The 144,179-nt window shown below is 40.8% G+C and overlaps 1 protein-coding gene and 1 pseudogene across 2 annotated transcripts; both read left to right on the plus strand.

Annotated features, from left to right (window-relative positions):
• Positions 1-18,198: 18,198 nt before the first annotated feature.
• Positions 18,199-18,689, plus strand: LOC116627876 (annotated as a pseudogene).
• A 31,285-nt stretch (positions 18,690-49,974) lies between these two features.
• Positions 49,975-119,336, plus strand: MFSD14B (major facilitator superfamily domain containing 14B). Of its 2 annotated transcripts, XM_032397827.1 has the most exons (13): positions 49,975-50,187; positions 50,278-50,427; positions 76,115-76,210; positions 85,978-86,040; positions 100,013-100,140; positions 102,168-102,282; positions 107,731-107,949; positions 109,866-109,979; positions 112,972-113,043; positions 114,846-114,958; positions 116,297-116,394; positions 117,993-118,135; positions 118,791-119,336. In XM_032397827.1, the coding sequence occupies exons 2-13, from the start codon at positions 50,320-50,322 to the stop codon at positions 119,040-119,042; spliced, it is 1,521 nt and encodes a 506-aa protein (XP_032253718.1). In that variant the 5' UTR covers positions 49,975-50,187; positions 50,278-50,319; the 3' UTR covers positions 119,043-119,336. The 2 variants fall into 2 exon arrangements, with proteins under 2 accessions (XP_032253718.1, XP_032253719.1); XM_032397828.1 differs by lacking the exon at positions 49,975-50,187 and having other exon boundaries at positions 50,269-50,427.
• Positions 119,337-144,179: the final 24,843 nt, after the last annotated feature.

Genomic DNA, 144,179 nt, shown 5'->3' on the forward strand with positions numbered 1-144,179 from the left:
GGGGAGGATCCAGGTGGAACATAATTCAGTATTTGAATTAAGTTAACTTTGTTGGTTTAATTAAGATAGACATGTCTTTCAAGTTATCAGCACTAAATGTGAAATTTATTCTATCGAGGTTTACTGAAGGTCCAATAAGCTCACGTTATTTCTGTTGCAAGTTGTTAGCAAAAAGATGACTAAAATGATGGTTAATTGTCTGTCTCATCAAAGTTTTCATAGAAGGTAAGATAGCTTTCAAACTCTTTGGTAACCTGAAACTTTAAAGTTTGCTTGGATAATAAATGGGATTAATTCGTTGGACATCTAGGTCTTTTCCAAATAGGATAAAATGTTAAATCATTGATTACTGGACATAGGGTTGTACTTTTTCACTTCTTATTGCAAAGAAACTAAGGATATTTAAATCTGTTGGTAAACATGCTTTGTGCTTAACTGACAAATTTGCCGTCTAAAGAATTCTGGTATAACAGTTCACAATTGGTTCTACTTAGGCTTCACTGGAGACTAAGGTTTCTAAGAGTGCAAAATTCTGCTAAATGTAATTAAGACTGATGGGAAATCTTTGGAAAGGAATTTTAGGTGTGGTCAGGATGGACTAAGATTGAAATGAATGGATTTTAAAGGTACACGGGCATAAGACTGAAATTCTCTTCTGTTCAAAAGACAAGGTTTCTTGAATTGTTCATCTGCTCTGGATAAGAAAATGTAAACAAAGGTTTTTTTCTCATCTGTCCAGAAAACCAGTTTCTATATTTTGTCATCAGGTCTTCAATCACTTGGTTAAGACTTCTCAGTATTAAAGGAGCTAAGTTTTGCTAACAACTATAGAACCCTACATATTTGCCTTTCAAATCTCTTATTGTCACCTTGGTTAAATGAAAATAATTGTTTTGTAATGATCTGTAATCCTATTCAGGCATGTGCTATAACTTTCTTAGGTTTTAACAAACTTTCCAAGATTTAAATTGTAAATGAAGGGCCTTTTATTTGGTATGCTAAGTAACTCCAGAAGCCTTAGGTTACATTTGGGTAAATGCTATAACTCTTCTAGAGGTTATATGCAATTCCTAAAGTTTTAATGTTTTAATATAAGGTCATTATTACTCGATATTCTGGCTATTCTGGCTAGTATTATGTGTCACAGAAATGACCTGATTTCCTTGCCAGCTATACTGTAAACTCGCATCTCATCATATCTTTCACCATGTCTATTCTGAGTTGTATAATTGTTCTTATTCTCTTGCAAAATGAGTTTCATCTTCAAGGAGATTCACAAAAAGGACTTTCAGGACACACACAGGTATTCAATATCTTTAAAATCCTAAAACTAAAATGGGTAAGAATTTCCAGAACTAACTAAAGCTGCACTCAAACTAAGTAAGAAATAGTAACATGGGACTCAATGAATTAAAAAGATGATTATAGTTTTGTGACTCTTGCTTGAAACATTGCTGGTTCTCTAATGTTTACTCTTCCAGACTAAGGAGACTCTCTTAAGATATCAATGACTTACAGAAATGTGATAAAATACTCATTTGTAAACAAATTGAAGCATTTAACTTTTCTCTCTACCTGAACCCTCTAAAATTATAAAGGTCTCAGTATTCTTTCGTCCATGGCAATCATAGTCATTTGCATAAGTTCAATAAGAATCTGTTCTCCTTATAACAGGACACCTTTGGTAACATTGGTTATTTGACCAAGGCTTTGACTGGAATGTCGTATTTGAGAGAGACGTGCATAGACTCAGATATGACCAAACAGCTTTAAGGAACTAAGGTTGACTTTAACAGACCTGGAGCCATAAAGCCCCTTGACCTTGCTTACAGAGTTCCCAGCAGCCTCACCAGGTGAGTAGAGAATGTCACTTCCTGGCAGGTACAGGAACCTCAGGATACTTTGGGGATCTCCATGAAGAGGAATTCGCCCAAATCTACAGGTATTGCAGGCATGTCTGATGGCAAGTACTTGGCTTGGCTTCTGGCCAGGAGAGGCTACAGAAAGTTCAACCTAGAGATTCCTTATAAAAGTTCCAGCAAAGCAGATTCTAAAAAGATCTATATGATCAATCACTATTCTTGCTGAGCTTATGTAAATGATTAGGCCAAGTTTGTTAAAACTGGACTTGTTTTTCAAATAGTCCTGATTTGGCTATCTCTGGAAATGAGTATTTTAGAGAGAAAAATTATGTTTCAATAACCCACCTTTGCAGATCTTAAATCCTAGTTTTGAGTATCCTTAAATGTTTGCTTAAGTTAGACAGCTTGAGGTAAACTTCAGAGAAATTGCCACAACAGCTCATATAGACAATCTTTGTGCTTTTTATTCTGGGGGGTTATAACAGGACCCCATGGGCGTATGATTATTTGAACAACTGGAAAATGGGATCGATTCCCCAACAATTGTATAACTCCACTAGCACCTTGACCAATTCGTTGTGGTTGGGATGATGAAATCATTCCCTAAAAGCCAGAGCATATCCCACTCCATAGGGTTAACTATAGACTTGTGGAGATATCGGATGACCCCACTTTCTTTATGATTGCATTGGCTAATGTACCTGGGGATGCCCTTATATCTTGACAAGTCTTCTCCCACTTGCCAGTGATTCCTTGTAATTAGCATATTAATGCTTTACCTCAAACAGAAAGGACTTCTTAGTGGTTTTGTCTCTCATAGTCATATTTAGTCTAGAAGCCACCTCTATGGATGTACAATCGCAAACAAAGGCTTTAGCTAAGCATCCAACAGTGCTCCTGGTAAAAGGAGCCTCCAAGCTCACTTTGGGACAGTCCCTGACTGGAATGACTTCCACATCAGGTTCAGAAGGTCTTAGAGACCAAAGACCACCAATAGATGATGGGAAGCCGACTTATTAAACACCAGGCAATGCTTATAGATATGCCTGAAATAACACTTAAAACCTGTCAGACTTTAAACCCAGCTAGCCTTATGCCTGGATCTGACCACTGTACTTCTATAGAGCGCAACTGTTCAGAGGTTCTTGGGTTGACCAGATTTAAGATGCCCCTATTAAAATTGCGAAGGACAGCTGGTTTACTGATGACAATAGTTTCATGGAAAAAGGAGTAAGAAAAGCTGGGTATGCTATTGTCAGTCTAACTCAGACTGTTGAGGCCAGAGCTCTGTCAGGAAACACGTCTGCCCGCAAAGCAGATTTGATAGCACCAAACTCCTGGATTTCAAGCCCGATTACAAAGCTGTAGTCATCAAAACTGTATGGTACTGGCCTAGAAACAGACACACAGGTCAATGGAACAGAATAGAAAGCTCAGAAACTAACCCACACATGTATGGTGCTAACTGGCCACAAAGGAGCAGAAAATACACAGTGGGGAAAGGACTGTCTCTTCAGTGAACGGTACTGGAACACTGGACACTAAATGCAGAAGAATGGAACTGGATCACTTTCTTACAGCACACACAAAAATTTAAATGGATGAATGACTTGAACATAAGACCTGAATCCATAAACCGCCGAGAAGAAAACACAGGTAGTAAGTTTCTCAACTTCGGTTTGGGCAAAGAGTCTTTTCGATCAGACACCAAAAGCAAAGGCAACAAATGCAAAAATAAACAAGTGGACGACATCAAACTAAAATCTTCTGCACAGAAAAAGAAACCATCAAAAACTTAAAAGGCGACCTACCCAATGAGAAAAAATATCTGCAAATCATATGTGTGAGAAGAGGCTAATATCCAAAATACACAAAACACTCCTACAAATCAAAACAAAACAAAAAACCTGTATAAAAAACAGGGAGAATATGTGAATAGATTCTTTCCCAAGATGGCACACAGGTGGCCGACAGACACAGAAGAAGTTGTCCAACATCACTAATGGTCGTCAGGGAAACCTAAGTCAAACCCGCAATCCGCTATCATCTCACAACTGTAGGGACGGCAATCATCCCAGAGACAGACCCCAGGTGTGGTGTCAATTGAAAGTGCTGGGGGCTAGAGGCAGAGAGCGGTTCCCAGGAAGGAGCTGGGTGGGGTGCACGCCGCCTCTGCAGTGGCTCCCCGCAAAACAGATGCTGAACGCGATGCTCACTTTTCGACTTTTTACATAAGAGGGAAATCCTCTTCAGGTTTCTTCCTGTTACTGAAGCCAGGTAATAATGTAGATCTTTCAAAAAAAGCCAAGTGTCTTACCGTGAACTTTTAAAAAGTGGGGGATACTTGTACTTGAAAGTTGCTGAGGGAGGAGATGTTAAATGATCGCCTGGACACAAACATCAGCAGATCCACCATGAAAGGCACCTTCCTCAGCATGGGGAACATGGACTACCTCCTACTCCCAGAAACCTTCTCCTTCCCCTTCCTCAGGACAACCAACCACAGCTGGGAGTTACCCCAATTCCTCCTTTCTGCCACTCCCAATATCTAATCCATTGGCAAATCCTGTGAGCTCCATCTTCAAAACGTACTCAGAATAGGACTCACCACTCCTTCCAAGGCCACCTGTCTGGTCCACACTGGAGCCCATCTCTTGCCTAAGTTCCTGGAAAAGCTTCGTCATGGACCTCCCTTGCGCATCCTCAACCTCTGTCATCTGTTCTCAACACTGTAGTCAGGAAGGCCCAGTGAAACAGGGTCCCATGGGGTCACAGCCCTGCAATGGCTTTCTGTCTCCCCTGTCACCTCCCTGAGGTCATGTCCTAAGCTGTCTCCTGCGGCCACAGGGCCTTCTTGCTGCTCCTAGATATACCAGGTATGCTCCTGCCCTGGGGCCTTTGCACATTCTTTCTCTTCCGTTTAGAATGCTCTTGATGTGATATCACTTACCTTTGTTAGATCTTGACTCAAGGATCACCTTCCTAGTGAAGTCCCACCTGGGCCCTATGTGAATAGCAAGCACCACTCCTACCTCCCCTTAAGCACTCCAGCCCTGTCTCCTGCTCTGTATTTCCATAGCATTTATCACAGTCACCAGTCCATCTAGACAGGGGAGAAATGGAGGCCTACACTGATGATTTCACCACTGACTCCCTCTGATTTCCTGGTCCAAAGCCCTGGGGCTCCTTTTCCCTTGCACAGCCAGGATGCACAGGACCAGGGGGTCCAACTACTGCACCCTGAACTCCATCAGGAAAATGAGCCACACGAGGAATCCACCTGCAATTGAAACCTGAAACCAGACACCTTCCTCGATTACAGGTGAGCACACACACTTCCTCTCCTTGTCTGAGGTGCTCATCCGAGAAAGTTGAGCAGAGACCCACCCCAGGATCCAAATCTCCCTCTGGCCAAGGTCCTGGGAAACAGACATCTCTCCTCCCTGCACCAACCACCTGGGATTGACGTCCGGAATCCTCCTGTGGTCAAGCAGAGTGCTGCACCTGTCCCTCTTTCCTGTGACGTCATCACAAACCAGGTTTTGCTGCACAGTTTTCAGGAAGGAGCCTGCAGCTGGGTCAGCAGGCCGCCCAGGTTCGGCCTCAGTCTCACACATCAGGTTTCACTTGGAACTAGACCTTCATGGAGACTGGTGTCCTGTGTGGCCTCGGAACCTAACGGCAGGAGCTGAGATTTCAGTTCCAAATGAAAAGTGACCTCTTGCACACAGCACAGGAATGTGCAGAGAGGGTTTCTCAGGGGTGTGGCTCTGGAAGAAGTGCTTCTGCTGGCTGAACTCACAGACACCAGGCAGAGGACATCCGCTGTGCCTCCTCCGAGGAAGCAGGCGGCACACTGGGCAAGAATCGATAATGCTGCGTGTGGGCTACTTCCCACCAACCACCCTGCTGAGCCGAGGGCTGGAGAACCAAACAGGAAGCAACTCTTATCACATCTGCAGCAGGAGGGCTGGCCAGGTGGGGGGGAGACCCCAATCCCTGTCCCCGTAGCAAGCTGGCCTGCCCATCATGAGCGACGATCCACCACCACGGCGTCACAACCCCCCAGCTATCTGATCCGACTACCCTGCCAGGCTCAGACCTGCTCACACAGGGAGTCATAAGACCCAGCGACTTCTTTCCACTCCAGATCCATGCTTCTCATAGAGAAGCAAACTCCAGCCTCACAGATGTGCTCATCGTTACCTCTGGAATTCCCCGGGGGGTGTCTACACTGGCCCACACAGGTGTCCCATCCAGACCACTCCACAAATGCCCTAGGGTCTCAAGCCACTTCCAAGCTGCCCTTAGAAAGGCAGGAACTGCCCGATTAGGCACACCAGCCAAGTGACTCCATGTGCTGGAAACTCGGACAACATCCTCGCTGAACACCAATGCTTCCAAGTCCGAGCTTCAAACCTTCCCTCACTGGGCACTGAGCACCATGTCACCATCAACACTGCTCTTTCAACTCACTTGTCTCCCATTCCTTAAAGTCGGAAACCAAGCTCCAGTCATCGCTCTAGTTTCCCTTCAGAGAAATAAGGCAAATGATAGAATAAAACACTACGTGTGCACAGCACACTTCTATCAAAATATAACTCCTTGGTCTTTCTCATAAGTGCAGTCCTACGTTACCCATACTAATGAGAGAGGCCACGAGTTCAATCATTATATATATATATTTGACCTTGTGTTTTTCCTTTTGATATTTGTATCTGGAAGTCAAGGTCTATATTGCTTTCTTAAAATAATAATATTAATAATGACATGGTCACATAAGGGTCTGGATCTCCATAGCCACACACCCTGGCTCTGGTCCAGATAAGGATGAAGACACAACCTCAGCCCAGGAAGCAAAGCCCACACCCTCAGGGATCCCGACACGCTTCACGGGTGATGGGTTCCTTTGCTACATGGAGTTGTCCAAGTACAAAGGATGCAGGCACCCTCCAGGATTCCTTCTGTTTTCTTCATAAATTCCCCAGCTCAAGTCGCAAGTGACTCATGGGGTCAAGCTTCCAGAGCCCACGATGGGCCACCAGGTAAACAGCCCCCTCAGGAAAGGCTAACAGGGGGCTTGATTTCCTTTGGGAGCACGATGCGCCACTCCCCGAGCTCCTAAAGAACCTATACTCCTTCTCCATTTCTCCCCCTCAGAAAGGCCACCGCACCCTGTCACAGCTCTGAGGCTGTGTTTACTTTAAAACATACTTTCTAATATTGGAATGTGGTTCACATAAGAGAAAAACATGAACACCCACAAAGGATTCTTTTAATATTTCAGAAGATTGTTTTCCCATTGTTTAATTAAAACAGGAAATGAAAACACACAGATAGCCCCTTCCACTAGCAGGTATGATTCACTTTGGTGATTGAAAGAAGAGCAGGAAATAAAAGAGTAACAGATGTTCTGATGACCCGTCATTTCCATCATCTAAGTTTTCAAACTTCACACACATGCAAAGAAAGAAGCACAAACAAACATCTCAGCCTGGCTACTCTGAGGAGTCTGAACTGGAGTGACAGGGACGGACGATGAGGTGGTGTGTGTTGGGTGAGGCTGGTGGCACAGAAGAAGGTGCTCGGCCAGCTCTCCACCTGTGCCTCACCTGTCCTCAGCCAGGAACCCGCTCACGGCCCTCACCTGTCACAGCTCTCACACGGGAGACCCACAGCCACCCCTGGAGCCGGCCCTGCCCACACCCTCCTGCAGAATGCGCTCAGCTCTCCTCCGGGACCCCTGTCAGCTTTACCCAGACCTGGAACTCCCCCATCTGCTGCAGAGCTCCAGGACTCCCCCTCTTCTTCCAAAATGACACTGGCCCAAGGCTTTCATTAGAAAGGTGGAAGGCTACCTAAGGAATGGTTCACACCTACTTTCTTCTTCTGTCTTATTTCTCTCCACTTACCTTCCTACCTGTGCAAACTGTAAGTAACATATCAATGGAACACGAACATGCTCTGAGATCTAAATCTTTCATCGCAGCCTTCCGAGGACTAGTGTATCCTAAAACAGGGTGTTTTAAAACTATCATCTACAGAATAGTACAGGCAAAATCACTACATTTTTACCTCACTTTTCATGAAGCAGAACATTGTCTTTGTCTTTTCTTCTTTTACTTAAAGTCCAGTTAGTTAACATGCAGTGTAATATTCACTTCAGGTGTAGGATCTAGTGAATCCTCACCTGTATATAACACCCGGTGTTCATCCCAACAAATGCCCTCCCTAATACCCATCACCCATATAACCCTTCTCCCCACGCATCTGCCCTCCAGCAACCCTCAGTTTGTTCTCTAAGGTTGAGTCTGTTTCCTCGTTTGCCTCTCCCCCACCCCATGTTCATCTGTTTTCTTTCTGAAATTTGATATGAGTGAAATCATAGAGTATTTGTCTTTCTCTGACTTACTGATTTTGCTTAGCTTACTATACTCCAGATCCACCCACATCCTTGCAAATGGTAAGATTTAATTCTTTTTGAAGCTGGGTCATATTTCATCATATATATATGTACCCCACATCTTCTTTATCCATTCCTCAGTGCATGGACTTTGGGATTCTCTCCATAGTTTGGCTATTGTTGATAATGCTGCTATCAACATCACGGTACTTTACCCCTTCAAATCTGCATTTTTGTATCCTTTGGGTAAGTACCTAATAGTGCAATTGCTAGATCATATGGTTGTTCAATTTTTAACTTTTTGAGGAACCTCCACACTGTTTTCCAGAGTGGCTGCACCAGCCTGTATTCCCACCAACAGGATGGGAGTGTTCCCCTTTAAGCAGAACATTATCTGCCAGCAATTTCATAAGGAGGCAACAGAAACTCTGTGGGATGACCTGACTGACCCAGTGTCAGGCAAGCAGTTCCAAAATTCACCCCAGGGCTCCTGACGCCAAGCGCCTTGAAGCCACCAGCATGCCTCTATCCAAAAGAATTCCCAAAGACTCTCCTTCTGACTCCACCACCAAAGAAACTACAGAGAAAATATGGCACCTCAAAATATCTAGATGATACATTTAGTAAACTTGAAAGTCAAGCTCAACTTTAAAATGGTAAAAGGCTACTTTGAATAATTTTGAATTTTCCCTCTACCCTAATTGTAACTCTTTTGATGGAAAGACTAATCAATTATGAACATCACCTTTGATAAATGACAAGACATCATCCAAGTCTGTATCCGATGACAAAAAGCCACCTAACTCCACATATTGGACACTAAACCAATATCCTAGGCCCAGTTGAATAAACACTGTTAGATTAAGGAACAAATTAAATGTTAAAGAGGCACAAAGAGTAAATTTCATCTTCCCTTTCTAATAAGTTATTTCTAGGAAACAGATATTCAGAATACATTTTCTAAGCAATAAATGAACAGATAAAATGTTATACCCTGCAATGCTCTACCTGCAGGGAAATTAAGTAACTTCTTGCACCAAATCCAGAAGGCTGACAGCTACTTAAGTTTTACTCTGTGGTTCAACTAGAGAAAAGAGAAAAGCTCAGGAGGTTTGGGGTTAATGAGAAGTTTTACCTCCAATCCTGACATGAAGATGACATTGTGCCAAATGGACCTGCTGCTTTCTCTGAATGCTGACGTCCTGTGACAAGCTGCATCACTGACTCACATGCTGATGTTCAAAACTTCGGGTCTCCTGGAGCCAGAGCAGAGAAGTGCTGTCAGCTGGGGATAAGTAGGACCGCCGACCTATGGCCTGCACACCTGCTTCGGTTTCTGGGAGAAGGGGAAACACACACTTGTTTCTTAAGTAGTAATTATCTTCATTTTAAAGTAGACCAATGACTTTGTCTTTTTTGGAAAAGCAAAATTATTCTTCCAAATGAATGCCTCAACTCATCTGTTCCTCATGCAACTTGGGTGGGGTCTGGTTTACTCCAGCCTCCAGGCCCCCACCTGGAGGACCCTCCTGCACAATCCTGACAGCCCATTACCACTATCCCTGGGGGGACATAGGGCACAATGCTGAAGTTGGGGGATGGCTCTGGGGCTTGTTACCGCCACACCTGTGCCTGGGGGAGCAGGAACCTGGAGAACCCTCCTGCACGAATCTGACATCCCATTACCACCATCCCTGGGCGGGGGGGATTCGGGGCACAATGCTGAAGTTGGGGGACGGCTCTGGGGCTTGTTAGCGCCACACCTGTACCTGGGGGAACAGGGGACACCCTGCTGAACTTGGGGAGCCGCTCAAGGTCCATTACCTGCACTGTCTGTGCCAGGGGACGGGGGCACCGCACTGAAGTTGGGGACTGTGTGCGGTCCTTACGTGCACTCTTCCCGGGGAACACGGGAAACCCTGAAATGTCTGCAACCCATCCCACAAAAGTTCGGGTGAGCGGGCGCCCTGGAGTTCACGGGTCTAGGGGTACAGCCAGTTGACCAACATCGGCAGAAGAGACTTTCAAGGGAAAAAGAAAACTCATCTGAGTCGCCACGCCCTTCGAGGACCCCGCCTCCCACCCAGGGTGCACCCTATCCCCAGGACCCCCACACCGGCCCACAGAGTGTACTCACCCAGCCGGGAACTCCACAGGTCAACTCTCTCAGAGCGCCTCTTCACCTGCCCCGTCTCTGCATCCCGGGGCAGCGCCGGGTTCTCCCACAGAGAGGTAGCTCCACCCCCATGCGGTGATTGGTCGGGGAGGGTGGTGCCCCGAGCCCATTGGATGCTGCGCCTGCCTGTACTGGGCGACCCGCCCTTACATCCGCGCTTCCCTGCGACTGCAGGTGGTCCAGGAGGTCCCTCCTCACGCCAACACCTGGCTTGGCGGCGCAGGCATGGGTGGGGTCGTGGGCAGACCTCCCCCCCCCCCCCCCAAGACATCCGGACCCTGCCGCGGACGCCTCTAGCTGCAGACCACCCCCAGGGCCCTGCCCCTTCCCTTCCTGCACCAACCCCTGCCTGCAGGGCTGTTCCTGGCTCCCGGCAAGGTCAGCTGCGCTCGGACCTTCCGAGGCTTGGGCTTTAGGAAATGCAATGGTTTCCCACATTTCCAAGGCAATTTTAAGACCCAAAAAGTAATGCTCAAAGTGGGAAGAGCTTCACCTTCTGGTCTCACCCATGGAGTGAATAGTGCTTCTTGGACCTTCAAAGCATCCTTCTAGGATGAGCCCGTTTTTGCTGGAATATATATACACATGCTTGGTTCTTCAGGGAAGCTCCAGAATGAAGAACAGCCGCCCTTCTGTGCTGTTGGGAGTTGTGAACCAGCAACATTTATTTTTCACTTAAAAAGAAAACACATTGTTATTGTCGACACTGAATGAGCGAAACTTTTTAAATAGTTTAGAGAGAAAGGAAGAGAGTTTTATTCAAACCCAAGTCAGGACGGCGGCCTGGGAAACACAATCTTCACAAAGAAGGGAGTTCTCCGGGGGGAGGAACATTTGGGTCAGGTTTATATATTTGTTCTGTTTTGTTTTACATACAGAGTTATACATCATCATGAGGAAGAACATTCCAGAAAGTTACAGACTTCTTCTTATGTTTTCAATGTGTGCAAGTTGGTATGACTTTAACCTTTTGGGAGCCAAAGAGGTTCTTTCGTTTTTCTTATCTTTATGTTTGCAATGGCTTTTCTTAAGTTATCTTTTTGTTCTTGAAGCAGATGTACAATATGTGCTTGGGCCAGAAATAGAGCCTGTGTTTTGAGGTTTTGCCCAGTCATTTTGAGCTTGGTAAAATGTAGATGGACGTGCCATAGAACAGGGAGACCACTGTGATGTGGGACCCACATGTCCCAAACCTTTCCTCTGCCCTGCAGCTGACCTTCTTCTTAAGACAATCTGACTGTCGGAGAATGTCATTAATGCCACAGGTATGAGGAGAATGATTACAGTGACAAGATCTCTGACTCATAAACAGTGGTGCCAACACAGGCAAGCCTGAGCAGCCAGGGGACCTTACAAAAAAAGTGATCTAGTTTATTTCTCCCACAAAGTGGTACAAGGAAGATGAGCACTGTCTGCAATGAGGAGTTGGCAAAACCAAGGAACCAGGATGCAGAAGCCAGCAAGGCACAGAGATGGGGGTGCGTCATCACTGTGCAGTGCAGGGGCCTTCAAAGCATCATTGATGGCTGCGTAGCGGCCAAATGCCAGGACCCCCAAGAGAATGCATTCTGTGCCTCCCAGCCTTAGAGAGAGGAACAGCTGAGCTACACACCCACCAAAGGAGATAGACTTGTTGACTCCACTGAGCTGAGCCAGGAGCTGCGGGACAGTGCTGGTCGTGTAACACAGGCCCAGAAAGCTTAGATTGGAGAGGAAAAAGTACATGGAGTCTGAAGACGTGGGTCCAGTTGGGAAAATGCAATGACAGTGGTGTTTCCCAGCAGAGTGAACATATAGAAGATCAGAAGAACCACAAAGAGGACTAGCTCCAGTTGAGGCCGCTCAGAGAAACCCAGCAGGATAAACCCAGTGAAAGAGTGCCATTTTTCTGTTCCATCCTCTGTTAGCACATGTTTCCTGTCAAGACCAAGCATTTAGCTCCTTTCTCCTTTTTGCCACCATCCTGGTGTGTGTGGTTGACTGTTCCTCGCCATGTCTTCTCACAAGACTATCAGGATCAAGTGATTCCTGACCAAGAAACAAAAGCAGAATTGTCCCATTCCCCAGTGGATTTGGATGAAAAGTGGTAATAAAATCAGGCACAACTCCAAGAGGAGGCACTGGAGAACCAGGCTTAGTCTATAAGGCATCGCACATCATGAGATGACACACATAATTGGCACACATATTTAAGCTGCATGAAGATCACGTGTTCCTATCTTATCACTCTGTAAACATCCCTCCTACCTGGCCAATAGACATGTTTTATCAGGGAAATGATTTTTGTCTGTTACTGTGCCTCTACACCAGTAGGTTGGTTCAGTAATAAATGTGAGAACTTTTGGCTGAACAGCTGCTGTGTTCTGATTTGTGAAGTACTGAATTCCCCCTCATATCAGAGCTCACATATCACTGTCTCATAGAACTTTCTGCAGTGACAGAAATGTCCCTTGACAACCAAGTACTTAAAGTGTAGTTGGGGGTGCCTGGGTGGCTCAGTCGGTTAAGTGTTTGCCTTCAGCTCAGGTCATGATCTCGGGGTCCTGGCTCCTTGCTCAGCAGTTGTCTGCTTGTCCCTGTCCCTCTGCCCCTCCCCCCGGCTCATGCTCTCTGTCTCTCTCAAACAAAATCTTAAAAAAAAAAAAAAAACGAACATTTTGGGGCGACTGGGTGGCTCAGTCGTTAAGCGTCTGCCTTCGGCTCAGGTCATGATCCCAGAGTCCTGGGATCAAGCCCCACATCGTGCTCCCTGCTCAGTGGGAAGCCTGCTTCTCCCTCTCCCACTCCCCCCATTTGTGTTCCCTCTCTCACTGTGTCTCTCTCTGTCAAATAAATAAATAAAATCTTTAAAAAAAAAACCAAGCATTTAGCAATTTATTTTCTAAAGATTTATTGATTTATTTTAGAGAGAGAGAGCACACAAGCAGGGGACGAGGCAGAAGCAGAGGGAGAGAATCTCAAGCAAGCTCTGACTCCCTGCTGAGCACCAAGCCCAACATGGGGCTCAATCTCACCACCCAGAGATCACAACCTGAGCCGAGATGAAGAGTTGGACGCTTCACCGACTAAGCCAAGCAAGAGTCCCAAGCATTTAGCAATTTTTAAAAGAAATCTTAAAAAAAAAAAAAAAAGGTGGGGCGGGTGGATTTATCGTAAGACATGGCCATGGGATTTCATCAGTAACTACTGAATAAATGATGTACTCATTGAAATTACATAGGTTATACTAATTTAGTTCCACATTATCATAAAAAGGAAATCATTATGATTTAATATACAAAAAATCAAATAATGGACCTTGTGTTGGCATCAGTCATAGGTATAAAAGACCTTTCAGTCTGAGCTTAATAGGACTTAAAGTACTGTAAAAACGTACATACATTTTAGAGAGAATGGGGATGAGGGAAAAAGAGGCAGAGCAATCAGAAAGAATCAGGAAAAAAAAAAAAAGAAAGAATCAGGAAGAGATGCAGACAGAGGGAGAGACTTTATTGTAAATATGTATCTCATGATTCTACACAACTGGATTTGTACATACCTCACATGCAATAAAACAGAATACAACATAATCTTGAAGAAAATACATTCAGAGATAGGAATTTATGACCTAGAATGTACTTATACAAAGAATTCAATTACGGGTAAAATATCACCACTAGTTCTTTATATAAACATTGTGTCAGAATTACCTCTAATGTATTTTTGAAAGCTACATGTTTGGTTTTTGTGTTTTTGTGTGGCAGTAAAACAATTAAATACTTGATCAGAGAGAACCTGAAAACAACACCATTCAATCACAGTGCTTAACTTTTGCCCAAAAGATGCTTAAAATTACCGTACCAATTTATCAGGAACTCTGAAAATTCATTGGCCCTATACCCTCAGTTGGAATCAGAACTTTCAAATGCAGTGGCCAACACTTTCCCTTCCTTCTGCAGATTTCTGTTTCACACATTACCCAAGTAAAGTGCATAAAATTCCTGAGTTTGGATTATTCACTATTAACATTTTTTTTAATTTTATTATGTTGTGTTAGTCACCATACAATACATCATTAGTTTCTGATGTAGTGATCCATGATTCATTGTTTTCATATAACAGCCAGTGCTCCATGCAGTATGTGCCCTCCTTAATACCCATCACCGGGCTAACCCATCCCCCCACCTCCATCCCCTCTAAAACCCTGTTTGTTTCTCAGAGTCCATAGTCTCTCATGGTTCATCTCTCCCTCCGATTTCTCCCCCTTCATTTTTCCCTTCCTTCTCCTAATGTCCTCCATGCTATTCCTTATGTTCCACAAATAAGTGAAACCATATGATAATTGGCTTTCTCTGCTTGACTTATTTCACTTAGCATAATCTCCTCCAGTCCCATCCATGTTGATGTAAAAGTTGGGTATTCATCCTTTCTGATGGCTGAGTAATATTCCATTGTATATATGGACCACATCTTCTTTATCCATTCATCTGTTGAAGGGCATCTCGGCTCTTTCCACTATTAACATTTTAATCAGAATAAACACTTTAACAAGTTATCCAGTTGAGTAATCTATGTACAAAGTGTAATATTGACATCACTCTCTATGATACAATAATTAAAATGGATAAGAACTTGGAGATAAAGACAGATACATTCTCAAAGCAATGACAGGTCAAAGCGCTATAATGCAAACTTTAAAGTACTATAAGGAAAGGTATAAAGAAAAGGATATTTTGGTATTATATGAATCTCAGACATCCATCAACATTAGGTTAATTATCACGTTTCTGAAAGCTATCTTGAAGAGTTAGTGACACTGGACTCAACAAATTGTCAGCTCTAAGGCGGGTCTGATGACCATTTTCATCCAGCTGCTTAGTACTGAAGAAGCATAGTTATATACCAACCAAATAGACATCAGAGAATGAGCATTTCAGTTCCTTCATATGCAAATGTTTAGGCATACAGCACATTTTTAAGTATTCTAAGACTTTCAAAATCTGAATTGGGTTTGGGTGTAGACCCATTGATGTATGAAAGAAATTGGTACAAAACTGGCCTAAAATAAATGTTCATAAAATGTGAATAGGAGATGTGGTATTTCACACTATTTTATACCTCCTTTGATTTCCTCTAAGGATGTGTTCTCTGGTATCCACAACAAAAATCTATGCTCAGAAAATTTCTTAATGGGATTAATTATAAAAGTATCTGAGACCATCTGTGCAATAACAGGGTATATCCCCTGACTCACACCTGCTTGGAGGAGCAAATAAAAACAAACCACGGTTCAGTGTCATGCACACACACACAGATACAGAGACACTTGTTGAAATAACTTGCTGACAGATTTTTAAATGTGCCTCATAAAGGAAGCATTCACCAAAGTGAAGGAGGGCAAAAATAAAATGCTGACTCTTCCAAGGAAAACACCAATATCATAATGCACCACTAGAATAAAGCAATGATATGTTTTAACATTATCCTATCAGTAAGAAATAAGAAGGTAGTTGAGAAAAGATAAAACCCTGGTGAGAGGAACTTGTACAAATGTTTTGCTGCTTTACAGGATTGTGTGTGTGTGTGTGTGTGTAATTATATAGATAGATGATAGATATAGATAGATAGATAGATAGATAGATAGATAGATAGATAGATATAGATATGAAGGAATGTTGAATAGCTACCTATCTTACAGGTATAAAAATGAAAACCATTTTAAGTTGAAAAACAAAATATCGGGCAAAGGAGATGCCCACTAAAAGAGAAAAACGAATGCAATTGTCTCCCTGTTACAATTGCTTCCAGTGCCCTGCTGGTGAGCACACTGGGAGGGAACTACCATACTCATGTCATAGTCTACAACCTTACTTTTATTTTTTTTTCTCATCACATTCAGAAAAATTATTATCCTTTAGTAATGCTGGATATATGAAAAAGATCAGGCTGCAAATGGCATTTTCCCATCACTTCTCAAGAGTATGTTCTGCTGATCCAGGTCACTTTGCTCCCTTCTTCCTCCCCAACTAGGCATCTTCAATCTCTGTGCACCACCACAGAATGCAATCTTCCCAGAGAAAGGATAAGTCTTGAGTAAGATTAAATGAGAAATTTCAGGGCGCCTGGGTGGCTCAGTTGGTTAGGCGACTGCCTTCGGCTCGGGTCATGATCCTGGAGTCCCGGGATTGAGTCCCGCATCGGGCTCCCTGCTCGGCGGGGAGTCTGCTTCTCCCTCTGACCCTCCTCCCTCTCATACTCTCTCTCATTCTCTCTCTCGCAAATAAAAAAAAAAATTTTTTTTTAAATGAGAAATTTCATTTCATTTCCTTCTTATCATACTTAAAGAATTGTGTGATTACAGGGGCGCCTGGGTGGCTCAGTCGTTAAGCGTCTGCCTTCGGCTCAGGTCATGATCCCAGGGTCCTGGGATCGAGCCCCGCATCGGGCTCCCTGCTCAGCAGAAGCCTGCTTCTCCCTCTCCCACTCCCCCTGCTTGTGTTCTCTCTCTCACTGTGTCTCTCTCTGTCAAATAAATAAATAAAAAATCTTAAAAAAAAAAAAAAAAAGAATTGTGTGATTACAATGAGATACAACCTCAAACCTGTCAGAGTGGCTAAAATGAACAACTCAGGAAACAACAGATATTGGCAAGGATGTGGAGAAAGGGGAACCCTCCTACACTGTTGGTGGGAATGCAAGCTGGTGCAGCCACTCTGGAAAACAGTATGGAGGTTCCTCAAAAAGTTGAAAATAGAGCTACCCTACGACCCAGCAATTGCACTACTAGGTATTTATCCAAAAGATACAAACATAGTGATTCGAAGGGACACATGCACCCCAATGTTTATAGCAGCAATGTCCACAATAGCCAAAACATGAAAAGAGCCCAGATGTCCACTGACAGATGAATGGATAAAGAAGAGGTGGTATATATACAATGGAATATTACTCAGGCACCAAAAAGAATGAAATCTTGCCATTTGCAATGACATGGATGGAACTAGAGGGGATTATGCTAATCAAAATAAGTCAGTCAGAGAAAGACAAATACCATATGATTTCACTCATATGTGGAATTTAAGAAACAAAGTAGAGGATCATAGGGGAAGGGAGGGAAAAATAAAATAAGATGAAATCAGAGAGGGAGACAAACCACAAGAGATTCCTAACTCTAGGAAACAAATGGAGGGTTGCTGGAGGGAAAGGGCGGGGATGGGGTAATTGGGTGAAGCGCATTAAGGAGGGCACCTGAAATAATGAGCACTGGGTGTTATATGCAACTGATCAATCACTGAACTCTACCCCTGAAACTAATAATACACTGTATGTTAACTAAATTGAATTTAAGTAAAAAATTTCCAAAATGGGTGCAGAAATATCTCTTATATACCCTGATTTTAATTATTATGGGTATATATCCAGAAGTGGAATTGCTGGATCATGTGGTGATTCTGTTTTTAAGTTTTTACAAACCCCCCTACTATCTTCCACAATGGCTGTGCCAGTTTACATTTCCTCCCAAAGTGCACGGATTCCAGTGTCTCCACATCCTCTCCAGCACTTTTTACCTTCTGGGGTTTTGTGCTTAACTTTATTGTTATTTTTGTGGGTTTTTTGATAGTAGCCTTTCTGATGGATGTGAGTTGATGGCAAATTGATTGTTGGCAAAGGTGCAAAAAGCAATTCAAAGAGAATTTGCTGAGCGGTCTTGTTCTCCACCTTTCTCTTCTTGTCGCTGAGGCTGTTCTGCTCTTGTCAGCCTCTGGCCTGCAGCCTCCATGCCTTCAATTAAGCTGCAGAGTTCTGATGGAGAGATATTGGAGGTTGATGTTGGAATTGCCAAACAGTCTGTGATTATCAAGACCCATTTTGGAAGATTTGGGAATGGATAAGGGAGAAGATAATGACCCCGTTCCTCTACCAAATGTCAACACAGCAATATTACAAAAGATCAATTCAGTGGTTCACCCACCACAAGGATGAACCTCCTCCTCCTGAGGATGATGAGAACAAAGAAAAGCAAACAGATGATATCCTTGTTTGGGACCCAGAATTCCTGAAAGTTGACCCAGAAACACTTTTTTAACTTATTCTGGCTGCGAGCTACTTAGACATCAAAGGTTTGCATGATATTCTATGCAAGACTGATGTCCATATGATCAAGGGGAAAACTTCTGAGGGGGTTCACGAGACCTTCAATATCAAGAATGACTTTACTGAAGAAGAGGAAGCTGACGTAACAGAGAACCAGTGGTGTGAAGAGAAGTGAAGTGTGGGGCCTGACACTGTAACACTGTAAGGATAGTTCCAATTACTAGTTGCACCACTCTGCTTATAATTGTTAATATGAGACCAATAGTAGACAAATGCAGCAGAAAATCAGTTGTTTGAGCAAAATACTGTCTTCCTTGCATGTGTAGTTTGAATAGAGTCCAAATTTATCGCTGAGTTTCTTCCAGTATGATCAAAAGTTGCTTTTTTCTTTGACCTGAATAAAACTGAACTACGGATTCTCTATACAAGGTGGCATTTGGGGATTTCCCTCTCTTTGTAGAGTGATTTCTGCCTAGTTTATTGTGTAGTTAACTTTAGTTTAATGACCTTTTTAAAGTTGGCATTGTAGATAAAACATGTTGCAAAACATTTTCTGAAATAGAATTAACAATGTATCATCTTTATTCATGAGTTGGAAACTGGAAGAAGGCTAATTGAGGTAAATGTTTTGAGTGGGGTTATTAGGTTGTCTTCCAGCTTCCTATGGTTAAGGAGTACCAGCAGAATCGATTAGCCTGTTATGTAACAAGGCTCCCTTAATTGGATCTAAGGACTTTTTGCATTTTTAATCTTCAGCTTTGAATATGTTGGCTGGAGACTCAGTGACTACTCAGTTTGTGGTATGGAAGGAAATATAACTAGATAGTCTGTTAGCTTTTCAATTAAAAAAGATAGGGGCACTTGGGTGACACAGTCGATTAAGCGTCTGACTCTTCGTTTCCACTCAGGTCATGATCTCAGGGTCCTGGGATCCAGCCCTGCATTGGGGTCTGCAATCAGCATGGAGTCTGCTTGAGACTCTCTCTCTCCCCCTGCCCCTCTCCAGCCAAAATAAAAATAAATCTTAAAAAAAAAAAAGACAAATACCCCCTCCCCCCCTGCCAAAAAATGAATTTGCCTTTGTAAAAATAGTGTTGCAACACAGGTCATCCTGGAACACAAATGAACCTTGACCTAAACCTCACTTTATACAAAAATTAACTAAAAATTTATCATAAATGTAAATGTAAGAAGTAAAATTACAATATTTTTTGAAGAAAACAGAAAAGAAAATCTTCATTACCTGACTTTAGGCAAGAAGTCCTTGAATATGATGTGAAAAGCCTGATCCATTCAATAATTGATAAATGGAACTTCATAAAATTAAAAACCTTTGCTCTGCACAATACACTGTTAGGAGAATACAAAGACAAGCCACAGACTAGGGAAAATATTTGCAAATCCCTTATCTGGCAGAAACTAGTATCTAGAGTATGTAAAAACCTCTCAAATTACAACATTGGACAACAAAGACTTCAAGTAAAAAATATGCAAAAGACTTGAACAGATACTTCTTCAAAGAGGATATACCGATGGCAAATGAGCACATGAAAAGATTATCAACATCATCAGCCATCAGGGAAGTGCAAATAAAAACATACTGAGACCATACAATACTAGAAGGACCAAAGTAGAAAACATTGACATTACCAAGGGCTGTCAAGAATGTAGAGTGACTGGAATTGGCAAGAATTGCCAGTGTGAAGGCAAAATGGTGCAGCCACTCTAGAAAATGTTTCACTACTTTTTAAGTAAAGCTAAACGTACACATACTATATGATCCAGAATCCTACTCCTAGGTATTTACCCAGGAAAAATGAAAACTTATGTTTACAAAAAACCTTGCACAGGAATGTTTCGTAGCAGCTTTACTTATAATATTCAAAAATAGGAAACAACTGAGAGCCCTTCGTGGGGGGAATGGATAAACAAATTGTGGTGTAGCTGTAAGGGGCTTGCGGGGTTCTTGTCTCACCAAGTCCAAGAATGAATCTCACAGACACAAAAGGCTGAAGTGAAGTGAAAGTTTGTTGAGTGAAGGTGGGAGCAGAAAGGAAAGGAAAAGCTCTCTAGAGTGACAGGGATCCCGAATGGGTGGCCACTGAGGGCTGTCACCGGTGGTCTTTATTGAGAACTGACCGGGAAACTTGTGGCCTCGAGATTCTGAGATTCTGGTGCCACCTTGGTCTGAGCAAGGACTGTTGATAACATCCTTAGTGCCTTACTTCTTTGAGGTTTGGGCGTCTTCTGTGATTACAATGCAGCCGCCAAAGAAAAATACTCCTTAACATCCAGGGCCGGGTGGTCTGGTCTATTCCCTTATCTCTTGTCTTAGCGCTTTTGCTGCCAGGGATAGTTTCAGAGCCTAGTAAGCACGCCCCCCCCCCCCCCCGTCTCCCCGCCTATACCTTAACCCTTTCCTTACTCATAGCCATCCAACGAATGGAATATGACTCAACAATAAAAGGAACCAACAACTTGACTGGATCTCAAAGACATAATGTTGATTGGAAAAAGCCAGTCTCAAAGGTTACATGCTACATGATTTCATTTACATGACGATCTCAAAAAGACAAAACTATAATGATGGAGAACTGACCAGAGGTTGCCAGGACTTCGGGGGAGAGTTTGTAGGAAGGGTGTGACTACAAAGGCGCAGTACCAGGGAATTTCTTAGGGTGATGGGTCTGTATCCTGATTATGGTGGTGACTATACAAATCTATATTTTAAAAAACTTATGGCATTGTGCACCCCCAAAGAGTTCAGTTTTACTGTAAATTAACTTTAAAAAATTAAATTATAGAACACAAAATAACAATAATAAATCTATTACATGTTAATATAAATAACACAGCTTGTGGAAAGTAGTTATATTGTAACAAGGAGAAACTGGGCATGTCTGACTCCATTTGTTTCTATTTCCCTTGCTGCTGTGACCTATAGCTTAGAAACCTCTGCTTAGCCCTGCACGTAGGCCTGGTGTCATCAAAGGAATTTTGCTTACAGCCATGAATTACAAAATTGATTTCTTACCCAAAACCTACCTCATCCAAGGAGGTAAGAAATTACACACAGAAATGACTATGCTATGTTTAAGGTTTACGGGAATGACATGACCAGAATCCTGTAACAAAAATCAACTGACCCAAGACAAAGGAGCTACAAACCCTCCCTCAGATGTCAACAGACATCAGTCACCCTTTGACTCCCACCCCTCCCACTTCCCTGCTCAAATCTCATGCTCAGGGAGATGGTTTTTTGGGACAATAGTCTGCCATCTCCTTGGTTTGCTAGCTTTCCAATTACAGTCTCTTTCCCTGCCCCAACATCTTGCCTCTCGACTGACTGGTGTGTTGTGTGGCAAGTAAAAAAGGCTTGGACTTGGTTACAATATTCCCAAAAGAAAAAAAAATGTAGTGAGAAAGTTGGCATTGTCTTACAATTTTGCAAATTTCTTTAATGTCTGCCTTGATAGATGACAATTGGATTCTCATATCTGCTTCTGCATTCAATCTCTTTTGGTTTTGCACATCATGTAGTCTCAGAAAAATTCAATTGTAGGGGCGCCTGGGTGGCTCAGTTGGTTAAGCAACTGCCTTCGGCTCAGGTCATGATCCTGGAGTCCCGGGATCGAGTCCCGCATCGGGCTCCCTGCTCGGCAGGGAGTCTGCTTCTCCCTCTGACCCTCCTCCCTCTCATGCTCTCTGTCTCTCATTCTCTCTCTCTCAAATAAATAAATAAAATCTTTAAAAAAAAAAAAAAAAAAGAAAAATTCAATTGTACACTCATGAGATAAGAGTAAATTAGACAAATATTAGTATTATTCTGAGAAGAGTCTGACCTCATGTCCCCCCAGGAAAGTGTTGGGGACCCTTTGGCTTCCCTAGACCACACTTTGAAAACCACTGGCCTATGTTATAACTTTGCACCAGAGGAAGTGCTTTTCTTTGTATGATTAATTTTCTAAAAAATATTCATCATTTAACATATTTATTGTGTGATTATGATATACAGTCATAATCTTTAAAGTCAAACTTCGATGTTTATTGTAGTTAGAGGAACACTTTGATTTATGATTTCCAGCAATGAATCGCCCAGGAACATGCCAAAGATGTTATTTTCATTTTTGGGGATTAAGAATATTAATTATCTGCCATCAAAACTTTAACGCTGTCATTTCTTTATTTGAGTAAGTAATATTTGTTGTAAGAAGAAATACTTGTAAGAAATAACTCACCTTGGTTGAAAAGATGTTTCCATAACTGCAGGTCATAACTGCAATGTTATGTGGGCAGAACTGTTCTGCTTAGAACCCATTTACAGTCTGTAACTCAGAAAGCTTTACCTCCTCAGAAACTGTGAAATCAATAAGCAGCTTATTTGAGAATGGCATCAGGTAATCTGCATACATATAAATTGGGACAGATTGCAGCATCAGAAAGAACAGATTTCCCTGCCTCTGTGAGTGTTGGGCAATGCAAAGTTAGGGCAGGTGCCAATGCCCTGGGGCTCTGACTTATCAGGTTTGCCTGGGTTTCAGCTCTGAAAGTTCACCACTGTCTCAGGTAACAAAGACTGTAACAAGATAATTTGCCATAGTCTAAACTATATTTGGAGTTGTTTTTCCCTAGGAACCAGGCTCATTATCCAGGATTGGAAACTTACCATCTAGCTAACATTTACGGATGGTTCGACTGCATTTCCAGCCAATCTCACAAGAAGTCAAGGCAACCAGGCCTTCAGTGGAAAAGGAGAGAAAAGAAAGACTAGGCTAGCAAGACTCTCCTTTGTCCTAGAATATAGAGAATGAAGGGGAAGTTTTTCTTCTCTCACCAGGCCTTGTTGAGACACTTGAGAGTCTAGACTCCCAGGGAAGACTCCATGGCCCAAGATCTCCTTTAGAGGGAACCCTGGGTCTAGTATGCAGGATATGTCAAGAACTCTCACAGAATAGGATGGTGGTTGCCAGGGGCAGCCAGATTGTGCGGGTGGTACAGGAAGTGGGAAGAGTTGATCGAAAGGCACAAACCGCAGGTGATGGGATGACTAAGTTCTGGGGTGTACTACAGAGACCGTGACCACAGGTAGCAGTACTGTATCATACACTTGAAAGTTGCTAAGAGTAAATCTTAAATGTCTCACCATACACCAACCAATGGTAGTTATGTGAGGTGACCTGATTGTGGTCATCATTTTGCAATATATACATGTATCAGGTGATGCAGGCTGTCTGGGTCCAAGGACCACAGGGGGTCCCACAGGACCCGCCAAGAGGGTGCTTGGCTTCGTGCAGGATGGAAATCAAATGTGAGCTGAGAGGAGGTGAGAGCAGAGTTTATGGAAGCTCTAGAAAGAGAGCAGATACAGACAGAGGGTCGGGGAGACTCAGAAAGGAAAGAAGAGTGAGTCTCATCTTCGCTTGGTATCTGGGGTTTCTGTTGAGGGTTATGTTCTGGTGCACGTGTCCTCTCGCATCCAGCAGCAAAGACGAGTGTTTCGGTGTCCTCCGTAAGTCCTCCATAAGATCCCTGGAGCCAGGGGTCTGGTGAGTCAGTGGTCTTGGCATGATGACCCGCCTTGTCACTCCTTAGGTGTTCTCTATTGTGCTGGGAGACTTCAAAGAAATCATTAACTCTTTGACCTTTACAAGGAGGACACACATTATCTGTCCTATAAGGCATGTGGAAGGTGGGGGTGCAGGTCCTAGCAAGGGAAGAAGCAGGAAAGGGAGCAAAAAAGCAGCCATTCATGGGGTCCCTTTAGTTTCCCTGCCTCAAAATCTCCTGTTGTACAACTTATATGATAGTATATATCAACTATATCTTAATAAATCTGGGAAAAATCATCTTTCAAGAATTAAAATAAAAGAACCCCTACAAGTCAACAATAAAAAGACAAAGAACCCAATTAAGATGTGAACATAGACTTGAATGGACATTTCTCTGAAGAAGACCTACAAACACTCAACAATCCCATGAAAAGATGTACAGCATTATTAATTGTTAGGAAAATGCAAATCAAAGCCACAGTGAGGTACCATTTCACACACATAATAAGTGTCAGCATTAAAAATAAAAGAGCCGGTTACCATACTAGCAAAATGAGTTTATTCAGTAATAGCAGAGGAATTGCGATTTGGGACAAGCAAACTATGTAAACCGCGGGCAAGCCTGGAGAACAAAGGGAAGGTCAACTTTTTTTTAAAGATTTATTTATTTATTTGAGGGGGCAGGGGTAGGGGAAGAGAGAATCATAAGCACAGTCCACGCTGAGTGGGGAACCCACCACAGAGTTTGATCTCACGACCCTGAGATCATGACCTGAGCTGAAACCAAGAGTCGCACGATTAAATGACTGCACCACCCAGGTGCCCCAGGAAGGTCAACCTTAACGAGGTTTTAAGAGGAAATTGGGGAAACTTGTTTTTATTTTATTTTTTTTAAAGATTTTATTTATTTATTTGATAGAGAGAGACACAGCGAGAGAGGGAACACAAGCAGGGGGAGTGGGAGAGGGAGAAGCAGGCTTCCCGTGGAGCAGGGAGCCCGACGCGGGGCTCAATCCCAGGACCCTAGGATCATGACCTGAGCCGAAGGCAGACGCTTAACGACTGAGCCACCCAGACGCCCCGGAAACTTGTTTTGAACAAAAGTTTATTTGAGAAGAATAAGACTCAGGTTGTGGTGGTTTCTCATCAGCAAGCAGTGATTAGTGTGCTGCTGGGGCAAAGAGAGAGCCTCCTTCTTTTTTTATGAAATTCCTACCTGTGTCCTCCCTTGTCGAGAAAGGAATTCTCTTCCTTCTTGCGGCTGGTTACGCAGGCAGCAGCGAGTGGTGCCCACCCAGGGCTTCCGAACTCCGTTCTTAACTGAGGCCTTCTTATCTGTTTTCACACAACTATAACAAAAATAAGAAAAACAGAAAATAAGTATGGGAGAGAGTGTGGAGAAATTGGAACCCTCTTACATGGCTGGCAGAAATTTAAATGGTGTAGCCAGTGTGGAAAACAGTTTGGAGGTTTCCCAAAAAGTTAAACATAGAATTATGAACCAGCAATTGCATTCCTAGGTATATACCTGAAAGAACTGAAAAAACTTTGTACGCAAATGTTCATCATAGCACTATCAATAACATTCGAAAGGTAGAAAAAGCCCAAACACCCATCACATGATACACAAATAAATAAATGTTGTATGTAAATACAATAGAATGTTATTTAGTTTTAAAAAAGAAAAAATAAAAAAAAAGAGAAAATTCTGCGATATGCTACAGCATGAATGAAACTTGAAAACATTGTGCTAAGTGAAATAGGCCATTCACACACATACACATACACACACTACTACATATTTCCAATTTATGAGCTTCCTAGAGTAGTCAGATTCCTAGAGACAGACAATAGAATGCTGGTTGTCACAGGCTGGGGGACAGAGAAGTGAGCAATTACTGCTGGGGAATGATTGCTTGATGGGAACCCAGTCACCTTTGGCGTAATACAAATGATGTGGAGCTGGGTAGAGGGGATGGTTGCACAACCTTCTGAACGTACTACATGCCACTGAACCCTATGCTTTATCTTTTTAAAGATTTATTTCTTTATTTTATAGAGATAGAGAGAGCGAGAATGAAAGCACAAGCAGGAGGAGGGGCAGAAGAAGAGGGAGAGAGAATCCCAAGCAGACTCCTCACTGAATGTGGAGCCAGACATAGGGCTTGATCCCACAAACCTGAGATCATGACCTGAGCCAAAATCAAGTCAGATGCTCAATCAACTGAACCACCCAGGCGCCCCTGAACTGTATACTTTAAAATGGCTAATTTTATGTTCCATAAATTTCACCTCAGCTTTAAAAAAATAGGTGGGGGGCGGGACAGGCTCCTTCATGGTGAGGAAAGGCCTGGAGATCAGTGCACAGATCATGAAAAAGAAAAAAAGAGAAAAGAAAAAAGAGATCTTTGGAACAATATAGGTGTGCAGGCTAGGAGCTGAGAAGCGGTCCCTCAGCCAGCCGGCCTCCCTTATTGAGCAGGCGTTGACCTTTGTCATCCTTATCTGAAACTCAGGTTTTATTTTGTTATTTTCTTATCATAAGTACCTAGTGTTATCCCCAAGTCTGTACTCCTGCTTTCTTCACTGTTGCAATCAATATCTTATCTTGAGAACGGAGACGCTTAGAAAACCAAGAAAAGGAATTGTGTATTGCACACAGCTTTGGCCTGGAGAAGAGGTGATATGCAGAAATGGAGCAAGAGTTGAAAGTAAGGATGCAGACAGCCTTCTGGAAAACCTGCGGGACAAGCACACATTCAGAGGCCTGAGAAAAGGCTAGACTTCCAGCATTCACTCAGGTGGGCTAGATAGACTCTTATTATGTGGAAATCTAGAGAACTTGGGGACATCTGGTTTATACTGAGATGCACACACATATGGCAGAAATCTGCCTGTGGAGTCGAATTCCGGAAAGGCTCATGGCCCAGAACATAGTGCATGCCTCCAGGTACAGCACCTGCCAATCCCGAGAAGACTGACAATTCTCTTGGCAACAACTCTCCCATCACATTTAGGGAGAGGAATTCACACGAAGGTCAGACCAGCATCTCAAGATCTGGCTCACAATCCTTGCCTTTGAAATCCCAAAAGTTTCAGGAGAGATCATATGAAAAGGGCCACAGTAGGAGTTTCCTGGGAAGGCTGGAGCTTGGTAGAAACTCATTAGTTCTGGTTGGTGGCAGCCTGCCCTAGCACCATGCACATGGACTCTCTGGGGTATCCAGGATTGTTGGTGACGACACCAAAGTCCAGCTGGGGAGACCTATGGGACACAGGCTCCATGTGGATAGGATGTTGGCTAATACCAAGAACACTATCTGACACGTAGGAGGTAATAAAAACACTGATATGTATGTGAGTGAGTGAGAGATAGAGAAGAGGGCTTGGTCCCAGCTGCAAAGGAAGAGACCTTATTGAACCCTCACATGCACATCACTAGGGAGCACGGAAAAGAAAGCTGCTGAGTCAGAGCCCAACCCCATCTAAACCCAGAGTGGGGAGCGTCACCGCAATTCCTTCATTATAATCCATTCAAATTGTTGTTGCTCTTTGGGGTTTTTTGGTAGGCTCCACACCCAGCATAGCTCCCAATGTAGAGTCAACGTAGGGCTTGAACTCATGACCTTGAGATCAAGACCTGAGCAGAGATCAACAGTCAGAGGCTTAACCCAGTGAGCCATCCAGGTGCCCCTGTTTTGGTTTGGTTTTAATCCTTCTATTTTCACATACTAGTTTGTCACTTATTGGTCCATAAAAATTCTCCACAAAAAATTTAAAAAGGAGTCAGAAAAACATGGCTTAAGGAGTTTTTTGTGTCTTCTTCTGGTAGTTTCTTGTATACTCCACAACAGTTTCACTTTTAATATTGGATAAGTACCAGCTGTGGGAATTGACTCCTAGGTGCCTTACTGCCCACACCCGGTGAAGGCCTAAATACTGAAATAGATAGAATGCACTCCAAATGCTAGGAGCTCACCGAGACCTCACATGATTAGCCCTAATTTGCCTTCACATGATTAGGCCTAATTAATGGGACCATCAGGAGCTTGCTAAATTCCTTTACAAAGTAGTGAAGGAAGCCTAAGATTAAGGACAAAACCCTTAAAAAAAGACTTATTTATTTATTTATTTATTTGCGAGAGCGCGCAAGAGAGCAGAAGCAGAGGGAGGGGCAGAGGCAGAGGGTGAAGGAGAAGCAAGCTCCCCACTGAGCGCAGAGCCCCATCCCAGGACCCTGAGATCATGACTGGAGCCGACGCTTAACCGACTGAGCCACCTAAGTGCCCCAGGGACCAAATTCTTATCCAACAGACTATCAGCTGTCAGTTACCAGCATCCAGTGATGTACAATCCTGTGTAGTCGTAGGCTCTAAAACATCCTCTGCTCCCTTCTCAGCCAAAACATCTATATTTTCATTATAAACATTGTGCATAGAACATTAGTAAGCCCGTAAGATTTCCATGACTACATTTTTTGGAAGGCAACTTGACACTATTAATTAATTATAATTGACAACACATCTTTACACCCAGGCACCCATTTCAGGCACTATAAATATGTATGTGCAGACTGACTAATGATGTGCCCACCCCCCACAAAAAAACACTCAAAAAATAAAAAACTGAAAATAGATTAGAAACAAGTTAATGCCTACCCACAGGAGAAGGATGAGTTAAGTAAGGATGTATGCAGACTGAGATACGTGGATGCTCACGAGAGGGTCAGGGCCATGCCGGCTGCCCGGGCTTGGTTCTCTAGAGAATAACACCACCACCAGGGCATCGTACAACTTGGCAGTTGCTTCCTTGCTGAGACCGGTGAGCTCTGACCTCCATACTGTCCTCCTGTCCTGCTCCCCTTTGTCACAGCAGAGGATACCAGCATCCTTATATAGTGAAGATCCACATACTCTGCCTTGATCGGACTTGGCCTCACAGCCTAATCATCAGACGTTTCCTCTGAAACACTTTAGAATTCAGCAGCTCACCATCCCCACGGTCATTTCTCACCTAGACCCTGGTAACGCCTCCTAACCAGTCCCCTTGTGTCCACTCTGCCCCTATATCCTATTTACCACACGAGTATTGAAGAGGTCGTTTCACAACGCAAATTATTGTGTCATTCTTGAAACCTCTGATGGACTCCACCGCATTTGGAGAGAAGTTGACATTGCCTCATGGAGGCCACCCCTCTTGGCTTTATCTTCCTCTCTGTTGTTCTCAGTAGTCTCTCAGTCACCCCAAACACAGGCTGTTGCTTGTGTTCCCAACACTCATCTTTCAGATCTCCCCAGAGCTACTTCCTCATCATCATTCAGATCTTAAAGTATCTGCTTTTCAGAGAGGCCATCTCAAACATCAGATAAAAAGCGCTTTCACAAATTCTTATCTTTCCCATGGTAATTAGCAGTGCCCTACAAGATCTTATATTTTTGTTTAAATGTTTATTCCTTATCTTTTCAGAAGAATATAAGCTCCTGTGGGCAGGACTCTGGCTTGTGATTAGAACAATGCCCAGCCCACAATGGGGAATCAAAACACGGAGGAAGAGAAAAAAGTAACACAACAAATTGCTCACACTGGTTTCCCTGAGCATGGGGAAGGCAAGAGATATGAGAAAAAAATAAGATCGTAAAATTTTTTTAAATGTCCATGATAAGAATGAATATATAGGGATAACAGTTTCGCACATGCATAAAACTGAGCATGTGTGAATGTGTGTTTGTTATTAATGAAAAATTAGTTATGACTTTTGTTAAAGATAGTAAGGAAGACTTTATTTAAGGTGGCACTACAACAGGGTTGTATTGTTGGGGGAGAGAGAGAGGGTTGACTCAGAATACAACAGAGAAAAATGGGAACTTATAGCCCAGCAAGTCAGTAGATAGAAAACTAAGAGGAAACATCAAGGGCAGAGGGGATTCTGGCCAAACAGGATCCTGCTGAATCCTAACAGGATTCCTGCTGAAAGCAGGCCGGGGTGATCAGATATAACCTCAACACCCCTGAAGAGGCCATGCCTTGAGCTTCAGTAGTTGGCATAATTGTCAACGAGCTAAAAGCATGCTGAGAGCAAGTAGTCCCTGTAGGGGAGTGTCTGTGGGCATGAGTCAAGGAAATACGTGCGGGGGCCCTGCTGGGGGTAGGAGCCAAGGCTGTCGACAGTGAAGGCAAGAGTATCAAAGACAAAAGTCACCCAGGAGAGCCCTGCCCCAACTGCCCAGCAGCCTCTGCCTGCCCTCAGGAAGCAAGATCACCTGGAGTTATGGTTCCAATGAGGAGGTGGATGCCCCAGAGGTATGACTGATTCCTTAGCCCTCTCCACCATGCAGCTCTATGACTGCCTGGGAGAACCTTACATGCAAGCATAAAAGTCCCAGGATAAACATGTATGAATCTTCCATACATTTTTTAAAAGATTTTATTTATTTATTTGACAAAGAGAGAGAGAGAGTGAGCACAAGCAGGGGGAGCAGCAGAGGGAGAGGGAGAAGCAGGCTCCCTGCTGAGGAAGGACCCCAACATGGGGCTCGATCCCAGGACCCTGGGATCATGACCTGAGACAAAGGCAGCTGCTTAACCGACTGAGACACTGAGGCGCCCCGAAACCACATCACTCTTTGAAAATTTGATAAAATCCCTGATAATTTCCCTGGCTATTCAATATTTTATTATCTATAATCTTTCAATACATCTATCTGGATGAAGTGTATTCAGTAATCAATGGATGGCGTATACGTCCATTTTGGCAATTTAGATTGTATTTTCCTCTGAGTTTCTCGTCTCTGTTTTATGGGTTTCAATAGGGCCAATGGCTTTCAAGATGGTTTATAAGAAACCCTAGCTTTCTATACAGGGTACAATTGGCCATTGGTCTTAATTCAGATCATGGTAGTTACTTATGTATTTACTTCCGTTATAATAAACATACAGTGTTATGTTGGTTTCAGGTGTATATTGTTGCATTTTTATGGAAACAAAGCTGAACTTGGGATTGCACTCTAACCAAAGGCTCACTAACAACAAACAAATCATAACCTGTTAAGTAATGTCTTAAAGGCAAAAATACTGTAGCAATCCACCTTGAACATTTATATTGATCATGATCCCTGTCATTGTCTTTGAGATTATGAAAGAATAGTAGAATACAGATCATCCTTGTTTAATAGATAAGAACACTGTGTTTCATGGATATGAAGTAACTTGGTCAAAGTGACACTGGTTTTAGTGGCTGAACTTTGAGAACTGGAAAATAATCAGAGCATTTTTGGAGATTTACAACGGTGTTGTGATCCAGTTTCAAGTTGTTAAGTCAATGTATGAGTGTGAGGACTTCATAAATACAATAGCAAAAATGTTCTGATAGGAAATGAGAGAGAACTTTATTCAGCACTTTTTTTGGCAAAAGATTTAAAATAAGTATAAATGAGGTTGATGCACTCAGAGAACTATGGAATACTTTCATAATTTCTTAAGGAATTGTAGTGAAAACAGAGTATTCCAAGACTTCCCAGCTGTTAGTAACACAGTGCTCCCATGTGAACATGAATGCCAATCTCACAGCTCTGAGCACCCTACCACCACAAACACCCGCTCACACCTGGATTCGATGTAAGCCCGTTGTACTCTAGGGCCTCTCTCAGGTGGTGGTATTTTTCACCGTGATGCTCTCATGCCCTTGAAGCCCTGGATGCAAGGCCAATGGTAGAGGTTCAGCTTCCTTGTTGCCCCACAGCTCTCAGATGAGATGAATGTTCCTCTCTTAATTGAGGTCACAGTGGGTCATCTGAGCCACAATCTTCCCAAAGCCTGTTGAAACCATATCCATAACATGGAGCTGTTTTGTTCATTACTTACCCAATTCGAAAAATCCAATTTGTGAGATAATATCAAATTGTGGTAAGGAACTCTGGGGTCATTCTACCCCAGTTTGAGCCCTGGCAGCACCACTCATTATTGGTGGCATGTCTTTAAGTGCCAAAACTAATCTATTTCTGTTTTCCTGCATTTTAAGTGCAGACAACGTCCACAGGTTTCTCCTGATGCACCGACTGTGTATTAATGGGTTAGTACAGGCTTGACATTCAGTTAACTCTCAGTAAATGTGCTATTCTTCTTTCTGTGTGTTTACACTGGCACAAATTGTGAATAAGACACAGACTTGTTCTTAAGATATTTCTAGTTCAGTTCAGCTTATTTGGGTCAGTTGAGTTTATTTCAATTCAACTATTTGTCAGTGGATAATTATAAAAAGTATTTTTCTCAAAAAGATGAGAGTCTACAAAGAAATACAGGCTGTTTGGTAAATGAATAGTTGTAATGAGTACAATAAAAAAGAAGTATGCACAAGGTAAAAGGTAGCAGCCACAGAGAAAGACACCAGGAACTTTAAATTTTATTGTAATGTTAACCTTAAAAATAAAACTGTCAGTTATTTTACCAGCAAAATGGTTTTATTTGGGAATAACAGAATTGCAATTCAGAACATGCAAGCTATAGCAAAACCAAAGGCGAGTCCAACAAACTAAGAGAGAACTATGATTTCATGAAGAAGATGGAGGAAGTTGGGAGGGGTTGTTTTGAATGAACATCCATTGAAGAAAAGCAAGAGTTCAAGGTGGTGAGTTTCTCACTGGCTGAGTTGCAGTGATAGTTGATTTCTTGGGGAGATGCAGTCAACATTTTTCTTTTGGGGCCTGAAATTGACAATTCTTTCCTGCTGAAGATTCTTCTGCTGGAGCCTGTAATTGACATTTCTTTCTATAATTAATGTCCAATAGTACTGCTCTCCCTTGGAGCTTCCCCTTCCAGCCTCTCAAGTCTACTTTAGTGAGGTTTCCCTTTATTGATTTTCACAGTAATATGGGCCAGGCTACATTGGTTGACCTGCCCTTCCCAACCACACTCCACAGAAAGCCAGAATGGGATCAAGTCCTAGGAGCATTCTACTGTTCAACCAGAGACAGTGATAAATGGGGACCGAAAGGTGAGCTTTGAGCCAACATTCAGAGTGCTAAAGTCGTATCAGTGGAGCTAAGATCAGCTGACCAGGCTGAGGGGAGAAGCAGCACTAAACAAGGAAAGCACCACAGTGCTCAGTGAGTCAATGGCAGAAAGATGAGGGTGTTGGCTATGGCGTCAGATGGAGTTTGGAGTTCTTGAATTTTCTTCCCAGGCAATTGGCTTCAGGGTTCTGATCGTTGTTCCTTAAAATAATGTTAAATAACAAGCAAACAAACAACCTATTCACCACACACATTTTTAGGTTATTTAAATTGCCTTATCCTTAGTTTACATATACAAAGAATTTATTTGCCAGGTATTGCAGATAGGCTTTTAACATAGTATTGTCAAACTCTTGGAACCAATTTGACTCGTCTGCTTTATAGAAAATAACCACCCTTTGACCTACTTGCTAAAGCCGGTCCTCATCGTCAAACCAATCAGCCAAATCCAACTCACGTTCTGACAGAAAAATCTTAATTTTTTTTGTTTAATTCAAATAAACACGGTATTAAAAGTCTGTGACGGGAGACTTGACAAGAGCCTGTTGCTTAGATAAAACACTCTCTCAGGGGTGAGGCATTCTCAAACTATCCCCTTGTTTAGCCCTCAGAAGTATTTAAATCCATGCTCCACAATCAGATCTGGAATGGGTGAGGGGCTTTGGTGAAGTAGGAGAAAGGTGGCTGTGGAAGCGAAGGTGAGAAAGAAGAACCTGCGGAACAGAGATGCTTTTTAGAGCAGGTTAGCTGTAGAAAAGAGTACACACCTAAGGTGAGAATCTGGAAATTGGTTATCTAAAAGCTATTCATGGCCATGGAACCTCTGGAAGTCTTCCCAAATCCCATGGGGTATACATATCCCTGTTTGAACACCAGTGACCTAAGTTCCCTTAAGTTTGTAGTGTGTGCCAGGATTGAGTGGATTAAAAAGTACACTATCAGAGTAGTCACTGATAGTGCTAGGAAAAATTTCCCCAAACTTGGAAATTAAAAAGATGCCATATCCATCAACATTGTACTAGAAGACAATTGCTCAACAATCCCACCTAAGGGTCAGCTAACTCTCTAGGAAAAGAACTGATTATTTATTTTTAACTATTTATTATTGATTAGGCCCAGACATGTACAGCCCTGTAAAGGTAGAAGTTAGACTATAAGAAACTAATCAGTTGCTTTTTTCTATGGTGGGAAAATTAGATAACCCCAAATATTACAGTTTAATTGCCCTACAGGACATTAACTAAGGAAAGCACCACAGTGCTCAGTGAGTCAATGGCAGAAAGATGAGGGTGTTGGCTACAGGACATTAACTAAGGCTGCCTCTAATTTAGCAATCATTATTCCTTTTGTTCTCACTCACTTTTGTTCTCACCTACTTTTTCAGATTCTCTTCTGAACTCACTTTATGTGTTCCCTTATTAATAAAATAAATGATTTCACTCATATGTGGAATTTAAGAAACAAAACAAATGAGCAAAGGGGAAAAAAAGAGAGAGAGAGAGCGAAACCAAGAAACAGACTCTTAATTATAGAGAACACACTGATGGTTAGCAGAAGGGAAGTAGGGGAGGCATGGGTGAAATAGGTGACGGGGAGTAAGGAGTGCACTTGTTGTGAGGAGCACCGGCTGATGTATGGAAGTGTGGAATCACTATCTTGTACACCTGAAACTAACATAACACTGTATGTTAACTAACTGGAATTAAAATAAAATAAATGAAATATTGGCATGTGCTCACTAACCCTTTGGGTGAGAATTATGTTTTTGAACATTTAGACAATTACATGTTGGCAGAGAAATTTACCTTGCATAAAAATAGGATACCTTGAAGAATTTTTAGCAAGGAAATGACCTAAGATGGATTTGTATTGGAAATACCAATTTTGTTTGAAGAGTGCATACATAGATGGAAGTAAACCCAAAGATAAAGACACTAAATTACTGAGAGATGAGAAGGGTATGAACTAGGGCACTGGCAGTGGGAGTGAGCAGGTGCAGAATGACTTGAGATATAGAATAAATAGGGCATGATGGTTGCTTGGATGTGTGGGTAGGGAAAGAGAGGTAGGTGAGAAAGGCTGTAAGTAACATTCGATAACTGATTATGAGGGGGTGGCAAGGAAAAGGAGGAGCTGACCTACATCAGCAATAATTCCTGCGTTAGGCATAGAGATTGTATCAGGTGGCAGCAACACACATTTAGCATGTGAAACAGAGAAGTAGGGCAAGGAAGAAAGTCCTTAAGTTCCTCGCCTTTTACATAGTTCACACACATTACAGAATAAACTCTTTGTCTCCCTGGCTCACTCAAAATTCCATCCTTCCTTCTGAAATGTTTGCCTGTCCCATCTGATTCTGAATCATCCTAGCATCCACTACAGCCTGACATACACTTTGTTTCAAAAAGGTAAATCACGGGGCGCCTGGGTGGCTCAGTCAGTTAAGCATCTGCCTTCAGCTCAGGTCATGGTCCCAGGGTCCTGGGATCAAGTCCTGCATCAGGCTCCCTGCTCAGCGAGTAGCCTGCTTCTCCCTCAGCCTGCTGTCCGCCCCCCCACACACACCCGCTTGTGCTCTCTCTCCCTCTCTCTCTCTCTCTGACAAATAAATAAATGAATAAATAAATAAAATCTTAAAAAAACGTTTAAAAAAAAACAAAAACAAAAGGTAAATCACATTTACATTTTAACCAAATTTGCTAAATGGAATTACTCTGTAATGCAAGGAATTAGGAAGATTAAGTAAGGATAGTTCTCCATGAAAAAAAGGGGGGACCAACTGAAGTGAATCCTTTCAAACAACAGACAGATATGGAAATACAGATATGTGCACACATGAAAGGGCCAAGGTACATTGACACCTCAGTAGCAACAAGCACCCCACCACCCAAATCTTGGTTTTTAAGTACCACTCTAATAAAAGGAATCAGAAACAGCTGACTGCAGGGCTGGGCTGAGAAAATGCAAGATGAAACTGGGGCATCTCGTAGTGTCAGAAAATAACAGTTCTTTTTTTAAAAAGTGATTTCTCTAGAGGACACGGGAGAAAACCTGAAAGAGCCCCAGTGGCCAAAGATGAAACAACTTGAACAAAATAAATGTTAGAATTCTAGGTTGAGGTTGACCTTTCCTCTTCTTTCAATACTTTAAAAATATTGCTCCACTGTCTTCTAGCTTGCATTGTTACCAAGAAAAGTATGCTCTCATTCTCATTTTGCTCTTCTGTATATGATGTGTCTCTTTCTGGGGGCTGCTTTTAAGATTTTCTGTTTATAATCAGTTTTAAACAATTTAATTATGATGTGCTTTGGTGTAGTTTTCTTCATGTTTCTTGTCCTTAGGGATTCTGGAGCTTCTTGGATCTGTGAGTTTATAGACTTCATCAAATTTGTAAAATTTTGGCTATTATTTCTTCAAACACTTTCTGTGCCCCTCGCATTCTCCTCTAGGGCCTTGAACTGTATTTTAAGCTAATGTGTGGATCTGCACACACCGAGGCGCTCCACTTTGTTTCCAGTTTCTGTTTTCAATCTGTGTTATTTTGCGTAGCCTCTATTGCTATTTTCAAGTTCACTACTCTTTTCTGCCAAGTCTAAAATGTCATTAATCCCATCCAGGGCAATTTTCATCTTTGACATCTTATTATAAATTACTACCTCCAATGGAAACCACAGCAGGATTTCAGTGTATAACCTGAATGGCTGATTCTGTTATTCTTCTTAGAAAATATATGGTATATAGAAGCTATTTCTTCAGAACTGGCATTTTACTAGGCACCTTGCCTTCAAAAACCTCTTCTAGGAGCTGCCTAGAAGAAATACTGCAAGTCTGTGTGTGCAGTTAAAGAAGTACTTTTGAGCAGGTGTGCACATATGCGTGTGTGTTAAGGGGAAGGTGATGTGGAGTGAGAAGGTATGCTGGGGTATCAAAGGAATTAAGTCTTGCACCGGTGATGGGATCCTAGTGTGTTTCACTCCTGCACTCCTGAGTACAGTTCCTTTTACTTTTTGTTTTCTTAATGTCTGCCATGCTGTTACACTCATAGAACCTCAGCAATTGCTCTATTTCGCTTTCAAGGCCCATGACTCCACCAGAAGCACCACTGTCTTTAGTAAGCAATTCCCAGACCCTAGTCTCAGTGAAAATCCCACCATTCTAGGTATTTCACTTGTGCACAGAGGATCTGAGCAACCCGGCTATTCTAAGCACACTGCTCCTATATCCAGTTTTTAAATAAGCCCTTTTGGTTCTGCCTCCAATCTGTATCTTTCCATCCCCACTGCCATCACCCTATTCAAGTCACCACCACAACTTACATGGACCACTGAAGTAGCCTCATACCTGGTTCTCTTACTTTTGTTCTCACCCTTCTCAAATTCATTCCCTACAAAGCTATGGAATGATTGGGGGGAAGTCTATTTGTTTTATTATTTCCTTTGGGAATATTGATCGACTTCTGCATGTTGATTTTTGTGTCCTGCAACTTCACTGAATGTGTTTATTATTTCTTTAAGATTTTATTTATTTATTTGAGAGAGAGAGTGAGCACAAGTGGGGGAGGGGCAAAGGGAGATGGAGCGGGAGAAGCAGACTCCCCACTGAGCAGGGAGCCCAATGTGGGGCTCAATCCCAGGACCCTGGGATCATGACCTGCGCCAAAGGCAGGCCCTTAACTGACTGAGCCACCCAGGCGCCCCGTGTTTATTATTTCTAATAGTTAATTTTGTTGTTGTGTCATTAGGGTTTTCTCTATATAATATCATGTCTTCTGCAAAGGTAATTTTACTTCACCTGTCATTTAGATGTCTTTTATTTCTTTTTCTTGTCAAGTTTCTCTGGCTAGAACTTCCAGTATTACATTAAAGAGAGGTGGCTAAAGTGGGCATCCTTGCCTTGTGCCAGATCTTAGATGGGAAGTTTTCATTTTTTCCCCATTTGTTATGATGTTAGATTAGGGCTTTTCATATATGGTCTTTATTGTGTTGAGTTAGGCTCCTTCTATGCCTATTTTGTTGAGTTTTAATGATGAAAGATATTGCATTTTGTCAAATGTTTTCTCTGTATCTGTTTATTTATTTATTTTTTTTTTTTAAAGATTTTATTTATTTATTTGAGAGAGAGAGTGAGAGAGAGAGAGAGCACAAGAGGGGGGAGCGGGAGAGGGAGAAGCAGACTCCCTGCTGAGCAGGGAGCCCGATGCGGGACTCGATCCCGGGACTCCAGGATCATGACCTGAGCCGAAGGCAGTCGCTTAACCAACTGAGCCACCCAGGCGCCCCTCTGTATCTGTTTAGATGATTATGTGGTGGGTTTTTTTTCTTTCATTTTGTTTATGTGGTGTATCATATTTATTGTGTACATTGAACCATCCTTGTGTCCCAGGGATAAATTCCATTGGTCATGGTGTATGGTCCTTTTAATGTGCTCTTGAATTCAGTTTGCTAATATTTTACTGAGGAGTTTTGCATCTGTATTCATTAAGAATATTGGCCTGTACTTTAGGTGCTCAGATGCTGGGTGTGTATATTTTTGTAATTGTTGTATCTTACTGTTGAATCATTATGACCTTGTCTTTAAAGACAGGTTTTGACTTAAAGTCTATTTTGTATAATATAATTACACCACCCCTACTTTCCATTGGTTATCGTTTGTATATAATATTTTCCCCATCTTTTCTTTTTTTCTTTCTCTTTTAAAAAGTTTTGTTTAAAGATTTATTTTTTAAGTAATCTTCACATTCAAGCCCCATGAATTCATAATCCCAACATCAAGAGTTGCACGCTCTTCTGACTGAGCCAGCTAGGCGCCCCTCCCATCCTTTCACTCTTAGCCTATGTGTCTTTAAATCTAAAGGGGGGGGTCCCTTGTAGACAGCATACCACTACATCATATTTTTTTAACCATTCAATCACTGTATGCCTTTTGACTGGTGTGCTTAATTCAAGTATATTTAATTATTGATAAATGAGGACTTAATATAGCCCATTTATTTACTTATTAAGATTTTATTTATTTAAGAGAGAGAAGGAGAGAACGAGCGAGAGAGCACAAGCAGGGGGAGCGGCAGAGGGAGAGGAAGAAGCAGGCTCACCACTGAGCAGGGAGCCCAATGTGGGGCCCGATCCTAGGACCCTGGGATCATGACTTGAGGCCTAAGGTAGACGCTTAACAACTGAGCAACCCTGGACCCCCATCCCTTTTATTTAAAAAAAAATTTTTTTTTTAAAGATTATTTATTTTATAGAGAGAGGGTGAGCGGGAGGGGCAGAGGGACAGGGAGAGAATCCTCAAGCGGACGCCCCGCTGAGCCGGAGCCAGACATGGGACTCAATCCCAGGACCCTGAGATCATGACCTGAGCCAAAATCAAGAGGGCCACTCAACCGACTGAGCCACCCAGGCGCCCCTCTTTTGTTTTGTTTCTCAGTTGTTTTGTCTCTCTCTTCCACTCTTGCTATCTTCGTTATTTGATGATTTTAGTGATTTTCTTTGATTCTTTTATCTTTATCTTTTGTGTATTTACTATAGGTTTTTTCTTTGTAGTTAACTGGCACGAGCCAAGCTACTCATGCTGTTTGACAAGGTCCAAGTATGGGGGACGATCCTGAAAACAGGAGACTCCACAGCTGGCTCCTGCTATTCTCTTTCATTTTGTTTATGGCAATCTTTATAATTGTGGGAATATTTCTGGGGTTTCATGATAAAGTGACTACTCATCTTAGTTACGCCTATCTAAGCAATCATAATGAAACTAATTCCACGAAGAATTAGTTTCTATAGAACAAAATAACAAGACGGTCACGCTCTGTCTAGCACCTTTCTCTTTGCGTACTGTTTTTTAGTTTTAGCGAAAGCCAATAAGTGGAAATCAATAAAGGTCATGTTAATCATTACAAAGGAAAAATGAAAGAAGGCTATGGCTGTAATCCAGAAAATGATCTAAGATTTGGAAAAACAAAAATATCCTAACATATAAATAAAGTTCCTCCGAGGCTGTCAGGAGGAGATGCTTGCAACCTGATCCTGTGTCTGTGTCTCCTCATTCGCCGATGCCGTCCTTTCCTACGAGAGACCCACCCCGGCCGACTCCGGCAGTTAACTTGAGGCTTGCATAGAATATCCTGTAGTTATAACCCTCGGTTTTAAATTTCAATTGCATACAAAAACTCTACACTTTTATCCTCCCCCACATACTTGGTGTTCTTGTACTCAGAGTTTACTTCATTTTATATTGTGTATCCATGAACAAATTTTTCTCTTAACCCTTAAGTTAGGGTTAAAAGTAATTTATAAATAACCATTACAGTGTACCATTTGTTGTATATTTACCTTTACCAGTGAGATTTAGGATCTCATGCTCCTGTTGAGCATGTTTTCATTTCAATTTGAAGACTCCTTTAAGCATTTCTTTTTTTTTTTAAGATTTTTTTTTTTTTTTTTTTTTAAGATTTTATTTATTTATTTGACAGAGAGAGCGAGAGAGCACAAGCAGGGAGAACAGTAGAGGGAGAGGGAGAAGCAGGCTCCCCGCCAAACAGGGAGCCCGATGCGGGGCTCGATCCCAGGACCCTGAGATCATGACCTGAGCCGAAGGCAGACGCTTAACGACTGAGCCACCCAGGCGCCCCAAGATTTTTTTTTTTTGACACAGAGAGAGAGACAGCCAGAGAGGGAACACAAGCAGGGGTAGCGGGAGAGGGAGAAGCAGGCTTCCCTCGGAGCAGGGAGCCCGATGCGGGGCTCCTTTAAGCATTTCTTGTAAGGCTAGTGGTGATGAACTCCCTCAGTTTTTGTTTGTCTTGGAACGTCTTTATCATTCCTTCATTTTCAAAGGAAAATTTTGCTTCATTTCAAAGGTATAGTTATTCTTGGTTGGCAGTTTTTTCTCTTAGTACTTTGAATATATCTTCCCATTCTCTCCTGGCTTGCAAGGTTTGTGCTGAGAAATCCACTGATAATATTAAAGGAGTTCCTTTATATGGGATGAATGGCTTTTCTCTTGTTGTTTTCAAAATACTATTTTTGTCCTTAATTTTTGGCAATATGATTTTATAATGTATCTTGGTCTATTCTTTGGATTTATCCTATTTGGAAACTTTTCAGCCTAATTAATTTGGATGTCTATTTCCCTCCCAAGATTTGGGAAAATTTCAGCCATTATTTCTTTAAATACACTTTCTACCCCCTTTTCTCTCTTCTCCTTCTAGGATATATTGCATATCCCATATTCAAACAGTTTTATTTTGTTGATGCTTTCCCATTAATATCACAGACTTTCTTCACTAATTTTCATTTTATCCCCTCTGAATGGATACTTTCAAATGACCTTTGAGGGTGCAGATTCTTTCTTCTTGAATGAGTCTGTTGTTGAAGGTCTCTCTTGTGTTTTTGATTTCATTCATTGTTTTCTTCAGCACCAGAATTTTAGTTCTCTTTTATAAATTCTGTCTCTCTGTGGAACTCATTTTACACATGTATTGTTTTCCTGATTTTGTTGTCTGTGTTCTTTTGTGTGTTCACTGAACTTCTTTAAAATAATTATTTTTAATTCTTTCCCAGGAAATTCACAGATTTCCACTGGAGACTGTAACTGGAAAAATATTCTTTTTTTGTTGGTGGTTTCTTATTTGTTCATTTTTTATTTTTTTTTTATTTTTATTTTTTAAAGATTTTATTTTATTTATTTATTCATGAGAGACAGAGAGAGAGAGAGAGGCAGAGGGAGAAGCAGGCTCCCCGCTGAGCAGGGAGCCCGATGCGGGACTCGATCCCAGGACCCTGGGATCATGACCTGAGCCGAAGGCAGACGTTTAACCATCTGAGCCACCCAGGCGCCCTTATTTGTTCATTTTTTAAAAAAGATTTTCTTTATTTATTAGGGAGAGAGAGAGAAAGCACAAGCAGGGGGAGTGGCAGGCAGAGGGAGAAGCAGGCTCCTCGCCGAGCAGGGAGCCCAACGTGGGACTCAATCCCAGGACCCTGAGATCATGACCTGAGCCGAAGGCAGATGCTTAACCGACTGAGCCACCCGGGCATCCCATTTCCTTGATTTTTTTGTGTGCGTGTGTGTTTCTTATAGCCTTACATTGATCACCTTGCATTTGAAGGAGAAGTCCCCTTTCCAGACTTTAGAGACTACCTTTACTGGGCAAAGATGTTCACCTACAGTTGGGTGTGAGGGTGCTGGGTGAGGTGGTATTTGGCAGCTCCAGCTCTGGGAGAGTGCATCAGTGTGGACTCTCAGTAGCTCTGTCAGCTGAGGTTAGCATCAGTGAATACTGTAGAGGTCCTTGGCAGCCAAGGCTGCAGATGAACATGGTAGCAGCAAGGACTGCTGGAGTCCTCAGTGACAAAGAATGCTGAGGTTCTCCTGCACTTCTTTTCCCCAGCAGGGTTAATTATAGCTGAGGGGATCCCTCTTGGTGCTGAGGTCCAGGGTGACACAGTTAAAATGCTTCCTATTCTTTTCTATGCAGACATCCCCAGGTTATTGTTTTATTTTGTTTTGCTCCACTAGGTTCCTGTGGCTTCATTGTGTTCCAGAACTCTCTGAGCTGTTTTCCTTGGTAAGTAGTTGTTACATTTGTTTTCTTTGGAGGACAAAGGTTGGGATCTTGTAGTCTACCATCTTGCTGACACTACTCCCCTGTAACACTTTTCTGAATTCAAGTCCTTCTAGTAAAACACTGAACCTGAGGGTGGTCTTTAGTACCCCAACCACAGACTGAATCATTAAATTCCTTGATTTTAGTGTAATGCAGTATTAAACTTACCTCACTTTTAAAATTCAGCTGTAAGACAGCATGATTAAATCATTTAAGTGGAAAAAAATCAACAAAAATATATAACCAAAATGAATAAACTCTTATATTCCTCCTTCTAGGAAAAACATACTGTATTAGCAGGGGCACCTGGGTGGCTCAGTCAGTTAAGTGTCTGCCTCAGGCCCTGGTCATGATCTCAGGGTCCTGGGATTGAGCCCCGCAGCAGGGAGCCTGCTTCTCCCTCTGCCTGCCGCTCCCCCTGCTTCTCTCTCTTTCTCTCTCACTCTGTCAAATAAATAAAATCTTTTTTTTATTTTTTTAAAAGATTTTATTTATTTATTTGAGAGAGAGAATGAGACAGAGAGCATGAGAGAGGGGAGGGTCAGAGGGAGAAGCAGACTCCCCGCTGAGCAGGGAGCCCGATGCGGGACTCGATGCCGGGACTCCAGGATCATGAACTGAGCTGAAGGCAGTTGCTTAACCAACTGAGCCACCCAGGCGCCCTAAATAAAATCTTTTAAAAAAAGAACTGTATTAGCACATTTTGCTCTGACATGGTAATATTGATCATCAACAATTGTTAGAAGGTGGAAGAGGGGTAGTCAAGTATTCTCCAGACTGAGAAGGCACTTTAAGACCAAAAAAATGAAGAAAGCCACTCCATACCGTTTACACAGTTTTATTCAGGGTAACTTAATGGCAGTGGGGGGGCGGGCAGGGGACATCAGGCAGATGACCATCCAGGTGCTGTGCAGCTATTCTCTGAAAAGTCCAGACCTTAATCCACAGATTTTAGAGAGTGAATTAAAGTGGTGCCATCTGTGTACCAGAGGGGAGGGAGGGTAAGAAACTATGTTATCTCTACTAGTTATCTAAAGAACTTTAGGGAACATCAGAACAAGCCTTCCTCATTCTGGTCATGGCATACATTAACCTTCCAAGGGCTTGGAACACATAGCCCTGAGGGAGGTCATTGCACAAACATAAACAAGATGTAGGGCCAAAGATGCAGTCAGTACTGTTGGCACTCATACCAGCATTATAATGGCACCCTTATTTGTACTGATTTTAAGATTAGCCTTAGTAGAATCATACCTTGTTCTATATACCCTGCCAATGTTATAGCAAATTTCAGTGGATGCTATGGTAAAGAAAAAAATAAACTTCAAAAATCTCCATTGCTCCCTCTAGAAAAACTCTATTGTGAGAGTCTCTTAAGAAAATGGCTTACAAATTTTTCTGGTTTTTGGTCCCAGGAGTCAGGAAATGATAATCTAGCTCATAAGTGATAGAATCGTTATAATCAAATAGCATGACATCGTGCATATATTTTCCTTCTTGTTTAGGAAACTATTTGTTGAAATTAAATACTCATTCAGAAAAGTAGGCAAATCATTAAGTATATAACTGATGAATTTTCACCAAATGTACACATCTGTGTACCCAGAACCCAGATCCAGAAAGAGAACATGATCGGCCCTGTAGAAACCTCTACAATACTGATTACCCTGACTTTGAACAACACAAATTAATTTTTTGTATTTTTGAATCATGTAAAAGGAATCATATTATCTATATTCTTTTATGTTATGTTTGACTTCTTTTGTTCATCATCTTGAAATTCAGTGATGCTATTGAGAATAGTTAAAATTCATTCGTTTTCATTGCTGAATGGTATTCCACTATGTAAGCCACCATGATTTAGGAGATAATGTATATATTTTCTTTCCAAAATAATATACTGACTGCATTTCACTGTACTAATTCCTTTGTGTAAAACAGGATATCTCAACCTTAGCACCATTGACATTTTGGACTACATAATTCTTTGCTGTTAGGGACTATCCTATGCATTGTAGGATGTTTATTAGCATCCCTGGCCTCTTAGCAACCTCCCCTCTCTGATGATCATGACAATAAAGAACATTTCCAGAAATTGCCAAACGCCCCCTGGGAAGCAAAATTACCCCAGGTTGAGGACCATTGGTTTGAAGAATGGGTCAATTTTATAGAACCTTGGGACTTGTGTATGTGCCATTAGAGAAAGTGTACTTAAAAAAAAAAGTTCCTCTTGTTTTTGCATGTGAGCAAATGTAGCTTACTCATAAGTAATGCAACAAACAGCAAAACCCAAAACTATTTATTTCTTTAAAATGCATTTTGGGCGCCTGGGTGGCTCAGTTGGTTAAGTGACTGCCTTCGGCTCAGGTCATGATCCTGGAGTCCCGGGATCGAGTCCCACGTCGGGCTCCCTGCTCAGCGGGGAGTCTGCTTCTCCCTCTGACCCTCCTCCCTCTCATGCTCTCTGTCTCTCATTCTCTCTCAAATAAATAAATAAAATCTTAAAAAAAAAAGAGTCTCCTTTGTTGTCAGGGACTAAGGATAAAGTTATAAAAAAATAAATAAATAAAATGCATTTTAATTTGGGTTTTTTTTGGCGGGGTTGTTTTTATTTAAATTCCAGCTATTAACATACAGTGTAGTATTAGTTTCAGGAGTACCATATAGTGAATACAACACCTGGTACTCATCACAATTCCCCCTCCTTAACCCTCATGAAACAGACTCTTAACTCTAGAGAACACACTGATGGTTACCAGAATGGAGGTGGGTGGGGGATGGGTTAAACAGGTAATGGGGATTAAGGAGTACATTTTTTTTATTAAAGATTTTTATTTATTTATTTGACACAGAGAAAGAGACAGCGAGAGAGCGAACACAAGCAGGGGGAGTGGGAGAGGGAGAAGCAGGCTCCCCGCTGAGCAGGAAGCCTGATGCGGGGCTCGATCCCAGGACCCTGGGATCATGACCTGAGCCGAAGGCAGACGCCTAATGACTGAGCCACCCAGGTGCCCCAGGAGTACATTTTTGACAACCCAATACTATTTCAACAAGGGAGGAAGTGTAAATAGCACATTAAAAGAGGCAACAAAGTCAAAGGCTTCTGCAAAGTGTGCGTGTATAATATTTTCATATGTTACTCAACTCTTCCCAGAGTCACTGAATGGAGAGAGAGAATATCCAGAAAGAGAAAATAACTGAGAGCTTTACATCGCAATTATCTCTACGTATATAGAATCATATAATGTGCTTTCTGTAATCACCACAACAGTAACAATAAGGTGGGTATTAATACCCCAAATCTGTAAAAGGGGAGAATGAGGATTACGGAGGTTAAACCACTTTTTCAAGGTTACACAAGCAATAACTGGTGAAACAGATCCCAGCTCAAGTCAGTCTTTCAACTACTACTGCTACCACTTCCTTTTGTCTATTTCTTAAGAGTTTCCAATTAAAGAACCACAGGGTTTTTTAAAAATATTAAATATCTGATCCACACGAGCCTCAACTAACAATTCCAGCTAAAGTTCTAAAACTTGGCATAGACATACCAGGTGAGAACAAGAGGAATGCACTTGTTCAAAATTCTTTGGGTTGTCACTTGTTCCCCCTGTACCTATGAACATTTCTGCCTTCCAAAACAGGATCAGCAACACACAATATACTGTATGAGTCCAATAAAATGAAGTAGGAAAGACTTCCAATACATACTATGGGGCCTTCCTTCCTAAATACACCGTTTGAAACAGTATTAACCTGGTTTAATTTCTTCTACAAGCATTTACTGACCATCTCCTACGTTCTGGGCACCGAGCCAGGCCATGGGACTACAAAGATAAGTCAGAAAAGTCCCTTGTTCTAAAGAAGTGTATGGCATGATAGGCAGAATTCTAAGATGGTCCTTATGATTGCTGTACTCTAGTGTGCATACCCTGCATTATCCCTCCACTCGACTGCAGGCAAGACCAGTGAATATAACAGGTTATCACTTCTGTGATTAGGATACTAATCAGTTGACTTTGGGTTAATCAAAAGGGAGATAATCCTGGGTGGACTTGATCTACTCAAATGAGCTCTTTAAAGGAAGGTGAAGTCTCAGAAGTGAGAAGGAGCAAACTGTTGGTGGAGGGCCACTTAGCAAGTAGTAGAACAGCCTCCAGATGCTGAGAGGAGTGGCTGACTAACAGCCAGCAAGAATATGGGGCCCTTAGTCATAAGACCACAGGGAAATGAATTCCAGCAACATCTTGAGAGAGCTTGGAAGCAGATCCTTACTTAGCTGAACTTCCAGATGAGTATGTAGTCAGCTGACATCTTGATTTTACCCTTGTGAGACCCTCAGCAGAGCCAGTTAAAATCTGCCAGATTCTTGCCCCACAGACACTGAGATAATACCTGGGTGCTGACTTAAGCCCCTAAGTTTGTGGTAATTTGCTTTGTAACAATAGGAAACTAATAAAAAGTGTATAATTCATTGTATTTTTTTAGATTGGGAAATTGGTCTGTTTTCTTTTTCTTATTATAAAAGTATACTATTACATATTCATAGCCCTAAATCAGAAATTTATATGAAAAATATTCTTGATTCTAGAGCCAATCATTATTAAAGAAACACTTTCATTCTTTTTTTGATTAATGTTTTTAAAAAGATCAAACATTATTGTTTTGCAATCTTTCTGTGCTACAGTATTGTATGCATATCTTTCTATATTTCATGTTCATGTATATCTTTAAAAATCAATAAAGATAAAAAGGCAGCACTTCCCAAACTGTGTCCTACACATCTACAAGATATTAATCAGTGTTTCAAGAATAAAAATCTTTGAGAAACACTGCTTACTATATTTTCTCTTTGGAAAATCATGATACCCATCAGCATATTAAAACTAGAGGAAGTCTGGCAATAAAAAAGAAAATATTTTAAATTTGTTATTATTTAACACACAAAGTTATTTCCTACCAGCTCTTGCATACCTATTAACAGAGGAGCATCTTTTCCTTAACAATATGATTTCAAACAATGGAGATATCTAAACCCTCTTGGATGAAACAAGGTATCACATGTATCTTTCAGTGAGCACCATTACTTTCCTAGAATCTAAGATGTCGAATTAAATTATGTGGACTCCCAAGTCTTTGACCTTGATTAGTACAGAATTAAATAAAAGGTAAGGATAATGGTCTATTTAATTCCTATGGTATAGCTGTCAACATAATGTAATTATACAATTCACTTCTTTAAAATTACTTTTATGAGTCTCCAGATCAAGAGACCTGACCTTACAGTATCATCATCAAATGCTATTTATAGTGTTATATTTTTGGCAATGCATTTTAAGTGGGATTTTCATAAACTGGTATGCGTTTGGAGGATAATCAGGAAAGATGGCAGGTTTATCTTGACATTTTAAACAACTGCAATTAGACATTTTTGTATAGACATAGAAGGCAGAAGCAGGATCAAAGCACAGCTGAAAGAATCAAGCAGTCTTTAGCTCAAAAAAGAACATAATTCAAAAAAATGACAGCTATCCATAAGTGAATTGGGTGTATTTAACATTACCTCTTCTCTGGCTATATTTAAGTAGAGGTTAGATGACAACCTGCTTGAGATATTGTTGGGAAATTTCCTACTCTCAATTCAATGCTGTTGACTTCTAAAATCCAGTCAGTCTCCTATTGTGAACTAAAGGGTCTTCAAGAAAGGCCAAGTAGCAGTACAGTCCCTGCATTAAGGGGCAATCCAGGTTGGTTACTTGAGATCAAGAAAAGAAAGGTGTTCTTTCAGGAAGAAAAGCCAGTTTTGGAGATCCATGTACTCTGGGAGACAATGTCTGAACAGTAAGTATAAATTAAGCTATAGCTCTGTACACCAAGGGCTATGAACTAAATTGTATCCTTCCCCAAAATTTAGATGTTGAAGCCTTAACCCCCAATGTGATGCTATTTGGAGAGGTAGTTAGGTTTAGATGAGATCATGTAGGCAGGAGTGCTCATGATGGGTTTGTGCCAACAGAGAGCTTGTCCTTGTGAGGACACAGTAAGGTGGCCATCTGTAAGCCAGGAAAAAAAGCTTTCATCAGAACCTGATTACTGGTGCCCTGAGCTCAGACTTCCAGCCACTGGAACTGTAAGAAATAAATTTCTGTCGTTTAAGCCATCCAGTCTATGGTATTTTGTTACGACAGCCTGCACTAAAACACCAAAGTTATACTAGCTCAAGTCCTGGGAGGGACCTAAGCCAGTGTGTAGACCAAGTCGGAGCACACAAAAATCTTTAGAATTGTGCATGAACTGTTTGGAATGTTAACTTTAAAAATAAAACTGCCAGTTATCTTACCAGCAAAATATCGGAGAACTGCAATCCAGGGCAAGAAAGCAATCTAGTGTCAAAACCATAGACAAGTCCCAAGAACCAAGGAGAGGAAGGTTCTCTTACAGAGGAAGTTGGGAGGGCTGTTACAAACAAAAAGTCCACTGGAGTAAACCAGGGGTTTAAGGTATAATGGCTTTTCATTGGTTGGGCTGGTGGACCTGGGGAGAGAACCGTTCTTCCTCCTGCCGGAATAATATAGTAGCTAAAGCGCCATGCACTTACAAGGTGAGTCTCTTCCTGCTGGGCCTACAGATGACGGGAAGTGATAGGGCATGAGAGCTCGCCCTTCTGATTTACTAATTCTTATAGTAAATCAATGGTTGTAAATCAGTTGTAAATCAATGGTGGACTGATTGGACTTATTTCATTGTTAGTTAAGTCCATCTGGGTCTCCCTAATAAGGAGAAAGACATAAGGTCTTCAGGTTTTCAAGGTATTCCTCTTCTTTCAAGGAGGCATTGAATGCTCAACCATCTAGCAGGAAAAAATATTATGACTATATTTGTACTCCAAATTGGTGCAACAGTCCTACCTGTTTGTTACCTTAGCTTTGTAACTACCAAGTCACTTTCCTTTTGAAGCTTGGGTTGGCAACTGCAAAATAGGATGTGGTATCTCACAAGGTCCTTTAGGGCCAGTAATCACGATAGCAGCATTCATGAAGCCCAGATTAGGGTAGTTTACTTCTGTACATCATCACCTTACCCAGAGCAGGCTATTATTCCTATTTCACACAGGAAGTTCCGCTTCTGAGTAATCGGTTCATATTCATCGGTTTGCCACAGTGGGGGGTGTCTCAGGAAACAGAACGGCTGGGGAGGTCCTGGGAGATGACGTACTTCCGGCGCGCGGCGGGGGCCTGACGTTCCGGCGGCTCCGGAGACGTGGAGGCGGGGCCCGAGGTGGGCGGGGCGCTGCTGGAGGCCTCGGGCGCGGGCGGGGAGCTTGAGGCGGGAGCTGAGGCGCGGGGCGGGCGGAGCCTCTTGACCGTCCGGGGCAGCCGCTGACGCCGCTGGCAGCCGCGAGAGCCCCGGTCGTTGCGGCGGGTGCGGCCGGTGGCTTCTGCACCTGCGCTCCCTTCTTCGCCTCATCAGCGACTCCAGCCCCAGCCGCCCTTCCAGCTCTCGGCGTCGCCGCTGGCGCCGCCGCCGCCCGACCCGCAGGCCGCCGCGGGCCGCGGAGCCCATGAGGGCGCGGGCCCCGCCGCCGCGTCAGCGGCGTCGCCGTCGTCCCGGAGCGTCCCGAGCCGGCGCGGGCATGGCCGCGGCATGAGCGCGGAGCCGCCGCCGGAGCCAGAGAACAAGGCGGTGTCGGAGCCCGCGGCGGGAGCCATGCCAGAGAAGCGCCCGGGCGCGCAGGCCGCCGGCTGCATCTCGGTGAGCGCGGGTGCGGGTCCCGGCCGCGGTGCTCAGCCCGAGGCCCCGGGTCAGGGGAGGCTGGGCGGGGCCGGAGCGCGGAGCCGCGCGGTGCTAGGCCGGCGCCTGCGTCCCCGGGGGTTTGGGGAGACGTGGAGCGTTGGCTCCGGCTCTCGGGAAGCCGGTCCTTTCCGGGGTCAGCCATTGGATTCCTCCCTGGGCTTTCCTAGCGCCGCTGCTCTCCAGACAGACCTCGAGGGGGCCCATTGTTTCAAACAGCGCCAGACACCGGGCCCCGAGTATAAGTAATTCAGTTTTTCAAGAATTTCCAGACGTGTGACTGGCGATACCATTTCCGTGGTGCAGTTTCTGGCCGAGCCTACATGGATGTGTGGGGGCCTCAACCGGGAAGTTGGCGGTGGAGGCTGGGCAGCACCTCAGCTGCTTCTTCCTTCTCCCGGCGGCCGTGCCGTTGGAGGGCAGGCTCTCGGAGCAAGCTGGGGATGCCAGGGCCCGGCTGCGGAACGTGTATAGGCCGGTCTCGCGCTCCGGTTTCACGCCAGGCTCAGGTGGCTTCCGAAGCCCTGACTTAATTGGCACGGATTCGGCAGAACAGGCCTTGTCAGTGGCGCTTTGGTTTGTTGTGGTGGAATACTAAGCAGAGAGAGCCAGTCATTTCTTAGAGGTTTTTTTTTTTTGTCTGTTTAGGACAGGAAATATAGAAACGTTACAGTGAGTAGAAACTAACGCAAAGAAAACTAGAAATTTTAGGAAAATTAAGTGTATGCAGTCAGCGTCACATTTTAGCTTACGTGTCTATATTACTTTTAAAAAATACTACATGATTATTCACTGGTGATGTGAGTCCCCATTAGTAGAATTGGGAGGGTGGGTGAAGTAGAATGGAGCCAGAAGAGCTGGGTTCTAGTCTTGGTTCCCTGAGAACCAGGGTGCTCGGCAAGGTCCCGACACAACCCTGCCACTCAGTGCCTCCCCTGTAGCGGGAGAGCTTAGTAATGTTGAAGGACCCTCCTTGCTCAAGTGAGTTCTAATTTTTTAAAAAGCATTAGGAGTTCATTTCTTTTTTTTTTTTTAAGATTTTATTTATTCATTTGAGACACACAGAGAGAGAGAGAGCATGAGCAGGGAGAGGGAGAAGCAGGCTCCCCGCTGAGCCAGGAGCCCCATGTGGGGCTTGATCCCAGGACTGTGGGATCATGACCTGAGCCGAAGGCAGACGCTTAACCATCTGAGCAACCCAGGTGCCCCAGGAATTCCTCATTTCAAAGATAAGATTTCCGTAAAGGGAATTTTATCTTCAGTGGGGAAGATAAGAGAATAAGTTTTTCTCGTTTTGTTTTTGATTATTTAAAAAGTAGACTTGTCATCTTCCTCCCCCTCTAACCTGAACCAAACTGCCAGGTCCTCCTCCTGTCTTTGAATTGATAGACCATAATTACTAACCAGAGGCCACACCAGTAACATGAGAGGTAGCCTCCTTCATTCCTTGCCATGCTTACAACATCCAGTATATTCCTAAGTCTAGCTAATTTTACCGGGCAAAGATTTTAGGTTTTTATTCTCTGCATCTCTATGGTTCATTTCCTCAGCATTTTGACTTAGATTGTGACTTGTCTTTTGGGACCCTTGCTTACCTCACCATTGGTCTGCTGTCCACAATGTTGATCAGTGTGATCTAACATGTAAATATAATTACTGCTGTCCTTAAATTTTTTCCTTGGCTCGCCTTGGTTTATAGGATAGAAAAAATAACCTGGCAGGTTGAAGCATTATAGCATAGTGATTAGGTGAGCATGCTCGGAATCCCAGTTCCCACCTTTTATTTCCTACATAACTTTGGGCAAGTTACATAATATCTCTGAATTAATAATAGTATTTACCACAGAGGATTGTGAGGGTTACTGCAACCTTGCACCTAGTAAGTTCTCAATAAATATTAGCTGTTATTAGTTCTCAATATTTTTGGCATGAATGATTGGCCAGAACGTATAGGTGATCCCTGACTGTCAGTTATTCACTAAAAATTAAAGTTGCTAATTTTATGCGCTTAGAGCTAGAACTTTTGAGGGATGTTTACTCAAGGAAACTTAGACTCTTTATTCCCTGTTTCCTTCTCCTGTGGACCCTGATGCTAACCTAATTTGGGCACAAGTACATTCCTGCTCAGTCTTCCCTTGTCTCTGAGGGTCCGCAGAGTCAGTACTGATAAACTGCTGTGAAACTGACTTGAGTTTTCTGATGCTTGCTGTACTTAGTGAATGACTAGCATGGGCAGGTGGCACAGTTCAGACACTGGTGCTTTTTGGAATGTGTGGTGGCTGGGAAAGCAAGTGAATGCCTTTAATCATATAGGTTCATGTTGTATGCCGGTACCCCAAAATTATGCATCTTTCCTGCTTGCACTTTCTGTCTAGTATCACTTCCCAGGAGCTATGTTCTGTAGCCTCTGTGACTTGATTTCATTTTAATGTATTGGAATTTCCTTATAGCTTGAGTCCAGTGATACTCATGGTTTCAGGTTCTTAGATGCTAATAATTACAGGGAAAACTGCCCATACACAGGGAACCTGCCGGCAGCTTTTCAGCCTTGTTTGGCAAAGAGATGTATTGACCTGAAAGAGATTGGCAGAGAGATGTATTGATCTGAGTAATAGAAGGGAATCAAGTATTTACTTCAAGAGATCATTGCCTTGTAGAAAAGGGATGTGTGTTTAGCAAGTAAGTTCTTGTTTTATTATTTCCTCTTTTCTCTTTCCTTCCCTAATCATGTGTGTACAACTTGAGATGTTTCATCAGAATTGTTTGCATTATCATTAAATGTATGTTTTCCATCATACTTAACCTTCATAACCAGGTAAGGGGGAAGGTTTGTTGTTGTTGTTGTTGTGTTTGTTTTTTTTTTTTTTTGGCATCATTTACCTGTGAGCATCTGATGAAAATTAAGGATTTGCTGCAAAGAAAACACAGCTAAGTTTAGCATACTATTTCAGGATGTTTTTGGACTCCCAGAAGCCAATGCTTGGTAACGGGTTAAGAGCCCTGATATAAGGCCTCTCAGGATCATTGTTGTTCTGGTGACATTTGATGTCTCTTTTTTTTAGATTTTTTATTTATTTATCTGAGAGAGAGAATGGGAGACAGAGAGCATGAGAGGGGGAGGATCAGAGGGAGAAGCAGACTCCCTGCTGAGCAGGGAGTCCGATGCGGGACTCGATCCCGGGACTCCAGGATCATGACCTGAGCCGAAGGCAGTTGCTTAACCAACTGAGCCACCCAGGCGCCCCACATTTGATGTCTCTTAAGTTGATTTTCCTAAGACTGTTTCAGAGGGTTTTCTGTAAAGGCTAATTTTAATTCTGATTTTTGAGAACAAGAATATTATTTATTATGTAGGCAAAATGGAAATAATACTGAAGAGTAGCTTCAGATAAAAAAATGCTAAAATGACTCTGTTATGTTTATAGAGATAAAAGAGGGTCTAGGCACATATTAGGGAAAATTAACTATAAGCTTTCAATTCTTTCTTGACACTGTTAGGGACTGGTATGATCATTTCAATAATAAAATAGTACTGGGACATTGGCATAGCAACTTCTCAAGTAAATTCTAGCAGATAAGGGGAGAAACTGAAAGCATTTGTGAGCACTTGATATACTGCAATTTAGAAAAGCCAATACGTGGTGCTTTCATAGAAACATTTACTATATTTCATATTTAGAATTATGCAAATTTCTAGTCAGCTCACTGTCATCACGGCTAGCCTTTGTCATAACACAGGCTTATCCTTGCTGTTGTGTTGTTCTTAGGCCTGGCATAGGCAGGATTTTGTAGACCTTGCTTCTTAGGATATTTGAGCATCCTTTTCCACCATTTTTCTTACTAGATGAAGTCTTTAAAGATAGGGACTACAGCTGTGTATCTTTTAATCTGAAATAGTCTTTTGGGGATGATCAATAAAAATAAGTCATTCAGTGTAGCTTTAAGCCAGTTTTTTGGCTTATTAATGACATAAGCTTGTCTTTTACTTTTTTTTTCCCTCTTGTCATTTATATAATATGCTTTGGCCTTATAAAACAAGTTGGGGGGGGACCTGGGTGGCTCAGTCATTAAGCGTCTACCTTTGGCTCAGGTCATGATCCCAGGGTCCTGGGATTGAGCCCTGCATCGGGCTCTCTGATCAGCGGGGAGCCTGCTTCTCCCTCTCCGGCTCCCCCTGCTTGTGTTCCCTCTCTCACTGTCTCTGTCTCTGTCAAAAAATAAATAAAATCTTAAAAAAAAAAAAAGTTTGGGAGTTCTGGTTTCTTCTTTTCTCTGAAGATTTTGTGTGTGGTAAGATAATTTTAGAACTTAATGGTTTTTAGGCTGGGGTAATGTAGTTGTATAACAGTCGAGGTTTTCTTTTTCTTTTTTTTTTTTATTTAAAGATTTTGTTTATTTGACAGAGAGAGACACAGAGAGAGAGGGAACACAAACAGGGGGAGCGGGAGAGGGTTAGAAGCAGGCTCCTGGCTGAGCAGGGAGCCCAATGCAGGGCTCAATCCCAGGACCCTGGTATCATGACCTGAGCCGAAGGCAGACGCTTAACGACTGAGTCACCCAGGCACCCCAACAATCAAGGTTTTCTATTTGATTTTCTTTTTTTTCTGTTTTAGTAAGTTGTATTTTCTTAGGAATTTGTCCATTTCACCTTCAAATTAACTGGCATAAAGTTGTCATAGCCTCTTAGGCTTTTTTAAACTGCTATAAGATCCTTACTGTTTTTATTGCTGACACTGGTAATTTTCAACCTCATCTTTAAAAAAAAAAAATTAATTCTCCAGTGTATTCTGGGTAATCATCAGTTTTGCAAATGGGGATAATTTTGTGTCGTCTGTATTTCTATGTTACATGAACTAGAATATCCAGGAAAAGGTTCGGTAGCAATGGTGAAAGTTCACAACTTTCTCTTCATAACAGAAATACATCTTTTTCATTGTTAAGGATGGTGTAAACTATATGTATGAGATAAATAGGCTTTATTACATGACAGAAGCATCTTTTTATTCTTACTCTCTTTTTTGTATGTGTTCCCCTCTTCCCCACTCTTTCTTCCTCTTTGCCTCCCTCCCTCCCTTCCAGTCCAGTGTCTCGTAGAACCTTCTCACAAGTGGGCTACGAAGTCTGAGATGTCCCTTGGAGAAATAAGTTGTGGCATAGTAAGGGCATTGTTGTATAAGAATTGGAGAGAAATTTGTCATTAATCCCTGTAATCAACTATAATAAATAATCTGCTAAAACATATAATATCTGTGAATTATGTCAACTTCTTTCTAGCTGCCTGACTTTTTAATACATAGTTCTGTATTTGCTTATAGTTCTAAAATAGCTTTATTGAAATAAAATTGACATGGTAAAAACTATGTTTAGAGTGTACAGGTTTGTGTTTTGACATGTGTATACACTTATGAAATCATTACCACAATCAAGATAGTGAATATATCCATCACTCCCAGAAGTTGCCTTGTGCCCAATTTTACATCCTCTCTCTCCACCTACTCCCTAGGCAAGCATTTATCTACTTTCTGTCACTATATATTACTTTTAATTTTTTAGCATATACTCTTTTTGGTTTGACTTTATTTTTCCTCAGCATAAATTATTTTGAGATTTATCCATATTGTATATAAATCAGTGCATTCTTCTTTTGTTGCTGAGTAGTACTCCATTGCAGGGGTGTACCACAATTTGTCCATTCAGCATTGATCAACATTTGGTTTATCACCAGGTTTTGGCCAGTATAAATAAAGTTGCTATGAGCATTTGTCTACCAGTCTTTGTATGGGATATACTTTTTTTTTTTTTTTAAAGATTTTATTATTAATTTGAGAGAGAGAATGAGAGAGAGAGAGCATGAGAGGGGGGAGGGTCAGAGGGAGAAGCAGACTCCCCGCCGAGCAGGGAGCCCGATGCGGGACTCGATCCTGGGACTCCAGGATCATGACCTGAGCTGAAGGCAGTCGCTCAACCAACTGAGCCACCCAGGCGTCCTGTATGGGATATACTTTTATCAGAGTGGAATGGCTGAATCATATGGTAGGTGTATTGTTTAACTTTTTAAGAAAACTGCCAAGCTGTTCTCTAAAGTTATCGTACAGTTTTACATTGTCACTAGCACTGTGAGAGTTCCACCTCATCTACATCCTCAAAACTTAGTTTTAGCCCTTGTAATAGATCTGTAGTAGTGGTATCTTACTGTGTTTTTAATTTGCATGTCCCTGTGGCTAATGATGTTCAACATCTCTCCATAAATTTATTTGCCATCTTTATATCTTCTTGGTGAAGTGTCTGCTCAAGTCTTGCCTATTTTTGTTGTTGTTGTTGTTAGGTTGTTTATTATCTTAAAATTGATTTTTGAGAGTTCTTTATATATTTGGGATGGAAGTCCTTTATCAGATACATGCTTTGCAAATATTTTCTTCCAAGCTGTGCTTTTAGAAGAACAGTTTTTAATTTTCATGAAATTTAATTTATTAATTTGTTTTTTATGGATAGTTTTTGGTTTTACATCTAAGAAATGCTTGCCTAACTCATTATCACAAGGATTTCCTTCTCTGTTTTTAGAAGTTTTTTAGATTTTACAATTAGGTTTATGACCATTTTGAATTAGTTTATAATATGGTGCAAAGTGTGGGTGGAAATTCGTTTTTTGTGTATGGATAATTGATGCATGATTTGTTGAAAAGACTTTTTTTTTTAAGATTTTATTTATTTGAAAGAAAGAATGTGGGGGGGAGGGGCAGAGAGAGGGAGAGAGAGAGAATCTCAAGCAGATTCAGCGCTGAGCACAGAACCTGATGTGGGGCTCAAGCCCAAGATCATGACCTGAGTCTGAGATCATGACCTGAGCCAAAACTAAGAGTCCAATGCTTAACCAACTGAGCCACCACGCCCCCTAAAAAGACTTTTTTTTTTTTTCGCTAAATTGTCTTTGCACTTTAGTCGAAATTCAGTTTCAGTTGTCCGTATATGTCAGTCTATTCTGGATTCTCTGTTTCATCTATTTATCTTTATATCAATACCACTTAATCCTTATTACTGGAGGTACATAATACTTGAAACAAATAGTGTTAGGCTTCCAACTTTGTTTTCTTTTAAAAATGTTTTGGCTATTCTAGGTCCTTTGCATTTTAGAACTATAGAATCAGATTGTCGACTTTTACAAAAATAACGAAAAACCCTGCTTATATTTTCATTGGGATTGTGTTGACTCTGAAGATCAGTTTGAGCAGAATTGAAGACAACATTGAGTCTCCTCATCCATGAAGGAGGTACTGCTCCATTTATTTTAGATCTTCTTTTATTTTTTTATTTATTTATTTATTTATTTATTTTTAAAGATTTTTATTTATTTATTTGACAGAGAGAGAGACAGCGAGAGAGGGAACACAAGCAAGGGGAGTGTATTTTTTTTTTTTAAAGATTTTATTTATTTATTTGAGACAGAGAGAATGAGAGAGAGAGAGCACATGAGAGGGGGGAGGGGCAGAGGGAGAAGCAGACCCCCTGCCGAGCAGGGAGCCCGATGCGGGACTCGATCCCGGGACTCCAGGATCATGACCTGAGCCGAAGGTAGTCGCTTAACCAACTGAGCCACCCAGGCGCCCTAGATCTTCTTTTAAATATCCCACCTTTATTTTGTAGTTTTCAGTATATAGGTCTTTCACATCATTTGTCAGATTATACCCTATTTCATATTTTTTTTGATGCTATTGTACATAATAGTGTAAATGTATTAAAAATGTGAACTGTTAAAAAATTCAGATTCATAATTGTTTGTTGCCAGTATATAGAAATATAGTTGAGTTAAGAAATTCCTAACATTGTGATATAATACACGTAACATAGAATTGACTATTTTAACCTTTTTTTTTTTTTTTAAAGATTTTATTTATTTTTGACAGAGAGAGAGAGAGAGAGGGAGTACAAGCAAGGGAAGCAGCAGGGAGAGGGAGAAGCAGACTCCCCGCTCAGCAGAGAGCCGGATGCAGGGCTTGATCCCAGGACCCTAGGATCATGACCCGAGCCGAAGGCAGACGCTTAACGGTCTGAGCCACCCGGGTGCCCCCCCCCCTTTTTATTAAGTGGGCTCCATGCTGGGCCCAGTATGGGGCTTGAACTCACAACTCTGAGATCAAGACCTGAGCTGAGATCAAGAGTTGGATGCTTAAATCACTGAGCCAACCAGGCACCCCTTTACCTTTTTTTTTTTTTAAGATTATTTATTTATTTATTTGAGAGAGTGAGTGAGAGAGCACGAGCAGGGGGAGGGGGAGGGAGAGGGAGAAGCAGACTCCACACTGAGCAGGGAGCCCAACATGGGGCTCGATCCTAGGACCCCGGGATCATGATCCGAGCCAAAGGCAGACACTTAACCAACTGAGCCACCCAGGTACCCCAACCCCTTAACCATTTTTTAGCATGCAGTTTAGTAGTGTTAAATATATTAACATATATAGAAACCAATCTCTAAAACTTTTTCAGTTTGTAAAACTAAGCCTTTACATCCATTACACAGAATTTACCCTGTCCCCTGTTCCCTAATAACCACCTTTGTGCTTTTAGTTTCTATAAGTTTGACTACTCTAAGTACCTCATATAAGTGGAATCATAGTCTTGTTGTGACCATCAGCATAATGTCCTCAATGTTGTTGTTGACACATGTTGAAATATGTTGTCTTTAAGATTGTTGAAGACATGTAGTGTGCCTCAGAATTTCCTTCAAGACTGAATAGTATTCCATTTTATGTATATACCACATTTTGTTTCTCCATTTATCGGTTGAGTATTTCATTGCTTCTGGGTTTGTTTGTTTGGTTGGTTTTTTTACTATTGCAAATAATGCCTTTGTGAACATGATTGTACAAATAAATATCTCTTTGAGAGCCTGCTTTCAGTTCTTTTGGATACCTACCCAGAAGTGGAATCACTGGATCATTGGATAATTCCATTTTTAATTTTTGAGGCACCGCCATGCTGTTTCCCTTTGTGGCTGCACCATTTTAAATTCCTACCAACATTACACAAGGGTTCCAGTATCTCTACATCCTCACCACACCTGTCATTTTCTGGTTTTTGTTTTGGAGAGTAACCATCCTGATGAGTGTGGAGGGATATCTCATTTTGATTTTGCATTTCACTAATGATTAGTGATTTTGAGCATCTTTTCATATGCTTATTGGCCATCTGTATATCTTCTTCGGAGAAATGATAGTCCTTTGCTCATTTTCAAATTGGGTTGTTGTTGTTGTTATTTTGAGTACTTGTAGAGGTTCTTGATAAATTCTGGAAATTACCTTCTTTTTTTTTTTTTTTTATTTTTATTTATTTTTTTTATTTTTTAAAGATTTTATTTATTTATTTGAGACAGAGAGAATGAGAGAGAGAGCACATGAGAGGGGGGAGGGTCAGAGGGAGAAGCAGGCTCCCTGCCGAGCAGGGAGCCCGATGCGGGACTCGATCCAGGGACTCCAGGATCATGACCTGAGCCGAAGGCAGTCGCTTAACCAACTGAGCCACCCAGGCGCCCTGGAAATTACCTTCTTATCAGATAATGCATTGCAAATATTTTCTCCAGAGGTTGCCTTTTCACTCTGTTGATTGTATCCTTTGATGTGCAGAAGTTTTAAATTTTGGTAACATCCAGCTTACCTGTTTTTACTTTTGTTGTCTTTGTTTTTTGGTGTCATATCAAGATATCATTGTCAAATCCAGTGTTATGAAGCTTTCCCCTTTTGTCATTTTGTAAGAGTTTTAGGTCTTACATTTAGGGTTTTGGTTCATTTTAAAAGTTTCTGATTTTGATGAGGCCCAATATCTACTTTTTTTTTGTTGCTTGTTTCTTTTTGTTGCTTTGGAGTCATGTCTAAGAATCTATGACTAAATCCAAGATTTACCTCTGTTTTCTTCCAGGAGCTTTGTGGTTTTAGCTTTTAGATCATTTATCTGGTCTGAGTTAACTTTTGTATATGGGGTGAGGTAGAGTTCCAGCTTCATTCTTTATATGAGGAAATTCAGTTGTCTCCGCATCATTTGTTGAGGAAACTGTTCTTTCTTTCCCTTTTGAATGGATTTGGCACTTTTGCCAAAAATCAGCAGGACATAGATGTATGGGTCTATTTGTGGAAACTCAGTTCTAGTCCGCTGGTGTATATGACAGCCTCTGTCTCTTCTGCTCCCATGTTGGCAACTCACTGATGTTTACTGTGTACTGTGATCTTTGAGTTGGGGATCATGTTTGGGACAAATGGGAGTAGCTTTCAACCTTACCTTTTTCCAGTTGAAGGCAGATGACCTGATGGACAAAAGCCAGATGCTCTAGTTCATTTGATGTTTTCAGGTCACGTTGATAAAGCAAGTGAGGGGTTTAGTGGAGATTGTTCTTTTGCCCAGATACACACTAGCCAGGCCAGACTCCTTAGTGTGGGAAAGTGGGGGTGGTGGGTGAGTAAAGGGCTGCACTTCACCTGAAGAACTGTCTGCATTTGGCTCCTGTCACCTATTACTTAGGTTGCCGCAGTCCAGGCTACCTGTCATATGTATGTGCTGATTCTGTTTGTAGAGAACTTTGGGCTCTAAGAAAGGAGTAAGTAGTGTAAGTAGTACAGTGGTTAGTCACGTACACTCTGGAGGTAAGTGATTGTCTGGATGGAATACCAGCTTAGGCACTTAGTAACTGCAAGATGAGCAAGTTACTTGAATTCTCTGCATCTGAGTTTTGTCACCCACAAAATGGGAATAATAATAGTTTCTATCTCAAAGAATTCAGTGAAGATAAAATGGTAGGATCTGTGATATGCTTTCATCAGGTCTTGGCATGGTATCTGTTGTTGCTTCTGCTGCTATTGTAGGATAGTTTTTGCCTAAGTATAGCTTAGGATCTTTTGTGGTAGACCGTCCCTAACCTGTGTCCTTGTTCTTTAGAGTGTTTATTTCCATTTAAAATTTTATATTCCATGAAACAGGAACAGGGATAGTATCCTCTGTTGATACCATTGCCCCCAGCATCTAACTGACATAATGGGACTCAAAAAACATATGTTGAGTGAATTAACCACTTGGAATTGAATATTTTCATTCTTTTTTTTTTTTTTTTTTTTTAGATTTTTATTTATTTGACAGAGAGAGACACAGAGAGAGAGGGAACACAAGCAGGGGGAGCGGGAGAGGGAGAAGCAGGCTTCCCGTGGAGCAGGGAGCCCGATGCGGGGCTCGATCCCAGGACCCTGGGACCATGACCTGAGCCGAAGGCAGACGCTTAACGACTGAGCCACCCAGGCGCCCCGAATATTTTCATTCTTGAAGAAGATTGATAGAAATAGAAATATTTACAAAAGCAGTCCTTGGCATCTTGGTTTGCTTTAAGTCGGGTGGTGGTTGGTAAATTATAGAGTTTGAAAAGTTGAGTTAAAAGCAGTTATCTTACAAATGTTTAATGAATGCTTAGTCCCTCCAACATCATAGTCATTGCATTTATTCAACTATTTAATGCAGTGCTGGGAAAATTTTCATAATTTTTATGGAAAAGTTATTTCATCTAAAGAAGCCGTAAAATTGGTTTTCCTACTGGCATTCCAGTATTAGGAGGATGAAAGCAAAACTTTCAGGTATAATCATTTATTTGTTTTAAAACTATTTGTGTTTTTCATCTTTGTGTTTATATTTTAAAAGATTTCTGATAAAGAATTTATTGTTGATGGAGCATTTTACTAACCAGATAAATACAAATGATGTAGGCAAGAAGTATTAAATGTCTGAATTATTAAAATACTAAGAGCTTATAGTGAAACCTACTTCTCATAAATGTCTTCAGTAGTGCTGCAGAGATGACTTTGAATCTTATGGCAGTACATTCCAACTGTGGAGTACCAGTTTTCAATTAAAATGTATTTTAAAATAATTTTTCTGCTTAGAAGTACAATGGAGCCAACAGTTTACAGTTACAGCCTTAGTTGCTTAGCTTACCCATAAAAATCAAACTCAAATATTTCATTTTTAATAGCTTAACATTGTTCATGGTGTAATGATACACTTCATGATAAAGGGAATTTTTATTGCACATAATAGGAAATACAGGAATTGTGTGCTTATTTTAGCAGTTTAATATCACCAAAGACCTAGTGGGCTCATTACATTCATATGCTCTGCTCTTCCCAGGGTGCTAGTTTTTGGTCTTTAGGATTGACCACATATGGTCTCAAGTTGGCTGACGTTGCTAAGTATCACATGCTTACACAACAGTGCTGTCACACTGGAAACAGTAATGTTTTGATATTGTCCCTAGAAGAATGAAGGAAAGTCCATAAACCCTCCCACATATTTCCCCTCATATCTCCCTGGCCATAATGGGGTCATGTGGTTCATTCCTTTTTTTTTTTTTTTTTAAGATTTTATTTATTTATTTGACAGAGAGAGACACAGCGAGAGAAGGAACACAAGCAGGGGGAGTGGGAGAGGGAGAAGCAGGCTTCCTGCCTGAGCAGAGAACCTGATGTGGGGCTCGATCCCAGGACCCTGGGATCATGACCTGAGCCGAAGGCAGACGCTTAACGACTGAGCCACCCAGGCGTCCCTACTCCATCAGATCCTTAACAGAAAAATGTTTGCTGGCCCCAGTGTGAGTAAGTGGAATACAAAGGGGTGTTCATAAATATCAGTAACCCGATAAAATATCTGAGAAGCTGCTGACATTCCTTAACTACCCTGAGCAGAGGCGGGTCCTTCCCTACCAAATCCCTGTAGCCTCTTTTCCACATACAACTAGTCTCTCTCCTGTACTACACAACACCTCTCGAAGGCAAGGATCTTAATAGTATTCCTCTAAATGTACCCTGAACTCCGAGTATAACAGGCTTTTGTGACAGAAAAAGTTGACTTCCCATACCACCCAAGACATTTGCTAATAAATTCCCAATGGTGTTCATGTTTCAGCAACTGTGTGCGTAAAGAGACTGTAGTCACCTTCTGACACTGCAGGCTTGAGAACTCTTCAGGTCCAGAAGTTGAATCTTGACAAGCCAACTTGACCAGGATAATTCAATGACTTAAAATAGGAATGAACCGGGGCGCCTGGGTGGCTCCGTCATTAAGTGTCTGCCTTCAGCTCAGGTCATGATCCCAGGGTCCTGGGATCGAGCCCCGCATCGGGCTCCTTGCTCCGCGGGAAGCCTGCTTCTCCCTCTCCCACTCCCCCTGCTTGTGTTCCCTCTCTTCACTGTCTCTGTCAAAAAATAAATAAAATCTTAAAAAAAAAAAAAAAGCAGCCGTGGACATACATAAATGAATGAGCACTGCTAAATTTTAGTAGAACAATTTACAAAAACTGGTGGTAGATTTAGACTGTGGGCTATAGTTAGCCAGCCCCTGCTCTAGTGTTTCCCATACTCTTTCCTTTCCTCCTTCAGGATGTTTTTGATATTCTTGTCCATTTATTTTTTAAAACTTTATTTTAGGGGCGCCTGGGTGACTCAGTCGGTTAAGCGTCTGCCTTCGGCTCGTCATGATCCCAGGGTCCTAGGATTGAACCCTGCATCGGGCTCCCTGCTTGGCAGGGAGTCTGCTTCTCCCTCTGCCTGCCGCTCCCCCTGCTTGTGCTCTCTCTCTGACAGATAAATAAAATCTTAAAAAAAAATAAAAATAAAATTTTATTTTAGGGTAGTTTAGACTTACAGAACAATTGCAAAGATTGTATAGAGAGGTTTCATAAACCCCACACCCGTTTTCTTCTATTATTAGCATCTTATATTAGTATGGTATATTTGTCAAAATTAATGACCCAGTGTCCATACTTTACCATCATCTAAAGTCTACACTTTATTCACATTCTGCTGGTTTTTACTGAATGCCCGTTTTCTGTTCCAGTATTTCTTTACATTTAGTTGTCATGTCTCCTTAAGTTCTTCTGGGCTGTGATAGTTTCTCTGACTTTCCTTGTTTTTGATGACCTTCACAATTTTCATGAGTCCTGGTTAGATATTTTGTAGAATGTCCCTCAGGTGGGATTCATCTAATGTTTTCCTCAATATTAGGGTGAGATTATGGGTTTGGGGGAGGAAGCCCACAAAAGTGAAGTGCCATTTTCATTACATCATCTCAAGGATACAAATCACTGTTGATACTTGTCACCTTTCTTTATAAAGTTACTCTTTTCCCCCTCTTCCTATACTGTGCTCTTTGGAAGAGTATGTGCAGCCCACATTTGAAGAATGGGAAGTTATGCTTCACTTTCTTGAGTACAAAGTACCTATGTAAATTATTTGGAATTCCTCTGCATAGGAGATTTGTCTGTTCTCCCCCTTTTGTTTACTACATCATCATGTTAGTATAAACTTAGAAATATTTATTTTATAATTTGGTTATAATCCAATACTGCTTTGTTCATATTGTTCCAGCTTTAGCCATTGGGAGCTCTTTGACATATCCCCATGTTTTTGTCACTGTGTTAGGTTTTGTTTATTTGTTGTTTTTTGTTGTTGTTGTTTTAGCACTTATATTCTGGCACTACAAGATGCTCCAGGTTCCTCTTGTATATTTCCTGCCTTAGTCCTAGAATTAGCCATTTCTCCAAGGAGCCCTGGCTCCTTTTGTTGGAAAATTGTATTTGAAACCAAGACCTGGGTACCAGATACTTCAAGTGCTGTTGGGCTGCCACGGTGTCATTACTTTTAGGTTCTCAGGTGACAGGTCAAGGAAAATATGATGTGTGTATATTAGCCTGTGTATATACATATATCTATAAATATTTCTGTATGTGGTTGCCTGTATCATTGTAAAGCTAGAATGAGGTCATAATGATACCCAAATCTAATCTGTTAGCACATGGCTCATTCTATCTCTCCCCCCTTGTTTATTTATAACCTTCCACTGGGGCGGTGAAAAAAGTAACTCCCACCATTTGTCATCCGTTTACTTAATTGTTCAGTTCCAGGACACTGGTTTCAGAATTGTTATCTGTACCATTGTGGGGAACATATTTATCAATTAGAGTACAGTGCTTATGTGAGGTTTCTTTTGCCTTCAGTCTTGCAGACTAGTCATTCCTAATGTTATTTAGATCACTAACTTTCCCCCCATTCTCTTCAATGAAGTTGAGTCATGCATTCTTTTTTTTTTTTTTTTTTTAAGATTCTATTTATTTATTTGACAGAGAGAGACACAGCGAGAGAGGGAACACAAGCAGGGGGAGTGGGAGAGGGAGAAGCAGGCTTCCCACCGAGCAGTGAGCCTGATGCGGGGCTTGATCCCAGGGCCCTGGGATCATGACCTGAGCCAAAGGCAGACGTTTAATGACTGAGCCACCCAGGCTCCCTGAGTCATGCATTCTTAATACAGTTAGCTCTTTGTCACATTCTGCAGTCCATGCTGAGATTCTCTGCCCTCTTAAACATTTTTTTTTAATTAACATGTACTAAGGTTCACTCTGTGTTCCGAAAGTCTGTGGGTTTTGACAAATACATAGCACCACTTACCATCTACCATTACAGTGTTATACATAAGTTTCACTACCTGAAAAAGTCCTTTGTGCTTCAACTGTTTAACCTTACCTCTTCCACCCCTAGCAACCACTGATCTGTTTACCACCTCTGTAGTTTTACCTGGAATCATACACCATATAGCCTTCCAGACTTGCTTCTTTTCACTTAGCAATGTGCATTTAAATTCTGCCATCCAGCAATTGCATTGTTTTAATTTGCATTTTTAAATGATATATGCTGAGCATCTTCTCATATAGTTATTTGCCCTGTCATTTTTGGTTAGGAGTCTGTTCAGAACCCCCCCCCCCCAACCCTGTTTTATAATTAGGGGATTTATTAGCTCATTTAACAAGAAATCTGATGGAAAGACAGTTTCAGGATTGGTTCATTTAGCATGTAAGCAGTATAATCAAGGACCCAGGTCCTTTGTGTTTTCTGTGTATTGACTTGTCTGGCTCTTCTTGTCTCAAGGTGGCTGTCATTATTCCAGCCTTCACACACCATCAGCAAAGTCCAGAGGCAGCCAAGAGACAGTCAGCCTCTTTGTGTGTCTTTCTCTCATCTCTTTTTTTACCACTGCATTTTTTTATTGAGATATACTCACATAAAATTGACTGTATTCCAGTGTACAATTTTTAGTATATTCACAAGTTTATGCAGCCGTCACCACTGTCAGAACATTTTCGTCTCCCCAAAATGAAACCCAGTACCCATTAGCAGTCACTCTTCATTTTCCCCTGCTCTCAAGCCTTGGCGACCACTAAGCTGCTCCCTCCCTTTGGAATTGTGTAGTCTGGGCATTTCACTTAAATGGAATGATACTATATGTTGTTGCCTTTCCTCTTGGCTTTTCTCACTTAGCATTATGTTTTCAAAGTTCCTCCATGTTGTAGCATGAATTTATACTTTATTTCTTTTTACAGCTGAATAATACTGTATTGTATGGATATACCACTTTTTGTTTGTTTATTCAATCAGTTGGTAGACATTTGGGTTGTTTCCACACTTGGTTACTGTGAATAATGTTGTATGAACATTTGTTTACAAGTTTCTGTATGAACGTATATTTTCAGTTGTCTTGGGTATTGGAGTACAATTGCTGATAATTATATGGTAACTGTTGAACATTTTGAGGAACTGCCAAACTATTTTCCACAGTGGTTGTACCGTTTTAAATTCCCAACAGTTCTGTATGAGGGCTCCAATTTAATTCCTCATCAATGCTTGTTATTATTTTTTTTTATTACACCCATTCTAGTGGTTCTGAAGTGGTACATCACTGTGGTGGTACATCACTGTGGTTTTGATATTCATTTCCCTGGTGGCTAATGATGTTGAACGTCTTTTCATGTGTTTATTGATCACTTGTATATGTTCTTTCTTTTTAAGATTTTATTTATTTATTTGACACAGAGAGAGAGACAGCGAGAGAGGGAACACAAGCAGGGGGAGCGGGAGAGGGAGAAGCAGGCTCCTGGCTGAGCAGGGAGCCTGATCCGGGGCTCGATCCCAGGACCCTGGGACCATGACCTGAGCGGAAGGCAGACGCTTAACGACTGAGCCACCCAGGCGCCCCGCCCCTGTATATCTTCTTTCAAGCAATGTTTGTACAAGTCCTTTGCCCGTTTTTAAATTGGGTTACTTGTTATTTTATAAGTGAGTTGTAAGAGCTCTTGATTCAAGTCCCTTATCAGGTATGAGTTTTGCAAATAATTTCTTTGACTCTGTGGCTTGTCTTTTTGTTCTTTCAGCAGTGTTTTTCACGGAGTGTAAGTTTTTAATTTTAATGGAGTCCAACATATCAACTTTTTCTTACATGGATAGTGACATTAGTGCTGTATATACAAACTCATTGTGAAACTAAGGGACCTCCTTTTAGCTCTGTGATCTATTTTCAGTTCCTTTTTTTTTTTTTTAATTGTGGTAAAATATATGTAACACAAAATTCACCAATTTAGGCATTTTTAAGTGTACAGTTCAGTGGCATTTAAGTACATTAACATTGTTGTGCAACCATTACCATTGTCCATCTCCAGAACTTTTCATCATTTGAAACTGAACTCTGTACCCATTAAAAAATAATTTATTGTTTCCCTTTCTCTCTATCCCTGGATGACCACCATTCTACTTTCTGTCTCTTTGAATCTCATATAACAGAATCATACAGTATCTGTCCTTGTATGACTGGCTTATTTGACTTAGCATGATGTCATCAATATTTAGCCATGTTGTAGCGCTTATCAGAATTTCCTTCCTTTTCATGGCTGAATAATAGTCCATTGTATGCACATACTATATTTTGTTTATAAATTTATCTGTCAGTGGACATTTGGATGGCTTCTACCTTTTGGCTACTATAAATAACGATGGTATCAACATGGGTGTACAAATATCTCCTTGAGATCCTGCTTTCAATTCTTTTGGATATGTACCCAGAAGTGGAATTACTGGATATTTGGTAATTCTATTTTTAATTTTTTAGGAACCCCCATGCTGTTTTTTCACATTGGCTATACCATTTTACAGTACCACCAACAGTGCACAAGGGTTCCAGTTTCTCTACATCCTTGACAACACTTGCTGTTTTCAGGTTTTTAAATATTTTTTCTTTTTAATCATAGCCATCCTAATGAGCACAAGGTACTATCCTTGTTGTTTAACTTTGCATTTTCCTAATGATAAGTGATGTGGAGCATCTTTTCATGTGTTTTTTTTGTCCTTTGCCCATTTTTTAATCAGTTTGGTTTTTTGGTCCTTGAATTGTAGGAGTTTTTTATATATATATAATCTGGGTAATCCTCATTGGATATATGATTTGCAAATATTTTCTTCCATTTTGTGGGTTGCCTTTTCACTCTGTTGATAATACCCCTTGATGCACAAAAGTTTTTCTTTTTGATTAATCAGATTATCTGTTTTTTTCTTTTGTTGCCTGTTCTTTTGGTGACATTGAGGAAAGCATTGTCAAATCCAATGTCAGGAAATTTTCCTCCTATGTTGTCTTCTAAGAGTTTGTAGTTTTAGCTTTTACATTTAGGGCTTTGATCCATTTTGAATTAATTTTTTGTACATGATGTGAGGTTAGGTCCAGCTTTATTATTTTGCATATTATGAATGTCCAGTGTTCCCAGCACCATGTGTTGAAGAGACTACTCTTTCTCCATTGAATGGTCTTAGCACTCTTGTTGCAAATTATTTGGCAAGTGTTTATTTCTGGACTCTCTATTATTATATTCCATTGGTTTATGCTAGTACCACACAGTTTTGATGAGCTTTGTAGTATGCTTTGAAAGCACGAAATGTGAGTACTGCAGTTTTGTTCTTTTTTAAGATTGTTTGGCTGTTATTTCAGGGTCCCTTGAGATCCCATATGAATTTTAGAATGGGTTTTTCTGTTTTTGCAAAAAATGTAATTGGGATTTTTGTAGGAATGACATTGAATCCATAGATCATTTAGGGCTATTCACATCTGGACAACATTAAGTTTCCTGATTCCTGAACATGGAATGTCTTTCTGTTTATTTTTGGTCTTCTTAATTCCTTTCAGCAATGTTTTGTAGTTCTCAGTGTTGAAGTATTTTGCCTGCCTGGTTCATTTTTCCTGAGAATTTATTCTTTTTGATGCTATTGTGAAAGGAGTTGTTTTTGTAATTTCCTTTTTGGATTGTTCATTGTTAGGGTATAGAAATGCAACTGAGGGGTGCCTGGGTGGCTCAGTCAGTTAAGTGGCTGCCTTAGGCTCAGGTCATAATGTCAGGGTCCTGGGATTGAGCCCTGGGTCAGGCTCCCTGCTGAGCAGGGAGCCTTCTGCCCCGCCCCTTCCTCGCTCATGCGGTCTGTCTCTCAAATAAATAAATAAAATCTTTTAAAAAATGCAACTGATACTTGCATGGTTTTTTTGTTTGTTTGTTTGTTTTGGTCCTGCAATTTTGCTGAATTCATTTATTAGCTCTAAAGTTTTTTTTGTAACCTTTAGGGTTTTCTATATGTAAGATGATGGCATCCCCAAGCAGAAATGATTTTACTTCTTCGTTTCCAGTTTGGATACTTTTTATTCTTATGTAATTATTGTGGCTAGAACTCCCAGTACTATGTTCTATAAAAGTGTTGAAAGCAGGCATCCTTTTCCTGTTCCTGATCTTAAAGGAAAAGTTTTTTAAGCCTTTCACTATTGACTGTGATGTTAGGTGTGGATTTTTCATATGTGCCATTTATCATATTGAGATAATTTCCTTCTATCCCTTTAAAGATTTTTTTTATCATGAAAGGCTGTTAAGTTTGTCAGATGCTTTTTCTGCATCAGTGGAGATGATCATGTGTTTTCCCCCCTTCATTTTAATGTGGTGTGTTCCATTGATTGATTTTCATATGTGAACTTTTCTTACATTCCAGGAATAAATGTCACTTGGCCATGGTATTAGAACCCTTTTAATAGGCTGCTGAATTTAATTTGCTAGTATCGTGTTAAAGATTTTTGTATCGTTAGCATAAGGGAAATTAATCTGCAGTTGTCTTTTCTTGTGGTATCTTTTTCTTTGGTACAGGTAAATACTTTCTTCATAGAATGTGTTAGGAAGTGTTCCCTCCTCTTCATTGAGAATGATTGATTTTAATTCTTCTTTAAATGTTTGGTAGAATTTACCATTGAAGCTGTGAGGGCCAGGGCTTTTCTTTGTTGGGAGGTTTTTGATCACTGATCCAATACCCTTACTAGTTGTAGGTATATTCAGATATTCTATTTCTTCATGATTCAGTCTTAGTAGATTGGGTGTTTCTAGATATTTGTCCATTTCATGTAGTTTATCCAATCCATTGTCCTACAGTTGCTCATAATACTCCTTTATAACCTCCCTTTCGTTTCCAATTCTAGTAATTTAAATCTTCCCTCTATATTTCGTAGTCAGTTTCACTAAAGATTTGTTAATTTTTTGATAGTTTGACGATTCTTTGTTGCTTTTCTGTTCAGTATTGCATTTATTTCTGCTCTAAGCCTTTATTATTTCTTTCATTTTTCTTTGCTTTAGATTTGCTTTTCTAGTTTCTTACAGTGAAAAGTTAGGTTATCGAAAGCAGATTTTTTTTTTTTTATAATAAGGTATTTACAGCTAAAAACTTCCCTGTAAGCACTGCTTTAACAGCATTCAACAAGCTTTGATATGTTGTGTTTTCATTTTTGTTCATCTGAAAGTTTTGTGATCTTCCTTGTGATTTCTTATTTGACCTATGGTTATTTAGGTGTATGTTGTTTAATATCCACGTATTTGTAAATTTTCCATATTTTTTATATTACTGATTTCTAGTTTCATTACATTGTGGTCAAGGGAACATAGTTTATACGATTTCAATCCTTTTAATTTATTTAGACTTGTTTTATGATATTTCTGTGTACACATGAGAAGAATATACTGCTGTAGTTGGAGTGTTCAGGTAAATGTTTGTTAGGTCTAGTTAGTGTAGTGTTACTAAAATCTTTCCTTCCTTGTTGATCTTCTAATTGTTCTATTCATTACTAGAAGTGGGTATGGAAGTCTCCAACTATTATTATTGAATTGTCTATTTGTACCTTTTATTTTTAAAGGGTATTACAGTTCTGAATAGCCAGAGTGATGTTAAACCTCTAGTCACTTCTCTTTGGGAGAGAATTATGGTCAGCTTAGTTAACAGGACTGGGTCTAGAAGTTGTTTTCCCTTTCAGGCAATACAATGTTAATTCCTCAAATTAGAAAAAAAAAAATTCAGTGCTTCAATATTTCCTATGATGCATAGTATACAGACAGTCTTTTAAACAGAATGCTGGGGACCATGTCTTTTATTCACCTACAGGCTAACTTCAGTATGCTAGGAAAATCATCAGTTTGCACCCTGGAGCGAGGGCCTTCTGGCTCCATTTTAGAGCGGTTTCCCTTTATTGATTTTCACGGCTATATGTGGACTGTGGGATGAGATTGGAGAACTACAAAAGGGATCTCAAGAAAGTTTTGAGTTTAAACTTAATCATGAGGGCAAAGGGAGGGCGGTTGTATCACTTAATGATTGCTACATAAGAAACTACCCCCAAATTTAGTGTTTTTAAAACAGCAACCATTTATGACAATTCTTTGGGCTAGGGTCAGCTTGGGGTTCTTCACTGGGTTTGTTTGGAGTTACCCATGCTTCCATAGTCATCTGCAGGCTTGATGGAGTTGGGTGATCTAAAACAGCCTTGTTCCTCTGTCAGGCAGCTGGTAATGGCTGTTCACTGGTTGGCCCAGATGGCCTGAATAGGGAGGACTTAATATGCTTGTGCCAAGAAGGCATTTGCATGTGGTCTTGAAGACCTCTGGAGGCCTAGGTTCAGAAGTCCATGTTGTCACTTCACCTGACATCTCTTGGTTTGAGTCAAGTTGTTAAGCCTGCCCAGATCCAGGGAAGTGGAGAAATAGACTCTACCTTTGGATGGCATAGGCAGCACATATTGCAAAAAGATTATGTACACAGGAATGAGATTCAGAATTTGTAGCTCAGTTTTTGCAGTCTTCTGCAAGTGTCATATGATAACATAGGTATTTTAGAATGATCACTCTGAGTATGGTATCAAGAAAGATTTGAAGAAGGAAGGGAAGAGAAGTCAAGTTAGAGTTAAGAGGCCATTGCAGTCCTCTGTAGGAGAGATGGTCGTATGAGTGAATAAAGACATCACCACATACTTATCATCTAAACATCTCAAGCTGTTCCATACTGATTTATAAAGGGGCAAATGGAGAGAGGAGACGTTGAACTGATCCAGAAAGGCTGCACTAGATCAGGCTCAACTGGAAATAATTGGTTAGGTTGTGTTAAAGTTTTTCTGATTAGCTCAGATAATTTAAGGGAGAAACTTGTGATCTTTTTTTTTCATCAGCATCCTGGCCACCAAGAGCTTAGGAAGAATTGGAAGGAAGGCAGATTTATTTGTCACCTTCTTCTTTTTTTTTTTTTTTAAAGATTTTTATTTATTTAACAGAGAGAGAGAGAGCACAAGCAGGCAGAGTGGCAGACAGAGGGAGAGGGAGAAGCAGGCTCTTCGCCGAGCAGGGAGCCCGATGCAGGGCTCGATCCCAGACCCTGGGATCATGACCTGAGCCGAAGGCAGCCACTTAACCGACTGAGCCACCCAGGTGCCCCTATTTTTGTCACCTTCTTATATCCAGTTGCCCACACTAAGTTCCCACTGTACCAAGGCCTGCCTGCCTGTCATAGTACATTTCTCTCATGTATCACTGGTACTGGCTAGGAATAGTTGATAGTTCAATTAAAGTAATTTATGTAGAGGTGAGAATAAGAAAGTGTTTGCATTTTAGAAGAGATGTTTGTTAAACAACTTCTAATTGATACATCTAAGCATATAATATATAAACAAAATGTAGGTTGTCTGGTTTTTTTTTTGCAAGGTGTTAAAATAGCATAATGTCCTAAAATATATCACACAGATTAAAGTGTGTATCTGTTTTTATGTTTAATCAGCATTGCCGCTACATGGATCTCTATCCCAGTGGTCTCCATAAATAGAACTTTATTGCCTACAAAAGCACCAAACCATGGAAACTGCAAATAAGAAATAAGAGTTACCTTCTTATGCTTCCTATGCGCTGTTCTCAGAGTTTTTTGAGATTCTTGTATGCATGATGCTTAATAAATAAAATGATTCAAGAGCAATATTGGGCTGTTTATTGACATGCTCACCCAGTGTTCAGAAGCAATTGTTTTGTAGTGTGGAGTTGGTGACTATCAGAATTTTTACCCAAATAACTAGAAATTATTAGTAAGTGCATATAGGCTACTTTACTTTTTTAAAATTCATTTTTGCCACTGCTTCTAGTTTTTTTCTGTAGATTTTAAAACAGATTCCAAACATGCTGTCAGTTCACAAACAAATGCATTAGTGTGTATCTCTAAGAGATAAGGATCTTTAAAAAACACACCTTCAATACCATTATGTTACAAAGAGTATAATTCTTTAGTATCATCTAATATCCAGTTCATTTTCAAATATCCATGATTGTCTCAGAATTGTCTTTTTTCCAGATAGTTTGAGTCAAACCCCAAAGTCCCAGAATATTGCTTTTGGTTAATATTTCTTAAATTTCTTTTAATCTATATACTAACATAGTTCTCCCTCCTTTTTCTTTTTTTCTTTGACCATACCATTTCCTTGTTGAAGAAACTGGGCCATCTGCTTCAAAAATTTTTCTACATTTTGGGTTTTGCTGTTTAAAAGATCAGAGAAAAGATGTTAGTCTCTGAAGAAGAGATCCTTCTTCCATCTCATAAATTTTGTAGAGTGCTTACTACTATAGTGGGGTGAGAGAAGGGCTATTTGGATACATCATTGAACAAAGACAAAAATCCTTTCCTTCATAGCATTTAAATTACCATTCCATGGGCAGTAGACAAAAATGAATCCTAAAGTTTGTTGGAAATCCTCTAGAAAACAATAAGAGCATAACAAAAGGGGATAGGGAGGTGTGGGACCTCCTTGGACTAGTGGGATGTGGGGCTGACTGCCCTGGAAGTCTAAGAGAGTGGAGCAGAGGAGTTGCCGGGATCTGATTTACATTTAAACGGGGGCACTGTGGCTGCAGTGCAGTGGGTGAAGGAGCAAGGGTGGAAAGCTACTCTGTAACCTGGGCAAGAGGTGGTAGAGGATTAGATGGAGGGCAGTGTGGGGAGAGCCAAGGGTGATGGCAAAGTTTCTGTCTCTAGCAGCTAGAACGACTTAACGCAGAAGGTCTCAGAAGGCTTAATCATAGGCAGAGGCTGAATAGTTGCTGCCATTTCCATTCACTATTCTGTTGGTAAAGGACTATTGAAAACTATTCCTTTTTGGAAGATTATGTTAAAGGCCTTTTGGTTTGGAGGGGGTGAGTTGTTAGATGCTTAATTTTTTTTTTTAACTTTGTAAAATGCTTTCTGTTTTTGCAAATGTCTTATTTAATGGCATTTAAAGGTACTTTTCATTGGACATGGCAAAAATTTAGAAATTCACGAGTTTGTATTTTTAATAACATTTGTTCTTGGCTCTTTGAAAATTTTCAAAACTACAAAAAAAAGTTAAAAGTAAAATTATATTCCCTTCATCTAAATTCAGCAGTTGGCATTTATTAACATTTGCTTTAGGAAGTACGTATGTACCTTTTCGGTTTTTTTGTTGTTGTTGTTTTGCCAAACCGTTTGACGGTAAGTTGCAGACATCAAGAATACCCAAATGATTAATATAAAGTCCATATTCATATTTTATCCTTTTGTTCCCTTTTCCTCCAGGATCCCCCATTTTGTTGTGTGACTCTCGCCTCCTTTAATATGTATGAGTCTCCTGACCTTTACTTTCATCTTTTATGACATTGACATTTTTAAGGAGACCACGCCTGTTATCTTGTAGAATGTCCCACAATCTGGATTTGTCTGATTATTTCCTTACGATTAAATTCCAGTGAAATGTAGATTTACTTCTACCTTTTAAAGACTTAAAAATATAAGCATAAGAATAGTGAGGGCTTTACAGAGTCTTTTGCAAGCATCACTTTCAGTTACTACCAAATGGTAGCAAGGTGCCTAATCTTGTAATAAGCGTTGTCATAGAATCAACATTAAGTTGAAGGGAATTTTAGATGTATCTCCAGAAGTCATAAACTGCAGGCAACTGGCAGAATAGATACAGTCTTAAAATGTAACAAACAGAAAGTTGGATTTTGACCCCCTGGTATGGACTGTGTTTTCCTTATTGTTCGTCCTCCCCCATCATTTAAATCATCTGTGCTGCTCCTGAAGCTTTTGAACAAGTGACCCACATGCCCACCTCTCTCTTTACATAGCTAGAGAAACCAGGCTTAGAAAGGCCAAGTTTCTGAGGGACACATAATTAGTAAGAGACAGAATAGTCAGGTCTTGGAACCTCAGTCTCTTAAAGACCCAGTTGATTCTCAACCAAAGCTCAGTTATTTGCAGTCATGGGACAAGTGAAAAAGTTTATAACTTTGCCACCTTCTGTGATTAGGCAAGGAATCAGGGATGCCACAGAATGAAGTTTTATCGTATATAATACAGGTAGGTCCTAAGCTTACTTCATACAGTCTTTATTTTGTGTGTTAGATACCATTTTAGCAAAATTGATTTCTTTTATCTGTCTACTATTTTTCATAATAACTTTCTTCCTTTTTTAGCTACAAGGCTTTGGCAGACCAAGTGTATATCATGCTGCTATTGTCATCTTCCTAGAATTCTTTGCGTGGGGCTTGTTGACAACTCCAATGTTAACTGTAAGTATTGCTGAACAGGTCCTTGTTTATGAAAGCAAAACAGAGGTTCTTAAGCATATATCCCCAGGGCCAAATGTTTAGGTATGTGTTTGAGAGAATCTCTTGACAGCGATTTAAGACTGCTTATTCCACTGTGTTGTTTCCACTGTGGAGACTAAGAACTACCTGCAACAAAACACCTGGGCTGCACGTTAAATATTCTTGGGTAGCAAGGCACTCCCACTGAGCCAGAATCTTAGAAGTGCTGGGAGTGAACTGTAGGTATTTAGGAAGACCGTGAAGATGCACAAGGGGAAATTATTGCAAAGCTTTGTTGAACTTTGTAACTTACTTTGTATGGATGTAATGGCCTTTGACTAAGAACATAGGAAATAGATTGGTAAGTACCTTGTAACAGTGATCATTGTCGTATTTGGTAGCTAACTTACTATAGCCACTTCTTTGCAGAGGCTGTACTGAATTTCTTAGCAAGAACCTGGATATTTGATATGTGTTGTGGTTAGAGGGAAGGGAAATGCTTAAGAAAGGTTTGGCATGTAGATTTTGGGTACTTAATTACTTTTTTATTTATTTTATTTTATTTTTTTAGACGATTTTATTTGGGAAAGTGCACATGCACGTGTGTGCACGAGCAGGGGGAGGAACAGAGAGAGCGAGAGAATCCCAAGTGGACTGAGGACAGAGTCTGACACAGGGCTCAATTTCAGGACCCTGAGATCATGACCTGAGCCAAAATCAAGAGTCAGACACTTAACTTGACTGAGCCACCCAGGTGCACCCCAATCACTAACAATTCTAATAAAAATATTTTAAAATTGAAGAAAAAGGTATTTTTAAATTGGCCTTACATTTCAGTTGTCTTAAAAATCATTGCTGGTTAACTCTTCCCAATCACCATTTTGCCTTACAAGAGAATCCCTTTGGATACAGATAAACTCTGGTCACAAATTAGCTTTAGAAAATAGGCAACTTTAAAGGGTGGCTGTTAGCCTTACATAAGACTTTGCTATTTTTAATTCTTCTGGTGCATTTAAAATAAAATTTGATTTAATTAAAATGACAGCTTGGATGGAGCAGTCAACTTAAAAGGTTGCCTGTGTTTTTAAACCTCTATTTTATTCTTTCTCATTATACTACGTTTTCCTTCCTGAGGCTTTACTACAGAAGGTAATTGGTTATTAGTTAATGGGGGTAAGTGGTCCCCGTTTTAAGTTTCATGAGCCTGCTGTGTTCACCACTGTTTGGGCTGCCTATGACACAGTTGGTGCTCAGTAGATATTTTCTTTGAATAATAAGTATATGAATTATAGGCACACGTGTGTGTCCTTGAGGGATTGTTTCTTTGAGACCTATTTTCAGTATGAATATAGACACACCAGGCTACTCATTGTAAGGAACTATGTTACTTAATTTTTGGTCTAGGCTCTCTGACTCTGGTCCATGTCCATGTCCCCCGCAACCCCCATGTGTTAAGCGTTTTAAATAGTTTAAATAGTATTTTTCTAAGGCAACCAGAAATCTGCTGTAGTGGTTCAGCAGGTTTCTCAATATAGAGTTAATCCTATAATCATGCTCTAGTAAGAATTCAAAGTGAAGAATACTTTAATATTTTTGAGGCCTTGTTAGAAATTCTGAAACCACCTTCCAGACAGTTAAAATCTTTGGGGACCTTTTTGGCCCTAGACCAGGTTGCCAGATCTCTTTTAATTTTAATTAATTAGTTAATTAATTTTAATATGCATGCAAAGACTGATGTGCCTTTTTTCTTACTGCCCAATGCAGATAATTTTCCTAGGGGTTCTTTGTCCTCGTTAGACCCTGGAATGCAGCCTTAGAAGCCAGCTAAAATGCTGCTTTATTTTCTCTTTGCAGTTTCTGAGCAGTTGTGCTGCTTTCAGAGATTTGGTTAAAATAAACATGTGAGGAGTACAGGGTTGCTAGCATCACTCTGACACACTATACTGTCATAGAAAAAGTGTTGCTGAGTCAGTAGATGGGTTCATTCTCTTTTTTCTGAGCTCTTGGTGTTGCTAAATTAAGCTAAATGTCCTTTAGTGTCCTATCTCCCTTAGCCTTTACATCACAGTTTGCTACCTCTGTTTTTGTTCTGATGTGGCAGGGCTGGTTCCTTTCACCTTTTTTATGGGGGGCAGGAGGGGGAGATTTTCTCTGGCATATCCCCTCTACTTTCTGCCTTTTCTGGTTGTACAGAAAACTGATAATGTTAGGTTGTTTGATAAGGAAGGGACAAAATTAGGGTTTGTTTATTACAGCAGGAGTTCGTTTATCCTCTTCCTTTATGTTGGGGTTTACTGTTGTCAGATAACTAGTTCTTGGCATCCTGCATCTATCACCCACTATGGTGTAACTATTAGGATGATGGTTCATGTGTGGGGTTTTTTTTCCGTGCTATAACTAGTGGACAGCATTCTGTCCTGTTTCCATCAGGTGAGAAAAACAGTCTGAAGTAAGGATTTGGAGATACAGAACAGTACCTACATATTAGTATTTTGTCCAATCAGACTGTCTGCATCCTAGCACTCATTAGAAGTGCTCTGTTTGAAGTAGTACAGAATTGGAGACTTTCCAGGATGGCGGAGAAGTAGGAGACCTTAGTTTTGTCAGGTCCCAGGAATTCAGCTAGATTGCTATCAGATCATTCTGAACACCTGTAAACTCATCCAGAGATCTAAGAAAAGAATTGCTATAATTCTACAAATAGAAAAGTGACCACGTTCTGCAAGAATGACAAGACAGAAAAACTCACCTCAAAAAAGAACAAGAGAGGGTACTGACAGCCAGAGACCTAATCAATATGGATATAAGTAAGATGTCAGAACTAGAGTTTAGAATAACGATTATAAAGATACTAGCTGGGCTTGAAAAAAGCATAGAAGACACTAGAGAATCCCTTTCTGGAGAAGTAAAAGAACTAAAATCTAATTAAGGCAAAATAAAAAGGGCTATTAATGAGATGCAATAAAAAATGGAGGCTCTAATTGCTGGGATAAATGAGGCAGATAGATGCCATTCCCATTGGAAATATGGACTTGGCCCTGCTTATAGTCATTCCCACCCCATTGCTGCTTTTCTAACTAGGTCTTAGTTTGCATTTCAGGGCCTTGGGGCTGTTACTTACACAGCCAGGGTGCCAAGACTGGTGGCAAGTTCCCAGTCAGTCCCTGAACGCTTGGTGCTTAGCTGGCTAGGGTATTCATGGTGATGGGTAAAGATTTAATTTTCTGTTACGCTGGTACATGAAACAATTTGTGTTTTGACCTTGTGTCTAGTGATTTTGCTGAATTCACTTATTAATACTAAGTGTTTATCTGCAGATTTTTACATACATGTTCATATATTTTGTGAGTGACAGTTTTTAAATCCTTCCAGTCCTTTTTCTTTTTCTTTTTCTTACTGCATTGCTGTGACATCCAGTACAGTGTTGAATAGAAGCGATCATAGTAGGCATCCTTATCTCATAGATGATATCTGTTGGAAAGTGATCTAAAATTTAAAATTCACCACTAAGTATGTTATTTGCTATAGATATGTTTTTGTAGATACTCTGTCAGAGAAAGGAAGTTCCCCTCTATTCCTGTTTTGCTTACAGTTAATTAGGTGTTAAATTTTATCAAATGAATTTTCTGCATATAACCAGATAACAACTAGATTTTTCCTTTATTTGAGTAATGTTGTCAGTTATATTGATTTTTTTAATTAAAAGATTTTATTTGAGAGAGAGAGATTACAAGAAAGGGGGTGTAGAGGGAGAAGTAGACTCCCCGCTGAGCAGGGAGCCCGACGCAAAACTGGATTCCAGGACTCTGGGATCATGACCTGAGCCGAAAGCAGACGTGTAACCGACCGAGCCACCCAGGTGCCCAGCTATACTGATTTTTGAATATTAGGCCACTCTTGCATAAATCCCACTCACTTAGTTTTGTTATATATTTATAACTAGAAGCTTGTACTTTTCATCCCCTTCACCCATTTCACCCACCGTCCCCTGCCTCTGGCAACCACCAGTCTGTTCTCTGTATCTGTGAGCTTGTTTATTTTGTTTTGTTTTGTTTGCTTCCACATATAAATGAGATAATATGATATTAGTCTTTTTCTGTTTGACTTATTTCTCTTAGTGAAATGCCCTCAGGGTCCATTAATGTTGTCTCAAGTGGCAGAATTTCCTTCCTTTTTAATGGCTGAATAATATTCCCGTGTGTGTGTGTGTGTGTGTGTGTGTGTGTGTGTGTGTGTGTGACAGTTTCTTTTATTTTTATTTTTAATTGAAGTACAGTATGATATATTAGTTTCAGGTGTACAACATTGTGATTTGACAGTTCTGTACATTACAGAATGCTCACTGTGATAGTTACCATCTGTCACCATACAGAATTATTACAGTCTTAATGACTATATTCCCTATGGTCATAGACTGTTGCATGTATATTATCTTAATTTCTAAACATTTGGGGACTTTTCTAGATTGTATTATCAGAGATCATATTATGAATTATTTCAGTTCTTCAAAATTTGTCAAAGCTTGTTTTGTATACTTGCATATGGTTAATTCTGATAAATTTTCCATATGATCTGAAAAGAACAAGTATTCCCCTGGAGTAGTGTTCTCTATGTGGTAAGTATGTTAAATTTGTTAATTATGTTTGATGTCTTTTATATATTCACTGATGTCTTTTGTCTGCCTGTTCTGGCATCCTTCAAGAGAGATGTATTTCTCTTCCACTTTTTACATTATTGTTGTGCAGCTAAATTCTGTATTTTTTTTAAACACTACAGTACATTGTAATATTTTATACAGTCAGTATTTACCCTGATACTTATCCATTCTGATGTTCTTACTTCTTCTGTATTTCTGTGCTTTCTCCTATAATCAGTTCTTGAAGACTTTTTTTTTACTTGTTTTGCTTTGGTGCAGGTCCCTGTGCAGCACATTGTTTTTAATGTGCATAGCATTTTTTGGAATGTCTTGGAGGACACTTACTTATTTTAAAACTTTCTTCTGTTTCCTACCATAATTTGGTTATTTGGCAGTGAGGCAGATTACCTTTTCCTATTTGTGTTCTTTTTGTGCCTTTCAGTGATTTTCAGATTTGTTACTGAATTTTATACATGCTTATATTTACAAATGAGGGGGTAGATCAGAGATTGTGAAAACAAATTTTTCTGGGGCTAGGCAAGTAATGTAAATGTCAGAAGTGGGGTAGGAATGTTGTAGTTGGAATACATGCTCCTTCAGCTGCAGCAGCCGCTGTCTGCTTACTCAGCTAATCAGTGATGTGGCAATGGAAGCCCCATGTTTTGAAATCTTCTGACTTCCTGTAACATGCTAGAAAATCATATGGAGTATGATTTTTCCTAAAATTTACACACTGACAATTATCACACTTTGAAAAACACAAATACAAGTCAGAAAGAATATCAGCTTGCCAATTTGCCGCCTGTGCCCTATACACCTCTGGTAGTTGGAGTGCTGCCCAGGTGGAAAGGCCTGTTCCTCAGAATTGAATGCACGCATTGCTTGTAGGAGCTCTTGATTTATGTCAGTGTGGTTGTTCAGAGATCCCTCTGTAATGATGAAGTAGTTTATTGTGTGATTGTAGGGCTTTATGCTACTCTTGGCAAACATAAGGAACCTGGGGCATTATCATTTTTTAATCCTACCCATTTGGTTCTGCAGGTATCCCATTTAGTAATCTCAGTTCAGAGAACTGTGCTGTTTGATTCTTATGTTGGGCACAGATACGGAGGTCAGCAGCCTTGAGAGCAAGATACCAGGAGCTCATTTTATAACCTTTTAAAAACCTCTTCAACTGTGGATGTTTTTCCTCCTCCTCCAGTTCTGAATCTTGTTTTTTTTGTTTTAGTTTTTTTCCTGGACTCTGGGAAATTTACGTTTTCAAAGATCTTTTTTTTTTCCCCTACCTTCACATGTTATTGTTGCTTCAACTCTTTCAGGGTTTCCCGTCTGCTGTGTAGGATCCAGAAGTCCTTCACTATTCTTAGCTTCTCAGGAATACTGTAAATTTAGTTTCCTATCAGTGGAATTTTAGGCAGAAGTACAGAAATACAGCTGTGTGTGTGTGTGTGTGTGTGTGTGTGTGTAATGTGTAAGCATATATACATACATATGCGGTTATTAGCTTCATTGTACTAGAAGTCAGTTCAACTCTCTAAACTTTCAGTTATTAGGAAATACTATTATAGGGGTGCCTGGGTGGCTTAGTCGGTTAAGCGTCTGCCTTCAGCTCAGGTCATGATCCCGGGGTCCTGGGATTGAGCCCCACATCAGGCTCCTTGCTCAGTGGGAAGTTTGCTTCTCCCTCTGCTGCTTCCCCTGTTTGTGCTCTCTCTCTCTCTCTCTCTCTCTCTGCGAAATAAATAAATAAATAAATAAATAAATAAATAAATATCTTTTTTAAAAAAAGGAAATACCATTATATTTAATGCTTATAATAGTTCTGAAGAATAAAGGCAATATCTTCCTTAAGTTTTATTTTATATAGGAAGATGTTAAAAATGAAAGCTTTGATTTTTATCAGAAATGTTTAATAAACTTTTTATCGTTAGGTTAAATTATATACTGTATTTAATTTTTTTTTTAATTTATCATAAAATGGGTAGAATATTGCTGTTTTCTTTACAGCTGCTTTATTTTATGAATACTTGGCTTTTTTTTATTGACTTTTTTGTTTTACTTATTTATCCAATAAGATTTAACTGCTTTCTTCTCCACCCCCACCCCCCATTAGGAAAATGTAGAAGAATTTTGAAAAGCACAGATTGAAAATTCTTAGAGGAACTTCCTGCATCATGGCACTGTTGCCCAGAAATGGTCCCTCACATAGCCAGGCATCCCATTAGATCTCTTCAGTTTAATGTACAGCCCAATAAATGCATACTCCATCGTTTATACATGCTGATGGTTTTGTCAGATTTAAGTGGTTGTCTCCTGTTTCTGGATTGCATCACCTGCACAAGTGAATGCATGTTTGGGTCGTTTTGAGGGTAGAGTTGTTTTAGGGGAGGTCAGAGGACAGAGCCGGAGACAGTGGAGGATCGGCACCGGTGCCCCTTTGACAGCAAGCAGGCAGCCCTGGAGTTGGTGTAGTATTCACGGCACTTCTCCACCTTCTGTTTCACCCTGGCAGAAACTGTGAGGAAGCCTCTGCTCAAGGGGAGTCCGAGAAATGTCTGTATGCTCTCAGCCTCAGTTTGACAGAATATATAAGGGGAGAACAGAGGGTTGTGAGACAGTAGATACCCACACCCAGTGGCACACCCAGGATTAGAGAAACATTTTTTAAAATACACTGACTTTCTTGTGTTTTGCTGTTTCACCATATTTTTGTGATGCATGTAACAAATGAAACTGTTAAGGAGTTCTGATAGTGATTTGCATTCCATTTTCTTTAAAGAAAATTTTTATATCTCTGTATCCTATGAAGTATGTTATTTTTGAGATTTTTCTGAGAACTCTAAAGATTTTTAACTTGTGATATTTGCTGTCTTTTATCTACTTTCCTATTTTTCCAGTATAAATAGGTAGAGTTGCAATGCACCTAGCTGAGATGACAAACCTTTTCTAAATCTTAGGAATAATCTTGTTAAGGGAAAGGTTGGAAATAATTTCTGTGAATGCATTTTACTTTCATAGCATTCCATGCAAACTTACTGAAGTCTAATGTCAATATCTTCACCCTCATCCAGGACAGCAGTGTCAGCACGAATGAGGTGAAGGAATGTAAACACTTTGTTCAGTTACCTCGTTTATTCTAATGTCATTAAGTCTTTTAATTCCACACAATTAAAAAAACCTACAGGACACATCATTTTGTTGGGTGCATCAGTGTTCATTTATATTCACCATTTTCTTTGCTGTTTACTTCATGTTGCATCTCACATCTTAGTCTAGATTATTTTCCTTCTTCTGGAAGTACATTTTTTTATATCTCATTAGGTGGAGTCCATAAGTTAGTAGACTCACTACTGTAAGTTTTTGCTAGGTTAAAAATTGTGCTGAAAGCACATTTTAACCAGGTATAGAATTGTAGGTTGGCATTTGTCTTCCTTTCCTTGTTATGTTGATGATAGGATAGCATGCTTCTTGTCTGGGCTCCATTGTTACTCTTACGAAGACATCTTAACTGCTGCTCATTTGAAGCCAGTCTGTATTTCTCTTGCTGCTTTTAAGTTTTTGTTTGTTTGGTTTGGTTTGGTTTGGTTTTCTGATTGTGAGTTTGGATTTCTTTTTATATTGCTTAAAATTTATTATGCTGCTTTAATATCTGCCCTGATGTCTGTCATTGGTTCTAGTACATTCTCAGCCATTGGCTCCTGAAATGTTGTGTTTGCCTCATTCTCATTACAAGACAAGTTTAATTGAAGTTGTGTCATATTTTCTTATAGGATCCTCTGTGTCTTTTACTTTCTCTTTTATTTTTTGTCTTTTTGTCTCTCTATGCTGCATTCTGGATAGTTTCTATTGACCTACTTTTGGGTTCAGTAATTCTCAGCCATGTCTAATCTTGTCAAACATCTCCATTGAGTGAGTTCCTAACTTAAGTCAATACATTTTTTCTGTTTGGGAATTTCTTTTCTTTTTAAAATCTGTGGACTTTCCTACAGCTTCTAGTTCAAAAATTTCAAGCTTATTTTCTATATCTTGGAACATAGTAAGCATATTTTTTAAAAATTTTATTTATTTGAGAGAAGAGAGCATGCACGTACCAGTGGGGGGAAGGGGCACAGAGAGAGAGGGTCAAGCAGATTCCCTGCTGAATGAGGAGCCTGACACAGGGCTTGATCCCAGGACCCCAAGATCATGACCTGAGCCAAAGTCAGATGCTTAACCAACTGAGCTGCCTAGTGCCCCAAGCATACTCTTTTTACATTATTTCTGTTAAGTAATTCCAGAATGTGAAGTTGTTCAGAGTCTGTTTCTATTATATACATATTCTTTGTTGCTGTTTCTTGCTTATGGTGTCATATTTCATTTTGTATCTGATTACCTTTGATTATGTCCTGGTCATTATATTTGAAAAAAAATATATGTATGGTTGATTTGAAACCTAGATGATGCCTTTTCAGGATTGATTTTAGATTTTTTTTTTTTAAAGATTTATTTATTTATTTATTTGAGAGAGAGAGAATGAGAGGGAGAGAGCACATAAGAAGGGGGAGGGTCAGAGGGCGAAGCAGACTCCCTGCCGAGCAGGGAGCCCGATGTGGGACTCGATCCAGGGACTCCAGGATCATGACCTGAGCCGAAGGCAGTCGCTTAACCAACTGAGCCACCCAGGCGCCCTGATTTTAGATTTTTTCTGTTAGATATCCAGAGGTGCTACCAGTCTGGAATCACTATGATCCAAATTGAAGGCTTGAGGTTTCCTGGACTACCTAGGTCACATGAAGCTGGGCTGCAGGTTCATACTTGAGCTTATATAACCTTTTGTGGCACCTGCTTAAAATTGTTGGTGGTGAAGGGTGTAGCCCATTAACAGTTTGTGTTTGCTGCAAATGCTTTTGTAAGAAAAGCACCTGAGTGCCCCTGTGTATGTTCTTGCCTTATTTAGATTTCTGCCTCATTATTTTTTACCTTTTCATACTTTAAGGATATTTTCCATATATCGCTGATACTTAAAATGTTTTCATTCCAGGGTTCATCTTATTTACGTAACCTAACATTAACAGAAGCAAAATCTTTCTCTTTAATTGGTTTTTGAATTTCTCTTGATGTTTGCTTTTTGTAGGTTCTACATGAAACATTCCCTCAACACACATTCCTCATGAATGGTCTCATTCAAGGTGTAAAGGTAAGAACAGTTTTTGTGTGGTTCACAAGGAACCAAAGGCAGGAATCCTTTAGTAGTTTAAGTCTGGAAGTTTAAGTGGGAAGTAGGGAAATAATCACTGTTTGTTCTGGAGACCTAAATCTAAACTTCTACCTGGATTATTTTTTTTTTTTTTAATTTTTTTATTGTTATGTTAATCCCCATACATTACATCATTAGTTTTAGATATAGTGTTCCATGATTCATTGTTTGTGCATAACACCCAGTGCTCCATGCAGAACGTGCCCTCCTCAATATTCTACCTGGATTATTAATGTCAAAATGAAACACAACCCAAGCCCATAAGGCATAGAATGGTTTACTGGTAAAAGCAGTACTTCATTTTTATTAACATGTATATAGCAGTTTATAAAGAGTTTAATTATGTGAGGCTTTTAATTGCCTTGCCTATCATATTCTTGTCTGCTTTTGAGATTGACTTTGATATTGAGGAAGAAGGCAGCATCAAGATTTCGTCAGCTATATAGTCGTCTTGTCAAAGCTTGTTTGTGTTCTAGTCACAGCTAAGTTCTCGACCATGTAATTAATTAGCCTAATTCATTGTTTAAATTTTAATGTGATATTTATCAGAAAAGCTTATGAAAGATTAAAATAGAATGTTATGTTCCAGTCCCACTTCACAGTATAGTTAGTCTATGGGAATAGTGTCCTATGTGTCCCTCCCAGCTTAGATGGTATTGATCTGTGAGCTGAGGAGCACACAAAATTATACCATAGTAATTTGCTGAATTTACAGCTGGGAGCAGCATTATTTGTAATGAATGCTATTTATTCTTTTCCCTAGTTTCAAAAAGAATTTGAGAATGCTTACAATAATGGCATTTTATTTTTTATTTTTTTAAAGATTTATTTATTTTAGAGAGCAAGCATGAGCGGGGGAGGGGCAGAGGAAGAGGGGGAGAGAGAGAGAGAATCTCCAGGAGACTTCCCACTGAGCCTGATGTGGGCTCGATCTCACCACCCTGAGATCATGACCTGAGCAAAATCAAGTCGGACACTCAACTGACTGAGCCACCCAGGTGCCCCTAAAATGGCATTTTAAATAAAGGTTGAAGCAAGAAGTTTTTAGTACTCATTGAGAAGAGGAATATTATCAAGAATCTGGCATGTGGTCATTTAAGCACCTGTTTGTGATCAGCATAGATAAAAAGAAAAAATGAGAGAAAGCATTGATAAAAATATAACATAAATTTATCCTTATAGTAGATTCTTGGGGAAGTTACTCCATAGACCTTTTTATCTTATGGACTAGCTAATAAAATGTGTTTTAGTCTGGTTCTGCAAAATAAAACCAGCTAGATCTGTACTCTGAAGCCGAGCAGTGTGCTACACTTTGACCTAGAGACACCTACAATATTATTCTAAAAAAATGTAAAACACAAGGTATTTGGATTGATTCAGGGGCTTGGACAGTGGCTTATTCCACTTCAGTATATACAAACTTCAGCTCATTGAGCTTTAATAAGGACTTCTGTCCTGTAGTGATAGGTTATTATGTCAGGGGTAGGGATAAAATGACAGCACCTACAGCAAAGTGTAGCCCTATTAAGATAGCTTAATGTGAGTGTGAGCACAGTGAAGTGAATGTGGCTTCAAATTGGGATCAAGCCCCGTGTTGGTCTCCACACTCAGTGAGGAGTCTGCTTGAGATTCTTTCTCCTTCTCACCCTCCCCTTGCGCTTGCTCGCTCTCTCAAATAAAAAAACAAAATCTTGGGGTACCTGGGTGGCTCAGTCGTTAAGTGTCTGCCTTCGGCTCAGGTCATGATCTCAGGGTCCTGGGATCGAGCCCCGCATCGGGCTCCCTGCTCGGTGGGAAGCCTGCTTCTCCCTCTCCCACTCCCCCTGCTTGTGTTCCCTCTCTCGCTGTGCCTCTCTTTGTCAAATAAATAAAATCGTAAAAAAAAAAAATCTTTAAAAATAAATAAATAAAAGATCTTTCTAACCAGGGTGATTATTACAGATTAAATGAACTAATATATGTAAACCTATTAGCACAATATCTTCCTGTGCTGACTAAAATGTTACAAGGAGAAATATGTAAAAAACAAAAACTATTAGAAGGAAATCTTGGTGACCATTTTCTTACCAGTTTGGGAAAAGATTTTCTTTTCTTAGAAAAAGAATTTATAAAGGAAAAGATTGAGGCATTTACATCAGTATTTTAACTTTGGTAAGTCAAAACCACCATCATAAAAATTAAGACAAATGACAAAAAGTTATTTGCAGCATGTGAAATAGAAGGAGGAATACATAAAAGTGCTCTCAAAGTAAAATGTTATGAAAATGATTGATATCCCAGAGGGGAAGGAAGGACATAAGCTAGCAGTTTACAAAAGATGTCAGTGTAGAAATAGGTTTATCACTAGTAAGCAATGAATCCCAAATGAAATGAGATTATATTTTCTTTTTTTTTTTTTTTAAGATTTTATTTATTTATTTGACAGAGAGTGAGAGAGAGAGAGAGACAGAGGGCAAGCACAAGCAGGGGAAACAGCAGGTAGGGGAGAAGCAGGCTCCCCGCTGAACAAGGAGCCCGATGTGGGGCTCAGTCCCAGAACCATGGGATCATGACCTGAGCCAAAGGCAGCTGCTTAACTGATTGAGCCACCCTGGTGCCCCGAGATTATATTTTCACATAGACATTGGTAGAAAAGTTTAAACTGACAATAACTAGTTCATTTTGTGGTAAATTGGGTCCCCATACATGGTTGATGGAGGATAAATTGGTATAGCTTTCCTGGAAGGCAGTGTTTAAAGAACCTCAAAATAGGGGCACTTGGGTGGCTCAGTTGTGAGGCGTCTGCCTTCAGCTCAGGTCATGGTCCCAGGGTCCTGGAATCTAGCCCCACATTGGGCTTCTTGCTCAGCGGGGGGGGAGCCTGCTGCTCCCTCTCCCACTCCCCCTGCTTGTGTTCCCTCTCTTGCTGTCTCTCTGTCAAATAAATAAAAATCTTAAAAAAAAAAAAAAAAAAGAACCTCAAAATATTCACTTACTTTAACAAAGCAATTCCATTTCTAGAAAATTGTTCTAATCAAATAGTTATTCAGAGATTCAGGTAAAGGGCTGTTTGTAATAGTAAACATGGAAGCAATTAAAATGCCTTAAAATTAGAAGAAGTACTTTGTGGCACAGCCATATGATGTAACACGGGTACATGAAGAACACATTTTTGAAGAATACTACATAATGTGTGAACCAAAAAGGTTGTAAAACTAGAGTATGGCTTTGGTTTTTGTTTTTACCAAAATACGTATGTATAAGCAGGGGGAAACGTGATTAAAACAGAGTCACCTGAAGCGTGAAAGCATATGGATTTATGGATGATTTGCAGTTTTCTTCTTTACGTTCGTTCTTTGTAGATTTTCCACAGTTCCTTGTACTTTGTAAGTTTACTGTTGTAATGCATGGGTGAGAAAGTTCATATTTGGGGTGAGCACCCATAAAAGATACAAGAGGAAACAAATCTGTGAATTCTCCAGTTTCAGGTTTTTTCCTCTGGCAGCTTTATTCAGATGAAATTCACACACCATGCAAGTCACCCAGTAAAAGTGTACATTCCATGGGGTTAGCGTGTTTACAGACTTGTACAGCCATCAGCACAGATCTACTTTCTGCTTCTATAGATTTGCCTGTTCTGGACATTTCATATAAATGGAGTCATACTGGGACGCCTGGGTGTCTGTTGGTTAAGCGTCCAGCCTTGGTTTTGGCTCAGGTCATGATCTCAGGGTCATGAGATAAGCCTCGCGCTGGGCTCCACGCTCAGCATGGAGTCTGCTTGTCCTTCCTGCCTCTGCGTGCTCTCTCTCCCTCTCTCTCTCTCTCAAATAAATAAATAAAATCTTAAAACACTTAAAAAAAAAATGGAATCATACTATAAAATAGTCTTTTGTGACTGTCCTTCACTTCCATGATATCATCCAGGCCCACCTGTGTTGCAGCACATGTTAGTACTTCATTTTTTTATGGCCAAATATTCTGTTGTGTGAACATGCAAGTTCATCTGTTCATTAGTGATGGACATTTGTATTTCTTCCACTTCTTGGCCTGAGTAATGACACTGCTGTGAACATTACATTTGTGTACAAATTTTCATGTGGCCCTATGTTTTCACTTTGCCCTAAGAATACACCGAGGGGTACTAGAATTGCTGGATCATATGATAACTTGATTGTTTTAATTTTGTTTTCAAATTAACATCTTTCCTAACCCTCTCTCTGGCAAGTCATATGTGTTCCTCATCCCTTAGACTTCTGAAATACGAATGACTCAAGCCTTGGACAGCAGTTTCTTCTAACTCTACACTCGCTTCCTGGATGACACTATCAGACTTACCACTTTCAGCTCTCAAATATCTTCCTAGACCTTAGTCCAGAACTCCAGATTTATATACCCAGTTGCCTTACTGTGACACCTCTATTTCCTGGTCTGATAAGCATCTCAAAGTTAACATGCCAAAACTAATTCCTGATCTTCCCCTTTGGCCTGACCTGCTCCCAGGCCTTACTTATTTCAGTTACTGGTCATGCCATTCTCACTCAGACCAAAATCCCTGGAGTGAGTGTTGACTCCTTTCTCTTCCCAAAACCATTCCATCAGCAGATTCTGTGGTTGTGCCTTCAAAATAGATCTATAATGAGAAGACTCCCTGGTCTCCTTTCAGTAGAGATCCTGATAAAATATAAGCCAGCTTGTGGCATTCTTAACCAATCCCATCCCCACTCCATTTTCTCCTCTGGCATCATCCCTGTGCTCCCTGCTGACCTAGCTCCAAGCAAGCCTGTGCGTGCCTGAGGGCTTTGCCAGTTCTGTTTTTTTCTGCTTGATTGCTTTCCCCCCAGATACTGACCTCACTCCATAACCCTTAGCTTTTCACCCAGATGTCATTTTTTAGTAAAGCCTTTACTGACTATTGTCTTGAATAATGTAACCTGTTCTCATCACTTCAGTCCCTCTTCTCTGTTTTTCTCCAAAAGCATTATAATTTCACCTCTGACATGCTGTGTGTTTTGCTTTATGTTGTTATTATGTGTCCTTCTCAACCTTTCTCTTTTAGACTAGAACCTTCTTAAAGGCATGAATTTTTGTCTGCTTTGCTTACTGCTGTCCTCAGCACCTAGAACAGTTCTCAGCAAATGACAGGTGTTCAGTAAGTATTGTTGACTTACTATTTTTTTCCAGTCTTTTTCTATGCATTTTTAAATAGTCAAGATCCAGCTTACACGGAGACTGTAACAATTTATCTTTGTTCTTGTATCAGCAATCACTAATTATATCATCATCATTTCTCTATGACATTAAAAACTACACTAAGTATAGGCAGCCCTCTTTTTGCACATTACAGTATGCACAAATTTCAGTTGTATCTAGTTCAGTTAAAAAATACCAGCCCCCTACAACAATACAGCTCACATTTCCATTACCGTGGTGTAGTGATTGTGAGTAATCGCATAAAGTACGGACTGCTCCTAGCTCCTCAGGCCACAGAACACTGCATACGGCACAGATGGCATCATGCTCAGTGACCAGTGATGTCACTTCTTGCAGAGTCTGTTGGGGACCGGTCACTGCAGAGCATGTAGCTGTGTCGCCTCCTTGTCTCCAGTGATAAACCCACATGACAGTTGACAAAAGTAGATCATTGAAAAGCAACTGGCCAACGAGGGTGGAAACGCAGTGAAGAAGTAATTACTGATAATGCTAGAAGTGAGATTCAGATAGAACCTCTGCAGAGTTACGGAAGAAATGAGCTGGTAATCAGAGTAGAGGAGAGCAGTGTGTTGAAAAAGATGTCCCAGGGGAAGTGATGTCAGCAAAATGCTTCACCTTGAAGGAACTCTCAGAGATGGTATTTCATGACATTGAAAACAAAGGACAAAATGTTGGAAGTTGATTCAGATTTAGAGAGGTGTCTGACAGTTTGCCAATACACAGAAGATACTCCTTGCACATCATATGTTATAGGTCCTATGTTAGTAGGAAGGCAAGCACTGTTCAGGTGACTCTTGGTAAGTTTTTTATAAGGAAATAAAATGCTTTCTTAAGGTTTTCCATTACAGTGTAAATAAATATTAGTAAATATTTTGGTTTTTTTTCCTTTTCATTAGTATTAAGAGATTAATAACATTAAAAGATTTATTTTAAGAAATGGACTCACATGATTTGGGGGCTAGCAAGTCTGAAATATGTAGGTCAGGCTGAACTCAGGCAAGAGTTGATGCTACAGTCCCAAGGCAGAACTCTGTCTTCTGCAAACCTCAGATTTTGCTCTTAAGGCCATCAACTAATTGGAAGAGCCTCCCCCCCCCCCATATTATTGAGGGCAATACCCTTTACTTTAAAACCAACTGCAACAAAATACCTTCACAGGAACACCCACACGCACTTGATTAAATAACTGGGTACTATAGCCTAGCCAAGGTGACACCATCACAGTAGTTTTAGCTACACTTTATCCAAAATGTAACACCAGACTGAGACGCCATGGTGTGACTTGGCAGATGAAGTCTAGTTATGATGCTGGTTAATAGGAGCAGGTGGAGAGTGACTGTAATCATTTTCATCATTAAAACCAATTGGTCTGGGCGCCTGGGTGGCTCGGTCAGTTGGGCATCTGCCTTCGGCTCGGGTCGTGGTCCCAGAGTCCTGGGATCGAGCCCCGCATCGGGCTCCCTGCTCTGAGGGAAGCCTGCTTCTCCCTCTCCCACTCCCCCTGCTTGTGTTCCCTCTCTTGCTGTGTCTCTCTCTGTCAAATAAATAGATGAAATCTTTAAAAAAAACAAAACACAAAAAACAATTGGTCTGATGACCCAGTGTCTGCCTTGTAACTTCTTGAAACTTTTTGCTTTAGCAGCTATGTTTTATATTTATTACAAAATTAGACATCTTTATCAGTGTCCCAAACTCAGCAGGTCATGTGTCCAAGGTTGGTTTATGCCTAGAATGATCAGTATGAAGAGGGTGGCTCTAAAGCAGGGAAGTGATAATCTTGTCTAGCTTTGACATCACAGTGAAGGCTTGGGAAAGGGGAGAAAGTAGAAGACCCAGCAGGCCAGCTAATGGGGTAGACCCTCTGCCAGGATGCTCTTCCAGGGGTATTTAATACGTCATTTCTATAGTCCCAGGAGTTGCTGCTCAGCTGTCTCATCCTGCTGTTTAAATGAGTTAAATCATCAAGCAGTGCTTATAGTACCTTAGCATAAGGACACACGGAAACTTTTGGTTGATTTATATTTATTTATTTATTTATTTATTTATTTATTTGACAGAGAGAGACACAGTGAGAGAGGAAACACAAGCAGAGGGGAGTGGGAGAGGGAGAAGCAGGCTTCCCACTGAGCAGGGAGCCCGATGTGGGACTCGATCCCAGGACCCTGGGACCATGACCTGAGCCAAAGGCAGACGCTTAATGACTGAGCCACCCAGGCGCCCTGATTTTTTTTTTAATGTTGATTTATTTATTTGAGAGAGAGAGTGCACAGGAGCAGGGGGAGGGGCGGAGGGGGAGAGAGAATCTCAAGCAGATTCCCTGCTGAGTGTGGAGCCTGGCACGGGGCTCAATCTTAGGACCCTGAGATCATGACCAGAGCCGAAATCAAGAGTCAGACCCAGGCACTTCTTGTCCGATGTTTTTAAGAATTAAAAAACGAGATATCTTAAAAAGTTCCCTCAAACTACTCTTTGGTATTAGTAAGTACAGAATGGTTTCCCTACACACACACACACACACACACACACACACACACACACACACACGGAATAATTCTTAATTTGCACAACAATTTAAAGATTATCCTTTTTATTATCTGTAAATAAAATTATTAGACAACCTACTTGAGAAATGACTTCAAAAGTTTTTTTTGTTTTTTAAAGATTTTTTATTTATTTATCTGAGAGAGAGAATGGGAGACAGAGAGCATGAGAGGGGGAGGATCAGAGGGAGAAGCAGACTCCCCGCCGAGCAGGGAGCCGGATGTGGGACTCGATCCCGGGACTCCAGGATCATGACCTGAGCCGAAGGCAGTTGCTTAACCAACTGAGCCACCCAGGCGCCCCTGACTTCATAAGTTTTAAGTAGTCTTTTCATGACAGACTGCTAATTTATCCGTTTAATAAAACAGGTGTGGGGCACCTGGGTGGCACAGTCCGTGAAGCATCCAGCTCTTGGTTTCAGCTCAGGCCATGATCTCATAGTCGTGAGATAGAGCCCTGCATCATGGAGTCTGCATGGGATTCTCTGCCCCTCCTGCTTGTGTGCTCTCTCTCACTCTCCCTCCCGCCCCCTCTCTCTAAAATAAATAAATCTGTAAGATAAAATAAGCATGTAAGAGTGCCCACAAGTAGAAAAGACTAGTACTTTATGTGGTTTAGGTTGGAGACCCTGAAATGTTAACAGATTAGTTTAATAATTGGTTTGAATTGTGGGCTCAGGGGTTAGGACTCAGGTTCTGGAGCCACCTCACATCTGAGCTGAATCCTGCCTCTCTGCTGCTTATGAGATTCGGGCTAGCTGTATACCCTAATAGAACCTACCTCACAGTGTAAGGGCATGTGTGTAAAAGGCCTGGAAGAGTTTGGCATAGGTGGATGCTAGCTATTACTGTTATTATTACTTTAAAACATACACTGAGCTTTCTTGGAGTCAGAATTTGTAGTGGCCCTACTACTTCTAAGATTAAGGAAAAGTCTGTTTACTTATATTTTAATTAAAACAATTTAATTTCACTTTCATCTGCTTTTTGTTTCTTCTTTCTTTTAGTGAATCTTCCCTACTTCTCTCCCTTTACCTCAAAACAAAACTACATGCCCTAGCCCTCCTGCCCATTTTGTTCTTTCCTTGAAGTTTCTGGCGCCAACTGTTTTTTGACCATTCTCCAGCTTTGCAGATTCCCTTTTCCAAACTTTAATTGAATTAAAATCACCTTATATGTCACATTTCTCATTTGCCCTCTTGCACTGATTGATACATTCCCTGTGAAGGGAAGCTGTGTACTGTGCAGGGTCTCAGTGGGCCCCAGGTCAGAGAGGTGACCCTGTGTTAATATTGTTTTTATGTGAAAATATTTGTACTAGTCAACTATACAAATAAAAACATGGTTCCATTGGTGTATGATTTTCTCTTTGATCTTTTTGAGATAAAAGTCATTATTAGTAAATTACTGTATGAAAGACCAAAATGAACAAATCTAATTTTGGGGTAACCAAGTCTACATGTTGCAAGTTCCTCATAGCTTATTGAAGAATACTGAAAATTTCTTATAGTATGTGAGCTTTTTCATGGAAAAGTGAGAATTTTCAGAAGTAGTTAAATGACCTTGTACGCTATTCTTCAGTGGAGCCATTGCTCACTCACATTCGTTTGCAAAGTTAATTACGCTATTTGGAAAAAAAAATTTTTTTTAGTTTTAAAAATATTGACCCAACTGTTCTAGTCAAATATTTGCCAACCGCCTATGTTAAGGAAAACGTATGCTTAAAGCTTTTATGATGGCTCTATGAAGTGTAACAGTCATGTATGTTTGCTTCAGGTAAGTTGTATTTGTCATTCTTTGTATGCTTTAAAATGTTTATTGGATAATTGCATTTAATTGAACAATAAACTCTAATTAGAGCCTATAAGTCATGTCAGAAATACTGGCCAGGGCACCTGGGTGGCTTAAGTCAGTTAAGCGTCTGCCTTCGGCTCAGGTCATGATCCCAGGGTCCTGGGATCCAGCCCCGCATCGGGCTCCCTGCTCAGCCGGGAGCCTGCTTCTCAACCTCTCCCTCTGCTGCTCCCCCTGCTTGTGCACTTATGCGCTCGCTCTCTCTCTCTCTCTTTCCCTCTGTCAAATAAATAAAATCTTTAAAAAAAAAAAAATACTGGCCAATTAATTATGCCACCTTAAACACCCATGTCCACTGGGAAGTTAGCTAACTAGTGACTGCGTGAACCATTGGTGAATTTTGCCGTCTGCGCCTGGACTCCTGCACACCATGGTGCACCTAGTACTGGTTGGGCAGTGATAGCGTAGTAACCGCTGATCCTCATTATGTTTGGATTTCGTATTTGCGAAACTCACTGAGTTTATTTGTAATCCCAGATCAACACAGTGCTCTTGTGGTCATTCATGCACCCAGGTGAGGGGCGAGCGTGAGTTAACAGCCAACTCGTTTCTAGCTGAGGTCGAATTTCTGTCTACTTGTTTGAGGTCTTATACTGTACACGTGTCCCTTTTGTGGTCCATACTTAGTGCCACATTTTTTGCATCTTTGTGTCTTTTGTTGGTGATTTGGCTGTTTAAAATGTCCCCAAGTGTAGTGCTGAAGTACTGACTAGTATCTCTAGTGCAGGAGGTCTGCGATGTGCCTTACCCAGAATATACTGTCAGATAAGCCTCATTCAAGGCATGAGTCATGGTGCTGTTGACTGAGAGTTCAATGTTCATAAGCCAACAATATATATTAAATAAAGTGTCTTTAAACAGAAACACACATAAATCATGGTTGTGTATTGATCGGTTAATGAAAATAGGTGACCAGAGCCTTGATAACACTGTGTTTCCCTAAGGAGCAGTGGTTCCACATTCTCTAATTCAGTGCTTGTGGTAGCCTTATAGAACATAACTACTGTGGGTAGTGGGAATCAGTGATATTTCTTTTTTCTTTTTTTTTTTAAAGATTTTATTTATTTGACAGAGAGACCGCGGGAGAGGGAACACAAGCAGGGGGAATGGGAGAGGGAGAAGCAGGCTTCCTGCTGAGCAGGGAGCCTGATGCGGGGCTCGATCCCAGGACCCCGGGATCACAACCTGAGCCGAAGGCAGACACTTAACGACTGAGCCATCCAGGCCGCCCCTATGTGTGGATTTTTGACTACACGAGGTAGAGCATGTTGGTGCCCCAACCCTCGTGTTCTTCAGGGGTCAGCTGTATGAGATTGTATGTTAGCATCTTAATAAAAAAGTAGGTTGTCCCAGAAGATGTTTTCAGTATCTATTATTGTCACTAAGAATTTGATTTAAACAATATTTTTAATGGATAGATTAAATTACCATTTAAAATCCATAATCTGGAAGATAGTATATTTTTTCTGTAAAAACTATATTATTTTAAATATAACTTTAATGCTTGGCCTTTTTTTTTTTTTTTAAGATTTTACTTATTTACTTGTCAGAGAGAGCACAAGCGGGGGGGGGGGGCGGCAGGCAGAGGGAGAAGCAGGCTCCCCGCTGAGCAAGGAGCCCGATGTGGGACTCAGTCCCAGGACCCCAGGATCATGACCTGAGCTGAAGGCAGACGCTTAACCAACTGAGCCACCCAGGCATCCACCTTCTCATTTTTTTGTTTAAAAATGGCATACATTCCATATTTTAAAGCATTGTGTGAAGTCTGGAATTAGAACTGTCCAACTTTCCCAGAGTTCTCTGTGGTTTAAAGAGTTTTAGTTACCATTTTTGTGGTGGTGGTGATTTTTACTCTCTTGTTCTCTTAAGTTTCTTTACATATTTTTGTTGACCAGTACTGTACTGCCCACATATTCTGGTACTTGAGATTTTTAGAGAATTCTGAAGCAACATAAAAGATTATCTTTCCTAAAATTCATAAAACCGATTGTCACAAGTCCTGAATTTAAGCCCCACTTTCTGCAGTTACTTGGCTCTTTGTTAAGGGAAAATCATTTAATCCTTGATCTGTTACTTTCTTGACACAAGGACAGGCTAAATGGAAATCCACTGTGGCTTAGAAATTACATTACAGGGTTTGATTCCTGGGCATGGATTAATATTTTATTTCAGAAGAACTAAAAAACTTTTCTTCTCACCCTGCCATCAAGTCTCCCTCTTACCTCCCCTTACTTCAGTTTGCCTGACACCTAGTCGGTGGGCTCTAGGTTTACTGGTGGCTGATAGGAGATTGGAATCCTGTACCCCTTCTTCCCCGCTGTGTTTTGGTTTCCTCTTAAAGTTCAGTTCACCAGACCTTTTGAAAGCCCTTACCAGGCTTGTGGTAGGCACCAAGGGTACAGAGATGTGAAGAAACCATCCCTCTGACATTAATCTCCATTTCGAATCGGAGAGAAGATGGACAAATAACAAGTGTTGAAATCACAGTAGAAGAGATAGATATGTACCAGGCAGGAGGAATTTGTTTCATACCCCACAAACACTAGTGTGATTAATTCTGTTTGTGTAGCTAAGAGAATAGATAGAGGAGGAAGTTGGGAAGAATGACTAGTAGTTTACCCAGTCTAAGTGTGGGAAATGTACGCAGGCACAGCGAAGGCCAGTTGGCAAAAAGGAAAATAGTTTGCTCAGAAAACTAAGAAGTACTCCATAAAGCCAAAGCATAGAATGTGTTAGGTGCCAGATCTTGGAGGGTACTGTTTGTGCGCGATGCTGAGCAATTTCAGATAAACGACAGTAGAAAATGTAATGAACACCCATGTACTTATCACCCAGTTTCATTATTTATCAACATTTTCCTACTCTTGTCTCTTGTCTCCTCTGTCTCAGTTTTCAGAAACTCATTATTTCACCCATAAGTACCCACTGAAAATTTTAAACTGCACAGTGGAGACCACAGCATGGTTTTAAAGAATTTTTATTATTATTTTAGAACAAGTGTGAGTGAGGGGGGGAGGAGCAGAAGGGAGGAAGAGGAAGAGAATCTGAAGTGGACCCTGCGCTGAGCAGAGAGCTTGATGCGGGACTCAATCTCACGATCCCAAGATCATGATACAAGCTGAAACCAAGGGTCTGATGCTTAACTGACTGAGCCACCCACGTGCCCCAAGACCATACCAGGGCATTAAAGAAGGGATCAGGACAGAGGTTTGCAGCTCATCAAGGGGAGCACATATTGTAGGGAGGACCAGGGTCGGGGCCAAGTAGGCAAGAAAGTGTCTTCAATGCAGCAGGTGATTTGGAACTATGCATATTTATTAAACTGAATTAAGTTTCTGGCCTCTTCCTGTATGCTTGGTGTGTGTTCATCTCATGGGCCATCTGTAGGTATACATTGTTCATATCCCTGCTTCTCCAGAAAAACAAGCTCTTTCCCCCACTTTTCCATTTTCTAACAGCATGCTTAGAAATTCATTAGAATTTTTTTTTTTTTAATTTCCAATCCTGCTCTTTTGTTTGGGCAATAAACAAATGAAATTTTAGTGATAAATTGATCGCTCTGTCTTGGGCTGTTAGACATGGACATGCTAATGGGCTGACTTGCAATTATGTGGGGTTTTTTTTTTTTGGTTCAGTTAGCCACTGTATATAGTACATCACTAGTTGTTTGTTTTTTTAATTTTTTTTTTTTAGATTTTATTTATTTGAGAGAGAGAGACAGATAGTGAGAGAGAGAGCACAAGTGGGGAGGAGAGGGCGAAGCAGGCTGCCCACAGAGCAGGGAGCCCGATGCGGGACTCAATCCCAGGACCCTGGGATCATGACCTGAGCCGAAGGCAGACGCCCAACCGACTGAGCCACCCAGGTGCCCACATCATTAGTTTTTGGTGTAGTGTTCAGTGATTCAGTAGTTGCATAGAACACCCAGTGCTCATCACAACACATGCCCTCCTTAATACCCATCACCCGGCTACCCCATCCCCCCACCCCCCTCCCCTCAAAACCGTCGGATTATTTCCTGGAGTCCATAGTTTCTCATGGTTAGTCTCCCTCTCTGATTTCTCCCCCTTCAGTTTTCCCTCCCTTCCCCTGTGGTCCTCTACGCTATTCCTTATGTTACACATCTGAGTGAAACCATATGATAATTGTCTTTCTCTGCTTGACTTATTTCATTAGAATGTTTTTAAATGACAGTTTGTATTTAATGCTTCAAATTATTCTCTTTGGGGGCCAGTAAAAGAAATGGAGCATTTAGAAAGGAAAAATTGCAAGTGATTGGGGGACCACGATGTAAATTTGAACTTTGTTGCTGCTTTCCTCTGCAGGGCCTGCTGTCTTTTCTGAGTGCCCCCCTCATAGGCGCTCTGTCTGATGTGTGGGGGAGGAAACCCTTTCTCCTTGGCACCGTGTTCTTCACCTGCTTCCCAATTCCACTGATGAGGATCAGCCCTTGGTGAGTGGCTTGGCCCTGTACCATCATGACTGCCTGTTTGGGGTCACATGTGAATAATACATCTGCAAAGCATTTCTTAACCATTTCAGAGCAGTCGATACCTGTATTTTTATTTGATCTCTTTTGGTAATACTGAAAGCCAGTTTGGGTTCTAAGATGTTTAAAGATGTCGCTAAGGGCAGCTGTTGTTGCCATCAGGTCAGTTAAAGGATTGGGTCCTGGGAGGGGGCTGACGGTCCCTGTACTCACCCCTGCGGCTCAGCTGACTGCAGGTGTGTTGTCCTCTCACTGCTCTAGGGTACCAGAGGAACATAGTTTACACCGAAAGACTTTTGAGTACATGGTAGTTAGACCAAGAGCCTGTTCTATCTAAATCATGATATGAATTTGAATTTGATCTTATCTTTTCATGATAAATAGGGAGAGAATATTTAACATATAACCAAGTACCAAAGATGGTTTGGAATTTGCACCTGATCTGTACCTTAGTTGTTTTTCTTGGTTCCAGAAGATGGTATGTGGCCAAAATTTCTGTTGCTGAGATGCTCGTCCTAAGGTGTGAAGAACACACCTTAAAATGGAAGGTTTTTTTGTGTGTGTCTGTGTATGTTTTAATACATTAATATTTCTTTTTTGGCTCATGTAAAAATGTCATCATTTGATTATCTGATAATTTTATGTCAATATTTGTTACATTGTAAATATGTTGGTTCCCCATAGTGGATCATTTTATTTTCTACCAGATGATGAAGTTTTATCAAATACTTTCTGGTATTGACTCTTTCCAAGAACAAGTCATGCTTTTCCAATAAATGAGAGCTTTTTTTTTAATGTCCTCTCAATATTTTAAAATATTTTTTCTTTAGATTTTGAAATGATTTTGCCTCTTCCCTTCCAGTTTTCATGCTGTTGCTTTTGCTTATATTGATTAATGAATACTGCTAAGTAAAAGTGATAATGGACTTAACATTTCATGTATATAAAGGGAATGTTGTGATTTTTCATCATTCGAGTGTTTAAGGTAGCTTTTGCATTGAAAAATATTATGTTACAAGGGGCACCTGGGTGGCTCAGTCGTTAAGCGTCTGCCTTCGGCTCGGGTCATGATCCCAGGGTTCTGGGATCGAGCCCCACATCGGGCTCCCTGCTCAGCGGGAAGCCTGCTTCTCCCTCTCCCACTCCCCCTACTTGTGTTCCCTCTCTCGCTGTGTCTGTCAAATAAATAAATTAATTAAATCTTAAAAAAAAGAAAGATACGTTACTATGAAGAATTATATTAATAGATTTTTCTAATAGTGAAATATCCTTATGTCCTAGGATAAGCCCTACTTTTTGTTCTGTGGAATTTTGTTTGGTAGTATCTTAACTAGATTTTTTTTTAAAGCACCTGTGCATATGATTGAAGTTTTAGTTTTAAATACATTAATATTTTTTGTTGTGATTTCTGCTTTTGTGTAGCTCTTTTATTTATTTTTAAGATTTTACATATTTGAGAGTGAGCGTGAGCACATGTGCACACAAGGGCCAGGGGAAGGGCAGAGGGAGAGGAGAGTTAGACTCCCCTGAGCAGGGGGCCCCACATGGGGCTCAGTCCCAGGACCTTGAGATCATGATCTGAGCCGAAGGCAGACACTTAACCAGCTGAGCCACCCAGGCGCCCCTGTAGCTCTTTTAAAGTTATTTGCTGTATGTGTCTTTTTCTTAGCTAAAGCTAAGAAATTTTAAGTTTTTCTCTTCTGTTGGCTGCCTTTAAAACTATATCTTTACTTAATCCCCTTATTCTTTCATTTTTTTCAACTGCATGTACTGACACCCTTTAAGCAATTACAGACTTGGTGTGTTTCTTCTTCCCCATCTTGATTATCATTTTATTAGTTGTCCGTTCTATCTTTAAATATACATATACATGTATTTGTTTTTAAATTTATTTCTTGGTTTATAATATTTACATGATAATCTTTGGGTCTGGTTATAAAAGTGTATGTACACTACCTCTCTCCCGGGTAATTAAAATAATCTTTTTATAGGTGGTACTTTGCGATGATTTCTGTGTCTGGAGTCTTCTCGGTCACGTTCTCTGTGATATTTGCCTATGTAGCTGATGTCACTCAAGAACACGAGCGAAGTACTGCTTATGGATGGGTAAGATTATAGTTTATGTTTTTTAACCAGAGAAGTAATTAGGGTCCTATATAAAAATGTACTGGAAAGTAAGATTTAAAATAAATTATAAATACTGACTTACATAAGAGAAAATCTAAAGCAATTGAAATCAGAAAAGGAGATCTATGAAGTTTAAAATAGTAAGATGGAAATTACTAGTAATGTATCCTCCGGTTTTAGGGTGAGTTGTCAGCTGCAAAACTGTTTCTTTTTTTTTTTTTTTTTTTTTTTAAAGATTTTGTTTATTTATTTGACAGAGAGAGATACACAGCGAGAGAGAGAACACAAGCAGGGGGAGTGGGAGAGGGAGAAGCAGGCTTCCCGCCGAGCAGGGAGCCCGATGCGGGGCTCGATCCCAGGACCCTGGGACCATGACCTGAGCCGAAGGCAGACGCTCAATGACTGAGCCACTCGGGCACCCTGCAAAACTGTTTCAAAAGTTGATTTGATTTGGTTCATATTGGCTTACCTCTTGAGGAACCATAAACAGTAAACAGGTGCTAAGCACAGAAGTCCCTGTGCACCTCGTTCATATTGGAGAGGTGCTGCACCTCAGCCCTGTTAATCCACTGTTACTGTATTGCTGGTTGTGTATGTCAGGCACTTATTTGGGACATGGTACTGTAGAAGAAGGACTACATTTATTTGGCAATTAATTTTTGAGTGCATAACAAAAGTTATAGGAGACCTTGTTTTGGATAATTGAGTATTAGAAAATCATTTCTAATTTTCTGAGGTGTAATTATGGCTTTGTGGTTCTGTTGGGGAAGAAAGACTTGTACAGGATGGCATGCTGAAGCCCTTGAGGTCAGTGTGTCATGACTAAAGTTGTTTTGGGGGGCGGGACAATGCCATGTGAGCAGTCTGTGGGTATGTGTCCAGTGCGTGAAATTGCTGAGTCATGTGGGTGTTTTTGAGGGGGGAAATTTTCCCTTCTTCCCTTCTAGGTTCTTTGGCTACCCTAATAATAATTAAATTGACATAGACAGATTAACAGGAGGGAAACATTTAATTTTGTACAGAGCTCCACAAAGACCTGAGAGAGCCAAGAGCATTTGGACGGTTGAAGCTTATATGCCATCCTTAGCTAAGGAAAAAGGGGGTAGGGGTCTGGGACTTCAGAGGGGACGAAAGCCATTCACAGGAAGATGAGAAGAGCAAATGTTTGGTAAATAAATGTTTGCCATGCCATGCAAATAAATCTTTCTGATAGAAAAAGTTATCTCTGGCGATAGCTCTCTTCCTGATACAGGCCCCCATCTAAATTCTTTTAGGCTCTGAAAGAGAGGCAAAAAATCTTTCCCTGAGTGTGCTGGGTCTTAATTGCCTTCAACCAAAACAGTCTACGTGCAAAGGGGTATAGTTGGGGTGCTGCATTCTCCCCTTCAGCATGCACTGTGCTCTTCTTTCAACTTCCCTGTGTTGGAAAATGTTTACAGTGAGAAAAGGTGGAAGAAGAAAACTGGCTGGGTTGTTGAACAGGTTTGAGGAGGACTGAAGGCCAGAAACCCACGTTACTTCTCTCCTTTCCCAAGCCTTTCTCTTCCCTGTAAATCCTACTTCCTGGAAGATAGGAAGGAGTCATAACTGCACAAAGATCAGTTGTTGCTGTTCCATAAAACACAACAGCAGCTTTCACTTTGTTGACTTTAGACATTAGTTGAAAAGCAACTTCTTCAACATTACTTCCCCTCTACCTACTACCTGCTTTCCCCTCCCGTTCATCTTCCCTGCTACCCTGAATGTCTCTCATAGCACATCCTAAGACTGTCTCCATCTGCCGTCCCCACAATGCCGTGGAAGAGGACAGAGGGAGGGGCTCTAGGAAGCCTTCAAAGGAGGCAGGGGTGTGCAGGGTGGCTCATAACAGTCAGCCAGAAGCTTCACTTACCACATTTATGCAGCTTTTCTGTACATGATGGGAAATACCCATTGAGATATTAATTCCCCTCCAGTTTTAAAAACATTTTTGTTCTTTGCTTTCAGCCAAAACAAAACAAAAACAAACAAAAAAACAAAAACCACTCACAAAGCCGTTGTGCCGAGTATTAATGCTTTCAGGACAGATTTCAGAGAAAGAGCATGACTTAGCTGCCCTTGCTAGCACACTTCATCTGTAAAATGGCAGTTATGCTTATGGTGTTCATCGGGCTGCCGAGAGGAATGCGAGAGAGGAGAGCTGGCTGTGCTGGACTTGGTCACAAGAGTCAGGGTGTTGGCCAGTGACCTTTACGTGTGCCCTAACTTGTCAGATGTGAAGATGACACAACTAAAAAAAAAAAGGAAAGGAAAAAAGCTTGCAGGCTGCGTATCTTACAGATAAAGGAGGATTTACTGCCAGTTATTTACGAGATTGTCAATCAAGTCTAGCTGGGGTTTTAGAGCCATTAAAGAATGTATAAAGTATGTACACCTTCCTTCCTTAATGAAACCTCCACTACATCAAGAAGGTGGCAGTTCTTTCAGGGCTGCAGCAAGGAATAGTCCTATTAACTGAGTTAATGCTCACTGAGAGATTGTGGTGGTGAAGTCAACCTTTAGATTTATTTACCAGAGCCATGCTGAGCGTGAGGTGAATTAGGGATTTAGATAAATACGCAAACTAAGCAACAGTGCTGCTCTGAGTTTTAAGTTACTGCATTTTATATAGAAGTTCATGGGGTCATAGATCCCAGAAACTCAGTCATCCAGCAAGTATTGAGTCTCGGCTGTTGGAGGGGAACAAAACTGATCGGATGGAACAATTTAGGGAACTGCGGCTGCTCTCCACCCTTTCTGATACTTGAAACTTGGCAACTAGCTTTTTACTTTTATTTCCTTATTCCATGTGATTAAATTGGCTCTCAGAATATTCACTGTTATTACATAGAGATTTTCACACTAAATTCTGTTTCTCACTATGAAATACATCTCTACGTTTATTTTTCGCATATTTGAAGAAACTGATCTCTCAAGTGCTGTACCTGGTTCGGTGTCCCACTTAGGGAGGAAAAAAATATAGGTGCACGGCAGCAGAGGAGTTGATGGCAGGAGGGAGTCCTGAGTGCTGAGGGACCTAACGAATCAGGGCTGCATTAGGAGGACTGGTAGGCCTGCCCCTCTGTGTCTAAGAACATCTGCCCTGCTGTCTAAGTCATTTTATGGGGCTTTCAGCTCTTCAGATACATAGACTCTGAAGTCCTAAACTCATCTTTTTTTTTTTTAAGATTTATTTTATTTTAGAGAGAGGACGAGAGGGGGAGAGGGAGAGAGAGAGCAGCAGACTCCCGTCTGAGCAAGGAGCCCCACGCAGGGCTCGATACCACCACCCTGAGATCATGACCTGAGCTGAAATCAAGAGTCAGACACTTAACCGACTGAGCCATCCAGGTGCCCCCTAAACTCATTTCTTAACCTCTGTTTTGAAAGCTTAAAAGAAAGATTCTCATTAAGATTTCTGCCTATGCCAATTTCAGGTTTTCTCTGTAGCAGTTTACAAATAAATTATGGAAATACTAGAAAACAGAGCACTTCTTTCTCAGAGCAGTGTTGCAGGGTGCATCACATGGATGGGAAAGATGAATTAAAACGTTTACCATGGTTTGGAGTGCATGCATTACTTACTAATGAGCATTAATCTCACTACATCCAAAGTAGCTACTGTATCCCTTCCAAAATTTTCTGAGGGGGAGCTTAGTAGAATGCAGTCATTTTCCATTCAAAACTCATGTATCAAATGTATTCTTATATATTAAATCATTGTTCTGGAATAATAAATTTAATTCCATCGTTTGTAATGACTGAATCTTGAGTTATTGAAAAATTTTTATTTTATAAAATGTCCATTTAGCTAGAAGACAACGATGGTAGATTTAGAAATGCCATTTTGACAAATAATGAAATAAATTCTTTAAACTCAAGTGATTATTAGATCCTTTAGACTTGGAATGCTGTGGGATTATAAAAACCAGTTTCAGCTGAAATTAAGCAGCTGTAAGTAACTGTACGTTTTGGTGGGAAAGGTTATTTTCGATATTAGAAAATGGCTTCTCATTCTTGCTCATCATATGAACTTGAGTTATTTAACTTTTCTATTGCTATTTGTACATTGAGTAGTAATCTTGTTTACATGCAGAAATGTGAAGATTAAGGAAATGAAAAACTTACTGATGAATGACTTATTGACCCATTTTGTGCAGAAATGAGGTGGTTAGGCGTTGGAGGACCCTGTGGCAGTGCTCCCATAGCTGCCTGCATGTCACTGCAATTTATAATGTGACTTATGTGACTGCCTTGATCTTTTCAAATAATATGGAAAAACCTGAAGGGCAGGAGCTCTGTCTTCTTTTTCATCAGGTACAGAGTGGGTACTTAGTAAATACTGAACCAAGACATTCCTGTTCCCCAAGTTGGAATTCTCTACGCCTCCTTTTCTCCCCCAGACAGTTGTTACTGGACTTTTGGCTTCTGTAGTATTTTTAGTATAATACTAGTATCAGATATATTGTATTTCCACACTCGTTTGCGGGTGAAGGAAGAACGTCATTGGCTAACCAGGTGTTGTCATAATTTTGACCCCAGGTAATGATTTCAGTGGTTTCTTTTAAAACCCATTAGAAGTTTAGATAACCAGTTTATAAGTCTGTTTTTGGCATTCAATCTGGTTATAATTTGGAGACTGTCCATTTAAGCTTCTGAACATTCAGATTACATTCCAAGACAAAGGAGGTGCTCTACATTAGGAAAACCATGTGAAGAGGCTCCACATGGATTCAGGTGCAAATGTGTCTCTGGTATAGAATGGAGGTGGGGAGTGACAGAAAATAACAGCCCAGGGATCTCAAGGTAAAAAGCTTCAACTGTCTCTCAACAGATCTTTGTTGTTGTTGTTACAGCTTTTTCTCTAAGAATATCAGGGATTTTTTTTTTCCCTTCTCTGTGCTAATGCAATGGTCACCAATAATAAAATGGTAAAACTGTGCATGTTTTTAGACTATGAAATCAACACAGTCCCTGAGTAATTTGTAGGTTTTACCATTAGCCCTGCAGACATTGTTTTTTCATGCCTTTCTCCCCACATCCGTTTTCCAATTAAAGAAGACTAAAGTGTGTATGTTTTACTCATGGGGAAGTTTTTCTCAATTTTTATTTCTAGTAAGATATTTTTTACTCTTGTAGCTTTTCAGGATATCTGCAGTTAGTTCATAGTTTGGGAACAAGTCCTTAAAAGGAAATGACTTTCTCTTTCATTCTTAAAATGTATGTGCAACACATTCCTTTTGTTTTGTTTAAAGCCAGGGAGGGATGGCTATAGGTACGTATCTGTGGGACCCTGCGTAAGAAGCAGGAACATAGGTGTGCACCTGCAGCAGGTGGGCTGAGTGTGTGCTTTCTGCACGTGCGTGTGGTAGAGGATGGGACCCAGGGTGAGAGAGTGCTTTTCCACAGGTCTCAGCCACCTTTGCAGCCAGTCTGGTCAGCAGCCCAGCCATTGGAGCATACCTTTCAGCCAGTTACGGAGACCGCCTCGTTGTGCTGGTGGCCACAGTGGTGGCTTTTCTGGACATCTGCTTCATCTTATTGGCTGTTCCAGAATCTCTGCCAGAGAAAATGAGACCGCTTTCCTGGGGAGCCAAGATTTCTTGGAAACAAGCAGACCCTTTTGCGGTAAATATCCATTTCTTTCTGGGGCGCCTGGGTGGCTCAGTCGTTAAGTGTCTGCCTTCGGCTCAGGTCATGATCCCAGGGTCCTTGGATCGAGTCCCACATCAGGCTCCCTACTCCGTGGGAAGCCTGCTTCTCCCTCTCCCACTCCCCCTGCTTGTGTTCCCTCTCTCGCTGTGTCTCTTTCTGTCAAATAAATAAATAAAATCTTTAAAAAAAAAAAAAAAAAAAAAAATCCATTTCTTTCTCCAGTAAAAATAAAAAAAAAATTGCACATAAGGCCTGAAGGTGTCTGTGCACCAAGGAATATATAGAATTTATATTTCTTTCCTTTTTTCATTTTTTTTATTAGGGAGGAAGAGAGGGATGGGCAGAGGGAAAGTGAGAGAATCTTATGTGTTCCATGCCCAGCGTGGAGCTCAACTTGGGGCTCAATCTCATGAGTCAGACACTTAACCGACTAAGCCACCCAGGCACCCCTAGAATTTATTTTTAAGTCAAGTGTGTGGTAGGTATCCTAAGGAAAGAGAGAAAAAAGGTCCACTTAATCCCTGATGAGGGTGTAGGAAGGAAGTTGCATGGTTTTCTTTTTTTTTTTTGTAAACAAAACGAAGGTGGCCGTTTGAAGTGTTCATTTTATTCACTTAAATTCAGGAAAGATGAATAGATTCGGTCTGACTAGTTATTTTCTAGTTTGTTTAATATACATCCACTTTGACCAGAGGCTTTGAACTTGTATTTTCCAAGTTGAATGGATTCTTTGTTTCCTGTAACTTTTTAAAATTTTTGGCATTTTTAATTTTTTTTGGAAGGATTCTATTAAGAAAAAGTACTGAGAAGAAGAATCTTATCCCTCCCCTTTTCCCACTTTATCTGACTTGAAATTGTTCTTGAAGAAAATACGTGCAGAAAAAAATAACCAGAGATTTGATTGCTGTTTTTAAACACCCAAGTTTACTTTTTTAGGAAAAATGTGTAAAAGAAAAATAACTCATCAAATTCTTTTCTAAAAAGGTCCCTCAGGTCATGACCTGGGGACCCTGCTCGTTTTGTTTGTGCCATGATGTCAGACATTGAGAAGGAGGTACTTAGAGAAGGAACCCAGGCGTGGACCCGGGCGCCCGTCAGGCCTCCCATTTTCTTGTCATGTAGTGATCAAGTTATGCGTGGAAACTCCGACTGCCGCCGTGTACTCTTTCAGGCCTACCGCAGGGATTACAGTAAATAACTAGTCTCGTGTCTGGTGTGCAGCCAGTGCCCACAGACATGAGCTGCTTTTGCTGTTCACACATGAAGGTTACAATTACGGTGACCCTAGAATGCACTGAAGCACTCTCCAGTCCTTAGAAAACAACACACCTTTTGGTCTTCTCAGCAATTCTGTGTAAAAAGGGATGTAAGAAGGACTTTTAGACAAAGTTGGAACATTCAAAAGTTACTGGTCAGAGAATCTTGTCACTGACCCCATGACGAGCATACTTATCTCTCTACCAGTTTTACAGGCAAATTGAATATTATTAACATCTTAAAGAATATAGTAAATTTATATATTGTAAAAACCCTGAACTGTTTATGGATTTAAAAGGGTTATATTATGAATGAGAGAGAGAGATGAGATTTTCTTAAAAGGTTCTGCAACAATGTTTTTTCAGGGTCTGTTCATAGGATGTGAACCAGTATGGTTAACAAAGATGAGCGAGTATTTGTGGGGGAAACTTGTTTTGGTTTTAAGCTGTAATACTTTAAACATAAAACATAGAGGACTTGTAACCATAGAGTTAATGTTTACCTGCTTTTGTAATCCCTTCAACTTTTATAATTCACCTTAACAGAACAAAACAATGAAGCCAATATCCTGGAATATCAGTGACTTTAGTGTCGCCTGCTTTTTACATGTTTCTCTTTCTGCTTATTCCTAGTCACTGAAGAAAGTTGGAAAAGATTCTACCGTCTTATTAATTTGCATCACTGTGTTTCTTTCATACCTTCCTGAAGCTGGACAGTATTCAAGTTTTTTTCTCTATCTCAGACAGGTGGGTAATGTGTGCCTAGTAGGTTTAGAACATGAAGAAAACCAAAGGTTAGGATCTGTTGAAAAGTATTGTGGGGAAAACGGTATATAGAGAAAAAAAATGTGTGGAGTTGCTTCTAGTTATAGTAAGTATAGGCGCTGACATATAATTAGCAGTCGGGGGACCTATAATACGATGATATATTAAAATATTGTAAAATGTTTAATCTGGGAAAAATTTCCTTGAGAATTAGCATAAACAAAGTTTATCATAATGTTTTAAATCTTCATTAAATTTCAGAGAGAGGTCAGGTTTGTTTGATGTGACCTGACCTGGGACATCTTCAGTAGGCCATATAACTCAGTGCTGCTGTAGACTTCAAGGGGGCTCACAAGCAATAATCAAGGCAGGTGACTTAAGGCAATTTAAGAACAAGCTCCCTTTCCAACTGTTGTTTCAGTTCTCTGGGATTGCGGAGACATGAGGTGCCTTCCATAGCAATCCTGCCCTGGTCTTTTACTGATTTCCCTGGAAGTCCTTCTAGGGGCTTACTCCACGCGGCAGAGCAGGCCTCCTCCTAAGATAAATTCCTTTATTTCTGGAGATATTTTTAGTTGAAACTTGTTAAATTCACCAATCTCAGTTTTCCTGAAAGTGTGAGACTAGTATTTTATATGGTGACATAGAAGTAAAACTTTTTCAACCAGTCCTTTTTCAGTTTTGCTCATTTGGGGTGGGCAGATGCTGGAGATTTAGTGGGAAGACTGGTGAGGTAGCATGTTTAATGTAGAAAATTATATGTGCATTTGTAATTATGCATTAAATTAATTGTGCATTTAATGTAGGAAAAATGGGAAAGCTTAGGGAAGTGAAAAATCCTCTCATTCCTTCAGAAAAAACAACTATGGATATTTTCTTTTTCTACCCTTTTTTCCTATACATATTGCTTATGTCACTACCACCAGCACTTAACAGTAAATCAGAATCATTTTCTGTTGTTTTATATTTGTGCTTTTAAGAGCAGTTCACACACACACACATTTGAGTTAAAATTGCATTTGGTATTTGTAAATCATATATCTGATAAGGAACTTGTATCAAGTATTAACTTTTATAAGTGAACAATAAAAAGACAACCGAACTGAAAAAATTCAGAAAAAGATTGAATAGATACCCATCCAAGGAAGCACATGAAAAGATGCTTAACATTAGCCATCAAGGAAATGCAAATCAAAACGAGATACTTCTTCACACCTGCTAATAAATAAGATGGCTGTAATCAAAGACAGAGAAAGTTATGGAGAAATGCAAACTCTCTCACACATGGCTGGTGGGAATGTAAAATGGGGTGGAAGAGAGTTCGGCAGTCCCTCAAGGTGTTCAAACTAGGGTTTCCAGCGAATCTATTCCTACGTAAATAGCCAAGAGAAATGAAAACACATGTCTACGTAGAAACTTTTTTTTTTTTTTAAAGATTTTATTTATTTATTTGACAGAGACACAGCGAGAGAGGGAACCCAAGCAGACGGAGTGGGAGAGGGGAGAAGCAGGCTTCCCTCGGAGCAGGGAGCCCGATGCGGGGCTCAATCCCAGGACTCTGGGATCATGACGTGAGCCAAAGGCAGACGCCTAACGACCGAGCCACCCAGGCGCCCCTACGTAGAAACTTTTATACAAATATTTATAATAGCCAAAAAGGAGAAGCAGCTGATGAAATGTATTGACAAATGATCTGTATGGCAGGATGTTACTGTTTGGCAATAAGAAGCAGTAAAGTGCTGGTACCTGCTACAGCATGGACAGCCCTTCAAAACATGCTAAATGAAAGAAACCAGGACCATACATTGTTTGATTCCATTTATATGAAAGGCTCAGAAAAAACAAAGGCAGAGACAGGGAAGTGTATCACTGGCTGGACAGAGGAACAGGCTGGAGGAATGGGACTCCTGATGGGGTACCATGTTTCTTTGAGGAGTGATGACATTTTCTACAATTGACTGTGGTGATGGTTGCCCAACTCTGTGAATATTCTCAAACCACCGAATTGTATACTTCTAATGGGTGAATTGTAGGATACTTAAGTTCTTTCTTGATAAAGCTGCTTTAAATATGTATATGTTTATATTTATATTTACAAATACAGGTGGAAAAATAAGGCTACTTCTCAGGTTCCAATTTTTTTTAGTTCGGTTTTCATTAGCAAGTAATAGGCTTATTTGTCAGCATCACTGACTTGGGAATCTGAGATTCTAGCTCTTTTATTAGCTAGTTGTAGGGGTGCCTGGGTGGCTCAGTCGTTAAGCGTCTGCCTTCGGCTCAGGTCATGGTCCCAGGGTCCTGGGATCAAGCCCCGCATCGGGCTGCCTGCTCAGCGGGGAGTCTGCTTCTCCCTCTCCCACTCACCCTGCTTGTGCTCTCTCGCTCTCTCTCTCTCTCTCAAATAAATAAAATCTTAAAAAAAAATGATTATTAACTAGTTGCGTGACCGGAAGTAAGACAATCATTTATTAAATGAATAGAATGCATACAATACTTTTTAAGTCCTTTCCCTGATTTTTATAGGATTTCAATAGAGGGCAAAAATATTTGACTTTTTAAAAACTTGATATTTAAAACCTAAAGTTTTAGGCCTTTCAGAGCTTCTGTTAAGGTTGAGAGGCTTAGAAATTATTGCCAGCTCACTTTAATTGCTTCTAGAATCGCCATGGAAGCTTTTTAAAATATGCCTGTGCCTGGGCCCAGAGAGTCTGATTTAATTAGTCTCAAGTGGGTTACAGCATTTCATTGCTTACCCCCCTCCCTTTCTCTGTTGCCCACATGATTTTAATGTGCAGCCAAGGTTGAGAGCCATTGACTTGGCTAATGAGCAGATTCTCTTGGTAGCACCAAAAGTCAGATCATTTTCTTCATGTTCTCTCTAGTGTTTGGTGATGTTATATTTGTCTCTTGGTGGGTTGGAGATGGGGATTATTTTTTATAGTATCTATAAAGCGTTTTTTTTCCATTTCCACAGGTCATAGGTTTTGGATCTGTTAAGATTGCGGCATTCATAGCTATGGTAGGAATTCTGTCTATTGTGGCTCAGGTGAGTGTCATTTCATCCATTTTTTCTTTATCATTTTTATTTGGAAATAACTAGATTTACAGGAAACTGCAAAGAAATAAATGTTCATAGGGAACCCTGGCACCCCTCTGTCAGTACCCCCCTCCTCCCCTGCCATGGTAACATCTCTTATATCTGTGGTACAATATCACACCCAGTAAACAGGCATGGATACAGTCTACAGAACCTTTTTTTTTTTTTTTGGGGAGAGAGGGGCAGCCCGGGGGGGGGGGGGGGATGGGGTGGGCAGAGGCAGAGAGAATCTCTAACAGACTCCACACTGAGCTCAGAGCCCAACACAGGGCTCGATCTCACGACACCAATCATGACTTGAGCCAAAATCAAGAGTTGGATTCTCAACCGACTGAGCCACCCAGGCACCCCAGAACCAACATTTTTAATAGAATGTTGAGATTGTAATTTAGGAGGAATTTTTTTTTTTTTTAAAGATTCTATTTATTTATTTGACAGAGAGAGACACAGCGAGAGAGGGAATACAAGCAGGGGGAGTCGGAGAGGGAGAAGCAGGCTTCCCGCTGAGCAGGGAGCCTGATGTGGGGCTCGATACCAGGACCTGGAATCATGACCTGAGCCGAAGGCAGACGCTTAACAACTGAGCCACCCAGGCACCCCTAGGAGGAATTTAATACAGCTTTTCAGTACTTTTTAGGATACCTATTACCTCTACTGGTCATTTCAGCAAATAACAATTTGCTTTTACAACCACCAGTAGTCTACTCCATAGACTGCAAAATAAGCTTAAAATAAAGAAGCACTCTCCTGGTTAATGAGGAAAGTTTAGTAGCAGTGGAAAACAGAAATGAAATCAGTAACTGTTCCAAACCCTGCTATCCGCAGGACTGAAGAGATGTGGTAATGAGTGCATTAGAATATATGAAATGAGTAAACATTAAACGTTTCCCCACCTATTATAAATATAGGACCACAAAAGGCGGGGTATAGGACCTTTAAGTGAACTCACTGACATGCCTGGGTGTACTCACAGTATCACATGGAACTGCCTAGAGGCTACTCCCTGAAACGGCTTCCTGCTGCTTTACAGCATGGGGCCCCGCAGAGTGCTCTTCAAGGAGAAACAAGAAGGCAATGAAACTGTTTTGCCCAAACATTAGAACTGACAAGGCTCAAAGGACTGCACCAAGGCAAAAAGCCTTTTATTTTTTCTTACCGAACTTTTTAGTGAATGTAAATTATGTTGAACTTCCAAGTTCCTCATGATTTTGGTTTGCATTTATAGCAACTCTGGTTAGTCAGCCAAAACTCATCTTTTATCCTCTGCCTTTAACAGACTATCTGAGCTAGTTGTTTAGCAGACTATGTATCTGTTAAAGTCAAATTTATATTAGTCCAACTTTCTGACACCGGTAACTTCCAGCAGAATCCCACATAGTCTGTAAATGTTCAACAGGGGTTTGCTCTTCCCTGGTGGTTAAGTGATTGGCATTTCTCCAAAGCGTCTGAGTCCTGTGCTTCTCAATCATGATAATTGGTGAACAGCTATGATGACCTTTGGAAAGTGCTAGCAAAGCATTAGATAAACAGGCTTTGGAGAGGGCTCTGAAGGCCCTGAGCCCCAGGTTAGCCTTGGAACCCCCACAGCTCGACTTGAAAGCTCCGTCAGTACTGCGTGGCTTCCCCACTCTCAGGCCAGGCTGTGTACCCGTAGAGGCCCCTGGTCATTGTAAATGGGCTCCCCTCATCAAGCTTGCATCGAATCTGTGCACTCACATGGTTTCTCAAGATTATCTCCTTTGTTTTTACAGACAGTCTTTCTTACCATCTTGATGAGATCATTAGGGAATAAGAATACTGTCCTCCTAGGCTTGGGCTTCCAGATGTTCCAGTTAGCCTGGTATGGTTTTGGATCTCAGGCCTGGTAAGCCTCTCCTTTGAATCCTCATAAAGTAATAGACGGAAGCATCTTTTAGAACTTGAGTTGGTTGAATGTGATGTGAAGGAAGGGTTATTTTGCTGGTTTGGTGTACTCAGTATTTCAAAAAGGATGTTTAGACTTAATTTGGGGAAGGATGGAGGGTAAGTACTCTCAGATTTTTGTTAAACTGCTTTTGCCTCATCGGTGAAGTTCTTATTTAATTGGATGTGTGTGCCTCCTCCAACGCCTCAAAAAAGTTTTATGTCTGCTTTTTAAACACATTTGTCAATTTTTAGTGACCTCACATAGTCCACAAGAAGACAAGAAAAAATGACTGGTTATGATGGGGTTCACTGCCATAATTAGCTGAGTGACTCTGGGTAGTGACCTAACTTTTATAACATAAAGCATCTGAGTTAGATGAACACAAAGATCTCCAAAACCATGTGTGCCCCGAGGCAGTTATTACTGCTAGCACATTAGATGCCCACAAACAGGAAGGAAGTTCAAAATAAGCCCTGAGGAGTTAAGAGGAAATATATGTGCCTGCTTACCAAGTATCAGATTTTCTATCTCCATTTTACATACGAGAATTGATCCTCACTTTACACATGCTTAGAGGAGCTAGAAATGTGGTCAGTGGTTCAATGGTTGATTCTTCTTGTTCTTGAAGATTCCGGTCCTGTGAACTTTGGTTCAGTAGCTGATTCGGTCAGACCTGTGCTATGTTTCAAAGATTTTGTTGACCTGCAGGGGTTTTTCTTTTCAGTAAGGACGTGCACATTAGCCTCCCCAAGGAAAGTCTGGCCAAACAGGTTTTCAGCCTGATTAGGGCCTCACTTTGCTCACACTCATGCTTCATACTTTAGTTCCTTTCGTAGTGACCCTGAACTTCAGGTCTCTGTTGTTTCCGTCGGTGGCACATGACACTTGCTTGAGGGGTGGCAAACTGAGCAGCCCGAGGGCAGTGTGAGGGTGAGAAGCACAGAGAGAAAAGTGGAAAATCAGTGAGGAAGATGTGGTGTTTATAGAAACAAATCCTTTTGAACTTCATTGAGCTTATACATCTTAAAGATGGTAATGGGCAAACGAGGAAGAACGGATTTCGAAGGAGGTAACATAAAATAATGAAATCTTCCCAGCTGTGAAGTAATCATTATTAACAGTATGATGTAGGACCTTCCAGGTTTAAAAAAAAAAACAAACAAACCATTTTTTAAAGAGGGAAAAATAAATACAACGTAACAGAAAGCTTTTTGTGATTCTGTCAGATTGTACTCTGAACGGTAAGCTCCTTAGGGCTGGCCTGCCACCTGACTGCAGTCGCTCTTGTCATTGCAGGATGATGTGGGCAGCAGGGACAGTGGCCGCCATGTCCAGCATCACATTTCCAGCAGTCAGCGCCCTTGTCTCTCGGAACGCAGAGTCAGATCAGCAAGGTGAGGTCACTGTCCCCTTCCTGTTTTCGTCCTTTAGCTACACTCCAGGTCACGGAGCAGGTGATAGCCATGTGGTCCCTTCTCAGCAATTACAGCTTTCTCTTTTCCCTCCTGCTTCTGGACTTTCAGAATACTAAGGATTAGAAATAGAACTATCCAAAATAAAAACAAAAAACAAAACCAAAACTATCCATTTTCTCTCTTCAGTTTTGAGTCTTCTTGTGTGTGTTACCACCAGAATCATTTTAACAGATGTATGTCAAATTAGGAAAGACTGGTTAGTAAAGCAATGAGTTCTTTATTTAATCCCCATAATTACTGAAATTTCTTTAATTTGGAATCAAAGTCCATTAGCTTAAATTAGGAAATGATTTTTTGAGGGGATAAATAAGTAAATATGTGTACTTTGGAAACAATTAAAACGGAGACGACCATGTGGAGAATAGCACTCTACCGTCTAGACTCATCATGAACCTCTGGCTTCTGTCAGGCAGTTCCCACTGCCAGAATTAATCCTTTCCTTCTCCATCTGTTAATGGCTCACCTAAAGTAGTCAGGAAGTAGTGAATTTTAGAAGGAAAATCTTTTAAATTCACTAGAGCCTTTTTAAAAGTTCTAACAAAAACTAGACTGGAAAAGACTAATTCATTGCACCTACTTTTCCACATCAGAAATTAGCCATCTTATTCATACCCATTTTTAAAGTGTCACTTGAAGACGACAGATTCTGTGTGTCACCCTGTTTCCCTTGGCTGTGTGTCCTTGGGGAGGTGTTATGTCTGAAGAAGTGAGACAGCTGTGGGCACTGCCTTGACGTCTGACAGGCACCATCTGGCCTTTCATGACATGAATTCTCTTTGGCTCTTATTATGATTGTATGTTCTAATACAGATGTTTCTAAATGTCAGCGTACAACATTACTGGAACACATTAAGTTGAATCATATTTGAACAATTTTGACTTGTGGAAACATCCATTTTCATATGATTCAAGCTAGTATTTTATCTGCCACATTAGAAACCAGAGATATCTAGAAGTTGGTACTTCTGGGATTTTTCAGTGCAGGTCACCATGAGGAGCAGAGTCTGTGTGAATGTGCTGCGAGTACACAACTTTGGGACTGCTATGGATTCACACACAGGGCTCCAGGAGACAAAGGGCAGATTTTTCCTGTAAAAGGACCATTAGATGAGTAGAGGAGGAAAATCTCGTTCCATAGAAAAGTGGAAATTGCCTATAAATGGAGAATATTAGTGTTTTTTTCATTTTTTATTCCCCATTTATGGGAAGGATCTAGCTGTTATGGGGAGGGATTCAGCCCCAAAAGAGATTTCACAAACATCACTGTCATTTCACCTCCTTATAGATCTTAGGGGGGAGAGTTAGGACATTAACAGGACATAGTAAAACCAGTAATATATTTGTGCACCGAATGGAACTATGATGGGCAAAGTCCCTAATCTACTTCCCTTAGCACAGACTAGTCATACTTATTCCAGCTGAGCAGTGGATCACAGTTTGTAGGAAAATACTGTAAGTCCCTAATCTCGAGATGCTTTTCTGAGAAGACTGGCTCCCTTCTCTCTATTCTCATGTAGGAGTTGCCCAGGGGATCATAACTGGAATAAGAGGGCTGTGTAATGGCCTGGGACCGGCACTGTATGGCTTCATATTCTACATGTTCCATGTGGAACTGACTGAGTTGGAACCAGAATTGAATTCTGACAATGCTGCCCTGCAGGTAATTTGGTGATAAGTCTAGTTTTATAACAACCATATGTCTGATGATAGCAAAATCTGAACTTAAATTTGAAGAATGTTCTTCTTCATGTGATGTTTCTATTGTATGTGCTATGTTCAGTGCTTCCTGGGATTGAGGAAGGATCAGTTCAGTGATGTAATATCTTCTGCAGCAAAAAGCTCTCTCTTAATTTTGTTCAGAGTCCATTTTTACCTACACAAATACTCTGATCAGAATCCTGTCCTCTGGTGAAGCCCAGCAAAGGCCAAATAAAATGCGAAATGACCTAGATCCCTGCTAGAAATTGAGCTAGAGTGCTTTTTCTACTACATATTTCTTCAGTCGTTTCTTTAGTGTAAATTTCTGTATAAAATTGTTCTTAATGTTCATGAACATAGTGCGAGGTCACAGGATGGGGACTGGAGACCCACAACTGCAACTTAAAAGCTGTTGAAAAGTGGTGCAAAGAACAATGATTAGTTGCCCTCTGTCATATTCCAAACAGAGGCTCTATGGGAATTTGCCTTGATACTTCATGAAACATTTGCTTATGAGAAAATGATTTACTTTTTGATGGTTTGGGGGAGTCCAGGGCTAATTTTGGATTGAAGACTAACCGAATCCTTTATCTCCATTTGTTTCCCATGCCCCTCAGGGAGCTGTCATCCCAGGCCCACCGTTTTTATTTGGGGCATGTATAGTTCTCATGTCTTTCCTGGTTGCCTTATTCATCCCTGAATACCGTAAGGGCAGTGGACTTCAAAAACATAGCAACAGCATCAGCGGCAGCCTGACCAACACCCCAGAGCGGGCCAGTGATGAGGACATTGAGCCACTGTTGCAAGACAGCAGCATCTGGGAGCTCTCTTCCTTCGAGGAGTCTGGGAATCAGTGCACTGAGCTGTGAACTTGGCAGAAAGGGGAATTCTGCTGATGCCTTCTCTGAGAGCCGTGGGAGCCACACCACACGGAGACTTCATGGTGCTGGAAGGGAGATGCTAGTGGCACCCTTCAGGGCCAGGTTTGAGAAGTGACCCTCTCCATCCCTCCACCCCCCCCCCCCCCCCCGCTCCTATTCTTTTCCTTCTTTTTGTGGTATATTAGAACAATATTCGAAGTACTTTCCTGCAAATTTTGCAACTCTCAAAGTCATCTGGAGTCCAAACTTTGAAACTCAAATAGAAAGATTTCTTACCTCTGGTAGGATGGCTTTCCTTGAATAACTCTGGAGGAAGAGTGATAGCAGTTTTTCCATCTCCTTTTCAGTGGAAGGTGCAGGGTGGGAGTGGACTGCCATCTCTGGCAAGATCTGAGGTAAAAAGTCCCTGCTTATTTTCTTCCTTCCTGTTTCTCTGATCTGTGCCCGCTTAGCCCACGGGTGTTCATGAGTGGCCGCCCCAAGAGTCACTCAGTATCAGGGATCTATTGCCTTTGTTCCCAAATCTTACTCTCCTTTCCTTCTCTCTACTTCCTGTTCTTGGCTAGAATGAAATTCAGCATATACACCTCTGGACATTAATAATGATCAGTGATAACCTTTATTTAGATAAAAGGAAAATTTTCTTAAAATTTTTTTAAATTATGAAGAACTGGCAACTCAGATCGCTGGACCTGGTGTTTTGGTCAGATCCCAGGTGATTTTACAGAAGAAAAACGCACATCAAGTATTCTAGTGGCAACACAGAATTTGAAGGGAGCTTCTAAGAAAGTTTTCAATAATAAAAATATTCCTAAAAGTGAGGATGAGAATTAGTGACTGGATACCAGTGGAGTTTATATCCAAGTTCAGATTCATAGAACACATTATTACCATCTGCTCCTTGCTGCATCTTCTGTCTTCTCAGTTTTTCTCGTTCATCTCACTCCTGCCTTAACTGCTCTATTGTATGCATCGGTTTTTAGTCGGGTCTTTATTGCCATCTGTTTATCTGACTTTTGAATTTCATGGGAATATGCACATCAGATTCTTTTCTAAAATATGGTGGTTTAGGAAGCTCAGTTTCACAATAAGTGTCTTGCTAATTTTTCGAGATGTTCTATGGAAAGAAAACTTTACAGATTTATACGTATTTTCCTGCACCAATAAATCGACCATTAACTAGGCCCCACTCACCTTTAACAGAGCACTCCTCTGAAAGTTTTATAGGTATGAAATATATGTAGATATTTGTAAGGAGTTTTAAATTTTTTTTGATGGGGTGCTGTGTAAATCTTGTATTTAAAAATGTAATGAAGGTGTTGAAAGAAAAATATATATACAACTTTTATAAAAGGATTGTGTACTGACTGAATACATTTAAAAGAAAATATATTTTGAAACCTGTTCTGCTATGAACAGAGATAACATATCTTTTTACTATGCTGTTGGTTTTTAAGTTAAGCTTCCTAATGCATAATAAATTTGCAATGGATACCTTTATGTCTTTTGTGTTTCTTTAAAGCAAATAGTACCATTGATCTTTTTGGGTTCTCTTTTGGGTGGGTATCAACTAAATTCTTAATCCTTAATTAAGCTAATGCAAAAAAGAGGTATATTTTCAAAAAATTTTGATTTTTAACAGACTCCCTTCAAAAACATCATATCGTAGCTTTTTCATCTAAAATAAAAAAACAGGGACACATATTTGTACACCCATTTATTGGCATTCTTCACAATAGCCAAAAGGTGGAAGCAACCCGAGTGTCTGCTGTTGACTGAATGGATAAAGGAAATACGGCATTTACATACAAGGAAATCCTCAGCCTAGGGAAGGAAGTAAATTCTGACTCACGCCACAACATGGATGAGCTTTCAAGACATGATAAGTGAAGTAAGCCAGTCACAAAAGGACATACACAGTGTGGTTCCACTTTAGTCAAATTGAGACAGAAAGTAGAATAGTGGATGCAAGAACTAGGAAAGAGTGAGGGGGAATTACTGTTTAATGAGTAGAGTTTCAGTTTTGCAAATGGATGTGGTGAGGATGGTTGCATAAAAGTATGAATGTACTCAGTGCCACTGAACTAAAAATGGTCAACTCAGGTTATGTGTATATTTTGCCACAATTTTTAAAAAATGCTCTCGTGACATCTTTACTATTGCTTACCGAAATTGCAGTTTCTTTACCCAGTATAACAAATGTCAAAACTGGGATAAAATCTATCATTTTAACCATTTACAATTTAGTGGTTTTTAATTTATTCATGAGGTTGCACAGCTGTTAGGACTATCTCCACAACATTTCCATCATAGGCTGAGGGAACAGTGTTCACCATTGAATTATTAAACCAGAGCCTTATGGAAGGGCTGCCACCTGGCCAGTGCTGGAAATTCTAGGCTAGGAAGTGAGTTCTGTGGGGTGATGGCTGGGGCTGACAGTGTACCTGGTTCTCTGCCTGTGCTGGAAAAACTGCAAACTGGGTTTGGCTGCTACTCTCGGGAAGAACCGCCACTGCCAGCGTGAAGAAGCGTCATCAGAATGAAGCTGTGAGAAATTAGAAGACAGGAAGAAGTCAGTCAGTCCCTCTTCTTCTTCAGTATGCAGTTTCTATCTAGCATCCTTCATCAGCTAACACAGAGCCAGCTGACAAAGGAGAGCAGGTATGCCAAGTAAAGGACAGGTTGGAACTAAGAGACAATAACTGGCACCCTCAACATACCTTACTTGAGCTTCTGATCCTCACCAGCACCTCTCCCGTGACCCAGATCTGCATTTGCTAAAGGATGTGGATCTTCCACAGGTTGCTATCGTTTTCCCCTAACTTTTCTACTGAGCATTAAAGTACAGTTGAATAACATCAAGGGTAAGGGTGCCAAGTCCCTATGAGGTCGAAAATCCACATGTAACTTGACTCTCCAAAAACTGAATTACTGATACCCTACTCTTAACTGGAAGCCTTATCAGTAACAACACATATTTTGTATGTTGCATGTATTACATACTGCATTCTTACAATAAAGTTAAGCTAGAAAAAAAAAATGTTAAGAAATCTTAAAATAGGGGCGCCTGGGTGGCTTACTCGTTAATTGTCTGCCTTCGGCTCAGGTCATGATCCCGGGGGTCCTGGGATCGAGCCCCACACTGGGCTCCCTGCTCGGCGGGAAGCCTGCTTCTCCCTCTCCCAATTCCCCTGCTTGCGTTCTCTCTCTCGATGTCTGTCAAATAAAATCTTTTAAAAAAACTAAAAGAATACAACTTATGAGGGAAAATAACTTTTTCATTAGAAATTTACAGTCAAGGGGCGCCTGGGTGGCTCAGTCGTTAAGTGTCTGCCTTCGACTCAGGTCATGATCCCAGAGTCCTGGGATCGAGCCCCACGGCGTCTCCCTCTCCCATTACCCCTGCTTGTATTCCCTCTCTTGCTGTCTATAAATAAAATTTTTTAAAAATCTTAAAATACATTCACAGTATCGTTTCTTAAAAAGTCCATGTAGAGGGGACCTATGCAGTTCAAATCCTTGTTCAAGGGCCAGCTGTACTGGGGAGAGAGAAGATGCTGGAGGAGTAGGGGACCCTATTCCAACTGGTCCCCGGAATTGAGCTGGATATCTACCAGACAACTCTGAGCACCCACGAAATCAGCCTGAGATGTAAAAAAAATAGATCCGGATCTCTACAAACAGAATATCGCGGGCGGTTGGTTTCAAGGTACGAAGCTGGGAGCCATGATTCCGCGGGCAGATTTTGGAGGATAAACGGCAGCAGGAGGGAGCCTGGCCGTCGGGATCCTACACCGCCGGTGAGCGACAGCCTCACGCCCTGGGGACCAGGCACAGGCTCACAGACCAGTAGCAGCGGGGAAAGGACTTTAGGGCAGACCACTGACGGAAACCCAGAGCGGCGGGGTCGCATGTGCGAACTGGGAGCGGCTGGCGGTTTTAGAAGCACAAAGGGCAGAGACGTGCCCCGACCTGGAGGCAGGACTGGGAGCGCTGTGGAGGGGCGCACAACCCAGGCCACTGCAGTTTATAGCAGCACGGACAGAAACGGAGACGGTGGGGCCTGGAGAGCTCACTGAAGAACAGACTGCGGTCTCTCTGCTCTGAGGCAGAGGGTTGGAAACGGTCTCTTCTGCTCTGACTCGCAGAAGAGACGCGGAAAGCTGCCAGGGAAAGCCACCAGAGAACAAAATCCCCCAAAACTGGTTCCCACTGAGCCCATCCCCTGCCACAGCGGGGCAGGGCAACTCCGCCCAAACAGGGTTGCCTGAGTAACAGGGCGGCAGGCCCCTCCCCCAGAAGACAGGCTGGGAAAACATGAGGCCAGCAACCCTAAGGTCCCTAGAAAACAGGTGCATCTTGCTTGGGTTCTGGTCAATAATTTGGACTATACATTCCCTCAACCACCCATCAACAGAATGACTAGGAGGAGGAACCCCCAAAATAGAAAAGACTCAGAGATTATGATTTATGCAGCAGATTTACAAATGGATGCAGATATAACCAAGATGTCGGAGATGGAATTCAGACTAGCAATTGTGAAGACAATGGCTAGAATGGAAAAATCAATTAATGGCAAAATAGAGTCTCTAAGGGCAGAAATGAAAGCTGAATTGGCAGAACTTAAAAATGCTATCAGTGAGATCCAATCTAATCTAGATAATCTAACAGCTAGGGTAACTGAGGCAGAAGAGCGAATAAGCGACCTGGAAGACAACTTAATAGATAAAAAGGGAAAAGAGGAGGCCATGGAAAAACAACTCAGAATCCATGAAAATAGAATCAGAGAAATAAATGACACCATGAAGCCTTCCAATGTCAGAATTATTGGAATCCCGGAGGGAGTGGAGACAGACAGAGGACTAGAAGATATATTTGAGCAAATCGTAGGTGAGAACTTCCTTAATCTGGGGAATGAAACATTCGTGTCCTAGAGGCAGAGAGGACCCCTCCCAAGATCAAGGAAAACAAGCCAACATCCCGGCACGTAATAGTAAAACTTGCAAATCTTAGAACCAAGGAAACCATCTTAAGGGCAGTTAGGGGGAAGAGATTCCTTACGTACAGAGGGTGGAACATCGGAATAACGACAGACCTGTCCACAGAGACCTGGCAAGCCAGAAAGGCCTGGCAAGACATATTCAGGGTACTAAATGAGAAGAACATACAACCAAGAATACTTCACCTGGCAAGGCTGTCATTTAGAATGGATGGAGAGATGCAGAGCTTCCAAGACTGGCAGAAACTGAATAAATATGTGACCACTAAGCCGACCCTGCAAGAAATATTAAGGGGGGGTTCTATAAAAGGAGAAAGACCCCAAGAGTGGTATAGAACAAAAATTTACAAGGACAATCTATAAAAACAAGGTCTTCACAGGCAACATGATGACAATAAATTCATTCTTTCAATAATCACTCTCAACGTGAACGGCCTAAATGCTCCCATAAAACGGCACAGGGCTGCAGACTGGATAAAAAGACAGGATCCATTCATATGCTGTCTACAAGAGACTCATTTTGAACCTAAAGATACATCCAGACTGAAAGTGAAGGGATGGAGATCCATCTTCCATGCCAGCGGACCTCAAAAGAAAGCTGGGGTAGCAATTCTCATATCAGACAAATTAGATTTTAAGCTAAAGACTGTAGTTAGAAGCACAGAAGGACACTTTATCATTCTTAAAGGGTCTATCCAACAAGAAGATCTAACAGTTGTAAATATCTATGCCCCCAACATGGGAGCAACCACCTACATAAGCCAACTGTTAACCAAAATGAGTCATGTTGATAAGAATACGTTAATTGTAGGAGACCTCAATACTCCACTCCCAGCAATGGACATACCATGTAAGCAGAAAATCAACAAGGAAACAAGAGCTTTGAATGACACACTGGACTAGATGGACCTCATATATATATACAGAACATTCCACCCTAAAACAACAGAATACTCATTCTTCTCGAGCGCACATGGAACTTCCTCCAGAATAGACCACATACTGGGTCACAAATCAGGTCTCAACCGATACCAAAAGATTTGAGATTATTCCCTGCATATTCTCAGAGCATAATGCTTTAACACCGGAACTCAATCACAAGAAAAAATTTGGCAGAAATTCAAACAGTTGGAAACTAAAACCCACTCTGCTCAAGATGTTTGAGTCAACCAGGAATTCAAAGAAGAACTTAAACAATTCATGGAAACCTATGAGAACGAAAACACATCGGTCCAAAACCTATGGGATACTGCAAAGGCAGTCCTAAGGGGGAAATACATAGCCATCCAAGCCTCCCTCAAAAAAATAGAAAAATCCCGAATTCACCAACTAACTTTACACCTTAAAGAACTAGAGAAAAAGCAACAAACAATGCCTAAGCCACGCATTAGAAGAGAAATAACTAAGATTAGAGCAGAGATCAATGAAGTAGAAACCAGAAACACAAAAGATCAACCAAACTAGAAACTAGTTCTTTGAAAGAATTAATAAGATTGATAAACCACTGGCCAGACTTACCCAAAAGAAAAGAGAAAGGACCCAAATTAATAAAATTATGAATGAAAGGGGAGAGAACACGACTAACACCAAGGAAATAGAAACAATTATTAGAAATTAGTGTCAACAACTATATGCCAATAAATTGAGCAACCTGGAAGAAATAGATGCCTTCCAGAAACCTATAAACTCCCAAGACTGAAACAGGAAGAAACTGACAACCTGAATAGGCCAATAACCAGTAACAAGATTGAAGCAGTGATAAAAAACCTCCCAAAAAACAAGAGTCCAGGGCCTGATGGATTCCCTGGGGAATTCTACCAAACATTCAAAAAAGAAATAATACCTACTCTCCTGACTGTTTCAAAAAATAGAAACAGGGGCGCCTGGGTGGCTCAGTCGTTAAGCATCTGCCTTTGGCTGAGGTCATGGTCCCAGGGTCCTGGGATCGAGCCCCGCATCGGGCTCCCTGCTCGGCGAGGAGCCTGCTTCTCCCTCTCCCACTCCCCCTGCCTGTGTTCCCTCTCTCACTGTGTCTCTGTCAAATAAGTAAATAAAATCTTAAAAAAAAAAGAAAAAGAAAAAGAAAAAAAGAAGGAAAGCTTCCAGACTCATTCTATGAGGCCAGCATTACCTTAATCCCCAAACCAGGCAAAGACCCCATCAAAAAGAATTTCAGACCGATATTCCTGATGAAAATGGATTCCAAAATTCTCAACAAAATCCTAGCTGATAGGATCCAACAGTACATAAAAAGGATCATCCACTAGGACCAAGTGGGATTTATCCCCGGGATGCAAGGGTGGTTCAACATTCGCAAATCAATGTGATACAACACATTAGTAAGAGGAGAGAGAAGAACCATAGGGTCCTCTCAATTGATGCAGAAAAAGCATGTGACAAAATACAGCATCCTTTCCTGATTAAAACTCTTCAGAGTACAGGGATAGAGGGAACATTCCTCCAGTTCATAAAATTATTCTGTGAAAAACCCACAGCGAATATCATCCTCAATGGGGAAAAGCTGAGAGCCTTTCCCTTAACATCAGGAACACGACAAGGATGCCCACTCTCGCCACTATTATTCAACACAGTACTAGAAGTCCTAGCAACAGCAATCAGACAACAAAAAGAAATAAAAGGTATTCAAATTGGCAAAGAAGAACTCAAACTCTCTCTTTTCGCAGACGACATGATACTTTATGTGGAAAATCCAAAAGACTCCACCCCCAAATTACTAGAACTCATCCAGCAATTCAGTAATGTGGCAGGATACAAAATCAATGCACAGAAATCAGTTGCTTCCTTATACACTAACAATGCAACTGTAGAAAGAGAAATTAGAAAAAGATTCCATTTACAATAGCACCAAAAACCATAAGATACCTCGGAATAAACCTAACCAAAGAGGTAAAGGATCTATACTCTAGGAACTACAGAACACTCATGAAAGAAATTGAAGAAGATATAAAAAGATGGAAAAATATTCCATGCTCATGGATCGGAAGAACAAACATTGTTAAAATGTCTATGCTACTCAGAGCAATCTATACCAACACCATCCTGATCAAAATTCCAATGACATTTTTCAAAGTACTGGAACAAACAATCCTAAAATTTGTATGGAATCAGAGAAGACCCCGAATCGCCAAAGAAATGTTGAAAAAGACAAAGAAAGCTGTGGGCATCACGTTGCCCGATTTCAAGCTATATTACAAAGCTGTGATCACCAAGACAGCATGGTACTGGCACAAAAACAGACATACAGACCAATGGAACAGAATAGAGAGCCCAGAATGGACCCTCAACTCTACGGTCAAATAATCTTTGACAAAACATGAAAAAATATGCAATGGAAAAAAGGAAGTCTCTTCAATAAATGGTGCTGAGAAAATTGGACAGCCACATGCAGAAGAATGAAACTCGACCATTCTCTAACACCATACACAAAGATAAACTCAAAAGGGATAAAAGACCTCAGTGTGAGATAGGTAGTAACCTCTTCAACATCAGCCACAGCAACTTCTTTCAAGATGCATCTCCAAAGGCTAGTGAAACAAAAGCAAAAATGAACTTTTGGGACTTCATCAAGATAAAAAGCTTCTGCACAGCAAAGGAAACAGTCAACAAAACAAAGAAGCAACCCACAGAATGGGAGAAGATATTTGCAAATGACACTACAAAGCGTTGATTTCCAAGATCTACAAAGAACTTCTCAAACTCAACACCCGAAAAACAAATAATCAAGTCAAAAAATGGGCAGAAGACACGAACAGACACTTCTCCAAAGAAGACATACAAATGGCTAACAGACACATGAGAAAATGTTCATCATCATTAGCCATCACGGAAATTCAAATCAAAACCACGCTGAGATACCACCTTACACCAGTTAGAATGGCAAAAATTGACAAGGCAAGAAACAACAAATGTTGGAGAGGTTGTGGAGAAAGGGGAACCCTCTTACACTGTTGGTGGAAATGCAAGTTGGTACAGCCACTTTGGAAAACAGTGTGGAGGTGCCTCAGAAAATTAAAAATAGAGCTACCCTATGACCCAGCAATTGCACTCCTGGGTATTTACCCCAAAGATACAGATGTAGTGAAAAGAAGGGCCATGTGCACCCCAATGTTCATAGCAGCAATGTCTGCAATAGCCAAACTGGAAAGAGCCGAGATGCCCTTCAACAAATGAATGGATAAAGAAGATGTGGTCCATATATACAATGGAATATTACTCAGCCATCAGAAAGGATGAATACCTAAGTTTTACAACATAGATGGGACTGGAGGAGATTATGCTAAGTGAAATATGTCAAGCAGAGAAAATCAATTATCATTTGGTTTCACATATGATAAACCAATTATATGGTTTCACATAAGGAACAGCATGGAGGACATTAGGAGAAGGAAGGGAAAAATGAAGGGGGGGAAATTGGAGGGAGAGACGAACCATGAGAGACTATGGACTCTGAGAAACAAACAGGGTTTTAGAGGGGAGGCGGGTGGGCGGATGGGTTAGCCCAGTGATGGGTATTAAGGAGGGCACGTACTGCATGGAGCACTGAGTGTTATATGAAAACAATGAATCATGGATCACTACATCAAAAACTAATGATCTATAATGACTAACATAATAAAAATAAAATTTTTTAAAAAATGTTCACTCTTGCCACTTTTATTCAACATATTATTGAAAGTCTTATGCAAGAAAAAGAAATAACAGGCCTCCAAATTGGAAAGGAAGAAGTAAAACTGTCACTATTTGCAGATGACATAATACTACATACAGACAACCCTAAAGACTCTAAACAAAGAATCCAGTAAAGTTGCAGGATATAAAATCAATATACCAAAATTAAAAAACCCTGTTAGTTCTATACAGTAATAATGAACCATCAGAAAAATTAAGAAAACAATTCCATTTACAACTGCACCAAATTGAATACAATACCTAGAAATAAATTTAAGAAGGTGAAAGACCAGGGCGCCTGGATGGCTCAGTTGAGCATCTGACTCTTGGTTTCAGCTCAGGTCATGATCTCAGGGTTGTGAGATCAAGGGGGGCCCCCCCAAATAAATAAATCTTAAAAAAAAAAGGGGGGGGGGTAAAAGAACTGTAGACTTGAAACTGTAAGACACTGATGAAATAAATTGAAGACACAAATAAATGGAAAGATATTCAATGTTCATGGGCTGGAAGAATATTGTTAAATATGCATACTATCCACAGCAATCTTCAAATTCAATGCAATCCCCATAAAATTCCAACTGTATTTTTCACAGAAATAAGCAATTCTATAATGTGTATAGAACCACAAAAGATCCCAAATATACACAGGAAGCTTCAGGGGCGCCTGAGTGGCTCAGATGGTTAAGCGTCTGCCTTCGGCTCAGGTCATGATCCTAGGGTCCTGGGATTGAGTCCCGCATCAGGCTCCCTGCTAGGCGGGGAGCCTGCTTCTCCCTCTGCCTCTCTCTCTCTCTCTCTCTGACTCTCATGAATAAATAAATAAAACATTAAAACAAAACAAAACAAAGGAACCTTCAGAAAAACCAACAAATCTGCAATATCACACTCCCTGACTTTCAAACAATACTGTAAAAGTAATCAAATAGTATGATATTGACATAAAAACAGGCACATATAGGTCAGTAGAACACAACAGAGCCCAGAAATTAACCCTCTCATAAAGAGCCAATTAACTGGGGCGCCTGGGTGGCTCAGTTGGTTAAGCGACTGCCTTCGGCTCAGGTCATGATCCTAGAGTCCCTGGATCGAGTCCCGCATCGGGCTCCCTGCTCAGCGGGGAGTCTGCTTCTCCCTCTGACCCTCCTCCCTCTCATGTGCTCTCTCTCATACTCTCTCTCTCAAATAAATAAATAAAAAATCTTTAAAAAAAAAAAAAAAAAAAGAGCCAATTAACTTATGATCAAGGAGCCAAAAATACACAACTGGGGGGGAAATACAGACTGTTGTTTTTTTTTTTTTAAGATTTTATTTATTTATTTGACACAAAGAGAGAGAGTACAAGCAGGGGGAGTGGCAGGCAGAGGGAGAAGGAAAAGCAGACTCCCTACTGAGGCTGTGTAGGGAACCCAATATGGGGCTCGATCCTGGGATCATGATCTGAGCTGAAGGCAGACGTTTAACCAACTGAGCCACCCAGGCATCCCCGGAAAATACAGACTGTTAAATCAGTGTTTTTGGTAAAGAGGACAGCAACATGCAAAAGAACAAAACTGGACAATTACATTACGCCATTCACAAAAATTAACTCAAAATAGACTAAAGACTTGAATGTAGAACCTGAAACTATAAAACTCCTAGAAGCAGTAAGCTCAATGTCAGTCTTAATTATAAATACAAAGACTTATAGATGGCCAAAAAGTACATGATTCCAGCATCACTAATCATCAAGAAAATGCAAATCAAAACCACAATGAGCTATCACTTCACACCTGTCCGAATGGCTTTTATAAAAAAAAAAAAAATAACATGTTGGCAAGAACATGGACAAAAGGGTACACTTGTTCACTGTTGGTGGGAATGTAAATTGGTGCAGCCGCTACGGAAAACAGCATGCGGTTTTCTCAATAAATAAAAAATAGAACTACCCCATAATCCAGCAATTCCACTTCTGTGTATTATCTGGAGAAAACAAAAACACTAACTTGAAAAGATACTTGCATCCCCATTTTGTTTGCAGCATTATTTAAAATATCCAAGATACAGAAACAATCTAAGGGTCTCTCAATGCCTTAATGGAGAAAATAATCTGATATATATAGATATAGATATATAGGTACATAAAATTTACTCAGCAGTAAAAAAAATCTTGCTTTAAAAAAATTTCATTTATAATAGCTTCCCCCCAAATTAGGATTAAATCTAACACAATATGTGAAGGATCCATATGCAGACTACAAAGCACTAAGGAAGGAACTCAGACAAGACCTACATGAATGGAAAGGCAGCGTGGGCAAAGATATTACTTCCCTAAACCTGATCTAGAGATTTAATGTAATTCTTAACAAAATCCCAGCAGGATCTTTGTAGATATACATAAGCAGATACTAAAACCTATATGGTTAAGAGTGTAGTAGCTATGATAATTTTGAAAAAGAAACCATGGTACCTGATTTTAAGAAGTACTCTGCAGTGGGGCGCCTGGGGGGCTCAGTCGTTAAGTGTCTGCCTTCAGCTCAGGTCATGGTCCCAGGGTCCTGGGATCAAGCCCCACATCAGGCTCCCCGCTTCGCGGGAAGCCTGCTTCTCCCTCTGCTACTCCCTTTGCTTGTTGTGTTCCTGCTCTTGCTATCTCTCTGTCAAATAAATAAAATCTTAAAAAAAAAAAAAAGTATTCTGTAGCTACAGTAACCAAGACAATGTGATGTTAAAAGAGGGACAGACACAGAGCAGAGCAAAGAACCCAGAAACAGCCCCACATGAGAATGGCCAACTGATGACAAATGTGCAAAAGCTAAAAGGTGGTATGTGTAGATCTAATTCTTTACAACTGATGTGTATTTTTGTAGCCCTGGGGCTGTTTTATGATTTTGAACTATTCCTCCACATCTTTTCAATGTATTTCCCACACTATAACCAGAGGGGTCCTGACAAAAATCTATGAGATCTTGTCCCTCATTTGCCCAAGAACTCTGGCCCTTCATACAGGCCCAGAGACTCCACATGTCCTCCCCCAATTCTGGTACCCCCCTGCACACTGGCCACCCCCAAATCCCTCAAGCTGGCTGCTGCCTCAGGGCATTCTCACGTTGCCCCCCTGATGCCTTTCCTGACTGTCCTATTGAAAATCACCACCCAGTTCCCAGAACAATGTCTACCATTCTGACCTTTAGAGTTGCCTTTTGGAACACAGGACTGTGCTATTCTGAAGACTGGTTTGTTGTGGATATGCACTATGCTCTGCCAAAAGGTGGTTAATTTTTTCCTTCTCCAAAGCCAAAACCGCAAACTATCTGTGAAAATTCATCTTGTGAAGAGCAGTCTGTTCTCAGTCTCACTCTGTGTAAGTCCAGAGTACGTCTGCTCACATTTTGACCTTGCACCCGCTCTGCTCCCCTGGGATCTACCCTGGAGAGGCTGCAGGGGAGGTCCTTGACAGGCACTCACCCATGGCCTGAGCACTGGGTTGAGAGTCAGGAGCAGCTAGAATGATGTGTGGGCCAGAGCAGCTTATGGAACAGAGAGGACAGACAGACCCAGGGGTAGAGCCACAAGGCACTGGAAAGGGGGAGGTGTCCCTTCCCTGACCTTATGAGTAAAGACAAGCGGTGTGGGCAGGGAACACAGAGAAGCACTGGGTGGAGCTTCTGTTCTGGGACAGCCTGACTGCTCCTGACTGAATATTCCACAAAATAGTTGTAGACATCATGCCTTGCCAGCTGGAACTCCGGGCTTCTGGTTTTTTTAATGAGATATATGCCTTCTATCCCTTAGCACATACTTCTTCACACTATCTGGACTGAATTCATGACTGTTGTATTTAGCATTGAATTTTCTCATGGATTTTGTGATTTTTGTCTGTGTCCCTCTCTAGTGGTGACAAGATGCCTGCTGACCTTAGCTTCACAGTTGTTCACATTATGGGTCCAGGCACAGAGCTCGTTGGTGTTCCTAAGCCAGAAGCCCCAGCAGGCAGCTGCAGCATAGGGAGAACTCACCCTGAGTCCCAGGCTCCCCAGACCAGGTGCTTGGTGCTGCCACCTTCTCAAAGGTACAGCACCTGGCAGGCTCTGAACTTCAGGCTTTTCAGTTTCTGTTCTATCTCTTGTCCAAGGACATGGCAATCTTGGGCAATGGAGTCTGGATTTTATTCTTTTTATGTTTTTCTTTTTTCATTTTAAGTTCTGTGATTAAGGTGAATGGAGTGAGCATCTTGACTAGGTTTGCCTGTCTCACTTTCTAGCTTTGTTGTGTTTCAGGTTTTTTTCTTCCTTTCTTATTTTTATATTTGCCTGATCTTCCCTGATGTTGGGGCCAGAAATCTCCTCACAATTTATTCCTATTACCGAACACTCTTGAACAATAATATCAAGAGAGTAAAAAGTCAAAGCTATACTTCTGAATTATTTTTGTTCTCTTCTATGTTTAATGACAATGATGAGTTCATGTTAAATGTATACAGCACATAAAAAGAAAAAAGGGAAAAGTGATACTATCGAGTAAGAAAGTACACTAACCTACTTCCTGTTCTGACCATAGTAATTCTAGAAAAAAGCACTGTCCTTTTCTGTCATGAAAGAGCACTTGAATCTTTCCTGTTCTCTTCTTATCTACCAGCATGGCAAGCTGCCAAAAGTCCACTCAGGGGAGTTCTGAGTCTGGCCAATTGCTGGATATAAAAGCGATCTCAGCAAAGATAACCACATACCAAAACTGCTTGTGGTGGGTCAGTCGTTAAGCGTCTGCCTTCGGCTCAGGTCATGATCCCAGGGTCCTGGGATGGAGCCCCGCATTGGGCTCCCTGCTCTGCAGGAAGCCTGCTTCTCCCTCTCCCACTCCCCCTGCTTGTGTTCCCTCTCTCGCTGTGTCTCTCTCTGTCAAATAAATAAATAAAATCTTTAACAAAGATTTAAAAAATTAAAAAAATAAAACTGCTTGTGAATTTCTTGTTTTAAGGCTATTGCCCTGCAGTTACATAAGAATCAAAAACCTTTTCTTTCCCTGAATATATTTAGAATCTGTTTTTCTACTTTATTAGTTTAAAAACAAACAAATAACCTTTCCTTTGCAGCAGAGTTTTCAACTGACTGGCATTGTTAACTTATTATAATCTTTCTTTAAAAGAAATCACTTTCAATTATGTTCTCATTCTATTTCCTTCAAGAATGAATGAATGAGGGGGGGGCACCTGGGTGGCTCAGTCGTTAAGCATCTGCCTTCGGCTCAGGTCATGATGCCAGGGTCCTGGGATCGAGCCCCACATCGGGCTCCCTGCTCGGCGGGAAGCCTGCTTCTCCCTCTCCCACTCCCCCTGCTTGTGTTCCCTCTCTCACTGTCTCTTTCTGTCAAAAAAAAAAAAAAAAGAATGAATGAATGAGGGGCACCTGGGTGACTCAGATGTTTGGGCATCTGCCTTCAGCTTGGGTCATGATCTCCAGGTCCTGGCATCAAGCCCCATGTCAGGCTCCCAGCTCAGCAGGGAGTCTGCTTCTCCCTCTCCTTCTGCCCCCTCTCCACACCCCCTTGTGCGCTCTCTCTCTCTCAAATAAACAAAATCTTTTTTTATTTTATTTTATTTATTTGACAGAGAGAGAGAGATAGTGAGAGAGCGAGCACAAGCAGGGGGAGTGGGAGGAGCAGGCTCCCCGCCGAGCAAGAAGCCCGATGTGGGGCTCAATCCCAGGACCCTGGGATCATGACCTGAGCCGAAGGCAGCCACTTAACCGACTGAGCCACCCAGGTGCCCCTCAAATAAACAAAATCTTGAAAAAAAAACCCACACATACAAACACACACACACAAAAACAAAAAACAAACAAAAGAAGAAAAAGAACAAATTAAGCCCAAGGTTAGCAGAATGGAGGAAATAAAGAGTAGAGCAGAAACAGGAACAGAAAAATAGAAAAGATTAACCAAACTAAGACTTGGTTCCTTGAAAAGATAAAACTGACAAACCCTTAGCTACACTAGCCACAGAATAGAGGGAGGACCCAAGTCAACAAAATTAAAAATGGAAAAGAAAACATTACAACTGATACCATAGAAATACAAAGGATCAAAAGAGGCTACTATGAACTATATGCCAACAAACTGAACAATCAAACAGAAACAGAAAAATTCTCAGAAAAATACAACCTACCAAGAATGAATCAGAAAAAAAATTGAAAATGTGAACTAATAAGGAGACTGAACTGGTAATCAAAAGTCTCCCAATGAAGAAAAGCCCAGAACCAGATGGCTTCCCTCATAAATTCCACCAAACATGTACAGAATTAACACCACTCCTCCTCAAAGTTGTCCAGAAAATCAAATAGGAGAAAGTACTCCCAAACTCCATTTTCCTGAACAAAGACACATAAGGACACTACTGGAAAACTGCAGGCCAATATGCCAGATAAATGCAAAAATTCCCAACAATATACTAGCAAAGTAAATTCAACAACCCATTAAAAAAGGATAATTCAGGGGTGCCCGGGTGGCTCAGTCGGTTAGGTATCTGCCTTCGGCTCAGGTCACGATCTCAGGGTCCTGGGATCGAGCCCCAGAGCCCCAAGTCGTCAGGCTCCCTGCTCAGTGGGGAGTCTGCTTCTTCCTCTACCTCTGTCCCTCCTCCCACTTGTGTTATCTCTCTCTCTCGAGCGCGCACATGCTCTCTCTCTCTCTAATAAATAAAATCTTTAAAAAATAATAAAAGGAAAATTCATCGTGATCAAGTGAGATTTATCACTGGGATACAAGGAAGGTTCAACATATGCAAATCAACCAATATGATATACACTGCATTAATAGAACAAAATCTAAAAAATCCCATCATTTCAATAGATGCAGTAAGAACACTGGACAAAATTCAACATCCTTTCATGATTAAAAAAAACTCAAATAATAGGACGCAGACAGAACATACTTCTAATTACAAAGGCCATGTATGACAAGTCCACAAAACAAACATACTCTAAGGTGAAAGGTTGAAAGCTTTTTTTCACTGAAGATCAGGACAAGAGTGCTCACTCTTGCCACTCCTTTGAACATAATACTGGAAGTCTGAGCCAAAGAAATCAGGGAAGAAAAAGAAATAAAAGGCATCCAAATTAGAAAACAAGAAGTAAAATTGTTTCTATATATAGGTGACATGACCTTAATACAGAAAATCCTAAAGACTCTGCTGAAAACGCTGTTAAAACTAATAAACGAACTTAAAAAATCAGTTCCATTTCAGGACTTCTGGGAAAATGGCAGAACAGGAGGATCCTGTGTTCACCTCACCCCATGCATACAACTAGGTAACACACGCACTGGTGTAAATAATGCAGAAAATGACCTGAAGACTGGCAGAACAGACTCTCCACAGCTAAATGTAGAGAAGAGGCCACACTGAGGAGGGTAGGAAGTGTGGAGATGTGGTCTAGAGCCAAAAAGACCCACAGGACTATCCACAGAAGGATGCCAAGGGTGTGGAGAGAGGAGAGGAGATGCCCCTCCAGGCACCTCAGACATGGGGACCTGCCCAAAGAAGACAAATTCCCGTACCATTTGACTCTGAAAACCAGATGGGACTGGTTTGGCAAGTTCTTACAATCAGTGGGGTTTAGCACCTGGAACTTTAAGGATCAGTGGGGTAGTCTCTGGGAGAGCTGGAGGGTGAAAGTAAACTGAGTCTCCGCCCTTAAAGAGACAGCACAACAAACAGCCCCAATGAGATACAGCACAGAATCAGCAGTTCCAAAAACACTTGAGGAATACAAGAAAAAGATTTATTTACTAATCTCAGAGCAGGTGCCGGAGGAGCAGGAATCTTTGGAAGATGTCTCCAAGAGCAAAGGAGCTGGTGAGTGTCATCCAACACCCGAACCTCCAGCGTAGATACAGGAACACCTATGGGAATCAGTGCAGTTCAACTCTCTAACTAGCTTGCTAACAGTGCACACAGGCCCATGTCCTTTGCAGACTCATCCCCTCCATTTCAGCCTCCACAGTCTTCCTGGGCGACTGCAGTTCCCCTCACAGAGCAGACAGGCACAGACTTTGCTGGCACCATGCCCTATCCCCATGTTCTCCTGCAGACTCCCACCCTCCAACATATCCTTACAAGAGTCCCTTCAAAGCAGTGCCACAGCACGGCAGTGTGCAACAAGCACCCCAACAGAAGCCTGCACCACTCCACACGGACTCCTGCCCCAAGGCGAGAGAAAGATAACCACGTACAACAGTCCATCCATGGCCCCAGCAGTGGACTGGGAGCACACATCTGGTCTGACTGCAGGACCTGCCCACCAATGAAAGCTTCTAAGGGGACAACACAGGAAGAGTGACCTGCAGTTTGATGCTACTACACCTCTGGCAAAGACCTGGTCTGACTCAATTCAAGCCCCACGCGGCCCCAGACAGGCCCACTAACAACACACGAACCAAACCCTGCCCACAGCAGGCAAAGAGAGCCATTGCAGATAACTGGTCTGAAGGCAAATGTGGCTCAGCCAAAACAGGAGGACACCCCTGCTGCAACACACACAGGACAGCAGCCATACCTCTGAAGTGCCAGGTTCTGGGGAGCAGGGGGCATTGCACTGCAGGGCACTACAGGACCTCTTCCTCATAAGGCCACAACTTTCAAGAGCAGAAGTTGTAGCTGACTTTCCTTTTTTTTTTTTTAGAAGATTTTATTTATTTATTTATTTGACAGAGAGAGCGAGAGAGCACAAGCAGGGGGAGCAGGAGACAGAGAGGGAGAAGCAGGCCTCCTGCCAAGCAGGGAGCCCCATGCGGGACTCGATCCCAGGACCCCGGGATCACGACCTGAGCCAAAGGCAGACACTTAACCATCTGAGCCACCCAGGCGCCCCATGTAGCTGACTTTCCTAACTCACAGAAACAGACACAGAGCTAGGCAAAAGGAGGAGACAAAGGAGTATGTCCCAAATGAAAGAACAGAACAAATCATAGCAAGAGCGCTAATTAGTATATCTGATATAGAATTTAAAATAATGGTCAAAAAGATACTGGACTAGAGGAAAAAATGGAGGACCTCAGTAAGAACCCTGACAAAGAGAAAACATAAAAAAGAACCAATCAGAGATGAAAAACTCAATATTGAAATTAAAAATACACTAGAGAGGGCGCCTGGGTGGCTCAGTTGGTTAAGCGACTGCCTTCGGCTCAGGTCATGATCCTGGAGTCCCGGGATCGAGTCCCGCATCCGGCTCCCTGCTCTGCGGGGAGTCTGCTCCTCCCTCTGACCCTCCCCCCTCTCATGTGCTCTCTCTCTCATTCTCTCTCTCTCAAATAAATAAATAAAATCTTAAAAAAAAAAAATAAAAAAAAAATAAAATAAAATAAAAATACACTAGAGAGAATAAATAGACTAGAGGAACCAGAAGAACAGATCAGTGACTTGGAGGACACAGTAACAGAAAGCAATCTGAAGAGGAGAGGGAAAAAATAATAATAAAAAATAAAAATAGACTTAACAAATTCCATGACACCATCAAGTGTAATAACATTCATGTTATAAGGATCCCAGAAGGAGAAAAGAGAGAAGGAAGAAAATTTATTTCAAGAAATAATAGCTCAAAACTTCCCACATCTGAAGAAGGAACAGAAATCCTGATCTGGAGGCAAACACTCCCCAACAAAATCAACCCAAGGAGGTCCACAACAAGAAACACAGTAACTGAAATGGTCAAAAGTAGTGACAAAATTCTAAAAGCAGTAAGAGTAAAGACTTACATACAAGGGAAACCCCACAGAGCTATGAACTGACTTTTCAGCAAAAACTTTGCAGGCCAGAAGGGAGTGGCACGATATATTCAAAAGTGCTGAAAGAAAAAAAACATACAGCAAAGAATACTCTATCCAGCAAGGGTACCATTCAAAATAGTAAAGATAAAGAGTTTACCAGACAAATATGTTAGAATTCATCACCACTAAACTGGCCTTACAAAAAATATTAAAGGGGACTGTTTGAGTGGAAAGGAAGGACCATAAGCAGGAGAAAAAAAAGTAGGAAGCACAAAAGCAGTAAAATTCAGTACACCTATAAAAATCAGTCAAGGGATGGGGCGCCTGGGTGGCTCAGATGGTTAAGCATCTGCCTTCAGCTCAGGTCATGATCCCGGGGTCCTGGGATCAAGCCCCGCATCAGGCTCCCTGCTTCGCGGGAAGCCTGCTTCTCCCTCTCCCACTCCCCTTGCTTGTGTTCCCTCTCTTGCTGTCTCTCTGTCAAATAAATAAAATCTTAAAAAAAAAAAAATCAGTCAAGGGATTCACAAAATAAAAGAATGTAAGGTATGACACAATATACCTGAAAAATGGGAGAAAGAGAAGTAAAAATTCAGTGCTTTTAGAATTAGTTTAAACTTAGGCAACCATCATCTTAATATAGACTGCTATATGCATAAGATATCATGTATACACCTGACAGTAACCACAAATCAAAAACTTGTAATTGATATGCAAAAAATAAAGAAAAAGGAATCCAAAGTATATCACTAAAGAAAGCCAGCCATAGCCAGCCTTTGTCTCAGGTCATGATCCCAGGGTCCTGGGATCCAGTCCCGCACTGGGCTCCCTGCTCAGCGGGGAGCCTGCTTCTCCCTCTGCCCCTCCCCCATCCTCATGCGCGCACGCGCGCTCTCTCTCTCAAATACATAAAATCTTTTTTTTTTTTTTTTTTTTTTTTACATAAAATCTTTTTTAAAAAATTAAAATAAAGCCAGCAAACCATGAGAAAAGAGCAACTGAAGAAAGGAACACAGAGGAACTACTAAAACAACCATACAGCAAGTAACAAAATGGCAATATATACAAACCAATCCACAATTACATCGAATGTAAATGAACTAAACACTCCATTCAAAAGACATGGGTTACAGAATGGATAAAAAAGCAAGACAAACCGGGCGCCTGGGTGGCTCAGTCGTTAAGCGTCTGCCTTCGGCTCAGGTCATGATCCCAGGGTCCTGGGATCGAGTCCCACATCGGGCTCCCTGCTCGGCGGGAAGCCTGCTTCTCCCTCTCCCACTCCCCCTGCTTGCGTTCCTGCTCTCGCTATCTCTCTCTCTGTCAAATAAATAAATAAAATCTTAAAAAAAAAAAAAAAAAAAAAGCAAGACAAACCTATATGTTGCCTACAAGAGACTCATTTCAGACCTAAAGACACACACTGAAAGTGAAGGGATGGAAAAGCAATTATTATGTAAATGAAAGCTAATAGAAAGCTGGGATAGCAATACTTACATTGGACAAAATATACTTTAAAATAAAGACTAACAAGAAACAAAGAGGAGCACCTAGGTGGCTCAGTCAGTTGAGCGGTGGACTCTTGATTTCAGCTCAGGTCATGATCTCGGGGTCCTGGGATCAAGCCCTGCTTCAGGCTCCACACACAGCAGGGAGTCTGCTTGAGGATTTTCTCTCTCTCTGTCTCTCCCCTTCTCTTTCTGCCCCTCCCCCCACTTGCTCGCACACATGCGCGCTCTTCCCCCTACAATAAATAAATCTTTAAAAAAAAAAAAAAAAGGATGCTTCACAATCATAAAGGAAACAATCCAAAAGGAGGCTACAGCAATTGTAAATATTTACGTACCCAACATGGGAGTACCCAAATACATAAAGCGACTATTAACAAACATAAAGCAAAAAGTTGATAGTAATACAAGAGTAGGGAACTGTAACACCCACTTACATTAATGGATAGATCACGGAAACAGAAAATCAACAAGGAAACAATAGCTTTGAATGACACATTGGACTAGATGGATCTAACAGATATACACAGAACATTCCATACTAAGACAAAATACACATTCTTTTCAAGTGCATAGAGAACATACCCTAGATCATGTCAGGCCACAAAACATGTCTCAACAAACTAAAAAATACTGAAATTGTATCATGCACCTTTTCCAACCACAATGCTATGAAACTACAAATCAACCACAAGAAGAATTCTGGAAAGAACAACTGTACATGGAGGTTAAATAACAAGCTACTAAACAATGGGTCAACCAAGATTATCAAAAAGGAAGTCAAAAAATACATGGAGACAAATGAAAATAAAAACACAACCAGTCTAATGTCTTTGGGATGCAGCAAAAGTTCTTCTAAGAGATTATAGCAATACAGGCCTTCCTCAAAAGCAAAACAAAAAGAGCAAAAACAAAACAAAATAAACAACATAACCTTACACCTGAAAGAACTAGAAGAAGAAGTACAAAGCCTAAACCCAGTAGTAGGAAGTAAATAATAAAGGTAAGAGCAGAAATAAACAAAATAGAGAAACACCACTGAGGCCAACACAGGCATGTGAGCCCTCTGTGGCCGTGATTGTTTGTGTGCTGTGGCGCACGCAGGGTAAGGTCGGGAACGCCCAGGTCTGAGAGGGGGAAAAGTCTCCCTCGCCTTGTTGTGTGCCTATGCCTCAGGCATCCGGTCAGCTGAGAAATGGCTCCTGATGTTTCTAATAAATTGTTCCTTGTGACGCTCACCAGAGAGAATGGCTCCGTGTGCGGGGATGTGATGATCAGATAACATCCTGCTTCAAATGTATATGCGGGGTGTTGTCTGATCCCAGCATTCCTGCATAGGATTTGATTCTATCTCTATGTAGTTTCGGGGAATGGGTCATGAAGTACCTTTGCACAAAAGCTGATCAGAGAATGAGATTTACTTAAGATATGTAATTATTCCGGTGCAACCGGAGTTGATTTGTTTTTGTCCTCTCTTGCGTAAAGAAGTATCGGGATATCTTAATGCTTACATTGTTAATCAGTAACAATATATTTTGATTGTAAAGAGTATATAAGATGTCAAGAAATAAACGGCAGTATGCAGTTGCAAGTGCTGCCTTTGCTCTGCATCCCCTGTGTCCTGGTGATTTCGCGACCCTTACCCAGGGACCCCAACGCACTAGACGTTGACACACCACCACCACAAAAATAGACCAATGAAACCAGAACCTGGTTCTTTGAAAACACCAATAAAATTGATAAACCTTTAGCCAGATTCAACAGAGGAAAAAAAAAAAAAGACTTAAAATCAAAAATGAAAGAGGGGAAATAACAACCGACACCACAGAAATACAAAGGATTCTGGGGCGCCTGGGTGGCTCAGTCGTTAAGCATCTGCCTTTGGCTCAGGTCATGATCCCAGGGTCCTGGGATCGAGCCCCACCGTCAGGCTCCCTGCTCCGTGGGAAGCCTGTTTCTCCCTCTCCCCCTGCTTGTGATCCTGCTCTCAGTGTGTCTCTGTCAAATAAATAAAATCTTAAAAAAAAAAACAAAACAATAAAAATACAAAGGATTCTAAGAGACCACTACAAAAAAATTATATATATACATATATATGTGTATACCAACAAATTGAACAACCCAGAAGAAATGGTAAATTCCTAGAAACATATAACCTCCCAAAACTGAATCAGGAAGAAATAGAAAATTTGAACAGATTACTAGCAATGAAATTGAATAGGTAATCAAATAATTCCCAACAAACAAAAGTCCAGAAACAAATGGCTTCGTGGGGAAATTCTACCATTTAAAGAATACCTATTCTTCTCAAACTATTCGAAAAAACAGAAAAGACAAGCTACCAAATGCATTCTATGAGGCCAGCAGTACCCTCATACCAAAACTAGAAGACACTACAAAAAAAAAAAAGAGAGAGAGAGAACTACAGGCCAGTATCTCTGACTACAGATGCAAAAATCCTCAGTAACGTAATAGCAAACTGAACCAACAATACATCCAAAAAATCATTCACCACGATCAAATGGGCCTTATTCCTGGGATGCAACAATGGTTTAATATTTGCAAATCAATGTGATACATCACATCAACAAGACAAAGAATAAAAATCATGATCATAAAAAAATAATAATGTCCATTATAGTAAATGCAAAAAAAGCATTTGACAAAATAAAAATCCATTCAAGATAAAAACGCTTAACAAAGCAGATTTAGAGGGAACATACCTCAATAATAGATATATATTTGAAAAACAGCTAACATATGCAATGGTGAAAAACTGAGAGCACTTCCCCTAAGGTAAGGAACAAGACAAGGATGTCCGTCCACTCTCACCACTCTTACTCAACATAGTACTGAAGTCCTAGTTACAGCAATCAGACAATAAAAGGCATCCAAATTGGTAAGGAAGAACTAAAACTGTCAGATGACATACTATATACAGAAAACCCGAATGACTCCACCAAAAAACTACTAGAATTGATAAACGAATTGAGTAAAATCATAGGATACAAAATCAATATACAGAAATACTACATTTCTATACCTTTAATAATGAAGTAGCAGAAACCCATCAACAAAACTAAAAGACAACCGACTGAATGGGAGAAGATATTTGCAAAGAATATACCTGATAAGGGCTTAATATCCAAAATACATAAAGAATATATATAACTCAACACCAAAAAAGACAACAAAAATCCAATTTAAAAGGGCAGAAGACATAAATAGACATTTATCCAAAGAAGACATACAGATGGCCAATAGAACATGAAAGATGCTCATCATTCATCATGAGAGAAATGGAAATCAAAACTACAGTATCACCTCGTACCTTTCCAAATGGCTCAAATCACACAGAAACAAGCGCTGGCAAGGTGCAGAGAAGAGGGAACCCTCCGACACTGTTGGGAGGAATGCAGATTGGTGCAGCCACTATGGAAAACAGTACGGAGGTTCCTCAAAAAATTAAAAATAGAACTACCATATGATCCAGTAATTCCACTGCTGGCTATTTACCCAAAGAAAACAAAACACTAATCCAAAAAGATATACACACCCCTATGTTTACTGCAGCATTATTTACAATAGCCAAAATATGAAAGCAACCCAACTGTCCATCCATAGGTGGATGGATATAGAAGATGTGGCATACATACACACACACACACACACACACACACACACACACAATGGAATATTACTCAGCCATAAAAAAGAATATAATCTTGCCATCTGCAATATAAATGAATCCAGAGAATATAAAGCTAAGTGAAATATAGTCAGAGAAACACAAAAACCGTATGACTTTCCTACGTGAATTTAAGAAATAAAGAAAAAAAGAGATAAAAAGACTCAAATATAGAGAACTGGTGGTTGCCAGAGGGGAGGTCGGTGGGCGGATGGGTGAAATAGGTGAAGGGGATTAAGAGTACACTTATAATGAGCACTGAATAATGTACAGAATTGCTGAATCACTGTATTGTACACCTGAAACTAATGTAACACGGTGCGTTAATTTTACCTGAACTAAAAAATAAGAATTTTAAGAAGCTTTTTATATATTAAGTTAGCCCTTATCTATGAGGTAAATTGCAAATACTATTCCAAATGCATTATCTGTCTTGTTGTGCTTATATTTTTTGCCATACCATTATTTTTAAATCATTTGCATTTCTTTTTTTTTTAAAGATTTTATTT

The sequence above is a fragment of the Phoca vitulina genome, unplaced genomic scaffold (assembly GCF_004348235.1).
Source record: "Phoca vitulina isolate PV1807 unplaced genomic scaffold, GSC_HSeal_1.0 scaffold104, whole genome shotgun sequence".
Taxonomy (NCBI): Eukaryota; Metazoa; Chordata; class Mammalia; order Carnivora; family Phocidae; genus Phoca; species Phoca vitulina.

Coding starts and splice junctions, on each gene's coding strand:
- MFSD14B (XM_032397827.1), top strand. CDS start 50,320: ATGAGCGCGGAGCCGCCGCCGGAGCCAGAGAACAAGGCGGTGTCGGAG. Junction 107,950..109,865: donor AACAAGCAGACCCTTTTGCG/GTAAATATCCAT, acceptor GCTTATTCCTAG/TCACTGAAGAAAGTTGGAAA. Junction 113,044..114,845: donor TTCTGTCTATTGTGGCTCAG/GTGAGTGTCATT, acceptor TTGTTTTTACAG/ACAGTCTTTCTTACCATCTT.